General features: G+C 45.2%; 1 protein-coding gene across 2 annotated transcripts; it reads left to right on the forward strand.

The window, feature by feature from the left end:
• Positions 1-6,114: 6,114 nt before the first annotated feature.
• On the forward strand, positions 6,115-94,154 carry BMS1 (BMS1 ribosome biogenesis factor). Of its 2 annotated transcripts, none has more exons than XM_082267577.1 (23): positions 6,115-6,226; positions 20,748-20,943; positions 24,039-24,229; positions 24,817-24,896; positions 28,519-28,707; positions 36,824-36,966; positions 40,584-40,705; positions 40,976-41,172; positions 43,466-43,605; positions 45,392-46,089; positions 57,474-57,575; positions 62,845-62,996; positions 63,661-63,742; positions 64,641-64,717; positions 67,454-67,645; positions 69,742-69,930; positions 70,421-70,601; positions 79,763-79,821; positions 85,933-86,055; positions 90,033-90,180; positions 91,700-91,875; positions 91,963-92,124; positions 93,631-94,154. In XM_082267577.1, the coding sequence occupies exons 2-23, from the start codon at positions 20,768-20,770 to the stop codon at positions 93,856-93,858; spliced, it is 3,807 nt and encodes a 1,268-aa protein (XP_082123703.1). In that variant the 5' UTR covers positions 6,115-6,226; positions 20,748-20,767; the 3' UTR covers positions 93,859-94,154. The 2 variants fall into 2 exon arrangements, with proteins under 2 accessions (XP_082123703.1, XP_082123704.1); XM_082267578.1 differs by having other exon boundaries at positions 6,169-6,226; positions 20,742-20,943.
• Positions 94,155-144,179: the final 50,025 nt, after the last annotated feature.

The raw sequence follows: 144,179 nt of genomic DNA on the forward strand, positions 1-144,179 counted from the left end.
TGTGTTCATTCCATTAAGGCCCCTTTCACACACTCCATCCGTCGGACGAGTCCGTTGTTCTCAGCGGGGGATTGATCCCCCGATCCCCCGCTGAGCAGGAGGATGACAGCTGTGTCTCCGCGCTGTGTGCGGAGACACAGTTGTCAGTTCCCCCATGCATCTCTATGGGGGAAATTGGATGGGAACGGACCGTCGGTCCATTCTCATCCAATCCGATCCGCTGGACGGATGGAAAATAGGGTTTCCATCCGTCCAGATTTGACGGATCGGATGTCAGCGGTCATGTCTCCGCTGACATCCGATGCCCCATAGGGATGCATGGGGGGAACCGTTCAGATCCGCCAAAAAAACGGACAGGTGGATCTGAACGGTCTGCCTGTGTGAAAGAGCCCTAAAGGTCTCTGTAAATGTGACCAACTTCAACCTGGAGTACAGGAGCACCTGCACTTATAACTCTATGCTTGTTTTCTATGGACCAAGAACCACCTCCCCATTGATGGGAAGATTTTGTGGGAAAAGCACCATACCTACCTTAACTTCCACAGGAAATACGCTTGTTTTTCAGTTCCACAGCAATGAGTCAATTCAGCTCAAAGGGTTCTTCTCCAAATATGCCTTTGGTAAGTATAGTATATCGGAAAGGTTTTATGAGATGGGGGACACATCTTACAGTGCATTGCAAAAGTGTTCGGCCCCTTTGAACTTTTCGACCTTTTGCCATATTTTAGGCTTCAAACATAAAGATATAAAACTGTAATTTTTTGTGAAGAATCAACAACAAGTGGGACACAATCATGAAGTGGAACGAAATTTATTGGATATTTCAAACTTTTTTAACAAATAAAAAACTGAAAAATTGGGCGTGCAAAATTATTCAGCCCCCTTAAGTTAATACTTTGTAGCGCCACCTTTTGCTGCGATTACAGCTGTTAGTTGCTTGGGGTATGTCTCTATCAGTTTTGCACATCGAGAGCAGTGGCGGCTGGTGAAGTTTTAAGATGGGGGGGGCGCAAGACCCCGCCCTTCTATTTTGACCCCTCCCATTTCTCAGAAGCCCCACCCCTTATAGACTCCACCCATTTTGTCCCCTGTATTTTGCTTGCGTGAACAAATTCTCCCAATATATCACATATTAAGGGGTCCATCAGTACTAGTATATCCCATAATAGGGAACAGGGGCCCTATTATGGGATATACTGTGAGAGACACCCTATTATGGGATACACTGACTGAGAGTGGCACAAACCCCACAGTACAGACCCCCTAGCACAAACCCCACAGTACAGACCCCCTAGCCCAAACCCCACAGTACAGGCCCCCTAGCACAAACCCCACAGTACAGGCCCCCTAGCACAAACCCCACAGTACAGACCCCCCAGCACAAACCCCACAGTACAGACCCCCTAGCACAAACCCCACAGTACAGACCCCCTATCACTAATCCCACAGTACAGACCCCCTAGCACAAACCCCACGGTACAGGCCCCCTAGCACAAACCCCACAGTACAGACCCCCTAGCACTAATACCACAGTACAGGCCCCCTTTCAATACAGTGACCAGCGTACATGCCCCCTTTCAATGCAGTGACAAGCATACATGCCCCTTTCAATGTAGTGACCAGCATACATGCCCCCTTTCAATGTAGTGACCAGCGTACATGCCCCTTTCAATGTAGTGACCAGTTTACAGGCCCCCTTTTAATGCAGTGACAAGCGTACAGGCCCCCTTTCAATGCAGTGACAAGCGTACAGGCCCCTTTCAATGTAGTGACCAGCGTACATGCCCTTTCATGGGGTATGTCTCTATCAGTTTTGCACATCGAGAGCAGTGGCGGCTGGTGAAGTTTTAAGATGGGGGGGGGCGCAAGACCCCGCCCTTCTATTTTGACCCCTCCCATTTCTCAGAAGCCCCACCCCTTATAGACTCCACCCATTTTGTCCCCTGTATTTTGCTTGCGTGAACAAATTCTCCCAATATATCACATATTAAGGGGTCCATCAGTACTAGTATATCCCATAATAGGGAACAGGGGCCCTATTATGGGATATACTGTGAGAGACACCCTATTATGGGATACACTGACTGAGAGTGGCACAAACCCCACAGTACAGACCCCCTAGCACAAACCCCACAGTACAGACCCCCTAGCCCAAACCCCACAGTACAGGCCCCCTAGCACAAACCCCACAGTACAGGCCCCCTAGCACAAACCCCACAGTACAGACCCCCCAGCACAAACCCCACAGTACAGACCCCCTAGCACAAACCCCACAGTACAGACCCCCTATCACTAATCCCACAGTACAGACCCCCTAGCACAAACCCCACGGTACAGGCCCCCTAGCACAAACCCCACAGTACAGACCCCCTAGCACTAATACCACAGTACAGGCCCCCTTTCAATACAGTGACCAGCGTACATGCCCCCTTTCAATGCAGTGACAAGCATACATGCCCCTTTCAATGTAGTGACCAGCATACATGCCCCCTTTCAATGTAGTGACCAGCGTACATGCCCCTTTCAATGTAGTGACCAGTTTACAGGCCCCCTTTTAATGCAGTGACAAGCGTACAGGCCCCCTTTCAATGCAGTGACAAGCGTACAGGCCCCTTTCAATGTAGTGACCAGCGTACATGCCCTTTCAATGTAGTGACCAGTATACAGGACCCCTTTCAAGGCAGTGACAAGCGTACGTGACGTCACCGGCCACTTCTAAAGTATCTCCTAAATGCTGTATGTTTTGGCAATATTTACTGTACCTTTATGTAAGCCTTATTATAGGCTTACCTATAGGAATGAATCAACAAAGGGAGTTTACTCCCACTTTAAATGTGGTGGCTGCATTCATTTTCTTTTTAGGCTTTTTTCCTTTATTTTCACCTGGTAATCGGGCCAATAACTAAGGTGCTGTCTTAGGGTGTCTCCACTCTGGATAGAGAGGCAAGGGAGACACCTTTGGGCATGATCGTGGTCAGTGTAGGGATCACCCAGCGACCAGTGTTCATATTACTGCATGGGGAGTTGTCACTGTACTCATAACTCTGAGCAAGCCACGTGAGCAGTGGCGTAGCGTGGGTTGTCGGCGGCCAGGGCATGTTAAATGATATGCGCCCCCTAACCCGTGGACCTTTAGCTGTGGTCACGTGATCCCCTGTGTCAGTTAGTGGTGACTGCAGGGGAGAGGAGAGAGCACTTGACAAAGGCCAGTAAAGTCTGGAGCGGGGACATCATTCATAGGTTCCCATTTCCCATCTGTTGTTGGCGGTTGTATGGTCACATAGCTCAGAACCCCTAAACCTTGGGTGTTCCAATATGCAAATCTTGACCAGCAACTGTTGTAGAATGCCCGCCCTCTCCACCCTTTATGTAAGGGAAGTCATCCATTAAAGTTATGAACCAATAACTACCATTGGAGCCTGACCACTTCCTCTGGCTGGTCTAGATTGGTATATGATAGAGCTCTTGGGGGAATTTTTCACCAGGTACGTAACTAGAATGCAGCACCTACAGAGCCTCTTTTTATGCCCTGAGATAGTTTGGAAGGCTTAAAAAGTTCACCGTTTTTTCACTTTATGCTATACATGACAATGGAACAGAAAGGAGGGGGGGGGGCAGAGGAAGGGGAGTCGAGAGGATGGGGGAAGGGGAAAGAGGGAGGAGAGAACAGGGTGGGAGGAGGACAGAGAGAGGGAGAGTGAGTGAGAGGACAGGGGGGAGAGGACAGAGGGGGGGGGGGTGGGAGAGAGGACAGAGGGGTGAGAGAGGAGACGGGGGGGGGGGTGAGAGAGGAGATAAAGGGGGGTGAGAGAGGAGGGGGGGGTGAGATAGGAGACAGACTAGGGGGGGTGAGAGAGGAGGCAGGGGGGTGAGAGAGAGAGGACAGAGGGAAGGAGGGGGGAGAGAGAGGACAGAGGGGAGGGAGGGAGAGAGAGGAAGGAGGGAGGGAGAGAGAGGAAGGAGGGAGGGAGAGAGAGGAAGGATGGAGGGAGAGAGAGGGAGGACGGAGGGAGAGAGAGAGAGAGGAAGGAGGGAGGGAGAGAGAGGAAGGAGTGAGGGAGAGAGAGGGAGGACGGAGGGAGAGAGAGAGAGAGGACGGAGGGAGAGAGAGAGAGAGAGGAAGGAGAGAGGGAGAGAGAGGAAGGAAGGAGGGAGAGAGAGGGAGGACGGAGGGAGAGAGAGAGAGAGGAAGGAGGGAGGGAGGGAGAGAGAGGAAGGAAGGAGGGAGAGAGGACGAAGGAAGGAGGGAGAGAGGACGAAGGGAGGGAGAGAGAGAGAGAGAGGAAGGACGGAGGGAGAGAGAGGAAGGACGGAGGGAGAGAGAGGGAGGACGGAGGGAGAGAGAGGGAGGACGGAGGGAGAGAGAGGGAGGACAGAGGGAGAGAGAGAGGACGGAGGGAGAGAGAGAGGACGGAGGGAGAGAGAGAGAGAGAGGAAGGAGGGAGGGAGAGAGAGGAAGGAGGGAGGGAGAGAGAGGAAGGAAGGAGGGAGAGAGGACGAAGGGAGGGAGAGAGAGAGAGAGGAAGGAGGGAGGGAGAGAGAGGAAGGAAGGAGGGAGAGAGAGGAAGGAAGGAGGGAGAGAGGACGAAGGGAGGGCGAGAGAGAGAGAGGAAGGAGGGAGGGAGAGAGAGAGGAAGGAGGGAGGGAGGACGAAGGGAGGGAGAGAGAGAGAGAGGACGAAGGGAGGGAGAGAGAGAGAGAGAGAGGACGAAGGGAGGGAGGGAGAGAGAGAGGACAGAGGGAGGGAGAGAGGAGACAGAGGGAGGGAGAGAGAGAGAGAGAGAGAGAGGGGGGGACAGAGAGAGGGAGAGAGAGAGAGAGACAGAGGGGGGCAGAGGGAGGGGGACAGAGGGAGGGAGAGAGAGGACAGAGTGAGGGAGAGAGATGACCGAGGGAGGGGGGGAGAGAGAGAGAGAGATGACAGAGGGAGGGCGAGAGAGATAGAACAGAGGGAGGGAGGGAGAGAGAGAGAGAGAGGAGGGAGAGAGAGAGAGGAACGGGGAGAGAGAGAATGGGAGGGAGAGAGACAGAGGGCGAGAGGGAGAGAGAGAGGACGGGAGATAGAGAGAGAGTGCGAGGATGGGAGCGAGAGAGAGGACGGGAGATAGAGAGAGAGTGCGAGGATGGGAGCGAGAGAGAGGACGGGAGATAGAGAGAGAGTGCGAGGATGGGAGCGAGAGAGAGGATAGATGGTGGTCACATCCCATGTAGCTGCTCTGCATGCAGGTGATAAAAAATTTTTCCAACAACAATATCACAAGCTGCTCTATGGAATGGTGAGGAGGAAAACCACCATCGGCATAACCAGGAGGATCTTAAAGGGGACCTGCCAATAAGCGTGATTGGTCTAAATATTGTAAGGTATATGATGAGACACACTACATTTGGAGTCACCCATTTTATAAATTTGCTTCATGGGAAGAAGGCATTCAGCACTTGCACTTTACCAGTCACCATTGGATTGTCATTACAGAGCACTCGCACAGTTCCTGGAATAAGGAACAATCACGGAATATTGGATTTTGTTATAATATATATTTTTAAATACAAGATGAACTTTCAGTAATTATTTATTTATGATTTTGTATTTATACGGAATATTCATTTGATTGGCACTATATTTTGCACATTTGCACTTATATTGCAATTTTGCATATTTTATGTTTATATACATTTGCTCACTTTTATGTTTATATATATATTACATTTCAAGCAAGCGCTGTAGATAGCCCCTATCAGGACTATTTTTTCTTTCACATATAATTTCACACTACTACTGCTGCTACATTTCACGGTTTGTCACTAACTTAAACATCATTTTTATTATTTTTAAAACACTAACTCCTAGGCGCAGGGAGTACGCTTTTTTAAGTGTTACTTTTCTACAAATGCCATAGTGACCATAATACTGAGGTTATCTGCGGACACACAACACCGGTGTCCCCTACCCCCCTCCTCACTTTCCTGACACCTGAACACTTCCTTCCCCACTGACATCCCATTATATCCCGCCAGCTCTTCTCTTCACACATCCCACCGAACATCTGGAGATTCCATGCTGACACATCACATGACTTCTACACCTAAAGGAAGTAAACATTTCTCCGTCACTTGGTTCCTACCCACAGTTGTTGTCCCACGGAACACATAAGCGGCGGACACTTCCGGCGGATGTGGCGCCCATGTGGTTGCTGTAATCTGGTGTACAGTATAGCGGCTGGGTCTGGTGAGTCGGGGATATTCCTTATGTATGGTATTGTTATCAGAAGATAAGTGGGGGGAGGTGTACTGGGTGCATGTGTCTATCATCTCCCTGACATATAAGGTGTACTGGGTGCACATCCCTATCATCTCCCTGACATATAAGGTGTACTGGGTGCACATCCCTATCATCTCCCTGACATATAAGGTGTACTGGGTGCACGTGTCTATCATCTCCCTGACATATAAGGTGTGATAAGTGGGGGGAGGTGTACTGGGTGCACGTGTCTATCATCTCCCTGACATATGAAGTGTACTGGGTGCACGTGTCTATCATCTCCCTGACATATGAAGTGTACTGGGTGCACGTGTCTATCATCTCCCTGACATATGAAGTGTACTGGGTGCACGTGTCTATCATCTCCCTGACATATGAAGTGTACTGGGTGCACATCTCTATCATCTCCCTGACATATGAAGTGTACTGGGTGCACATCTCTATCATCTCCCTGACATATGAGGTGTACTGGGTGCACATCTCTATCATCTCCCTGACATATGAGGTGTACTGGGTGCACATCTCTTATCATCTCCCTGACATATGAGGTGTACTGGGTGCACATCTCTATCATCTCCCTGACATATGAGGTGTACTGGGTGCACATCTCTATCATCTCCCTGACATATGAGGTGTACTGGGTGCACATCTCTATATAATCTCCCTGACATATGAGGTGTACTGGGTGCACATCGCTATCATCTCCCTGACATATGAGGTGTACTGGGTGCACATCGCTATCATCTCCCTGACATATGAGGTGTACTGGGTGCACATCGCTATCATCTCCCTGACATATGAGGTGTACTGGGTGCACATCGCTATCATCTCCCTGACATATGAGGTGTACTGGGTGCACATCTCTATCATCTCCCTGACATACGAGGTGTACTGGGTGCACATTTCTATCATCTCCCTGACATATGAGGTGTACTGGGTGTACATTGCTATCATCTCCCTGACATATGAGGTGTACTGGGTGCACATCGCTATCATCTCCCTGACATATGAGGTGTACTGGGTGCACATCTCTATCATCTCCCTGACATATGAGGTGTACTGGGTGCACATCTCTATCATCTCCCTGACATATGAGGTGTACTGGGTGCACATCTCTATCATCTCCCTGACATATGAGGTGTACTGGGTGCACATCTCTATATAATCTCCCTGACATATGAGGTGTACTGGGTGCACATCGCTATCATCTCCCTGACATATGAGGTGTACTGGGTGCACATCGCTATCATCTCCCTGACATATGAGGTGTACTGGGTGCACATCGCTATCATCTCCCTGACATATGAGGTGTACTGGGTGCACATCGCTATCATCTCCCTGACATATGAGGTGTACTGGGTGCACATCTCTATCATCTCCCTGACATACGAGGTGTACTGGGTGCACATTTCTATCATCTCCCTGACATATGAGGTGTACTGGGTGTACATTGCTATCATCTCCCTGACATATGAGGTGTACTGGGTGCACATCGCTATCATCTCCCTGACATATGAGGTGTACTGGGTGCACATCTCTATCATCTCCCTGACATATGAGGTGTACTGGGTGCACATCTCTATCATCTCCCTGACATATGAGGTGTACTGGGTGCACATCTCTATCATCTCCCTGACATATGAGGTGTACTGGGTGCACATCTCTATCATCTCCCTGACATATGAGGTGTACTGGGTGCACATCCCTATCATCTCCCTGACATATGAGGTGTACTGGGTGCACATCTCTATCATCTCCCTGACATATGAGGTGTACTGGGTGCACATCTCTATCATCTCCCTGACATATGAGGTGTACTGGGTGCACATCGCTATCATCTCCCTGACATATGAGGTGTACTGGGTGCACATCTCTATCATCTCCCTGACATATGAGGTGTACTGGGTGCACATCTCTATCATCTCCCTGACATATGAGGTGTACTGGGTGCACATCGCTATCATCTCCCTGACATATGAGGTGTACTGGGTGCACATCGCTATCCTCTCCCTGACATATGAGGTGTACCGGGTGCACATCTCTATCATCTCCCTGACATATGAGGTGTACTGGGTGCACATCGCTATCATCTCCCTGACATATGAGGTGTACTGGGTGCACATCTCTATCATCTCCCTGACATACGAGGTGTACTGGGTGCACATTTCTATCATCTCCCTGACATATGAGGTGTACTGGGTGTACATTGCTATCATCTCCCTGACATATGAGGTGTACTGGGTGCACATCTCTATCATCTCCCTGACATACGAGGTGTACTGGGTGCACATCTCTATCATCTCCCTGACATATGAAGTGTACTGGGTGCACATCGCTATCATCTCCCTGACCTATGAGGTGTACTGGGTGCACATCTCTATCATCTCCCTGACATACAAGGTGTACTGGGTGCACATCCCTATCATCTCCCTGACATATAAGGTGTACTGGGTGCACGTGTCTATCATCTCCCTGACATATGAAGTGTACTGGGTGCACATCTCTATCATCTCCCTGACATATGAGGTGTACTGGGTGCACATCTCTATCATCTCCCTGACATATGAGGTGTACTGGGTGCACATCCCTATCATCTCCCTGACATATGAGGTGTACTGGGTGCACATCTCTATCATCTCCCTGACATATGAGGTGTACTGGGTGCACATCTCTATCATCTCCCTGACATATGAGGTGTACTGGGTGCACATCGCTATCATCTCCCTGACATATGAGGTGTACTGGGTGCACATCGCTATCATCTCCCTGACATATGAGGTGTACTGGGTGCACATCTCTATCATCTCCCTGACATATAAGGTGTGATAAGTGGGGGGAGGTGTACTGGGTGCACGTGTCTATCATCTCCCTGACATATGAAGTGTACTGGGTGCACATCGCTATCATCTCCCTGACATATGAGGTGTACTGGGTGCACATCTCTATCATCTCCCTGACATATGAGGTGTACTGGGTGCACATCTCTATCATCTCCCTGACATACGAGGTGTACTGGGTGCACATTTCTATCATCTCCCTGACATATGAGGTGTACTGGGTGTACATTGCTATCATCTCCCTGACATATGAAGTGTACTGGGTGCACATCGCTATCATCTCCCTGACATATGAGGTGTACTGGGTGCACATCTCTATCATCTCCCTGACATACAAGGTGTATTGGGTGCACATCTCTATATAATCTCCCTGACATATGAGGTGTACTGGGTGCACATCTCTATCATCTCCCTGACATATGAGGTGTACCGGGTGCACATCTCTATCATCTCCCTGACATATGAGGTGTACTGGGTGCACATCTCTTATCATCTCCCTGACATATGAGGTGTACTGGGTGCACATCTCTATCATCTCCCTGACATATGAGGTGTACTGGGTGCACATCTCTATCATCTCCCTGACATACGAGGTGTACTGGGTGCACATTTCTATCATCTCCCTGACATATGAGGTGTACTGGGTGTACATTGCTATCATCTCCCTGACATATGAAGTGTACTGGGTGCACATCGCTATCATCTCCCTGACATATGAGGTGTACTGGGTGCACATCTCTATCATCTCCCTGACATATGAGGTGTACCGGGTGCACATCTCTATCATCTCCCTGACATATGAGGTGTACTGGGTGCACATCTCTTATCATCTCCCTGACATATGAGGTGTACTGGGTGCACATCGCTATCATCTCCCTGACATATGAGGTGTACTGGGTGCACATCTCTATCATCTCCCTGACATAGGAGGTGTACTGGGTGCACATCGCTATCATCTCCCTCACATATGAAGTGTACTGGGTGCACATCTCTATCATCTCCCTGACATATGAGGTGTACTGGATGCATATCGCTATCCTCTCCCTGACATAGGAGGTGTACTGGGTGCACATCTCTATCATCTCCCTGACATATGAGGTGTACTGGATGCATATCGCTATCCTCTCCCTGACATAGGAGGTGTACTGGGTGCACATCTCTATCATCTCCCTGACATATGAGGTGTACTGGGTGCACATCTCTATCATCTCCCTGACATATGAGGTGTACTGGGTGCACATCGCTATCATCTCCCTCACATATGAAGTGTACTGGGTGCACATCGCTATCATCTCCCTGACATATGAGGTGTACTGGGTGCACATCTCTATCATCTCCCTGACATACAAGGTGTATTGGGTGCACATCTCTATATAATCTCCCTGACATATGAGGTGTACTGGGTGCACATCTCTATCATCTCCCTGACATATGAGGTGTACCGGGTGCACATCTCTATCATCTCCCTGACATATGAGGTGTACTGGGTGCACATCTCTATCATCTCCCTGACATATGAGGTGTACTGGGTGCACATCTCTATCATCTCCCTGACATACGAGGTGTACTGGGTGCACATTTCTATCATCTCCCTGACATATGAGGTGTACTGGGTGTACATTGCTATCATCTCCCTGACATATGAAGTGTACTGGGTGCACATCGCTATCATCTCCCTGACATATGAGGTGTACTGGGTGCACATCTCTATCATCTCCCTGACATATGAGGTGTACCGGGTGCACATCTCTATCATCTCCCTGACATATGAGGTGTACTGGGTGCACATCTCTTATCATCTCCCTGACATATGAGGTGTACTGGGTGCACATCGCTATCATCTCCCTGACATATGAGGTGTACTGGGTGCACATCCCTATCATCTCCCTGACATAGGAGGTGTACTGGGTGCACATCGCTATCATCTCCCTCACATATGAAGTGTACTGGGTGCACATCTCTATCATCTCCCTGACATATGAGGTGTACTGGATGCATATCGCTATCCTCTCCCTGACATAGGAGGTGTACTGGGTGCACATCTCTATCATCTCCCTGACATATGAGGTGTACTGGATGCATATCGCTATCCTCTCCCTGACATAGGAGGTGTACTGGGTGCACATCTCTATCATCTCCCTGACATATGAGGTGTACTGGGTGCACATCTCTATCATCTCCCTGACATATGAGGTGTACTGGGTGCACATCGCTATCATCTCCCTCACATATGAAGTGTACTGGGTGCACATCTCTATCATCTCCCCGACATATGAAGTGTACTGGGTGCATATCGCTATCCTCTCCCTGACATAGGAGGTGTACTGGGTGCACATCTCTATCATCTCCCTGACATATGAGGTGTACTGGGTGCACATCGCTATCATCTCCCTGACATAGGAGGTGTACTGGGTGCACATCTCTATCATCTCTCTGACATACGAGGTGTACTGGGTGCACATCTCTATCATCTCCCTGACATATGAGGTGTACTGGGTGCACATCTCTATCATCTCCCTGACATATGAGGTGTACTGGGTGCACATCTCTCATCTCCCTGACATATGAGGTGTACTGGGTGCACATCGCTATCATCTCCCTGACATATGAGGTGTACTGGGTGCACATCGCTATCATCTCCCTCACATATGAAGTGTACTGGGTGCACATCTCTATCATCTCCCTGACATATGAGGTGTACTGGATGCATATCGCTATCCTCTCCCTGACATAGGGGGTGTACTGGGTGCACATCTCTATCATCTCCCTGACATATGAGGTGTACTGGGTGCACATCGCTATCATCTCCCTGACATAGGAGGTGTACTGGGTGCACATCTCTATCATCTCTCTGACATACGAGGTGTACTGGGTGCACATCTCTATCATCTCCCTGACATATGAGGTGTACTGGGTGCACATCTCTATCATCTCCCTGACATAGGAGGTGTACTGGGTGCACATCGCTATCATCTCCCTGACATATGAGGTGTACTGGGTGCACATCGCTATCATCTCCCTGACGTGGGGGGAGGTGTATTGGGTGCACATCTCTATCATTTCCCTGACGTATAAGGTGGGGGAAGTTGTACTGGGTGCTCATCTCTATCATCTCCCTCCCTGACATATGAGGTGTGATGAGTGGGGGGAGATGCACATCCCTATCACCTCCCTGACATATGAGGTGGGAGAAGTTGTACTGGGTGCACATCCCTATCATCTCCCTGACATATGAGGTGGGGGAAGTTGGACTGGGTGCACATCCCTATCATCTCAGTGACATATGAGGTGGGGGAAGTTGGACTGGGTGCACATCCCTATCATCTCCGTGACATATGAGGTGGGGGAAGTTGGACTGGGTGCACATCCCTATCATCTCCCTGACATATGAGGTGTACTGGGTGCACATCTCTATCATCTCCCTGACATATGAGGTGTACTGGGTGCACGTGTCTATCATCTCCCTGACATACGAGGTGTACTGGGTGCACATCTCTATCATCTCCCTTACATATAAGGTGTACTGGGGGCGCATCTCTATCATCTCCCTGACATATGAGGTGTACTGGGTGCACATCGCTATCATCTCCCTGACATATGAGGTGTACTGGGTGCACATCTCTATCATCTCCCTGACATACGAGGTGTACTGGGTGCACATCTCTATCATCTCCCTGACATATGAGGTGTACTGGGTGCACATCGCTATCATCTCCCTGACATATGAGGTGTACTGGGTGCACATCTCTATCATCTCCCTGACATACAAGGTGTATTGGGTGCACATCTCTATATAATCTCCCTGACATATGAGGTGTACTGGGTGCACATCTCTATCATCTCCCTGACATATGAGGTGTACCGGGTGCACATCTCTATCATCTCCCTGACATATGAGGTGTACTGGGTGCACTTCGCTATCATCTCCCTGACATATGAGGTGTACTGGGTGCACGTGTCTATCATCTCCCTGACATATGAGGTGTACTGGGTGCACATCGCTATCATCTCCCTGACATATGAGGTGTACTGGGTGCACATCGCTATCATCTCCCTGACATATGAGGTGTACTGGGTGCACATCTCTATCATCTCCCTGACATATAAGGTGTGATAAGTGGGGGGAGGTGTACTGGGTGCACGTGTCTATCATCTCCCTGACATATGAAGTGTACTGGGTGCACATCTCTATCATCTCCCTGACATATGAGGTGTACTGGGTGCACGTGTCTATCATCTCCCTGACATACGAGGTGTACTGGGTGCACATCTCTATCATCTCCCTGACATATAAGGTGTACTGGGGGCGCATCTCTATCATCTCCCTGACATATGAGGTGTACTGGGTGCACATCGCTATCATCTCCCTGACATATGAGGTGTACTGGGTGAACATCTCTATCATCTCCCTGACATATGAGGTGTACTGGGTGCACATCTCTATCAACTCCCTGACATATGAGGTGTACTGGGTGCACATCGCTATCTCCCTGACGTGGGGGGAGGTGTATTGGGTGCACATCTCTATCATTTCCCTGACGTATAAGGTGGGGGAAGTTGTACTGGGTGCTCATCTCTATCATCTCCCTCCCTGACATATGAGGTGTGATGAGTGGGGGGAGATGCACATCCCTATCACCTCCCTGACATATGAGGTGGGAGAAGTTGTACTGGGTGCACATCCCTATCATCTCCCTGACATATGAGGTGTACTGGGTGCACATCGCTATCATCTCCCTGACATATGAGGTGTACTGGGTGCACATCTCTATCATCTCCCTGACATACAAGGTGTATTGGGTGCACATCTCTATATAATCTCCCTGACATATGAGGTGTACTGGGTGCACATCTCTATCATCTCCCTGACATATGAGGTGTACCGGGTGCACATCTCTATCATCTCCCTGACATATGAGGTGTACTGGGTGCACATCTCTTATCATCTCCCTGACATATGAGGTGTACTGGATGCATATCGCTATCCTCTCCCTGACATATGAGGTGTACTGGGTGCACATCGCTATCATCTCCCTGACATATGAGGTGTACTGGGTGCACATCGCTATCATCTCCCTGACATATGAGGTGTACTGGGTGCACATCGCTATCATCTCCCTGACATATGAGGTGTACTGGGTGCACATCTCTATCATCTCCCTGACATATGAGGTGTACTGGGTGCACATCGCTATCATCTCCCTGACATATGAGGTGTACTGGGTGCACATCTCTATCATCTCCCTGACATACGAGGTGTACTGGGTGCACATCTCTATCATCTCCCTGACATATGAGGTGTACTGGGTGCACATCGCTATCATCTTCCTGACATATGAGGTGTACTGGGTGCACATCTCTATCATCTCCCTGACATACAAGGTGTATTGGGTGCACATCTCTATATAATCTCCCTGACATATGAGGTGTACTGGGTGCACATCTCTATCATCTCCCTGACATATGAGGTGTACCGGGTGCACATCTCTATCATCTCCCTGACATATGAGGTGTACTGGGTGCACTTCGCTATCATCTCCCTGACATATGAGGTGTACTGGGTGCACGTGTCTATCATCTCCCTGACATATGAGGTGTACTGGGTGCACATCGCTATCATCTCCCTGACATATGAGGTGTACTGGGTGCACATCGCTATCATCTCCCTGACATATGAGGTGTACTGGGTGCACATCTCTATCATCTCCCTGACATATAAGGTGTGATAAGTGGGGGGAGGTGTACTGGGTGCACGTGTCTATCATCTCCCTGACATATGAAGTGTACTGGGTGCACATCTCTATCATCTCCCTGACATATGAGGTGTACTGGGTGCACGTGTCTATCATCTCCCTGACATACGAGGTGTACTGGGTGCACATCTCTATCATCTCCCTGACATATAAGGTGTACTGGGGGCGCATCTCTATCATCTCCCTGACATATGAGGTGTACTGGGTGCACATCGCTATCATCTCCCTGACATATGAGGTGTACTGGGTGAACATCTCTATCATCTCCCTGACATATGAGGTGTACTGGGTGCACATCTCTATCAACTCCCTGACATATGAGGTGTACTGGGTGCACATCGCTATCTCCCTGACGTGGGGGGAGGTGTATTGGGTGCACATCTCTATCATTTCCCTGACGTATAAGGTGGGGGAAGTTGTACTGGGTGCTCATCTCTATCATCTCCCTCCCTGACATATGAGGTGTGATGAGTGGGGGGAGATGCACATCCCTATCACCTCCCTGACATATGAGGTGGGAGAAGTTGTACTGGGTGCACATCCCTATCATCTCCCTGACATATGAGGTGTACTGGGTGCACATCGCTATCATCTCCCTGACATATGAGGTGTACTGGGTGCACATCTCTATCATCTCCCTGACATACAAGGTGTATTGGGTGCACATCTCTATATAATCTCCCTGACATATGAGGTGTACTGGGTGCACATCTCTATCATCTCCCTGACATATGAGGTGTACCGGGTGCACATCTCTATCATCTCCCTGACATATGAGGTGTACTGGGTGCACATCTCTTATCATCTCCCTGACATATGAGGTGTACTGGATGCATATCGCTATCCTCTCCCTGACATATGAGGTGTACTGGGTGCACATCGCTATCATCTCCCTGACATATGAGGTGTACTGGGTGCACATCGCTATCATCTCCCTGACATATGAGGTGTACTGGGTGCACATCGCTATCATCTCCCTGACATATGAGGTGTACTGGGTGCACATCTCTATCATCTCCCTGACATATGAGGTGTACTGGGTGCACATCGCTATCATCTCCCTGACATATGAGGTGTACTGGATGCATATCGCTATCCTCTCCCTGACATATGAGGTGTACTGGATGCACATCGCTATCCTCTCCCTGACATAGGAGGTGTACTGGGTGCACATCGCTATCATCTCCCTGACATATGAGGTGTACTGGGTGCACATCGCTATCATCTCCCTGACATATGAGGTGTACTGGGTGCACATCGCTATCATCTCCCTGACATAGGAGGTGTACTGGGTGCACATCGCTATCATCTCCCTGACATATGAGGTGTACTGGGTGCACATCGCTATCCTCTCCCTGACATATGAGGTGTACTGGGTGCACATCTCTATCATCTCCCTGACATATGAGGTGTACTGGGTGCACATCTCTATCATCTCCCTGACATATGAGGTGTACTGGGTGCACATCGCTATCATCTCCCTGACATATGAGGTGTACTGGGTGCACATCGCTATCATCTCCCTCACATATGAAGTGTACTGGGTGCACATCTCTATCATCTCCCTGACATATGAGGTGTACTGGATGCATATCGCTATCCTCTCCCTGACATAGGAGGTGTACTGGGTGCACATCGCTATCATCTCCCTGACGTGGGGGGAGGTGTATTGGGTGCACATCTCTATCATTTCCCTGACGTATAAGGTGGGGGAAGTTGTACTGGGTGCTCATCTCTATCATCTCCCTCCCTGACATATGAGGTGTGATGAGTGGGGGGAGATGCACATCCCTATCACCTCCCTGACATATGAGGTGGGAGAAGTTGTACTGGGTGCACATCCCTATCATCTCCCTGACATATGAGGTGGGGGAAGTTGGACTGGGTGCACATCCCTATCATCTCAGTGACATATGAGGTGGGGGAAGTTGGACTGGGTGCACATCCCTATCATCTCCGTGACATATGAGGTGGGGGAAGTTGGACTGGGTGCACATCCCTATCATCTCCCTGACATATGAGGTGGGGGAAGTTGGACTGGGTGCACATCCCTATCATCTCCCTCCCTGACATATGAGGTTTGAGGAGTGGGGGGGGGGGGTATTGGGTGCACATCTCTATCATCTCACTGACATATGAGGTGGGGGAAGTTATACTGGGTGTACATCTCTATCATCTCCCTGACATATGAGGTGGGGGAAGTTGTACTGAGTGCACATCACTATCATCTCCCTAACATATGAGGTGGGGGAAGTTGTACTGGGTGCACATCCCTATCATCTCACTGACATATGCGGTGGGGGAAGTTGTACTGGGTGCACATCCCTATCATCTCCCTGACATATGAGGTGGGGGAAGTTGTACTGGGTGCACATCTCTATCATCTCCCTGACATACGAGGTGGGGGAAGTTGTACTTGGTGCACATCCCTATCATCTCCCTAACATATGAGGTGGGGGAAGTTGTTCTGGGTGCATATCTCTATCATCTCCCTAACATATGAGGTGGGGGAAGTTGTTCTGGGTGCACATCCCTATCATCTCCCTTCCTGACATATGAAGTGTGAGAAGTAGGGGGAAGTTGTACTGGGTGCACATCTCTATCATCTCCCTCGCATATGAAGTGTGCTCATGGTCGGGTAAGCTGCCATCATTGTCACAAAGCTGGCTGTTCAGGGATAGGGCTGATCTTTGGAGACTTGTCCCTGGCTGTGCCATAAGATCCCTGCATTGTATAGCATGGTGTGTTTATCTAAAGGGACTGTAAAGCCATTTCTATCCGTTAACCAGCCAAGTTGTCATTGCAGTGTGTGTGTGTTCTCTGGATGGATTCCCCCTTTATAGGGGGGGGGGGGGGTGTAAAACTCCTGCAAAATCATTTTATCACTTAGGGCTTATGCACACAGCGGACAGACAGTTAAGGTCCAGGGGCATACACCCCTCACTGACCACAGGTAATTGCTCCAGGTAATATTACATGCAGACAGTGTCAGCCAATCATTGATTTGTACAGGTTTCGGGTCTTTTCACACGGGCTTTCCGCCCCTGCTTTCAGATCCCCGCTTTCCTCTATGGGAGATTGGATGAAAACGGACTGCCTTTCTGTTTTCATCCAATCCGATCCTCCAGACCAGCCCTCAAAATTTCCACTTGCCTGCTCGCATTTGGCGAGTGGAATTAAAGTGAGGGCGAGTAGAGCAGGCAGAAGCAGCGGCAGCCAGGATCCTGCTGGGGAGAACAGGCACCCGGTCAGGTCCGTCTTTAACACAGAGCTCAAGGCAGATGCCCTTTAAGTCTACGCCAGGGGAGAAACTACTGCCTTCCCTCTGTTGTCTCCCAAGTCTCGCCTGTCAAAACGATTGGCTGCTAAGAGGACCCGACTTTCAGAGGAGGAAGAAGTAAATTCCTCCTTCAAAGCTGCTCCGCCTCCCCCTCAAGAGCTGTTCTTCCCGGCTTCCTGCTGACTACGGAAGAAGCCAGGAGAGAACTTGCTGTCTGGACTGGGACACTGCTGAGCTGACTGGCTGTGAGCATGAGGGGATCTGTGTGCTGTCTGGATCGGGATACTGCTGATGATGTGTGTAAGGGTCAGGGGGGGGGGGGGGGAGTAAACAGAGGAGTCTGGGTCTGGCCATGCCTGCACACAGGAGGGGGAGGGAACAGGGATCACACTGAACAGGTAAATTTCAAGAGGGAGGACATGTTCGCCCAGGTCCTAGAGCTGTGTACACTGATCTGCTACATCTCCCCCTCTACAGAGATGTAAAGGGTGGAGGGGGGGAAGCATCCATTTCCACAGTACCTGCACCATGTCTGGAGTCTCTGCCCATCTCCTGTACTATGTTTGCAGTCAATGACCATCTCCTGCACCATCTCTCCAGTCTCTGACTGTCTCCTGTACCATGTCTGTCGTCTCTCTGACTGTCTCCTGTACCATGTCTGTCGTCTCTCTGACTGTCTCCTGTACCATGTCTGTCGTCTCTCTGACTGTCTCCTGTACCATGTCTGTCGTCTCTCTGACTGTCTCCTGTACCATGTCTGCAGTCTCTCTGACTGTCTCCTGTACCATGTCTGCAGTCTCTCTGACTGTCTCCTGTACCATGTCTGCAGTCTCTCTGACTGTCTCCTGTACCATGTCTGCAGTCTCTCTGACTGTCTCCTCTACCATGTCTGCAGTCTCTCTGACTGTCTCCTCTACCATGTCTGCAGTCTCTCTGACTGTCTCCTCTACCATGTCTGCAGTCTGTCTCCTGTACCGTGTCTGCAGTCTCTCTGACTGACTGTCTCCTGTACCATGTCTGCAGTCTCTCCGTCTCCTGTACCATGTCTGCAGTCTCTCCATCTCCTGTACCATGTCTGCAGTCTCTCCGTCTCCTGTACCATGTCTGCAGTCTCTCCCTCTCCTGTACCATGTCTGCAGTCTCTCCCTCTCCTGTACCATGTCTGCAGTCTCTCTGACTGTCTCCTGTACCATGTCTGCAGTCTCTCTGACTGTCTCCTGTACCATGTCTGCAGTCTCTCTGACTGTCTCCTGTACCATGTCTGCAGTCTCTCTGACTGTCTCCTGTACCATGTCTGCAGTCTCTCTGACTGTCTCCTGTACCATGTCTGCAGTCTCTCTGACTGTCTCCTGTACCATGTCTGCAGTCTGTCTCCTGTACCGTGTCTGCAGTCTCTCTGACTGACTGTCTCCTGTACCATGTCTGCAGTCTCTCCGTCTCCTGTACCATGTCTGCAGTCTCTCCCTCTCCTGTACCATGTCTGCAGTCTCTCCCTCTCCTGTACCATGTCTGCAGTCTCTCTGACTGTCTCCTGTACCATGTCTGCAGTCTCTCTGACTGTCTCCTGTACCATGTCTGCAGTCTCTCTGACTGTCTCCTGTACCATGTCTGCAGTCTCTCTGACTGTCTCCTGTACCATGTCTGCAGTCTCTCTGACTGTCTCCTGTACCATGTCTGCAGTCTCTCTGACTGTCTCCTCTACCATGTCTTCAGTCTCTCTGACTGTCTCCTCTACCATGTCTGCAGTCTCTCTGACTGTCTCCTCTACCATGTCTGCAGTCTCTCTGACTGTCTCCTGTACCATGTCTGCAGTCTCTCTGACTGTCTCCTCTACCATGTCTGCAGTCTCTCTGACTGTCTCCTCTACCATGTCTGCAGTCTGTCTCCTGTACCGTGTCTGCAGTCTCTCTGACTGACTGTCTCCTGTACCATGTCTGCAGTCTCTCCATCTCCTGTACCATGTCTGCAGTCTCTCCCTCTCCTGTACCATGTCTGCAGTCTCTCCCTCTCCTGTACCATGTCTGCAGTCTCTCCCTCTCCTGTACTATGTATGATTTAAATAAAATATGATAATTTAAGAGGGCGTGTTTAGGGGCGGAATTAGGGTCAGGGCAGGGTAGGGGCAACTGGTGGCAAGTAACTCTTAAGGCCTGGCTGGTAGCCCAGGATTTGAAATTTTGAGCCCTGCTCCAGACAGATGGGTTTCCATCCCTCTGGATTTCATGGACAGGATCAGAACTGGTAGCAGCGGGTGTCAGCGGACATGTCACCGCTGACATCCGCTGCTCCATAGAGGTGCATGGAGCATCTGATCAGGTCCGCCTAAAAAACTGACAGGTGGACCTGATTGGAAAGCCCGTGTGAAAGGGGCCTTCCTCTCCATGGCTGATCAGAAACACCTGGCCATAGTGGTCCCAGAAATATGCTTATCTGGACAGCCAATGGCTGTGTGCTTGAGCCCTAAGTGTGGGCCTTTGTTGTAAATGGACAGTTTCATGTAGTATAAAGGGTAATGGAGTTATCAGCTGTGAATTCTACATTCATTTGTCCACCCTGGAATGTTGCCATGTCCATACACAAACGCTGATTATGCATCTTCATTTTATTCTTAGGCATAGACTTCTAAACGCTTCTGAATATGGAGGAAAAAGACCAAAAGAGACACCGCAAAAAAAACAGCGGCCCAAAAGCAACCAAGAAGAAGAATCGTCAGCAGGCAGAAGCAGGAGTCGGTGCAGAAGAAGATGCCAGAAAAAGGAACCCCAAAGCCTTTGCAGTCCAATCTGCTGTGCGCATGGCAAGGAACTTCCACAGGTGAACTAATGTCACACAATATTCGGGGCCTCTAAATATACAATAAAGAGGATCTCCAGTCTCCCCCCAAAAAATTAAGTCAGCAGTTCTAAATACTGTAGCTAATATAAGAACAATTATCTGTCCAGGAATCCAGCGCTGTCCTTGCCTGAGCCAATTCTTCAATTGTCTTTGTTTCCAGATGCCAACATCTTAAATTGGAGCTTTTTCCCAAAGGGGGAAGTTCTGCTTTAAGGCCTCCTCGCCCACTCCTCTTGAAGATATGACCCCTTTTTTGGTGAATTGGGATCGGGTGCTTGGTTTTGACTGGTACCCACTCACACTTCCACCCAGATCGCCTTGGCGATTCAAGCGGAAATCCCCCCCCCCCCCCACCCAACAATCTTCTGGGACATGTCACAGGTCCCGGAAGACTGCAGGACCATTCATAATGCACAGTGCAGCTCACGCATGCGCAGTGGAGACTCCATTGTGAAGCTGCAATCTGTCACAGCCGGGTTGCCCACAGTTAGGATGCCAGAGACCAAAGACGGGTGGAGGAAATTGCTCAGGTGAGCATAGCAATGGATCCTGGGACAGGTGAGTGTCTTGTTTATTAAAAGTCAGCAGCTACAGTTTTTGTAGCTGCTGACTTTAAATTTTTACAAATATCACTGGAGCTTCTCTTTAAGAAGGGAAAGCCAGCAGTGAATATTGCAGCTGGTTTTCCACTGCTCATGCATGGGCCACACTGCCCTTTGTGAATGGTCTCAGTCTTCTGGGACCTGTGGTGTGTCCCAGAAGGCGGTGGGTCGGGGGGGCTAAACTTCCACTCAGGTTGCCAAGGCGATCTGACCAGGAGTTTAAGTGGGTGCCTGTCAAAACGAGGTACCTGCTCTCCCCACTTTCCAAAAAGTGGCAATCATTAACCAGTTAACTACCGCCCACCGCACATATACTGCGTCAGGGCAGCCGCTCAGCACCAGATCATACCTAGAGTACCTAGTCTGTGATCTGACATCTTCGGGTCTGGGGCATGCGCGGTGACCCAGGAGCTGGTACCACAGAGTAGATGTCTGTAGGCACCCACTGATCACACAGGCTAAACGACAATCTGCTTATGTAAACAAGGCAGATTGTCGTTCTGTCAGAAGGGAAGGCATTGATCCTGTGTTTCTGCAAAGCAGGAATATGGATTTTTGCTTTCCCCTAGTTAAAGCACCTCACCCACAGTGAGTCAGCACAACCTAGGTACACAGTTAACCCTTTGATCGCCCCTTCCCGGTCAGTGTCGGTACAGTGACAGTGCAATATTTTTTAGCACTAATTACTGTATTCGTGTCACTGGTCCCCAATGGGTGTCAGTTAGGCGTCCGATTTGTCCGCCGCAATATTGCAGTCCGGCTATAGGCTGATCGCTGCCATAAATAGTAAAAATAAATAAATAAAAATACGCCATAGTTTGTAGATGTTGTAACATTTGCGCAAACCAAGATACTCATTGGGATTTTTTTTTTACCAGAAATATGTAGCAGAATACATATTGGCCTAAATTGATGAAGAAATTTTGATTTTTACTTTTTTTTTTTTGTTATTGGAAATGTTTAATAGCAGAAAGCAAAAAAATATATATATTTTTTTTTTTTTTTCAAAATTGTCGCATTTTTAATCTCCAAAAGCATTTTATTAAAATAAATTTGATAGAAATCCCAAATATCCAATTTAAAAATAATATTAAAAAAAAAAAAAAAAAAAAAAAATCATCGGAAGTTCCACTTGTGCATTCCCCCCCTTGTTTCCTCTTTAACCACTTGATCCCCAATAGCTTTTCCTCCTCTTCATGAACAGGCAAAGCAGCAATATATTATTTTAACTGACAATTGCACAGTCGTGGGACACTGTACCCGAATAACATTTTTATCCTTCCCCCCCCCCCACAAATAGAGCTTTCTTTTGGTGGTATTTGATCACCTCTGCGCTTTTTATGTTTTGCGTTATAAACAAAAAAACCTGACCATGTATATGTAAAGCGCTGCGTAAATTGACAGCGCTATATAGGTACCTGAAATAAAATAATAAAAAAAAAAAAAATATATATATATATATATATATAATATATATATGTATGACACAGCGAGAGGCGGGCCGCGGGAGGATCGGCGATCGCCGCCTTCCCCCCGTAATCGTCGGATAAACTGACAAAAGACCCGCCTGCTTATGTAAACAAAGCAGGTGAGTCTTCTGTCAGACAGGCAGGGAGAGTAGGAGTTTCAGCTAAGCTGAACCCCGATCTCTCTGTGCCTGTCACAGAACCCTTCCCATACACAGTAATGACATTTAGGTACACCGTAACCACTTTGATCACCCCCAGTGTTAACCCCTTAGCTGCCAGTGTCATTTATACATTAACAGTGCATAATATTTAGCACTGATTACTGTATTAATGTCACTGGTCCCCAAAAAGTGTCAAAAATGTCAGGGGCCTGATCTGTCCACCACAATGTTGCAGACCCGCTAAATGCTGATCGCCGCCATTACTAATAAAAACAAATCTATCCTGTAGTCTGTAAACGCTATACCTTTTGCGCAAACCAATTAAAATACGCTTTTTGGGATTTTTTTTTTTTTTTTTACCAAAAATATGTATCAGAATACAAATTGGCCTAAGCTGATAAAAAAAATTAGATTTTTTTATTGAGAATCTTTTATAGCAGAAAGTAAAAAAAAATGGCATTTTTTTTCGAAATTGTCGCGTAAAATCTAAAAACCGCAAAGGTGATCAAATACCACCAAAAGAAAGCTCTATTTGTGGGGAAAAAAAGGACATCAATTGTATTTGGGTACAGTGTCGCACGACCGCACAATTTCTTGTTAAATTAACGCAGTGCCGAATCTTAAAATATGGCCTGGTCATTAAGGGGTTAAAACCTTCCGCAGCTGAAGTGGTTAAAAAGGATAGTAAGATCTCTTTCATAATGACTCCAACAAGTATACAGACCTAGACCGTGAGCACAGAGGTCTCTCCACCAGAGTCCACAAGTAATAAAATAAAAAAAGTAAACCAAGCTGTTGTAAAAAAAAAAAAAAAAAATGTGTCTAATGCCATTCTACTATAGGACACAGGATCTGAAGACCAAGAAGCATCACATCCCAGTTGTGGACCGAACGCCTTTAGAGCCGCCTCCTGTGGTTGTGGTAGTTGTTGGACCCCCAAAAGTTGGAAAGAGCACCTTGATCCGATGTCTTATTAAAAACTTTACCAAGCAGAAGCTGAGTGAAATCCGTGGACCTGTGACCATTGTTTCTGGTACGATTGATAGCTTTGTGGATGAACATTGTAAATCTACTTTATAGATCAGTATGTTTATGTATGTCTGTTCATTATAATACAATCTCAGTTATCCTCAAGAGATTCCCTATTTCATGAAAACTCTGACATGCGATGTCTGTGCGAAGCAAATTTAGCCATATAGATTGTATGGCTGAATTTGCATCGCATTCTGACCAAAGTTGTACAGGACCCTTTTTTTGGTCCGCACCAGAATTGGATCTCATAGGTGTTCATACCTATGCGATCCGATTCCTGTCCGATTTGACAGTTCGCACTGCGATATGCGAACTAATCTGTGGGTGTCCTTAACTTTTTATTGGCACTCCCAGCAATTTGCATATGGCAGTGTGAACCGCCTGCGAGTCGGGTGCAATGTGGGTGGATTCGCAGGGTTCCCGCATCGCATCAGTGTGAACCGGCACTCAAGGAAAGAATGTGAAATGTATTTATATTCGCTTACTTTCTTACTGCTCTTTGCTCACATTGGTGGATTAGGAGTCATGGTGGATGTTCCAGAATTTTTGTTTTACTTGTGGTGACATCATTATTTTATTTTTGTGTAGGGAAAAAGCGTCGCCTTACCATCATAGAATGTGGCTGTGACATAAATACCATGATAGACCTGGCGAAAGTAGCAGATCTGGTAAGAAAAATGTTTATGACTGTATTGTCACTATTTTCTCCTTTCTTGTTCTATGGCAGGTCAATAAAATTACATCCAAACTACTAGCTTTACACATATAAAAATAAGCAGAGTTTTTGTATTACCGCTCAAAGGAAGAATTGATACCAGATTTTACACATATTTTATATATTAACTTTTGATAGCAAAATCATTGGGTAATTTGTTAATAATACATGACTAATTAAAACTGAGCTCACCCCTTTCAGATAGGACAAATGGATCCTTGACCTCCACTGCAGCCGCAGTACAGTTTGGTCAAGAATACACCCACAGCCTACTGTATGATTAGGGAAGGAGTAGCAGCACACTGATAAGGTCATCGCTCAATTTGCTCTCTCCTCTTGTCAGTATGTTTACTTTTAACATGAAGGAGAGCCTGATTGGCTTGTATGCTGCTCATTTCAGTCTGAGTGCTGCTGTCCAAGGGATTACAGGAGGCCTATATGAAGACATACATGAACATATATGCTAGTTGGATTTTAACCACTTGCCTACTGAGCACTTTATTGCATTGTTTGCTTAACAAATGAAAAAAGACTGAAAAATAAAAAAATAAAAATTGTTCTTGGTTTTTGTTATAAAATTTTGTAAATAAGAAGTAATTTTTCTTTCACTGACGTGCGCTAATGAGGTGGCACTGATGTGCGCTGATGAGGCGGCACTGTTGGGGCTGCACCGATAATCAGTGCCCTGATTATCAGTGTAGATGCCCCCTGTGTAGGTTCATTGGTTATCAGCTCTCCTCTCGTCCTGTCAGCGTGAGAAGGACTCCCAATAACAGCGTGAGAAGAGGACTCCCAATAATAGGCAAATCCTGTTTACACTGTAATCAACTGTGCCGGAAGGACACGGCGATCACAGATCCCTGCCAAAGTGGGGCGTGCCAAAAGCGCAATCACAGAAGGACGTCAGTAGATGCCCTCCTGGAAATGTGCGACTGCACTGTAGCCGTTATTTGGCTATAGCACAGTTTTAATGAATAAACAAATGTATTAATTGAGGATTTATATCTGAAATTTAGCTTTAGCATTTCCTCTATCTCATTCACTGTTTTTTTTTTTTTTTTGTTTTTTTTGTACACCTTTTATGATTTATACAGTTATTTAAATACCTCTGTGTATTATGTGTGTATTATAAGATTGAGATGCATTGACTTTTATTCGGGGTTGCACATCTAAGTGCTTACTTTTTTTTTGAGGTGTTATGTGGCATCTTTGTTACATACATAGTTTGTGAGGTTGAAAAAAGACATCAGTCCATCCAGTTCAACCTATGATGTGTGTGTGTGTGTTTAGTACATCATATACCCTCCATGGTCTTTAAGGTGCCCATCTAATAGTTTTTTTGAAACTATCGATGCTCCCTGCTGATACGACTGCTTGCGGAAGCTAATTCCACATCCTTACTGCTCTGACAGTGAAGAACCCCTTACGTATTTTAAGGTTAAACCGTTTTTCCTCTAGTTTTAGTGAGTGGCCACGTGTCTTATTGTATTCCCTTTCTCTAAAAAGTTTGTTCCTTATGCTAGGGTCTTCACCAGTACAGTATTTGTACATTGATATCTTATCCCCCCTCAATCGTCTCTTCTCCAGAGAGAATAAGTTCAGTGCTTGTAGTCTTTCCTCATAGCTGATGTCCTCCATTCCCCTAATTATTTTTGTTGCCCTTCTCTGGACTCTCTCCAGTTCCAGCACATCCTTCCTGAGGACCGGTGCCCAGAACAGGACAGCATACTCCAGATGTGGCCGGACCAGAGTCTTGTAGAGTGGGAGAATAATCTCTTTATTTCTGGAGTGAATCCCCTTTTTATACATGCCAGTATTCTGTTGGCTTTGCTTGCAGCGGCTTGGCATTGCATGCCACTGCCAAGCCTGTTGTCTACTAGTACCCCCAGGTCCTTTTCCGTCTTAGATTCACCCAGAGGTTTCCCCCCTAGTGAGTAGCTTGCTTTTGTGTTTCTTACGCCCAAGTGCATTACTTTACATTTTTTCAACATTAAATCTCATCTGCCATGTAGTTGCCCACCCCATTATTTTGTTCAGTTCCGCTTGTAAGGTTTCCACATCCTGCATAGAAGATATTGGCATGCTTAGTATAGTATGAATCCAAGCTGAAAACAGACCGCTCCAGGTGAGATAGTGTCAGGTGCTGGTCGGATCCATAATCCAAGTGCTATTTGATCAAGAAGAAAGTGACCGCACCTCGAGGTGAAATCAAACAGGAGTATATTTATTCCACATCAAAAAATAGGCATCAAAATTCCAAACTGTGAGACATAGGACAGCAGGTAGACGCGTTTCACGACTAGAAATCTAGTCGTGAAATGCGTCTACCTGCTGTCCTATGTCTCACAGTTTGGAATTTTGATGCCTATTTTTTGATGTGGAATAAATATACTCCTGTTTGATTTCACCTCGGAGTGCGGTCACTTTCTTCTTGATCAAATATGCTTAGTATAGTATCATCCGCAAATACTGAGATTGTACTAGATATCCCCTCCTCTAGATCATTTATGAATAAATTAAACAATATTGGTCCCAGGACAGAACCTTGGGGGACCCCACTTTCCACACCCGCCCCAATCTGAGTACTCCCCATTTATCACCACCCTCTGGACTCTCCCCTGGAGCCAGTTCTCTATCCAGGTACTCACCTTATGGTCCATACCTACCTTCCTTAGTTTGTACAGTAAGCGTTTGTGGGGAACGGTGTCAAAGGCCTTTGCAAAGTCCAGATACACCACATCCACAGGCTTACCTTTATCTAGGTGGCAGCTCACTTCATCATAGAAGGTTAATAGATTGGTTTGGCAAGAACGATTTTTCATGAATCCATGCTGATTACTACTAATAATACCGTTACTTGTATGTGGTCCCTTAACATACCTACCAAAATCTTGCAGACTACTGATGTTAGGCTGACCGGCCTATAGTTACCCGGGATATATCTCTGCCCTTTTTTAAATATTGGTACCATGTTGGCTTTTTTCCAATCAGCTGTCACCATACCCGTCTGTAGACTATCCTTAAAGATCGGGAATAATGGTCTGGCAATCACCTGGCTGAGCTCTTTAACAACCTCGGGTGCAAGCCATCCGGTCCCGGTGATTTATTTATGTTAAGTTTTTCTCTTATTGGACAATAAATGGCTATTTGCCTTAGTGAGCCTTGACTTTAGTGCACATAATTTAAAATTAGCTGCTTGGTTAAGCTAAATCAGAAGATTCATTTTTTATTGCTGATTATGATTGCAGAGCCAAGCCCAATTCCTTAACTCATGGTACAGAAATTGTCTATCGGTGATTGTATACCTAATTTCCCAATAGTGCTTGCTCTTCAGGTTTTTAGAAATTCTATAGTGTCCATAGTCAAGTCATCCTATGCAAACTGTATGTGGTTCCTCTATTCAAAAATACTCCTAAAATATTAGTTGCGCATAAGGTGCGGCCATCATGAGAAATGTCAACTACCCAATGTCTTGGCCTTGCTGTATCACAAGATGTGGATACATGCTGTTTCGAGGAATGGGGTCATTTGAAGCCTGTAGATTAAAATGTATTATTTTTCTCCCTTTTAAATAGGTCTTGATTCTAATAGATGCAAGCTTCGGATTTGAGATGGAGACTTTTGAGTTCCTGAACATCTGCCAGGTCCATGGTTTTCCAAAAATAATGGGGGTTCTAACCCACCTGGACTCTTTTAAGAACAACAAGCAATTGCGCAAGGTCAAGAAAAGACTGAAGCATAGGTTCTGGACTGAAGTTTATCAGGTATGTATAAGATTTCCTGAAAACTAACACTAGAGATAACCGATGCTTTTTAACCTATTGGTTAAAGAAATTGTGCTTAATTATTATCCAAAATAATGGCTGCATATAGTACAGCTACAGTTTAAATTGAGTATGTGGCCCAATACTAAAGGACCACTGTAGAAAAAAGTATTGTATTCCATTAATGTGGTTTATACCTGTAATTATAGTATTCAATATATCATATACTGTATATTCCTTTTTTATTTCCAAGGCTTTTCTTTATATTTTTCCTACATTCAAGCACAGAGCAAACTGTCTAGGAAAAGAGACGGGGTCCTTTAACATGAGCGGTGTGCCCGGTGGACTCTGTTTTGCTCAGCGGGGATCAATCCGCCGATGCCCGCTGAGCAGGCTGATGACCGCTCCGTCTCTGCTTACTTTGCAGAGTCGGAGCTGTACATATCATCTATGGGCGATCGGAAGAAATCAGACCGACTGTCCGTTTTTATCCGATCCTCCAGACGTGATCAAGAAAAAACAGCTCTTGCAGAAATTAATAACTCTCTTGTATAAAACTGTTAAATATGTAATAAACAATCCATAGATAAAGTGCACACGTGATAATAAATTGATATTTAAAAATATATAATATAACATTAAATACATATGTGATAAATAATTAGTCCATGAAAGAAAAAAGTGCACAAGTGCTAATAAATGTGAGATTCAAAAATATATATAGCTGATGCCATGAAAGTCTAATTTAATGCGTGGAAAAAAAAAAACGTCCCATATAGGTGAAAAAAGTGCTGCTGATGCTACAAACAAAAAAGTGCTGAAGTGCTAAGGTGCTCGAAAATCCAGTGCACGGTGTCTCAGAACCCCTCCAAGAACCCCACTCACCAGAAATGGTGGACCCTCCAACTAGGGTCAAAAAGGCTTGATGAAGATGAGAATGATGTAAATACCAAGGGACCACCTCCAGGCTGACTCTGTACTCCTGTAACCCCTTGCTGATGGTTGTTCAGGGCTGCGGAACCCACGATTCCTTCACTGGAAGTCTGATTTCTCCAGGCTAAAACTCTAGTATTGTAGCCCCTTTAAGCAGATTCTGCTGTTAAACTCAAAGGGAAGGAATGGACTGCATAGTGAAGCCAATAGGTTGAGAAGATTTATTAAATAAAGGAACTTACTTACAAAAAGTAAATGATGGTATTGCATATAAAGAAAAACAGCGCTAACGCCGTCTCACAATAGTTACTTCCGGGAACGCTGGCACGTGCGTTCCATGACTACCAGGAAGTGACGACAATGGCTCTGCCGCAGCGGAAAATAGGGTTTCTATCTGTCTAGATTTCATGTACAGGATCAAATCGGATAGCTGCCGGAGTCAGTGGACATGTCACCGCTGACATCCGCTGCTTCATAGGGCTGCATGGAGCATCCGATCAGGTCCGCCTGAAAAACTGGGAGGTCGTACAGATGTTGGGACACACCATATAACGCTGTCTGCTTATAATTGTCAGTGTTTTTATGTTTCAAACTTTGTTCTCAGACGGTAACTGTTCTAAAAAGTGTTAGCTGGATTTGGACCTTAACCCCTTCCGTACCGCGTCATGTAAAATGACGTCGGCACAAATCCTTTCTCGATCCGGGCCGACGTCATATGACGGCGCCCGGATCTCCCCGCTACTGCGCGCCCCCGGGGGCGCGCAGTGCGGCGATCGGGGGTGAGGCTCGTCCCTCGGACTGAGCCCAACCCCGATCAAGGTAAACAGCCAATGAAATTGGCTGTTTACCACGTGATCGGCTGTGTCAATCACAGCCGATCACATGAGCGGCTCCAGCGCGAGCCGCTCGTTCCTTCTTTAATGCGCGCCCCTGGGGGCGCGCAGCGCGGTGATCGGGGACGAGGCTCGTCCCTCGGACAGAGCCCATCCCCGATCTAGGTAAAGAGCCAATGAAATTGGCTCTTTACCACGTGACCGGCTGTGTCCAATCACAGCCGGTCACAAATGTCATCAGAGAACACGGTAACTAGCTGTCACCGTGTTCTCCTCCTCACACACTGATCCTGTGTGAGGAGGAGATTGTGGTAACAGCTAGTTACCAATCATAGTGCACCCCAACCACACTGATTGCCCCCCCCCCCCCAATAAAGAGCACCTGTCACTAGCCCATCAAAGTACCCGAGTATCTGTCACCAGCCCATCAGGTACTCAGATGACAGGTACTCGGGTACTCTGATGGGCTGATGACAGGTACTCTGATGGACTGGTGACAGGTACTCGGGTACTCTGATGATGGGTACTCGGGTACTCTGATGACAGGTACTCGGGTACTCTGATGACAGGTACTCTGATGGGCTGGTGAAAGGGACTCGGGTACTCTGATGACAGGTACTCGGGTACTCTGATGATGGGTACTCGGGTACTCTGATGACAGGTACTCGGGTACTCTGATGACAGGTACTCTGATGGGCTGGTGAAAGGGACTCGGGTACTCTGATGACGGGTACTCGGGTACTCTGATGATGGGTACTCGGGTACTCTGATGACAGGTACTCGGGTACTCTGATGACAGGTACTCGGGTACTCTGATGACAGGTACTCGGGTACTCTGATGACAAGTACTCGGGTACTCTGATGACAGGTACTCGGGTACTCTGATGACAGGTACTCGGGTACTCTGATGACAGGTACTCGGGTACTCTGATGACAGGTACTCTGGTACTTTGAGTACCCGTCACCGGAGCACCCGAGTACCCGTCATCGGAGTACCCGAGTACCTGTCACCTACCCATCAGAGTACCCAAGTACCTGTCACCTACCCAACAGAGTACCCGAGTACCTTCCACCTGCTCATCAGAGTACCTGACACCTGAAGTACCTGAGTACTTGCCACCTGCTCATCATTACCCATCACTACTCATCAGTACTCATCAGTACCCATCAGTACCTATCACCTATTAGTATCAGTACTGATCATCCGTACCCATCAGTACAGTATCAGTATCACCTATCAGTATCAGTACTACTCATCAGTACCTATCACCTGCCTGTCACCTGCCCATAAGAGTACCCGAGTACCTGTCACCTGCCTATCGGAGTACTCGAGTACCTGCCACTTGCTCATCAGTACCAGAGTACCTGTCACCTGCCCAGCAAAGTACCCGAGTACCTGTCACCCTTCATACAGCCACCATGTCTAAGTCCAAAAAGGTTAACATACGTCGTCCGTTTAAACCTAAATACCGGTGTTATGGCAGCAGATAGCTGCCATAACCCTGGTATTTTTTTAAACGGTGGACGGTTGGCTTTCCGATAAGGGTGGTCCCAGCGGCAGATTCGCCGCGGGATCACCCTTCCGGGGTGGCGGAAGAGGTGCCCCCCCCCTCCCGCTGCATTCTGGTCCTTTTCCCCGCTTACCGGACCCGCCGGCAGCGGGGAAAACGATCCGGTCCCAGATCCTCACAGACAGGATGTCGAGTGAGGGCAAGCTTGCCCTCACTCGACTCTATGGTCTTGGAGGACCGGAGCTACGGCAAACGTCGTTGCCTAGCAACCAGTTTAAAGGTCCCTTTTTTTTTTTTTTCCATTTTATTTAATTTTTTTTTAATTTTTTTTTTTTATTTTTTCTATCTTTTAGTGTACTTGTGAGATCTGAGGACTTTTTGACCCCAGATCTCACAAAAAAGAGGTCCTGTCGTGCCTTTTTCTATTACAAGTAATGTTTACATTTCTTGCAATAGAAATAAAAATGATCAATTTTTTTTTTTAAAAAAAAACAGTGTAAAAATAATAATAAATAAAATAAATAGTAAAAAAAAAAAAAAATTAAAGCGCCGTGTCCCCACGAGCTCGCGCGCAGAAGCGAACGCATACGGAAACCCCGCCCACATATGTAAACAGTGTTCAAACTACACATGTGAGGTATCGTCGCGATCGTTAGAGCAAGAGCAATAATTTGAGCCATAGACCTCCTCTGTAACTCTAAGATAGCAACCTGTAGAAATTTTTAAAATGTCGCCTATGGGGATTTTTAAGTACCAAAATTTGTCACCATTCTGTGAGCGTGCGCAATTTTGAAGCATGACATGTTGGGTATCTATTTACTCGGCGTAACATTATCTTTCACATTATGGAAAACAATTGGGCTAACTTTACTGGTTTCTTATTTTTTAATTAAAAAAAGTGATTTTTTTCCCAAAAAATTGCGTTTGGAAGACCGCTGCGCAAATACGGTGTGATAAAAAATATTGCAATAATCTCCATTTTATTCTCTAGGGTCTCTGCTAAAAAAAAATATATAATGTTTTGGGGTTCTAAGTAGTTTTCTAGCAAAAACAACTGATTTTAGCTTGTAAACACCAAATGTCAAAAATAGGTCTAGGCAAGTGGCTAGGATGCATGATGATGCTCCTTGGATGTTTAGGCCCCTCTATATGGCTAGGCTGTGAAAAAGTCTCACACATGTGGTATTGCCATACTCAGGAGGAGTGGCAGAATGTATTTTGGGGTGTCATTTTTGCGATGTACATGCTATGTGTTAGGAATATCCTATAAATTGACAACTTTGTGTAAAAAAAAAAGTTTTTATTTTTTTCCCACATTTTCCAAAAACTTGTGGAAAAAAATGACATGTTCATAGGACCCATAATGCCTCATAGAATATACGTTGGAGTGTTTGCTTTCCAAAATGGGGTAATTTTGTGGACTTTTCCATTGTATTGTTGCTCTAGGGCCTTGAAAAGTGTGATAGGTAGTAAGAAAGTTTTATGTGTATTTATGCTCCTAAAACGCCTTATGGTGCTACTTGGACGTGGAGTGGAGTCTCTTTTTGTGGCCAGGCTGTGTAAAAGTCTCACACATGTGGTATCACCATACTCAGAAGGAGTAGCAGAATGAATTTTGGGGTGTCATTTTTGCTGTGTACATGCTATGTGTTAGAAATAGCTTATAAATTGACAACGTTTTGGGAAAAAAAAATGTTTTCTTCATTTTCCCAAGAATTGTGGGAAAAAATTATAACTTCAAAAAACTCACCATGCCTCTTACTAAATACCTTGGACTGTCTACTTTACAAAAAGGGGTCATTTGGGGGGTATTTGTACTGTCCTGACATTTCAGGGCCTCAAGAAAGGAGATAGGCCATCAGTACATCTGGTGTGATCAATTTTCAGTAATTGGTACCATAGCTTCTAGACTCAATAACTTTCACACAGACTAAATAATATACACCAATTTGGGTTAATTTTACCAGAGATATGTAGCAGTATAAATTTTGGCCCAAATGTATGAAGAAAAATTAATTTTTTGCAAAATTTTATAATAGAAACTAAAAAAAAGTGTTTTTTTTGCAAAATTTTTGCTCTTTTTTTGCTTATATCACGAAAAAAAAAAAACCCCAGTTGTGATCAAATACCACCAAAAGAAAGCTCTATTTGTGTGAAAAAAATGATAAAAATTTTGTTTGGTTACAGTGTAGCATGACTGAGCAATTGTCATTCAAAGTGTGAGAGTGCTGAAAGCTGAAAATTGGTCTGGGCAGGAAGGGGGTCTAACTGCTCTTTATGGAAGCGGTTAAAAGAAAAGCAAGGCTTAAAAAAAACAAAAAAACAAATCATACACTCCTAGATGGCTGCAGCACCGATCCCGAGAACTGAACGATCAAATGCTGCTGGATCGCTCAGCCTGTGGTCTCCAGCCTGTAGAGCTGGTGACTGTAAGCTGGTCCAGGCCTCTGGGCTGCTCCCGACCATATGGCCAGGATCTTTTCAGAGCCTGGACTGGGTCTGTAATGTCAGCCGACAGCAGGCTTTAGCCCGCTGTCGACTGAAAATGGGTCACAGGAGTGCAGAACTAACTGCACCCCTGTGTTCCATATACAGTGGGTACGGAAAGTATTCAGACCCCCTTACATTTTTCACTCTTTGTTATATTGCAGCCATTTGCTAAAATCATTTAAGTTCATTCTTCTTCCTCATGAATGTACACATAGCACCCCATACTGACAGAAAAACACAGAATTGTTGACATTGTTGCAGATTTATAAAAAAAGAAAAACTGAAATATCACATGGTCCTAAGTATTCAGACCCTTTGCTCAGTATTTAGTAGAAGCCCCCTTTTGATCTAATACAGCCAGGAGTCTTTTTGGGAAAGATGCAACAAGTCTTTCACACCTGGATTTGGGGATCCTCTGCCATTCCTCCTTGCAGATCCTCTCCAGTTCTGTCAGGTTGGATGGTAAACGTAGGTGGACAGCCATTTTTAGGTCTCTCCAGAGATGCTCAATTGGGTTTAAGTCAGGGCTCTGGCTGGGCCATTCAAGAACAGTCACGGAGTTGTTGTGAAGCCACTCCTTCGTTATTTTAGCTGTGTGCTTAGGGTCATTGTCTTGTTGGAAGGTAAACCTTCGGCCCAGTCTGAGGTCCAGAGCACTCTGGAGAAGGTTTTTGTCCAGGATATCCCTGTACTTGGCCGCATTCATCTTTCCCTCGATTGCAACCAGTCGTCCTGTCCCTGCAGCTGAAAAACACCCCCACAGCATGATGCTGCCACCACCATGCTTCACTGTTGGGACTGTATTGGACAGGTGATGAGCAGTGCCTGGTTTTCTCCACACATACCGCTTAGAATTAAGGCCAAAAAGTTCTATTTTGGTCTCATCAGACCAGAGAATCTTATTTCTCACCATCTTGGAGTCCTTCAGGTGTTTTTTAGCAAACTCCATGCGGGCTTTCATGTGTCTTACACTGAGGAGAGGCTTCTGTCGGGCCACTCTGCCATAAAGCCCCGACTGGTGGAGGGCTGCAGTGATGGTTGACTTTCTACAACTTTCTCCCATCTCCTGACTGCATCTCTGGAGCTCAGCCACAGTGATCTTTGGGTTCTTCTTTACCTCTCTCACCAAGGCTCTTCTCCCCCAATAGCTCAGTTTGGCCAGATGGCCAGCTCTAGGAAGGGTTCTGGTCGTCCCAAACGTCTTCCATTTGAGGATTATGGAGGCCACTGTGCTCTTAGGAACCTTAAGTGCAGCAGAAATCTTTTTGTAACCTTGGCCAGATCTGTGCCTTGCCACAATTCTGTCTCTGAGCTCTTCAGGCAGTTCCTTTGACCTCATGATTCTCATTTGCTCTGACATGCATTGTGATCTGGAAGGTCTTATATAGACAGGTGTGTGGCTTTCCTAATCAAGTCCAATCAGTATAATCAAACACAGCTGGACTCAAATGAAGGTGTAGAACCATCTCAAGGATGATCAGAAGAAATGGAAAGCACCTGAGTTAAATATATGAGTGTCACAGCAAAGGGTCTGAATACTTAGGACCATGTGATATTTCAGTTTTTCTTTTTTAATAAATCTGCAACAATGTCAACAATTCTGTGTTTTTCTGTCAGTATGGGGTGCTATGTGTACATTCATGAGGAAGAAGAATGAACTTAAATGATTTTAGCAAATGGCTGCAATATAACAAAGAGTAAAAAATTTAAGGGGGTCTGAATACTTTCCGTACCCATTGTAAGTATAGCAAAAAAAGCTTTGGACATACTTCTCCTTATTTAAATATGGCTTTTATTTAAATCCATTGAAAACTTCTTGTTCATCTAAGATTACCCTGTCCACAGTATGACCTTGTTGCTGAGCAAATTCACTGAAGAACGAAATGTCACCCTGTTTAAGGGAATAAAATAGCAGGAGCAAGATCTTTAGGTAATAAGGCTATGGAGCAGGGAAACTCAGAATAACAAAAAACGCTGTGTTAATTGCTACTGACAGACTTTATATTTCAAGATGGCGGAAGGCAAAAGTTACCATTTCCTATAGCCCAAACTTTTTTTTTAAATTTTAGATAGGTGGGGTAAGGTTTTCCTTCACTTTCTGTCATCATGGAAATACGTAGGCTGCCATGTCTTCTGAGGCCCTAGGAAAATTTCTGACTTGCCTAGCAGATGTCCTGCTCTACTAATAAATGTTGGTGCACCAAGGAATGTGCCCAGTGTCACGGTACCACCTAAACACTCATGAGACTTGAACCTTCTATTGATCTATGATAAAACTTTGTCTGTCATTTATTATGTGAGGTAATACTTTATGCTAAGAAATGTAACCTGAGATTGTTTTCTTTATAGGGTGCCAAGCTTTTCTATCTCTCTGGGATGGTTTATTCAGAGTACCAAAAACAAGAAATACGTAATCTGGGACGATTTATCTCTGTCATGAAGTTTCGCCCACTGACTTGGCAGACGTCTCACCCTTATGTTGTAGCAGACAGGTGAGATGTGGTCTTTTTCCCTGAGCCACTGTAAACAAGCCAGGTGGTTATTGTTATTGTGTGTAATATGTGAATGAGTTATAATATAGTGGTAAATCTGTTTTTGGAAAACAATCGAAGGGCTAATCTGGTGAAACAGGGCTCAACAAATCCCAGGTGCCGGGGGCTTTTGTCAGCCCATTCCCAGGTGTGAGCAATTCCTACTTCCATGACACCGGGGACATTCAGCTAGTTGCAGATCGTGCGGTTGGCTAGTTCTTGAAGGGTGACTATCTCCTTTCTCCAGTGCTGCAATGTGCATCGTCATCCAGTCCTAATATGTACTACATTGCAGCTAGGGAAAGGGGACACACACCCAGAGACCTGGGAAGCGTGGCGGGGGTTCACTCCAGGGTTAATCGCTGGATCGCTTTCATTAGAAAGCCGGCAGTCAGCTTGTGAAGTGTACACACACTTCTGACAACAGCTGCCTTGGAGCAGTGGAAGTCAAGGGGGTTACACTTGAAAGTGGAGCTAAGGTCACAGCATACACTTTTATTTTATAACCTCAGCATTGTAAAAACAACATTTTCTTATTGACAATCTAATATAGGGTTTCCTTGAAAAATATTCTTTCATATTGTGAAATGTGCCTGTCTGCTGACCAAAATTTCCTGTATTCCTTGCATGCTGTGCAGCTTCTCCTGTGCTGTTTACATTTGATTTCTAAGGACTACATACCCAATGGTACCTTTCTGCCTGCAAGCTGTGATTCCTGTACTGACTGTGTAGTTTAGAAGGCAGGCTCTGTGATATGTATATCACAGCAGTGCATCCTCACAGGGCTTAGTGAATACTTGTTACAGAATTCAAGGAAGTAAATGTTTGGGGATCTGGTGACTGGGAAGGCCATTGGAGTACAGTGACCTCGTTGTCATGTTCAAGAAAGCAGTGGTGAGATGATTTGAGCTTTGTGACATGGTGCATTATCCTGCTGGAAGGAGCCATCAGAAGATGGGTACACTAGTTATAAAGGGATGGATATGGTCAGCAACAATACTCAGGTAGACCATGGCGTTTAAATTATGCTCAATTGGTACTAAGGGGTCCAGAAGTGTGCCAAAAAAATATTCCCCACACCATTACACCACCAGTCTGAACCATTGATACAAGGCAGGATGAATCCATGCTTTCATGTTGCATACGCCAAATTCTGACCCTACCATCTAAATGTCACAGCTGAAATAGAGACTTACTAGACCAATTTTGGTGAGCCTGTACAGATTGTAGTCTCAGTTTCCTGTTCTTAGCTGACAGGAGTGGCACCTGGTGTGGTCTTCTGCTGCTCTAGTCCATCTGCTTCAAGGTTTGATATGTTGTGCATTCAGAGATAGTATTCTGCATACCTTGGTTGTAACGAGTGGTTATTGGAGTTACTGTTTCCTTTCTACTATCTCAATCCAGTCTGTCCATTCTCCTCTGACATTAACAAGGTATTTTCATCCTCACAACTGCCGTTCACTGGATATTTTCTCTGTAAACCCTAAAGATGGTTGTGTGTGAAAATCCCAGCAAGAGATGGTCATGTGTGTGAAAATCCCAGTAAGAGATGGTTGTGTGTGAAAATCCCAGTAAGAGATGGTTGTGTGTGAAAATCCCAGTAGATCAGCAGTTTTTGAAATACTTAGACCAGCCCGTCTGGCATCAACAACCATTCAACGTTCAAAGTCACTTAAATCCCTTTTCGTCCCCATTCTGATGCTTGGTTCAAACTTTAGCAAGCCGCCTTCACCATGTCTAGATGCCTAAATGCACTGAGTTTCTGCCATGTGATTGGTTGATTAGCAATTTTGTGTTACCAAGCAATTTAACAGGTGTACCTAATAAAGTGGCCAGGGAGTGTAAATTTCTTGAAGTAGATTTGTCCCAAACAACACTTAACCAGGAGACATGTCCATCATTTGTAACTGTGCGTACCTCTCTTGCTCAATGCCAGCAGAGGTTTATTTATTACCCCTTTGTTTATTAACTGCTTAAGGACCACCCCACGTTCATATACTGCGGCAGGGCGGCCCTTAAGCGCAAAATCATGTACCTGTACGTAATTTATCTGATCGACTCTGGGGGGCGCTCGCCTCCAGAGCCCTGCTCCCGCTGTGATCGGACATAGCCGGAGCCAATCAGCGGGTCCGCGATGGTACACAGGAGAGGCATAATGACGGTCTGCCTATGTAAACAAGGCAGACTACTGTTCTGTGAGGGAGAAAAATGGAGAAACATGGATCTGTTTTCCTCCAGTCACAGCATTCCCCCTACTGTTAGAAAGCACATCCTAGGGGCACACAACCCTTTGATCGCCCCTGATGTTAACTCTTTCTCTGCTAGTGTCATTTATACAGTTTTTTTTTTTTTCTTGCACTGATCACTGTATTAGTGTCACTGGTCCTCAAAAAGTGTCAGTGTCAGATTTGTCTGCTGCAATGTCGCAGTCCCACTAAAATTCACTGATCGCCGCTATTACTAGTAAAAACAATAAAATAAAAAGCCTATAAATCTATTCCATCGTTTGTAGAAGCTGTAACTTTTGTGCAAACCAGAAGCAGAATACATATTGGTCTAAATTGATGAAGAAATTAGATTTTTTTTTTTACATTGGATGTGTTTTATAGCAGAAAGTAAAAAGAATATATATATATATATATATATATATATATATATATATATATAAATAATATATATAAAATTGTCTTTTTTTTTTTTTTTTTTTTTTGTTTATAGTGCAAAAAATAACCACATAGGTGATGAAATACCACAAAAAGAAAGCCTTATTTTTAGGAAAAAAATACATAAGTTTTTTATTTAGGTACAGCATTGCACGACCGCGCAATTGTCAGTTAAAGCAATGCAGTGCCGTTTCGCAAAAATGGCCTGGTCAGAAAGGGGGTAGCTGTGTCGGCTTTTCAAAAACATGAACCTTGTCACAGCTAAACTGCTTACACCAGTGTTTCTCAACTCCGGTCCTCAGGACCCACTAACAGGCCAGGTTTGCAAGAAAACTGAAATACATGACAGGAGATAACATTTGCTGCTCAGTGATTGCAGTACTCTAGCCTGCATCCCCCCAAGGTAATACTTAAAATCTGGCCTGTTGGTGTGCCCTGAGGACCGAAATTGAGAAACACTGGCTTGCACATAAGAATGTCAGGCCTCTCAAATTTCGTCAGGTAGTAAAACAAAGGTAGGATGGGATCCTGTGGGGTTGATTTACTAAAAAAGTGAAGACTAAGCAATGGACTTCATTTGTACAAAGCTAACTGTCACTGATCTTGGCAAATAACTTTCATTACCCAATCATATGCAGGGGAAATTATATATATATACACACATATAATATGGGTGTATATGTGTGTATGTATATATATATATATATATATATATATATATATATAATCTATATCAATTTAGGCTTTGTGCTTTTGATGAAATGAAAACTGGACATTCATGTCAGTGTTTTTATGTTCAAGAAATTCGTTTCCCTCTTTATCTTCTTAGCACTGCCATTTCCTTTGCTTTTCTTTTAAGTAGACCTTATCCCTTAATTTGCCATATAAAAGTTATCTTTCCTTTTTACTCCTCAGGATGGAAGATTTAACTAATCCAGAAGAGTTCAGAGTTAATCCAAAGTGTGACCGCAAAGTTTCTCTGTATGGATACCTGCGTGGGGCATATTTAAAGAATAAGAGCCAAGTTCACTTACCAGGTTATATATTCAAATGCTTACACATTCTTGTTTTTTTTTTTTTAAGACTTCAGAACAGTTATGGTTCTCAATGTATTGTGGCTTTATCCCTTGCACTGCCCCAGGAGAGATCTCAGGGCCGCTGGTCTGTTGTAATCTGTATTTTTTAGCATGTTTATATGCATAGACTCATGTAGAAATGTGAAATGCCAGTGCTGTTTAGGTAACGAAATCTCTTTCCATTTATGTTGCGCTGTTCCCGTTCTTATACCTTTTTTATGTCTGTTTTAGGTGTTGGGGATTTCGCTCTGTCAGATGTGAGCTTTTTGCCTGATCCATGTCCACTCCCAGACAAACTAAAGAAGCGTTCACTAAATGAAAAGGAGAAAACAATCTATGCTCCTCTCTCAGGCGTCGGTGGTGTGGTCTATGATAAAGATGCTGTTTACATAGACCTAGGACCACATCATATTCAACAGGAGCAGCAGGTAGAAGAAGTGTTCCCACTCTTAGAGCTAACACTGTTACACACGTCTTTTTATACATTTTTTTTTTTTTTTATAATCAACTACCTTCACCTTTTTAGATGCAGTTCAAAAATCAATGCTAAATAAAGCTGAATGTCTCAGAAAGTGTTAAATACAAGATTATGTTTTTGTCAACTGTCCTACCTGAGAAGGTTTGTAATACTGTTCATCCAGTCTTGTGATCCAGGCACTCTGTCAAGGTATCAGAGCTAACGTGGTGATATTACTTTGCTCATGTGCAGTTGAAGGGATTGTAAAGGCAGAAGTTTTTTTTTTTTTTTTATCTTTATGCATTAAGATAAAATAACCTTCTGTGTGCAGCCCCCCCCCCCCCCACCAATACCTGAGCCCATCTTTATGCAGCAATGTTGCAGGAGTGTTTTAGCTGCCCGGGAGTCCCCTCCTTATTTACGAAGACTGCTGTCAATCAGGAGAGAAAGGGGGCAGGGCTGGGTCACGGCTCTGTGTCTGAATAGACACAGGCAGCTGTGACTCGGCTCAGGTACCCACATAGCAAGCTGCTTGTTGTGGGGGAACTCAACAAGAGGGAGGAGCCAGGAGTATTGAAGAGGGACCAGAGAAGAGAAGGTTCCAGGCTGCTCTGTGTAAAACCACTGCACAGAGCACGTAAGTATATGTATGTTATTTAAAAAAAAAGGCTTTACAATCACTTTAAGCTTAGTTACCATCACATTCTCAGCTTGCTTACTGGGTAATGAGCAATTATGGATGAGTCCTTGCTTTGTTCACTTTGCTCTCTCCTTAGATCTCATGGACACTAGTTTATTCTGAACGCTGTTTCTTCTTACAGGAGAAAATCAGCGTTAAAAACTCACCAAAGTTGCATTTTTTCAAACCAGTTTAGCAGCATTTGGTGTTTGGGAGTTTATTTCATTGACCAGAATTTACGTTTATTCTGGCCATGGAATTGATAAACTCTGAAGTGATAAACTCTCCCAACGCTTAGTTGCATTTGGGCACATTTGCCTCTTTTATGCCCGAAAGCTCCTCCTGAACACAATTCCTTTGCAGTGAGGAAAAGGAGCTTTGACTGCTTCTAAACTGTGTGGTTCCTAAACTCCTCTAAAAGCCTATGTGTGCGTGGACACACAGGCTTTAATTGAGGTGCGTTCAGGGGCCTAGGCATGAAATGACAAAAAAAACAAATTGTCAGTTTAGAAGCAGCAGTGTGCTTGTGGCCTATATTGACAGCCCCCATACAGTACAGCAAAGACTGACTGGCTCACAGTGATGTTCTTTTCCTGTTATATTCTGCAGAGCATTATAGAAAATCAATGTACTTACACAAGCTATATTCAGAAGTACACATAATAGAAAAATAATTTTCTCATACAGTTGAGCTGGGAAGAATTATTTTTATTCAACCAGTTCCCTACCGGCATATAGGGAAATTAACACTTCCTCCCTCCCTCCAGGCGGGCGTCATATGACGTCTGCCAGTTCCCGCTGCTCTACCACGCGGTGATGCACAGCCCTTTCCTGATTGGTGTAAAGATCCATTAAATAAATGGCTCTTTACCATGTGACCGGCTGTGTCCAATCACAGCTGGCCAAATGCACTGTTCTCGTGCACGCCTATCGGGGATGGAGTGTGTCACTCTGACACGACAGTCCATCCCCGATCAGGGTAAAGAGCCAATGAAATTTTTGTAACTGCCCTGTATGGAAGTGGTTAAAGAATATTTAGCTAGGCCAATTGGCAATCTTGTTATTTTTCTATTTCAATTATTTTTATTGAAGGATTTTTATAATAAAGTACATAACTCACAACAATATGGCATGAATATACAGAGCAATCCAATGGTATGACAACGGTATAGTCAGCATATAGTAAAGGACAATAACCAGAGTAACATGTAATAATCTAGAACCATACTTGAAATAAAACATCATGAGGTACGGTCAAATAGTACTTGCATAGAGGGAAAGAAGGCAAAGACTGGGAGAGCGGTTAAGAGGAAAGGAAGACCGCACCTACGGGGATTGCTTGGTAGTAGCATATTGATGAGTACTAGACCATCCGGGGAGTCCATGCAATCTTGTTATTTTTAAATGTAAGAGAAAAATTTGAAAATAAAATATTCTAAATTCCTACCCTTTTATCTTGTCAGAGAGGACTAGTTTATCACTAACTGCGTTTTGTTTGAAGGCAATTTATTTACTGTATTATGCAAAGCAAAAAAAAAATGTTCTTGAAAAGAAAGGAACCATTTTTTGTGATATTTAATTTCAGCGAGCTGCAAAGCCCTCACATGAACTGGTTCAGAGCCTGATTTCTACCAATGTCACGATCGACTCCAAGATGTCCACCAGCAAAGTGTCCTTATTCACAGACTCCAAACCACTGGGCATGGAGGATGTTGAAAAAAAGGAGTAAGTTCTTTCACATCATTTTCTGATCATGTAAAAAAAATATAATTTTATACACTTTAGGCTTAAAAAAAGTATAACTAAAGGCAAAACTTTTTTTTTTTAGTTTTGGATAGAGTGGAGAGGAATTGGAATACCTGTTAGTTTGTATTGCTCTGTGCCCCCATTAAGAAGATTCACCATCTCTTTGTCTTGTTTACCGTTATCATTGAAAGTAAAAGAAAATCCTAAGTTTTTGGTTGTCCCTAGAAAAGTAATAAAGGGGAAATCTTCCAATGGGGACACTAGTTATGGTGACCTGGGGGTCCCCAAGAATTTCTCTTAAATTGCTGGGATTTCCTCTTACTTCCTGTTTGGCTATGGTACAGGAAGTGAAGGGAAATCTCCGTGATGGGACACAGATAGGGGGGGGGGGGGGGGAATCTGACGGGTTATAACCCTCCCTTACTCTAGCCAAAATGGAAACAAAAAGTTTTTTGCCCATAGTTCTACTTTAAATTACGAAGATTTATCACAAGCATGATATCTCTATTTTAGTCATGTAACTGCATTTTTAAAAGCTATTGTACTTTAAGCCCCGGTTCACATTTGTGCGATGCGGGAACGCTGCGAATATGCAGCGTGATCCCGCATCGCATCCGCACCCCTGGCAGTTCACACTGCCATATGCGATATGCAGGGGGTGTCAATTCAAAGTTAACGATACCCCCAGTTGAGATTGCATATCGCAGTGCGATCTGCAAGTTCGCACAGAATCGGATCGCACTAGTGTGAACCACCATGCGATCCGATTCTGCTGCAGATAAAAAAAAAAGGGTCATGTGCGTGTTTAGTGCGGATGCGGTGCGAATTCAGCCATACAAACTGTATGGCTGAAATTTGCACCGCACAGATATTACATGTAATTCAGGAGCAGTGCGCTCCGAATTACATGCGATCTCTGTGATCGCACTAATGTAAACTGGGGCTTATAAAATAATTGTCTTTTTTTTTTTTTAAAATGAGTATCCTTGTCTTGTTGTGTAAGCTATGTGAACTGAGTTTATGGATGTTATCTGTAGTTAAAGTGGATGTACACCCTCACATATACCCAGTAAAGTGAACAGCCTTAGATGATACACAGAGATTAAACAAATCTCCCTGCATAAGTTTTATTTGTATATGTGCTGTCTTCAGCTTTCTACACTGTTTGGAAAGTGAACATCGTGTTAGATTTCTTTCTTCCTGTTCCAGCACTGGGAGTGGAGTCCTGGCATACACCGTGTGACAGCTGATTGGAGGAAAGACACCCCCCCCCCCCCCTCCATATAGGCAAAGGAAGGAAGACACGTGCAGAGCTGTGCTGTGAATAGACAAGCTTTCTGCTTATCCATCTCTATGCCCCCTCCCTGACACAAATTTTCAGTTGCTTTTATCTCCTGTGTCTGAGAACTTGTCAGTTATCATGCTGATAACAGAGGAACGGAGTAGCAGAGAGACACAGGACTTAGAGCTTTGGAGAGAGTCAAATTTCATAATTGGGGTTTACATCCACTTTAAAAAACTATTAACTTAAATATATTTTTTACTGAAATAAATAAAATAATGCATTCAAAGAGACTGCATACTTAAAATACAGTCTTGCTCATCTGATAAAGCATTGTAGCAATGCATATAAAGCGATTAGTTGTAACTGTTTTCTTCCCTTCGCCAGTTTTCATATAATGTAAAGGGCTGTGGGTGTCTCGTTCTTTCACTCTGTTTAATCTCATTTGATTCTAATCTCTATTAAATTACTGCTGTCCTTCAGCTTTGTGATGCCCACTGAGGAGCAAGTGGTGGATGCTAAAACAGGGCGTATTCGTCGCAAAGCAGTATTTCAGGGTGACCAGAATGGGGAAGCTGGAGATGAGGACGAAGCTGATGAAGATCATGTTGGGGAGGAGGAAGATGAGGATGATAACGATGATGGTGAAGAGGATGATGAAACATCAGAAGAGGAGGAGGATGAAGAAGATGATGATGAGGAGGAGGATGAGGAGAATGATGATGATGATGAGAAACTTGACAGGCAGAAGCTTGCTCCAAGGGCTGTCAAACGCATGAAACTGAATGATAAAAAGGAATCTTCCTCCGTTGAAATGCCTGCCTTTGCTGACAGTGATGATGACCTAGAGCACAGCGATGATGAAAAGAGTGACATAGTAGAAGATGAAGAAGAGGAGGATGATGAAGAATCAGATAGTGATGAGGAAGTACATGTGAAGAAAAAGACCAGTTTAAAAAAACAAACACAACCAGTAAACAGTAAAAAGAAAACAGCTGTATTGGACAGTGGGAACTGCACTGGGGAGGATGGTATGTCATCTGATACACCAGAAGACATGGAGTCTGAGGGTGAAGAGTTACAGAGGACTTCTGATGAAGAGGAGGAGGATGAAGAAGAGGACCTATTAAAAGATGAGGATGCCTTTACTGAAGAACACGGTGCTTCTGAAGACACAGTTGGTGAGTTACTTTAGTCGGTATATAATATCCAGTTTTTATTTCTCTTTCATCTAGAACTGATAATTCTTATGCATAGAACTTGGGAGATAATTTACCCCCCCTGGCTTTTTAGGCTTCTGCAGTAGAGATGTCAAATTTACAGAAATTTTGAAGTCATAGGAAAAAAATGTTTCCCTGTTTAGTTTTCAGAAAAATAGAAATAAAAAAAAAAATAATAATTGTAGAGTAGTTCCGAATTGAAAGTTCTGCCCAAATAGAAGCTCATGTACTTTTTTGGGCGTTTTGCTTACAGTGTCAAAACGCTCAGATGTGAACAGGGGCCATTGAAATAAATAGGATTTGTCTTGTTGGGCGTTTTGAGAGCTGATCCTAGAGCAGAAAAACTCCCCAAAAACGCCCCAAAACGCCTACATGTGAACGGAGCCTGAAGGAAAAGTAAAGCTTCTTTATTTAGCCCCCGTTCACACTGGGGTGACCTGTGAGGCGACCTGGTCGCCTCACAGGTCGCCGCAGGTCGCCTCCCATAGGGAAGCTGCGGACCCGTTCTGATAGGAGCGACACAAGTCGCTCCGACTCAGAAAAAGGGTCCGGAGCTTCTTTGGGGCGACCAGGAGGCGACCGCCATAGACTTCAATGTTATGAAGTCCGTGGCGGCCGCTCCGAGGTCGCGGCGCGCTGCTCGCACCGCGACCTCGGAGGTCGCGGTGCGAAGTAGCGTCGCCCCAGTGTGAATGGGGGCTCAATAAACTAAACTTGCTTTTTAAAATTGTATTTTTTATTATAAATTAAATAACGAGGACTGCACTGAGGAAATGTTTCTAAACTCTAGATGTCTCACCATTTTTTTGAGAGGAGGAAAAGAAAATCAATTTACTGACCAAAATATAAGTGAACATTATGCAGTGATAGTGGAGAACATTAAGACCCGGTTCACAGTAGCGCGACTTGTCAGTCGCAACTTAGAAAAAGGGTCCTGTACTACTTTGGGGCGACCTGGAGGCGACCTGCATAGACTTCAATGATATGAAGTCTGTGCATGTCGTGCCGAGGTTGCGGTGCACGCTGTGCACTGTGACTTCACAGGTCGTCCCAGCAAGTAGCGTCACCTGTATGTGAACGGGGTCTTATATGAATATTTTTAAGGTTAAAAAAGAAACTCATTTGTCAGACATATTTTCTGTCACTTAGGCCCTGAAACTATAATCTACTGTATCCCAGCAATCATCCAACCTGTAGGAGGTACACGATGAAGCCTTTCCCCTGCAGTGCCCCCTAGTGGCAGAAATGCATATGTCTCTTGTTGAGAACTGCGTTGAGAAGTACATTGTTACTTGAACTGTACCTAATTGATGGAGAGCGTAATGAGGAGGAAGCATTATGGGTGAAACTGCACTCAGTGTTAATGAGGAGGTGCAAACTTAGCTCTTTGCACAGATAGAAGGGACAGAGATAATAATTGGGGATTTTAACTACACGGAGATTGGAGAAATGGCACTGCTGGAACAGTAAAGGGCAAAAATGTATAAACCTATTACAAGACAATTTTTTTGGTACAGTTTATTGAGGCCCCAACTAGGAATGATGGTCTGCTGGACCTGGTAATCTCAGACCATGCAGAGCTTATTACTAATGTTCATATAAAACAATATCTGGGTAACAGTGACCATAACATGATTTCATTTAATGTTAGCTGTAAGCAAGAAGCACATACTGGATAAATAGAAACACTGGACTTTTGAAGAGCAAATTTTCCAAGGATGAGGGCTGCTCTCCAAAACTTAGATAGTGAGGGAATATTGACATAGATGAACACGGAACAGAAACCGGAATTCTTCAAAACAACTGTATGTGAACTCACTGCAAAGTATACTCTCATGGACAATACGTTTAAAAGATAGGATAATGACTATATATATATAATATAAAACAATCCACATTAGGTTGTAAAAAACTTCTATGTGTTAAGGAGCTAGCTATAAATTATACCAATTCATGCAAATTATAATTTAAGAATAGCGGAACTAAACAAAAAAATGCGTATAACCTTCAAAAGTGTGAAGAAATATTAGCTACCATGGTTTGCACACCATCAGACTTCTGTTTTGAAATTGTTTCTGCTGAGCTGGATTACCATTGGATTTGCTGCATTGTCAGATCCTGATAATCATTTTAATAAAGAGGTTTCATATGGACTTCATGGTGGGTTACATATTTCACTGTACGCTAAACGGCAACCATCTCCCTCCTAGTGGATGCTGTACCTGTGAGATATACTTAATGCACTTTTGGCCATTATAATTTTTGGCACAACGGTTCTGGTAAGAGGCTTATAGTTTCTACTACTACTCGGTGGGGGGCATCTGTCATTTCTGCAAAGGCGATTTTTTTTTCTTTTTTTTTTGAAATCCTGGAACACATTACACTGTGGATACTTTATGATGGGACATTTTATTTATGAACTATATCCATAATATCTGATAATTTGCATAATATATATAATTATGTATTTCTTTTTTTCTGCCCTCTTGCTTTTTGTAGTTGGGTTCCTATTGTTTATGCTTTTTTCTTTTTTTTTTTTTGCAATAATAGAAATTAATGAATGCACTTTTTCACTTTATGATTATCATTGATGAATTTGGCTTTATATATATATATATATATATATATATATATATATATATATATATATATATATATATATAATATAATATTGTTTGCAACACTAATATGTTTGCACACTTCAAGATTATATGCATTGTTTTGTTTAGTGCTGCTATTCCTAATTTATAAAAGCCTAAAAATAAAACCTATGGGGCTCAAGGAAACAGTAAAAAAAAAAATTATAAATGATCAGAAAAGATCTTTTAAAAGTATAAAAACTAAGCAACACTGTGATTTAAATGTTACAAAGAATATAACAGAAAATGTAAAAAGAAAATTAACCACTTAAGCCCCGGAAGATTTTACCCCCTTCCTGACCAGGGGGTTTTTTGCGATTTTTTTTTTTTTACTGCGTGACTTTGACGGACAATTGCGCGGTCATGCGACGCTGTACCTAAACGAATTTCACGTCCTTTTTTTCCCACAAACAGAGCTTTCTTTTGGTGGTATTTGATCACCTGTGCGATTTTTTTTTTTTTTTTTTTTTTTTTTTGATCATGCGCTATAAACAAAAAAAGAGCGTAATTTTTGCAAAAATAACAATATTTTTTACTTTCTTTTATATGAAATTCCCCCCAAAAAAAATGTAAAAATCAAAATTTTTTAACATTTTCGGCCAAATTGTTTTACGCTGCTACATATGTTTGGTAAAAAAAATGGCAAAAAGCGTATTTTGATTGGTTTGCGCAAAAGTTATTGCGTTTACTAACAAAGGGAAAGATTTTTGTCATTTTTGGTGTTTTTTTTTTTTTTTAACGAGTAATGGCGGCGATCTGCGATTTTTTTTTTTTTTTTTTTTTTTTTTTTTTTTTGCGGTACTGCAACATTGCGGCGGACAGATCGGACCCTTGACTGACATTTTTGACACTTTTGGGGGTACCAGTGACATTACTGCAGTAATCAGTGCTATATATATATATATATATATATATATATATATATATATATATATATATATATATATATATATATATATATATGCACTGTTACTGCAAAAATGACACTGGCAGGGAAGGGGTTAACTGTATTGGACAGGGAGGGGTTAAGTGTGTCCTAGGGGCGTGTTTCTAACTGTAGGGGGACAGGTCTCCTAGTGTAAAAAAAAAGATCAACGGTTCTACATAGTAGAACCGTCTGATCTTCATTTTTACACAGGGGAGAATGACAGGCGGCTTGTTTACATAAGCCGCTCTGTCTTTCTCCCGCTGTACCGGCGATCGTAGTGTGACCGGCGGACATCGGGTCCGCCGGTCACACGCCCGCACTCCTCTGTGAACGAGCCGAGGCGGGCGCTTGCCCGCTATTGGCTCTAAAAGGAGTGACAGGCGAGCGACGTAGACCTACGTCACTCTGCCTGGTCGGGGCTGACTGCCGCAGTAAATATACTGTGAGCAGTCGGCAACCGGTTAAGGCCCCAAAAATTCAAAACAAACAACAGATTGAAAAATAGAGTAAGACAAACCCAAAGAAATTCTTCATATGTAATAATAGTAAAAAGGTTAGGTCTGAGCATGTAGGCCCTTTGCAAAGAGAAGCACATTTATTAAATACTTCAGCTCTGTGTATAGGAGCATGGGGGAGCTCATGTCCATAATGGGGATGGTATTGATACAGCCCCAAATGATCTACAATGGCTCAAAACTTTTTCATTTTTTTTTTTCCTCTAGGCCTTCCCATCTCTATATTTCAGTTAAGATCTCTTTTTGCTTTTGGAGTGCTCGGTGTCCCATGTCTCTTGTTTATTATATAAAACATTAAAAAAAAACTATAAGGAGAGTTGGACCACTGGTAATGGCCAAAGTAGATGTGGGAGCCAATGTGCAATGGAGTCCCCAGAGAAGGAAATCCATCTAGTTGTAGGATTTGCACTGCATGTCTGGCAGGGCAGAAAACCCATTTTTTTTTTTTTTTTTTTTTTAACCGATTTTACAGGTAATTTCCTTCCCCCAGTCTTGGAAAGGAGAAGCTTAAAGTGACTGTAAAGTCTCTTTCTCTTACGTCCTCCGACAGTCGCCGCCTCTTCATATTCGTCACATATGGGGTATTAGACTTTGCTCCGAAGGAGTAGCTAGGCAACAGAATATGTTAACAACAAAGCTTTTAACATATCCCACCCTCAAGGGGTGGTCCCCTCAGTCAATACCCTCCTACTTCCTGCAACCATATCTCAGTTTTAATGTCTAGCTTGTCAGGAGTGGCTGGCTCTCTCTGTGCTGGGACTTTCTGTCCCAGACTCTTTCTTCTTTTTAAAATTTTGTTTGAGTTTTCTCTCTACCTTTACTTAGCTGTTATTTTGTCAGCGTTAGTTAGTTCTTCTGATGAAGAGGATCATGCGGACTGGGTCTCGGGCTGATCCCCCTGGTCGCAGGTCGTGGGTCAGTGGCTTCCCAGTCTGCCATCGAGCGTTCAGCCAGGTAACGCTCCTGGCACAGTGAACGACCCATCCCTGTTCGGTGCAGGGATGATTGGTGAGGTGGCTACCTCACTGGACGCTGTGCGGTTTCTTAACCCCCATTGTGTGCGTCTTGAATGCGACTCTCCCTGCCTCATGTGCAGCGGCTTGTTCGCCTGTGCGGGTCCCCCACGCCATGTGAGGTAAGTGTATTTATGTGGGGACCTGTCTGTCGGGGGGGTGTCAGTCTGGGACTGTGTAACCTGCCTCTATTCACACTGCTTGTCTCCCTATCTCTCGGCTGCATGCTGTGGGCTGCAAGGGGGGGGGGGGGGGAGCTGTATGACACTGTGTGTGTCAGACTGGTCAGTGTGAGAAGCTGTGTGCTGTGGGGCATGTTTTTTTGGCATGTTTGGGCATATACAGCGATCGCTGCGGCGATCTGACATGTATTCTGATTTTGGAATGTAATGTGTGTTTTAATGCACTGTGGAGCGGCGGTTTCGGCGCCAAACGACGCCATTTTGCCTACACTCGCTCCGGCCGCATGTTTTACATGCATGGCGGCCATTTTCTTGTAGCCTCCATAGGCTTACATAGAGCGCCCTGGCAGCATCACTTCCTCTTCTCCCAGGAACACCGATCGAGGCAGCAGCAGCGGCGAGGGTCTCCTCAGGTTTTATCCTTCTGTTCTTGCTATCCATTGCCTGTGTTCAGTTTGCATATTCCCTGTGGGGGTCTTATTGTGCTTGAGTGTGGTGCGGTGGGCTGCGCTTGCCACGCTTGCTTAAAAGGGGCAGTTAACCCTTTGTTGTCTGGCATTACAGGGGCAATGGATTCTCAGGAGGGCAAATTTCCTACAGCATTGGTGGAAAGCCAGGGGACCGCTGTTTCCCCCCCAGGGGGGGATTTAGCCACTATTGTGGCTGGCCTTGCTGCTCAGGTGCAGATGCTGGTGGCTGCTCAATCTACTAAAAGGCCCAGAGTTGCTCTTTCCTCTGATTCTGAGGGTGAAGGTGATGGGGCTGTTATGGCGGGGGCCTCCTTATCGGGGTCCCGCTCCTCTCTTGATCTAGTGGGGTCTGAGGTGGAGGCTGAAGTTGAGGGGGTTGATAACTCTCCCCCTGGCTCGCCTGAAGAGCTTGCAATCATGGATGAGTTGATTGCTTCCATAAAGCAAACGCTGCGTTTGCAGGACGAAGTGTGTCCCCCCGCTGCCTTGGCGGCTTATGGGACGCAGAGAAAACGCAGGACGCCGCAGGTTTTTCCCTGCAATGATGATTTTCAGCGCGCTGTTAAGGATCAATGGCGCAATCTGCGCAAACCTTTTGCGGTACCAAGTAGATTCAAGCTGCGTTATCCTTTTTCGCCTTCCACTGATGAAAGGTGGTGTGTGCCTCCCCCAGTGGATCACGCAATTGCGGTTTTGAACAAAGCCACTGCGATTCCTGCAGAGGATTCCCCTGTGTTCCGTGATGCCACGGATAGGAGACTGGAGTCTCTTGCCCGTCATACTTATTCTGTTACGGGTTCTATGCTTAAGGCTCTGTTTGCTTCCCTCATGGCGGCCCAGGCGATCGCAAGTTGGACGCAGATGCTTAGGCGCGTCCTAGTGGCCGACTCGGCCTCGCCGGCGACCCTGGATATGGTGGATCAAATCCACCAGGGTGTCATGTATCTGTGTGATGCGGACCTGGACCTGGTTCCGTTGGCTGCACGTGTGCACAGCGTGGCGGTGTTGTCTCGCCGCCTGGTTTGGTTAAAATGTTGGTCGGTGGACCAATCTTCGCGTAAGACCTTAGCCAATCTACCTTATGATGGGTCTCGCCTTTTTGGGGAGTCCCTGGATGTGTTGATTAAGGGGATCACCGGGGGTAAGAGCACTCTCTTGCCCCATTTCCCCAAGGCTAAGGGGGCTTCTGGGAAGAAGCATGCTAATTTTCGGCCCCCTCAGGGGTCCTTTCGTGCCTTTCGGCCGCACTACAAGGGCAAGCCGTTCAAAGGTCAAGGCTCTCAGAAAAAGCCCTGGTCTGGTAAACAGAAGTCCGGCCAATCCGGATCTGCAGCCCATAACAGTTCGGCCTGAAGGGGCGCCCTCACCCAGTTTTGGGGTGGGGGGACGCTTGCTCGGTTTTCTTCAGCCCTGGTTGGCCCGTGTGCGGGACAGATGGGTTCAGGAAATCGTTCGATCTGGTTACAAGATCGAGTTTCTCTCTCGGCCGGAGAGCAGATTTTTTCCCTCAAATCTTCAACTGTCTCCAGAACGCTTGCGGGACCTGCACCTGGCGGTGCGGGACCTGAGGGCTCAGGGAGTGGTGGTTCCGGTGCCTCATCGGGACAGGTTTCGGGGGTTTTATTCCAATCTGTTCACCGTACCCAGAAAGGAGGGCAAGGTTCGTCCAATTCTGGACTTGAAGGCTCTGGAACCGCTCTGTGCGGGTTCGCAAGTTCCGCATGGAATCCCTGTGGTCGGTGGTGGCTGCCCTGGTTCCGGGGGAATTCATGGCCTCCATCGATTTGAAGGATGCGTATCTTCACATCCCCATTTTCGAGGGTCACCAGAGGTTCCTTCGATTTGCCATTGCGTGGCGTTGCCTTTTGGTCTCGCCTCGGCTCCGCGGGTCTTCACCAAGGTGCTTGCACCGGTTCTGGCATTATTGAGGGCCCAGGGCATTTCTGTCCTGGGGTATCTGGACGACATTCTGGTTCGGTCTGCGACCAGCCAGGGTCTGGAAAAGGACCTGTCTGTCACGATGCAAACTCTGCAGGAGTTTGGTTGGACGATAAATTTTCCAAAGTCGTCACTGAGTCCGTCGGTTCGTCTTCCCTATCTGGGAATGATTCTGGACTCGGTGCAGGCGAAGGTCTTCCTGCCGGAAGACAAACTCAGGACTCTCCAGGAGGAAGTCAGGTCCCTCAGGGACGTTCCGCACTCGTCTCTGCGGACGTGTATGAGATGTCTGGGATTGATGGTCTCGGCCTTCGAGGCGATTCCATTCGCCCAGTTTCACACGCGGGGTCTCCAAGCGGAGATCCTGTCCAGGTGGGACGGGCGACCTCAATCTCTGGATCTTCAAATCTCGTTGAGTCATCGCACCAGAGGAAACCTTCTGTGGTGGCTCCGGTCCCCGTTGGTGTCCGGGGGCAAGTCGCTTCGTCCGATCTCGTGGACGGTAATCACCACGGATGCCAGCCTGTCGGGCTGGGGTGGAGTTCTGGGCGTTCTGTCCGCCCAGGGGACTTGGTCGGAGGGGGAGTCTTCCCTTCCGATCAACATTCTGGAATTGCGTGCGATAAGTCTCTGTCTTCATCGCTGGACGGACCGGCTGCAGGGCTGCCCGGTTCGGGTGCAGACGGACAATGCCACGGCGGTGGCCTACATCAACCACCAAGGGGGCACCAGGAGTGCCCGAGCGGCTCGAGAAGTGGCCGACATTCTGTCTTGGGCCGAGACTCATGTCCCGGCGATAACGGCGGTTCACATTCCGGGGGTGGAGAACTGGCAGGCGGACTATCTGAGTCGCCAGACCCTGGATCAGGGGGAATGGTCTCTCCACCCGGCTGTCTTCCAGATGTTGTGCGCGAAGTGGGGTCTTCCAGATGTGGACCTGTTCGCGTCTCGTCTCAACAACAAGGTGAAGAGGTTCGTGGCAAGGACGCGCGACCCTCGGGCAGACGCGTCGGACGCGTTAGTGGCCCCGTGGCATCAGTACAGGCTGATGTACGCGTTTCCACCGATTCAGTTGCTGTCCAGGTTCCTTCGCAGGTTACACTCGGAACGCAGCACGGTGATTCTTGTGGCACCGGACTGGCCTCGCCGGTCCTGGTACGCAGACCTCGTGAATCTGGCGGTCGACGCCCCGTGGCGTCTGCCTCTTCGAGACGATCTACTGTCTCAAGGACCGATTTACCATCCTGCTTTACAGTCTCTGGCTTTGACGGCCTGGCTGTTGAGACCGAGGTCCTGAAGGAGAGGGGTCTCTCTCCAGAGGTCGTTCATACTTTAATCAACGCGAGGAAGTCTTCCTCAGGGAAGGTTTATTACCGTACTTGGAAGGCCTATTTTGCCTGGTGTGAGTCCAGGGGGTTTTCACCCCGCACGTACTCGGTTTCCCGTGTGCTGTCTTTCCTTCAAACGGGTGTTGATCAGCGTTTGGCGCTGGCTACGATAAAGGGTCAAGTGTCTGCACTGGCCGTTCTGTTTCAACGTCCCGTGGCTTCCAACTCCTTGGTTGGCACCTTTGTTCAGGGTGTGCGCCATCTGGTCCCCCCTAGGCGGGATCCTCTGCCCCCTTGGGACTTGAATCTCGTTCTATCTGTGTTACAACGTGCTCCTTTTGAACAGATCAGGGGGATCTCGTTGTCTATGTTGTCCAAAAAGGTCGCTTTTTTGGTGGCGATCACTTCGGCTCGCAGAGTGTCGGAGCTGGCGGCTTTGTCCTGCAAGTCTCCGTACCTGGTTATTCATTTGGATAAGGTGATCTTGCGACCTAATCCTTCGTTTCTTCCGAAACGAGTTTCGGAATTCCATCTTAATGAGGATATTGTCTTGCCTTCGTTGTGCGCGAAGCCTAAACATCCAAAGGAGGTGAGATTGCATTCTCTGGATGTTGTTCGGGCGATAAGGGTTTACCTTAAATCGACTGAGTCTTTTCGAAAGACGGACTCCTTGTTTGTTCTTCCAGAGGGTCCTCGGAAGGGCATGGCAGCTTCGGCCTCTACCATCGCCAAATGGATCAGGCAGACCATTGAACAGGCCTATGCTTTGCAGGGGAAGGTTCCCCCTGTGCCTGTGAAGGCGCACTCTACTAGATCTCTGAGTACGTCTTGGGCCTGTCGTCATGGGGCTTCTGTAGCCCAGGTGTGTAAGGCGGCGACTTGGTCGACCGTGCACACTTTCACAAAATTCTACAAAGTAGATGTTCAGGCATCGGCGGATGCTTCCTTTGGCCGCAAGGTTCTTAGTGCGGCTGTTCCCTAGGGTCCCTTGTTGGGGACTCCTGGCTGTTGGGATAAGTTTTGTATCCCCTGGTTTTTTGTCTTTTCCTGGGTTGTTGCTCCTGTTGAGCACTTGTTTTTTGCTGTTGCCCAGCTGGTTTCCTTCCTTTGGTAAGGTTCCTTTCTTTGATGCGGAGACTGCGTTGCCTTTCGGCGCGGATGCGTTTCCCACCCCTCATGTTTGCACTGCTTTGGGACGTCCCCATATGTGACGAATATGAAGAGGTGGCGACTGTCGGAGGACGTAAGAGAAAACTGAATTTTTGTAAAATCTTACCTGTAAAATTCCTTTCTCTGAGTCCTCCGACAGTCGCCGCCCCCGCCCCTCTTTTGGGGTTTGGTTGTATACTCTACTGCTATTCCACTAAAACTGAGATATGGTTGCAGGAAGTAGGAGGGTATTGACTGAGGGGACCACCCCTTGAGGGTGGGATATGTTAAAAGCTTTGTTGTTAACATATTCTGTTGCCTAGCTACTCCTTCGGAGCAAAGTCTAATACCCCATATGTGACGAATATGAAGAGGCGGCGACTGTCGGAGGACTCAGAGAAAGGAATTTTACAGGTAAGATTTTACAAAAATTCCGTTTCTTATTTTTTAATTTAAAAAAAAAAAAAAAAAAAAAAAAAACATGTTATACTTACCTGCTCTGTGCAGTGGTTTTGCACAGAGCAGCCCAGATCCTACTCTTCGTGGGTCCCTCTTCGGCACCCCTGGCGCCTCCCTCCTGTTGAGTGCCCCCACAGCAAGTAGCTTGCTATTGGGGCAGCTGAGCTGCAGCTCCCTGTGTCCATTCAGACACGGAGCCCCGTCCCCCCCTTGCCCCCTTTCTGAGGGGAGTCCTGGGTAGATGAGACACTCCTGCAGCATCGCTGGATCGAGATGGACCTCGAGTAAGTATTAAAGAGGCTGAGGGGGGCTGCTGCACACAGAAGGCTTTTATTCTTCTGCCTTTAGAACCAATTTAATATTGATGAGTTCATCTCTCTCTCTCTCTCTCTCTCTCTCTCTCTCTCTCTGTTCTCCTTATATCAGCATATCCCTTGTTAGTACATGAGTACTGCAGCACAACTGACTAGCTCCTTTGCTGCTTCCTCCTCTTCCAGTCCGAGCTTTGCTGTGCAGGCACTTCCACTACTTTTTTAAAAAAGATACATGCAATGATTTGCTAATGCATACAGAGCTCCATTTATTTGTGTCACTTGTATATATGCCTGGAGTTAAACTTTTAAGTGTTTTTTTTTTTTTTTCAACTTTGTGTTTTATCTTCCTAGCTGAGGCCGAAACGCATTGACCATTATTTTTTAGTTGAATAATTCAGAACTGTTTGCAGGTGCTTTAAAGTGGAAAGAAGACCTGAAGAAAAAGGCTGCTGAAGTTTTCCTTCGCCATCAACAGTCTGTTCCTAATCTCCGAAAACTTGTTTATGGAACAGGTACGTTACTTTGCAGGCAAATGCTGTTGTGAAATCAAACCCTCCTACATTAAGAGTATGCAAGCTAGACTGGGCTTCATCTTTAAAAATCAAAACAGGTCTGTGCTTTCCTATCTATATTTGTTTTTAGATCCAAGGCCCCATTCACACCTGCATGTTCTTGAAAATGTTCCACTTTGGCATGCTTTTCGCACATAGGGCAACCCATTAGTGACAAACACGCAAAAAAACAAAAAAACATGTAGAAGTACATTACACAAGTTTGAGTGGGCCTTGGGGCTGGTATTTTGAATAAACCAATAAGTAACATCATAAAAACTATATTTCTCTGTCGTTCACTGACGCACACAGCTCTTCAGGATTCTTGAGACACCAGGCAGAAAAAATAACTTGACTACGGCTATGGGCAGCCCCTGGAGGTATACTAGCCCGCAAGTTAAATGTTTTGCAAGGTCGCATATGAACAGGTCTCGGCCTGCGTCACAGCGTTCCTTCTGGCTGATCGCTCCCCCGCTTTGATGACAAGGAGGTTCCTGTCTTGGAAGTGTTATCTGAAAGCTTTGCTGGATCGGGAAGGAAGGGCCCCCTCCTCTTCTTTCCTGTATGCAGTGTGGGGGCGAGGGTACTCCCGTGGGTGGTCGGTCCCTCCGGGGTTCTCTTCCCCCCCCCCCCCCTCCCCGGTTGGCATTGAGCTGGCTTGTCTGCCCGTGCTCATCGGGGGAGGTTGGCTGGTGCCCAGGCTGTGGGTACCCTTGGCGCCTGCGGGCATGCTTTCACTCTCGGTGGGCCTTCTATGGGGTGGGTGGCTTTTATGGGTCCCCTTGTGACAGCTGTTTGGCGGGCTGTCAGGTAACTGCGGGTCCGAGATCCACACGGTCGGGCAGGCCGAAAATTTAGGCCGTGACTTTGTGGCCTAATAGCTGGACCTTGTATAGGGCCCCATTTGTGGAATCTAAAGCTGCCATTTTTCACGCAGCCAGTCGGCCGAAACTACTAGGCCGCCCCCTTCTGGTAGGGTGGCTCTGAGGAGGGAGAACAAGGTCCCAGGCAGGTTTAGCTACCATGGTAATGTGGGGTATCCACCTTTCCTAGTGGCACTATTGGGGTAGCCTGTCTGTGGGTCCCCTCGCATCAGCAGCGGCGTCTCCTCTTAGGGGAGTCCATTTGCGGCCTCCTCCTGCGGGCCTCTTGGAAGGGTGCCCGCGGGGTACCCCTTTTGCGGGGTCCTGTCGGTGCCCCCCCCCTTTGCGGGCCTCAATCGGTGCCCCCTGAGGGGGGGCTTAACTCGCCGACCCCATGTGAGGGAGAAGGATGGCGTTGGCTTAGCGAATGCGCCCCCTGCCCTCTCATGCCACATGAGATCTCGCATCTGATCCGCTCGCTGCAGATGGGACCGCCCTGTGGGGCCTTTTGAGTTTACATTTTTCTGACGCATCAGACAGTGCGGCTGATTCCTCTATGGCTGCTGCGTCGCGCAAAAATACGCTAGTAGATTAGATGCACTTAATGCATCAGTGCAGGATCCATTTATGTTGGTCTGCGGATCAAACCTCCAGGAAGGCCCTGACTGAATTGCCTTTTCAGGGTGTGCGCCTGTTCGGGGCTATCCTGGATGACATTATTAGGAGTCTGACGGGGGGGTAAAAGTACCTTCCTTCCACAGTCTGGGAATGGGAAGGTGCCTCGCTGGTGGCGTGGGACTTCCTTTTCAGCCCACAAGAAGTTTTTGTGTCCCTCAGGGAATTCAGAAAAAGATTCCAAGCCCTAAAACCTTGTTGGGAGTTTTCTAGCGGCATTGGTCTGGCAATCAGAGTGCATGCTTTTCCAGACCTGGTCACAGGCCCCTTCGGCGTGCAGGTTTGCCCCCATCAATGTCTGGGATGAGGGAACGTCTTCGCTGGTTCCTTGGGCCGTGGACCTCCCGAGTCAGCGTTTATTCTTACCCTTTCATGGTCCCCAGGAAGGAGGGCAAATTCGTCCGATTCTGGACCTCAAGGCCCTGAACCATTTTGTGAGTGCAATAATTCAGGGTGGAGTCCTTTTCATGTGGTAATGGCATCCCTGCATCAGGGGGGTTCTCTGGCTTCTTTAGACGTCAAGATGCCTACCTGCCCTTTCCAATTTGCACTTTCCAATGAACACTATCAGTTTGTGGCATTACCCTTTGGCCTCGTCTCGGCTCCTCGCTTCTTCACGCAAGTGTTGGCCCCGATCTTTAGCGTTGCTGTGTCAGTAGTGTATTGCTGTGCTGGGGTATCTGGACGACCTCCTCATGCGAGCGGAGTCTCCATCGGCTCTGACGGCCGATGTGGAAATTACTCTCCAGACCTTGAAGGAGATTGAGTTTTCAGAAGTCTGCACTGTTTCTGACCATTGGATTATCTGCAGTTAACTGAATTCAGCTCTAGCTGGAGTGTTCCTTCCTCTGGAAATTTGCAGAAGTTGCGTTCTGTGTTTCAACTGTTGCTAGCCCACAAGTGGTTGTCCCTTCGGGCATGCGTGCGAGTGTTACGCTTGATGGTGTCCACCTTTTGAGGCGGTTCCGTTTGCGCAGTTCAACGTGAGACCCCTTCACAAGGGAGTTCTGGTTAAATGGGACAAGTGTCTCATGTGATATTTTTCTAAATCGGACGACCGAGTTCTCTGGTCTGGTGGCTACGCTCCCTGACCTTGCTACAGGGCAAGTCTTTTCTCCCCTTGTACTGGACAGTGGCAATCACAGATGCCAGCCTGTCTGGGTGGGGAGGGGTCCTGGGGCCGGAATTGGCCCAGGGCTGTTGGATGTTGGAACGTTCAGGCTTTGCCTGGATCATTGGACAGAGCGGCTCCAGGGGCACCCGGTGCGGATTCAGTCGGTCAACGCAACAGCTGTGGCTTATGTGACTCACTGGGGCAGCACAAAGAGTGTGTTAGCGGCCCTGGGTGTCATGCTTTCTCCAGTGGCCAGAACTGTACCTTCCGGCCCTCTCCGCTGTGCACATTTCCATTCATCCAGACTTGTTTCATTAGATTTGTCTGCGATGGGGCACCCCCGAGGTAGATCTGTTAGCATCTCGGCTCCATAGAAAGGTGCTGAGGTTCATGGTCAGGTCGGGGGATCTCTGGCAGACGCCACGGATGCTCTGGTGGCTCCATGGATCCGGTACCATCTGATTTATGCCTTTCCTCTGCTCCAGCTTCTTCCATGCCTTCTACACAAAATCGAGGCCAAAGAGAATTCCGGTCATTATGGTGGCTCCGGACTGGCCTCACTGGTCTTGGTACGCCGACCTGGTGCGACTGGATGCCGACGTCCCCTGGAGGCTTCCTCTCTGAGACGATCGGTTGTCTCAAGGACTGATCTTCCATCCTGTTTTATGGCCGCTGGCTTTAATGACCTGGCTGTTGAGAGCTGAGTGCTGAAGGACAGGGGCTTGTCTGGCTCTGTGATTTTGACCATGTTGAAGGCGAGGAAATTGCATCTCGGAAGTGTTATCATTGGACGTGGAAGGCGTACATTTCCTGGTGTGAGGATCGAGGAGTCCATCCTCGTTTCTTTTCGGTGGCTCAGATTGTGGCCTTTCTTCAATGGGGTGTTGATCAGAAGCTGGCTTCGAGCACAGTAAAAAGGTCAAGTATCTGCCTTGGCAGTCTTTTTTTTTTTTTTTCAAAGACCCTTGGCTTCCCATTCATTGGTGCGTACATGCCTTCAAGGGCTTCGTCCTTTTACTCTGCCTGTACTTGCTCCTCTGCTACCATTTGGTTTTGAACCTGGTTCTGTCGGTTCTTCAAAAACCTCCCTTTGAAAACATACGTGAGATCCCTTTACTTAACGCTTTCACAAAAGGAGGCTTTTTTAGTGGCTTTCATCTCTGCTCGTAGGGTGTTGGAGTTGGCAGCTTTGTCTTGTTGTTCTCCCTATCAGGTGGTTCACCAGATCAGGTGGTGCTGTAACCGCGGCCAACGTTCCTTCCTAAAAGTAGTCTCTTATTTTCCATTTGCAGGAAGATATTATGTTGCCTACCTGTGTCCCCAGGCCCAAACATCCTAAGGTGGTGCATGTCCTGGATGTGGTTTGGGTGATTCGGATGTATCTGGCAGCTATGGAGTCTTTTCGGAGGTCAGACTGTTTGTGCTCACGGATGGGCCTCTTCTTCTGCGACTATTTTAAGGTGGATCTGACAGACGGTGACTAGGGCTTATTCAATCAAGGGTCAGGTTCCTCCTTTCCTTGTATCGGTGCACACAACGTGGGCGCTTAGTACTTCTTCTCAACCATCAGTGGCGCAAGTTTTGCAGGCAGCCTTTAGACCACTCATCAGTGCACACTTTCACTAAATTCTATGAAGTGGATGTGTTGGCATTTGCGGATGCTTCCTTTGCCCACAAGGTTTTGCAGGCCGCTGTTTAGAGGGCCTGTTCCCTCTTTGGGGGTGTATTGTTCAGGTGGGCTCCAGTTTTTTTTTTTGTTTCACTCCGGTTAGGTGGTTGGATATTGTTTAGCCTTTGGGATTTTTTTTTGTCCCACCCATCATGTTTGGCACTGCTTTGGGAAGTCCCAATGGTTCAAGAGTCCTGAAGAGCTGTATCCCTCAATGAACAGAGAAAATTGGATTTTTTTACTTACCGTAAAATCCATTTCTCTGCGTTCATTGACAGACACAGCACCCACCCCTCTATGAAGTTGTAATATTTCTGATACTGCTTATAAAAAATACTGAGGACCTATAGCAGAGAGAGGGAGTATTTCTCCAGGGACTGCCCATAGTCAAGTTCTTTTTTCTGCCTAGTGTCCTCCTGTAGGAGGCAGTATAACCCAATGGTTCAAGAATCCTGAAGAGCTGTGTCCGTCAATGAACGCAGAGAAATGGATTTTACGGTAAGTCAACCCAATTTTTCAATGGAATTCTAGCCAAAATATTTATTGCTGTCTGTGTTCCTGTTTGGGAGAATCTCCTCACTTTCTTTCCTGCAGAAATTAAGGAAAATCCCCCACTGGGCACATGACAGCAATTGAAAACCTGACTGAGCTTATGTCTTCTCTACTTGATCCATATGTGGCTGTTGTAATGTTTAAACTCTACATGCCAGCCAAACACATATATGCGGCCTCCTGGTGTGTGGACCTTTACGCCAAGTGGCCGTCTATATGTGGCCCTGTGTAAACCACTTACCATGCTGAGAGCGTGCTCCCAGCATGGTAGCCGGCGGTTACCGTGCAGCTGCTGAGGCATATACATTTTTTAATATGTGGGTGTACAGTGTTTCATTTGATTTCTGTTACATTTAGTGGCTGATGAGGAAGATGAGGTTGATAAGGCAGAAGAACTAGGTGGCCTGTTCCACGTCAGTCGTCCAGAGAAGGAATCTAAAAGAGCAGCTAATGCACTGGACTGCTCCAAATTTGTGGTGGAGAGCCCTCAGGACTGGGATGTTGAAGAGGTATGCTCTTTTTTGCTTTTTTTTCCTCCACATTACTGTTTTTAATACTGTGATATAGCCCACTCTCCCTGTCCTCTTCCCTAATATGTTTGTATATTGGCCCTTTGTATCTTCTGGCATCAAGGAGATAGCAGGAAACATGGGGTCGTAATCTTGAAACACCAACCTGGTGCAAATAGGCTATAGACCGCAAAGGAATCTTTATCTAATGTGGATAGCCCCCACAGCCCAACACCTCCTTTTTTGGGAAACTAGATGCATAGGAGCTTGGTGCTTATCATGACCCGGCTTGCGTAATGAGAGGGGGCCACATTATATTTTTTGTGACCCTTATAAACAAATTGCCCTGAGGATAAAGGGGAGATGGAGTTACCAGCCCTTTTTCTTTCCCCTGAAATGCAGATCTAATTTCAATAAGAAATGGGGCCATGTGGGGGCAGCATAGAAGCTAGGGTAAGAGGTAATACCCTGTCTACTATTGGTCCCCAGGATTCAGGGACCTTCTAAATGAAAAAAAAAATGTATTTGAATGTTACAGTGGTATGATTGTGCTATAAAAGCAATGGTATTAGTTTAGGCATATTTTCGATGTGACCGGTTTACTTAAAGCACAGTAGAGATTGAGGGTTGTTGTTGGGCATTTATTTTCCTGTGTGTCTTTTAGGTCATGGATTGCATCCGGGACTGTTTTGTAACTGGCAAATGGGAGGCGGATAAAGATGCAGAAAAATTGCTGGAGGAAGATGGTAAGTGCTGCCCACATTTGCTATACATTATTCCATAAAGTGGAAGCAAGGATGATTCATTTTAGGACTCCTAGTTTTTCTGATCAGTGCTGCTCTTACTGCAAGAGATCTTCTCCCAAAGATTTTGAACATGTTTGCTATATTGTACTAAATGCTTCATATTGGTTTGCTACTGATATAAATTTGTTTACTGTTGGAAATCATTAATATAGTTTAATATCCTCCATCTCCAGAACTCTTGAGCAATAACTCTTACTTCCTATAAACCATAATTGTTTTTGGAGCCCTTCCAATTCCTCTTGGTCCTCTGAGATAATAGCATTTGGGGTGGGATGGGGTTAGGGCTTATTTTTAGACATGTGATTTTTGTCCGATCCATCCAATAAAATCAATAGTTGTCATTTATTTATTTATTATTAGTGCCCTCCGCTAAATCATTCGCTTTTTATGTTCCTGTTCAGGAATTTGAAAAAGAAAAATTCCCTCATCAATACATTTTGCCAGTGTCTGGAATATATGCATTAAGATGAAGTAGTATGCTGATCCCCCAATACTTTCCCGGAATAGGACAACATCATAGCCATGGTTACTGCTGAAAGATCAGGATGATGTTTCTAAGCCTTGGCAAGGCTGTACTACATGTCCTCCTAGATAGATATCAGATGCTCAGCCAGACAATAATTTTGGCTGGCTACTGTGTCTCCTTTGCCAAAGTGTTTCCCTCATCCATGGTGTGTGTGTGTGGCAGACCGTACCAAATGGACTCCAGTATAATCTGTCCTCTGAAAAGGCAACGCAATTTGCCTTTTATTTGCTAAGTAAGTCAGTAGTGGCAATGTCTTCAAAGAAGAATAGAGGATTTTTGGTGTAATGTTATATATGTGTTTTCTGTTCACAGAAGAACTGTATGGGGATTTTGAAGATTTGGAGACAGGGGCGGTACACAAGGGCAAACCAGAGTCTCAGGATGAAGATGTAAGAAATTGAATGGAAGACCGTAACTTTTATACCGCATATCCAATTTTTAATACTCATAAGTTCAAAACACATAATACCAAGCAAAATGCCTAAAAGAGAGTGTACAGTGTTTATGTATGTGTATATACATGTACTCTAAGGGAGAAGAAGTCACGTAGATCCCTAAGTATTTGAATTTATCTGTGATAGGTATGGGACAAGTGTGAACGGTTGGTTGTGTGGAATCGCTGTCCAGTAGGAGCAGTGTTGATATGGTCCAGTTAATGATCAGTCCGGAGTAAGAGCCAAATTCAAGGACCGATGACATGACCGCTTGCAGTAAAGGGTCGTATCTCCTAGCATTAGTAACAGGTCATCTGCATACAGCATGATTTTTTTCGTGTATTTCACCGTAGCAAAACCCAGTGATTAGGGGTTGGCTCGTATAAGGGCAGCTAACAGATTAATGGCAAGGGCAAAGAGCAGTGGAGATAGGGGGCAGCCCTGCCTAGTGCCTCTGCCCAAAGCAAATGATGGGGAGACCCTATCTAATACTCTTATAGATGCCATTGGTGCACTGTAAAGGAGGTGTACCAAGGTTATGAATCCTGTACCGAAGCCAAATTTGGTCAGAACCAGCCAGAGAGAGTCCCATTCAACACTATTGAAAGCTTTGTGAGCATCTAGGGATAGTCGGGCTCTTCTTCCCATATTATCTGTGGTAGAAAGGAAAGCCAAGTGCTCTGGGATAGCTCTGCAGGGGGGTCTGATATGATCAATATATGATCAGACAATAGGAAAATGGAATAAATACTGAATACAAAATACAAAGGTGGAGTATAAATAACATTCATGTACATGAGAAACTGTAAGAGGTAGTCAAGTCCATAGTAATAAATATAAGTCCCAAAAAGGAGACAGTGTGCTAGTAGGGCTGATGTCTAGGACTGCAGTAAGGGCTAGCTCCACAACACAGGGAAGTCAGTTCTGTGGGAGAGAGGAGATAAAAGGACACACGGAGCGCCTCTAAGTGCAGTATTAGTTTATTGAAGAGAAGCACACAATATTAGCAACCCACCTAGAGTAGAAAATCACAGGCTTAGGATCACTCCGGTGGTCCGCGGGACTAGGCTGTAGGGTCCAGTGTCCAGAGAAGAAGGGATGGTAGTGGCTGAAGAGATGGAGACGGGAAGGCCTGCTGGGCGTTTTCCGGGTTTGGCTAATGTCTGGGAACCAAGCTGGAATGCAACGTACACCGCGTGACGTCACCGGAGCTGGGAGGATGACAAAAGAAAAGAGCTGTCCGCCCTCTGTAGCTCCGCCAGAGTATGAGGAGCATCTAATTGTTCCCTTTGGCCTGCCGTTAGGGAAGGGAGGGAAATCTCCTGAAGATAATGAGAAAGGTCCTCTAAGGCAGTGGTCCTCAACCCTGGCCTACAGGGCCCACTAACAGGCCACATTTGCAAGATAACTGAAATACATCCCAGGTGATATCATTTGCTGCTCAGTGATTGCAGTACTCTAGTCTGCATCTCCCCAAGGTAATACTTAAAATCTGGCCTGTTAGTGGGCCCTGAGGACCGGGGTTGAGGACCACTGCTCTAAGGACTTCGACCCCGTGATTGATAAAGAGATGCATAGAAGTCTGTTGGCTCTTGTATAATTAAATCTGGGGAACTAATAATTCTGCCGGACGTACTCCGGATCGCTCCTATGGCTGGAGAGGCCTGTTTCGATTGGACAATTTTTGCCAGAAGGCGGCCAGTCTTCTCCCCCCTCCTCAAAAAATGCTACTTTATTAAAAAACTGCCTGCGTTCCACAGCAGAGTCCCGCAGTCAATCCAGAGAATCTAGAGCAGACATCCAGGCTTCCCGAGCGGAATTGGAAGGCTGCAACACATAGGTTAATTCAGATTGCTTAACCTGCTCCTTCATGAGAGAAAGGCGTGCAGATCTCTTTTGAACTGCCTGAATTTGAGAAGTTCCATCCTAAAACAGTGCACGTATCTTTATACTGCCCCTCCTGAAAAGCATATACTGTACATACTTTTAGTTTGCTTCCCTGCTGTTCTGTTCAGAAAAGACAGCCCGGTGTAATCTCAGTCACTCTATTAGAAAATTACGCATGCCCTCATGTGACATTGCTGGGACAGTCACCAAGCCTTAGTCCTTTCCAGGATATTAAGGATTTGACGACACCTATGGACAACATTTTTGTTAGTGTATTAAATGGCACAGGTAATGGATTTAACACATTTTAGATATGCTTAAGAAAGCACCTGTAGATCTGTATTCTGTGACATTTAAAAAGCTAAGAAAAAAGTTTTCCATGGTCCAAGCCTACAGAGAATCCTTCATATTCCTGGTATTAATCTGCCAGCAAGATGAACTGTACCCGCACCCAGCCATAGTGGATGAGCATGTTAGCTGAGATCCACCTGAAGCAGGTTAATTATTATTCACCAGAGCTGCCACTTGAGGAAAGGGAAATGAGTGATATCTTTATAACCAAAAGTACCAGGTATTTTCTGCTGAAGGCGGCAACAAGAGAACATAAAAAGGAATACATGCTGCTGGGAAGTGAATTTAAAGCAAACCTTTTGTCTTGCCTTGCATGGACAAGGCACACAATTGTTTTAAAATGGTCAAAGGAAAGGAGAGAATGAGAGCTTTATTCAGTGCAGAGGCACTCCAATTGATCTCCCTGCTTTAGTGCTGTCTATACATTTGTTGTATTATTTGTGTATTACGCAGAGTGAAGGTGAGGATGAAGAAGGTGATGAGAAAGCAGAGGACAAGGCTGCTCCTGCAGAGGAGGAAGAGCAGAATCGGCGTCTGGCAAAGAAACGGAAGCTAAAGGAGCGGTTTGATTTGGAGTACGATGATGGGGATGCTGAAGCTACATACTTTGATGACCTGAAGGGCGAGATGCAGAAGCAGGCAGAGGTCAGCCAACTTATATACTATTCCATTTAAACTTTTCATTTTATTTTTTTTAATATTTATGTTTTAAAATCTTCATTATGTGTCATTTCTAACAATCGTTTGCATATATTTGGCCTCAGTAAAGTGGGTCTTTATCTGTGGAGCTGCATTTGTGTATGTGCTAAAGCAGGGGTCTCCAAACTTTTCAAACAAAGGGCCAGTTTACTGTCCTTCAGACTTTTGGGGGGCCGCATTATGGCCAGTGGGGGTAGAAAATATCCAGCATCAGTGAGAATAAACATGGTCGCAGGGTTGGTGGTCAGCAAGAGGAGGAGTAGCACCACATCATTGGTTTTATTAGGAGGAATAGTACACCATCATTGGTATCAGTGGAAGAAATAATGCCCCACAGTAGATGTCAGTGGGAGGAATAATGCCCCAAGGGCCAGAAAAAGGCAAGCAAAGGGCTGCATCTGGCTCTCGGGCCACAGTTTGGAGACCCCTGTGCTAAAGTGTTGCACAGTGAGCAACCAGTACAGAGACCAAGCTCTTATTGAGAGCTCAGGGTTTCTTACTAGTGATCAGAAACCGGGAGGCCCAGTTCCTGATCACCTGATTGCTGTGATAGCCTCCTATCACAGTGGTCAGTCGCTGTACAGGCCACTCCTGTGTGGTTCTACTCCTGAATGGGTTTGATATAGGTCAGGGTCAATGTATTTTTTGGTAGGAGAAAAAAAAATAAAGCATTTTTAATATGCTATCAGTGTCTGTGCTTTACGTAGGAGAACCCCCCCCAAAAATGCGCTCTATTGTTTCTAGGCCCTACTACTGGTACAGACGTCAAATAACATAAATGTATGTAGTATCGCTGCGATCGCCAGGAGAAGGAAAATTTATTTTGATTTGTTCTTTAGTGTTAGGTGATGGTAATTGCAAGAACTATACAGCTATATTTTAAATAATAATTTTTTCTCAGTTTTCTTTTGATAATTTAAAAAAAATTGAGCTATCCATTACGATTTACCACTCTGGGTGGATTTGATTTTAAATCAGGTTGATTTTAAATCACTAGTAAAAAGTCTTTATTTAAATAAACTCGATTTAAATCATCATTTTTAAAGAGCAAATGCAATCTCTGTCCTGCAGCAGCTCCTCCTCTGACCCGCTGTTGGCTCACCGACCGTCCCATTCACTTTAATGGGACGGCTGGTGATGCGGCAGGGATTCAACAAGGTTAGTGGATGCCCGCTAACAGGAGTTGCCATGTCGGATCTGAAATGACAGGTGCTCTTTAAAGGTAAGAATTCATTCTTGCTGCTAGTTAGAATTTTTAATACTTGAAAACAAAATGAAGGTTTCCTATTTTTAGAATAATAGGCTGTCAGGTTAGTAAAACAGCAATATCAGAACCTATTTTAGGTTAATAGGTTATTCACACATAGTTGGAGAAAGATCACAAGGTTTATAAGCTGCTTAGAAGGTTTCACTTTCATTCTTATTGCTTGCCCTTCCTCCTCAGACTTAGAGCCTAGTAAAGATGCATTTATTTTCAATCATACAGTTTGTAGAGTACATAGATTTACAAAACCATGGGATAAAGGAATATTGTTTTATCTCATGGTTACTGTGAAATTGTGTAAATGCAGTGCATAGTATCTCAGCTTGCAGAGCTTGGATTCATTAAATTAGTTTACCAAAAATGTAAATATTACAGCCTCATGCTACATAACTAAGCTCCATTTCATGCTGAATAAACAAAAGTATTAATGTATCTTAAATAAACTCTGGATAGATTTTTACTCCAAAAGCATTTTAATAAAATTAAATTTGATAAAAATTAAAAACCTTCTTTTTTTTTTTTTTTTTTTTTTTTATATATATATATATAATCATTGCTTTTTATCCACCCTGTTGCCACCAAATAAAAACACAATTTGTCCTGAAAATAATACCAGATATAAATTAACAGGGTAGTTGCGATGATATGTGCAGCTTTACTAACACTTGTCAAAGTTGCAAAACTGTGTTCATTTTCTCTTCCTAAATTTTAGTTTAGTTAGTCATCTACAATATGCCTTCTGTGTCTGGCCTCTCATGCTTCTGTTTGCACCCCCCAGCTTAACCGTGCAGAGTTTGAAGACCAGGAAGATGAAATCCGTGTGCAGTATGAAGGCTTTCGGCCTGGCATGTACCTTCGAATAGAAATTGAAAATATGCCCTGTGAATTTGTGGTGAACTTTGATCCTCATTATCCAATGATTTTAGGGGGACTGGGAAACAGTGAAGGGAATGTTGGCTATATCCAGGTAAAATTATTTCGGTTCACTGTTACGCTATGTGTATTTTTGTGTCTATATGTATATCTATTGAACCGTATGTGTATATAGAATTACATATATAAATATAATTTTTGCACAAAATTTCACAATTACAGAGTTAAGTTGAAAAAAAGATACCTCCTCTGGAAAAATAAACTTGAATCCTCCAAACCATAAACCTTTTCTGGAGGCACTCCAGCATACATATTTTCTGTTATTTTATTCCTATTTTATTACAGATATTTTGAAAGTGCAAACATTTGTACACAGAACATTACATATTGTATATTCACATTAGGCCCTGCACTCAAGGAGCTTACAATCAAATGCATATTAACACATACTAGTTTAAATTTAGACAGGAGTCCATTCTCCTACCACCATGTCTTTGCATAGTGATAGGAAACCAAAGTTATAGTGAATGTAACGCTTGTCTGTGTAATGGATTATTTACAGTGCTGCTATTCATTTTCTGTAGATGAGGCTCAAGAAGCACCGATGGCACAAAAGAATTCTAAAGACCAAAGATCCCCTCATCTTTTCCCTGGGCTGGAGGCGTTTTCAAACTGTCCCCCTTTATTACATTGAAGATCACAATGGACGCCACCGGCTTCTCAAGTACACGCCAGAACACATGCACTGTGGAGCCACTATATGGGGTGAGTACTGGATCCAGTCATGTCAGGTAAAAAGTGAAGCCTTAAAGATATGATTCCTTTTATTCTTTTTATTTTTATTTTTTTCAATCAAGTTATATTGCATATTCTTACCAGCCAGCAGGTGGGATTAGTATGCACTCTATGAATGTTCTTTGTGCCCCTGTTGTGCTAAAAGTGGCCCCCAATAGCAGACACACACACCCTTTCTTCAGCTGGGTGAGTAGAGAGACACAAAGGGATGTGAGATTTGTGTGTATTCGTAATCTGCTTTCACATTGCGGTAAAAGGAGGTAAAAGGTTCCCGTTTTGGGGCGTGGCCTGGCGCAGCATGTGAGAGGACGTGTGTGAGAGGAGCTCCGCCGGACCGATATCCTTCACCGCTAATCCTGCGGCCCTTCGGGCACGATAATCCTTCCTTCACCTCCCGCACACCCGCGGCACCGACCTCCGCATGTCTCCGCCGAAGAAAGGCTCTGAAGCTGCGGCAAAACTGGCTGCATTCCGGAGGCTGGAGAAGGAGGCCCCGATCCAAGATGGCGCCGGCCCGTCGCTCGTGGTGGAGGAGCCTGAGAGCCCTGCTACATCCAAGGTTTTGGAGGCGATTGCTACTTGCCAGACCATGCTGACTACTAAAATCGAGGAGGTGAAGGTAGATATATCTTTGATGCGTCAGGATATGCAGAAGCTGAGGGACAGAGTTGGTGAGGCTGAACACAGAATTAGTGAGGTGGAGGACTCCCTCCCCCCATTGCAAAACTCCTCAGACAGGCTGCAGCAACAAGTACACCTTATCCTCCAAAAACAAGATGACATGGAGAATAGGCTGCGCCGCTGTAACCTGCGGTTCATCGGCCTCCCGGAGGGCTCTGAAGGTGCTGACCCCTCATCATATTTGGAACAATTGCTCACTCAGACTTATGGCAGAGAATCCTTTTCACCCACTTTTGTTGTGGAACGTGCACATCGCCTCTCAGGGCGCCCCCCCCCTCAGGGTGCACCCCCCCGCACGTTCATCGCTAAATTCCTGAACTACCGAGACCGTGATGCCATATTGCGCCTGGCCAGGGTTAAGGGGAACATTCCATTTGGAAACCACAGAATAGCGATTTTCCCCGACTTCTCTGCTGAGGTCCAGAGGCGCCGCAAGAGCTTTTTGGAGGTCAAGCGCAGACTGCGTATCAAGAATATCAAGTACTCCATGTTGTATCCGGCCCGTCTTAGAGTGGAGGGCGAGGACCGTGCCCACTTCTTTGAGGATCCGGAGGCCGCCATCTCCTGGCTAGAAGGCCTGGAAGCTAGAGCCTGACCACCTTGCCCTGGCGACTTCATGATACTTTCTCCCTGATGGCCTGTCCCTTACGCTGCTGCAAGAGCGGAGGAGGGGGTTTTGTAGATCCTGCGGAACTCAAGACTTTGCATCCCCCTTCCCCCCCCCCTCCCCCCTCATTTTCCTGCACTATTGCTCCTGTGTTTGACCGGCGGAGCGCCCTAGCTCCACAGATGGAACTGATTTCTCTGTTCTCTTCCTATGGACTTCCACCTGCCCATAGGCTTTGCTACCCAGCGATACACCTGTTGGTTTTCGCCCCCTACACCCGCTAAGGCGTGTGTTTGTGCCCAACTCCCCTGTTGCCCCCTGCGACTTCTGCTGGACCTGGGCCCCCGGGCCCCCTTGTTTATTCTATTTGTATTTTGCTGTATTTTTGCTGCATACCTTGGGGGTCCCGGGCCTCCTGATCTTGCTCTTTTCCAGTCGCATGTGGGCCTGTTCTGGTTGAGGCACTTGTTTGGGAACATGCCCGCACAAGTTGGGGTTGGTGCAGGGCAGGGAGGGGGGATTGGGGTGTTACCATTGTTTATGATTTATATTTGGTACAATCTCTATACTGTTTCTGTTTTATGCACATTGACCTCAAGTAATAATTATTTGCTCTTTTGCTGCTGTATATCGCCGCTGGTGTGTGACCGTGGACTTGTTGGTTCCGCGGCCTTACTGCCTGAGATCCTGGGAGCCTCCGCTCCGCGCACTGTACTACCCCTGCCATGGCCGCATTGAAATTGTTGACGTGGAATGTCAGGGGTATGCGTGATAAGATTAAACGAACGGCTGTCTTTAATGTCCTACGCCGTGTACGGGCTGATATTATAGTTCTGGTGGAGACACATTTGGAGGGCCGTGTACAACAGTCCCTCAAACGTCCCTGGGTTGGTTGGGTGCAACACTCTGCTTATAGCTCACACTCCAGGGGTGTGGCGCTACTGGTGGCCAAATCGGTACAATTCCAGCTCCTAGGATCTCAGGTCGACCCAATGGGTAGATATGTTTTTCTCAAAACGTCAGTCTATGGGGAATTGATGTTACTGATGGCTTTCTATGTGCCCCCCCCTTACTCTGCTGTGATTATTATGGAGGGACTGGCGTTTATGGCACAGAGCCCAGGGGCCCCGGTGATCTGGCTGGGTGACTTTAACAATGTGATGGACTCGGGTCTGGATAGGTCCGGTGGCGCCTCCCAGGTGCCGCCGGGGTCGTCCCCGACCAGGTTCTCCCGATTGTTGGAGAGCTTTGGTCTGGCCGACTCTTGGCGCAGCAAATACCCCGCGCAGCGCGCGTACTCCTGTTTTTCGGCTGCACATCACTCTATGTCACGCATTGATCTGATATTACTGTCTCGAACCCTGCTCCCCAGGTTGCTGACGGCAGGCTTCGCCCCACGGACTCTGTCTGATCACTGCCCTTATTGGATACTGTTGTCCTTGCCCTGCAATAGACCTCCCCCGGCCTGGCGACTGAATCCTGCCTGGCTCCCCTTGGTGTCGGATGGGAACGACATTGAGGGGACCTGGACACAATTCTTCTCTGACAATGAGGGCACTGCCTCCCCGGCTGCGGTGTGGGAGGCGTTTAAACTGTTCGCCAGATCCACTATGATTTCCAAAATCAAGGCTGTTAGAGTGCGGGCTGCTGAGGAGATCTCCAGGGCAACGACAAATCTAATTGCAGCTGAACAGGCCTTTCTGGGGGACCCGACTCCGGCACATGAATCTCAGTATAAATTGACCTCTAAAGTCCTTTCCCAACTTGACTACGAGAGGGCGAAATCTAAGATGTTTTTTCAGAAGCAGAATCTGTTTGCACATGGTGAGCGGGCGGGGAAACTTCTCGCATATTTAGTCCATTGTGAGGATAGGCCCCCGGTAGTTATTACTTTGAAGGATGACCTGGGTAATGAGATCGCTGATCCTGCTGCGGTGACACAGTGTTTCCGCTCATTTTTTAGTACTCTTTACACCTCTAGGGCTCCCGCTGACTGCACTGACATGCATGACTTTTTGGACTCTATTGACTTTCCCACTTTGACACCCGACCAGTTGGCGGCCCTCGAGGCACCCATCTCTGTGGAAGAGATTGCAGCAGCCGTGTCCAAGTTCCCTAGGTCTAAGGCCCCCGGCCTGGACGGCCTCCCGATTGAATTTTTCTCCCAATATTCGGAACTCCTCTCTCCTAAATTATTGGCTTTGTTTCAATCTCTATTCAAAGATGCAGCCCTACCCCCTTCTATGCGGGAGGCGCTAATTGTGCTCATTCCCAAGCCGGGCAAGGATGTACACGCCCCAGAGTCTTACCGTCCCATCTCTTTGCTCCCAGTAGACACTAAAATCCTTGCGAAAATTTTATCCCTTCGCCTTAACAAGGTGATCCTTTCACTCATACACTCGGACCAGGCCGGGTTCATGCCTGGGAGGAACACCTCATTTAATCTTCGCCGGTTGTTTATGAATCTCCAGGCACGGCACGATGGAATGGGTGGCAGGGTGGTGGTCTCATTGGACACGGCTAAAGCATTTGACTCGGTAGAGTGGCCGTTTCTGTGGACCTGTCTGGACCGGTACGGCTTTGGACCTAATTTTATTAAGTGGGTCAAACTCTTATATAGCGCCCCGGTAGCTAGGGTCCTGGCAAATGGCTGGCAGTCGACCGCCTTCCCTTTATCCCGTGGCACTCGACAGGGGTGCCCCCTCTCCCCCCTGCTGTATGCCCTGGCCGCGGAACCTCTGGCGATGGCCATTAGAGCACATCCCGGGATTCGAGGCCTCCGTAGGGGACCGTTGGAGGAGAAGATCAGCATGTATGCAGATGACACTTTGTTATATTTGGAGGACTCTCGGGAATCCCTACTCACGGCCCTTTCTTTAATTGAACGGTATGGACGATTCTCCGGTTTTCAGATAAACTGGGATAAGTCACAAATTCTCCCGCTTGACGAGAGCCCACAGGCAATCACCCCCGCAAGCCCAGCCCTACAATGTGTATCCCGCATTAAATACTTAGGGATTCAAGTGACAGCTAACTCAGCAGATTATGTCCCGGATAACGTTCAACCCCTGTTCCCTCTGCTTAAGGCTAAAATTCAAGTATGGTCCAAATTACCTCTGGGAGTGATGGGTAGAGTCAATTTAATTAAAATGATTCTCCTTCCCAAAATACTTTATGTTGTATGGCACTCTCCTATTTACCTGCCACTCAAGCTGTTTAAGCAGATGGAATCACTCCTCAAGACCTTTGTTTGGGGTGCTGACCGGCACAAGATCTCCTGGCGCAAACTCAAGAATCCTACAAACCTAGGGGGATTGGCCCTGCCGGATTTTAATCTGTACTATCTGGCAGCTCAGTTGTCCCAGTTCTTTCATATAGATAAAACGGATAGAGAACGTTTTTTGACCCTGCTCTGCCCTGGGTGGGCTCATCCCCTCGGGGACCCCCTCCTAGTTATCCTTAGGGGTGTCAGGGGCTCACCGGAGCCCTTGTGCCCCAGATCTCTTCTATACCACTATTGTCGGATCTGGGAGGTGGTAGCGTCCAGGCTTCGGTGCCCTCCATTTCACACATTCACCCCTCTGTGGCATAACAGCGCACTACACGAGTTCCTTTCCATCCCTGACCTGTCGATATGGAGCGGGAGGGGCATCCTTCTCCTTAGCCATATCTCCACGACCACTGGTCTGCGGTCTTACGAGGCCTTGCAGGATCAGTTTGCGATCCAGGGCCCCATGCACTACAGATACTTACAGCTCTCCCATGCCTATAGATCTCAATTCCCTGATGGCCCTCCTGAGCTAGAATCGGTTACCACCCTTGAGATTGTTAAAAGTACAGCACCCAGTCACCTTATTTCCATGTTCTACTCTGAACTTCACACACCTTCCTCGACCACCTTGGCTTTTGCACTTAAGACCCGCTGGGAGCGCAGTGTGGGGGCCATGGAGGATGAGGAATGGGAGGATGCCCTGGAGACGTGCCGCAGAGTGTCGCCAAAACTGTCGGATCGCCTAACTCAGACCTTTATAATACACCAGGCTTATCTCACCCCACTTAGACTGTCCAAATATCACCCTGACTTGGTCCCTTCTTGTCCTATGTGTGGAGACCCTGACGCCTCCTTCTTTCATCTCTTGTGGAGCTGTCCCCAATTACAGACTCTATGGCAACAAGTAGTCACATTCCTCCATGACAAGATGGGGTCTCCTCTGCAACTCTCCCCTAAGGAGTGTCTCCTGGGGGTTTACCCAGATGGAGAGATGCCCAAATCCACTGTCATATTTCTTCAGGAAACTTTGTTTATAGTACGTAAACTGATAGCCAGGAGGTGGATGAGACCTACTCCTCCTACTCTAGGTTTGTGGATTAAGGAGGTTAATGGTGTCATCCCATTTCATAAACTTTTGTATAAACATAGGGGGTGCCCTCAGAAGTTCAACAAGATTTGGGACAAATGGGTGCAGTGCCCTGATACGGCTCGGTAATGCAGTGGGTAACTATTCTATGTTGGCCGCCCCTGGTAATTCAATATTTTCTGTTCAAGGGTTGGATCGACGGAGAGCCACTGACTACTGTTTTGTTTGTTTTTTTTACTATGCCTGTTCTATCTCTCGGTGCTGATTATTTTGTATATTTGTATTTTTTGTACCCCAATGTGTTATGAACCTGATTGCAGTTTCAATGCACGGTTTATTTTTGTATTGTACCAAACATTTCAATAAACCTCACTGTTTTGAAAAAAAAAAAAAGGTTCCCGTTTTAAAGCTTAGTGTTACTAAACCCAGGACCCTACATTCACTATATCTGGTCTCCCACAGTACACAGAACATGGAAATGCAATTATTGTAGTATATATAAACTGCTAAATCAGGGCTTGACAAATTTGCCTGAAATCTAGGAGCCAGCTAAAAAAGTTAGGAGCCATTTTTTTTTGTTTTTTTTTTTAAACAACCAAGCTTTATTTCCAAAAAAATAACATACTAAATTTACACATAAAGACGACTAGAACCCCACTCTTCTCTATAGCGCAAACGGATGGAAACAAACTGTCTGTCTGTCTCTTTCCATCTGATGCCATCTGATTCGATCCACGGGATGGATAGAAAATAGAACCACCATCCGTCTGTTTTTGGCGGACAGGATCAGATGGTGGCAGATTACTGCTCCATAGAGGAGACTGAAGGGTCCCATCAGGTCTGCCTGAAAAACTGACAGGCGGACCTGACCAGACCTGACCAGACAGCCCGTGTGAAAGGGGGCCTTCAGTTGTGTGGCTGTGGCATGGCGATGAGCGGGGAAAAAAAAATATATATATATATATATATATATATGTGTGTGTGTGTGTGTATATATGTGTGTATATATATATATATATATATATATATATATATATATATATATATATATATATATATATATTATATAATTGAAAAAAAAGAACAATAAATTATTATTATTTTTTTTATATAATAATTTAAAAAATAAATAAATAACCACACTCCCTGTCCACTTACCTTTAACTACCTCAATACTGGGCACTTAAACCCCCTTCCTTCCCAGACCAATTTTCAGCTTTTAGCGCTGTTGCAATTTGAATGACAATTGCGCGGTCATGCAACGCTGTACCTAAACCAAATTTGTGTCATTTTTTTCCCCACAAATAGAGCTTTCTTTTGGTGGTATTTGATCACCGTCAGGTTTTTTTTTTTTTTGGTGCACAAATAAAAAAAGACTGAAAAGTTTGAAAAAAAAAAAAAGTTTTTTTGTTTAGGTTATAAAATTTTGTAAATAGATATGTTTTTTCCTGCACTGATGAGCACTGATGATGCCGCACTGACAGGCACTGATGAGGAGACACTGATGGGGTGGCACTGATGGGGTGGCACTGATATGCAGCACTGATGGGCAGCACTGATATGCAGCACTGATGGGCACTGATATGTGGCACTGATAGCACTGATATGCAGCATTGGTGGACACTGATAGGCAGCGCTGATGGGCACTGATAGGCAGAGCTGATGGGCACTGATAGGCAGCACTGATGGGCACTGATAGGCAGCACTGATGGGCACTGATAGGTGGCACTGTTGGGCGGCACTGATCGGCACTGATGGGGGGCACTGATCGGCACTGATGGGGGGCACTGATCGGCACTGATGGGGGGCACTGATCGGCACTGATGGGGGGCACTGATGGGGGGCACTGATCGGCACTGATGGGGGGCACTGATCGGCACTGATGGGGGGCACTGATCGGCACTGATGGGGGGCACTGATCGGCACTGATGGGGGGCACTGATCGGCACTGATGGGCACTGATAGGCGGCACTGGTGGGCAGTAATGGGCACTGGTGGGCGGCACTGATAGATGGCAATAACGGCACTGGTGGGCAGCACTGATAGATGGCATTGGTGGGCAACACTGATAGGGAGGGCACTGGGGGGGCTCTCTGAGCCCTGCTTGCCATCCCTGGTGGCCATGGTGGGCATCCTCGGTGGTCATGGGTGGGCATCCCTGGTGGCTTAGTGGCACCCCTCCCCCCCCCCCAAGGCTGCACTGGTAATCAATCATCTGATTACCAGCACAGACCCCCCCTGTGATCAGTGAGTAATTAGAAATACTCACTGATCACCCCAGCAGCAGCACCGATCCTCTTCTCTTCTCACTGACAGGATCTGTCAGGAGGAGAAGAGATCGAAGCCGTTACAACGGCTCTATTTACATTACATGACGGCTGTGATTAGACACAGCCGTCATGTGATCAGGAGGGCCAATCACAGGGCCCTCCTGCCGATTGATGTTGCTCTGTATCCGAGGGACACATGCACATCGAGATCGCGCCGCTGCGCGTGCCCGCGGCGGCGCGATCTCTCTCCTTCTGAAGGATGTTCCGGAACGTCCATTTAGAAGGACGAGACTCCCGCCCGGCCGTATATCTACAATGGCCCGGGTGGGAGGTAGTTAAACAAGTAAACAATGAGTTTTCATTTTTGTCTGTTTGTCCCATGAGGCTGCATGACCCCTGACTTTCTGTCTGGACAGTGCTGATTGGTCCTAGGGCTGATCGCATGCACCCCCCAAAAAAAAACTCTCAAGCAATACACACCAAACTGAGCTTGTGCAGAGTGACTCAAAAGGCTCTGTCTTATCAGGAGATGGATTGGGGACAGTAAAAGAAGGGGAGGATCAGAGAAGACAGGATTAAACTGCTTTTTTACACATTGTGTCGGATTAACCCCTTAGGTTCCACAGTGAGTATAACAAGCATGCTTTACTGCATATACAGACTGATTTTACTGTTGTGGGTTTAGTAACACTTTAATTTAAGACAAATGGCTAAATACGGTGTTGAATTACACATATGAGACCAGTGTTCCTCTTTTTTTTAATTCTGTTTAGCCACTTTCATGATGGCTGGGTCAGTAACTCTGGGTCAAAATACCCTAACCTAACGATTGAACCGTAAATTTGCAGCCCTCATGATTGGGTCATCCCTGTGCTCCGTTTTCATGTCTGTATTCTCTGTCAGCACATGTGCATGCAGCAGAGCCTGACTGGCTTCTACTACTGTCCCACCCAGCCTGAGTGCTGATGTACAGGAGATGACTGGCGGCTGCTATTGATAAATGTATGTTCTTACAAAAGCTGCATTTAAAAATATATATATTTTTTTTTAAATAAATGCACAACTGCTTTACTTGATGGGTTTTAAATTTGCTTGGACTTCAAATCAAATGTTGAATTTGCAATTTCCCTTATGTGTTTTAATGCTTTTTTTTTTTTTTTTTTTTTATCCGTAAAATGATTCACACAACTAATTTGTATTACTGTTTGTGTTTAGGGCCCATCACACCCCAGGGAACTGGCTTTTTGGCTGTTCAGTCTGTTAGTACCACAACAGTAAGTATATACCCTACACACATACGTTTAGTGGTTTTTGTGATTTTTATTTCGGCGTATCTAAAAAAATATATAGTATCGCAGCCTACTGGTGACTGTGTTAATTTCCATTTTTCTGCTTTATTTTAAAGTGGCTTTAAATCCTTAAGGTTATTTTTTGTACCTTACTGAATGTTATGTATTAAGGTTAAAAAAACCTTCTGTGCTGCAGCCCCCCCCCCCCCCCCCCCAGCCCCTCTTATACTTACCTGAGCCCAATTTGGATAGAGCTTTGTGCCTGAGAGCAGCAGCTCTCTCCTCTGTCTCAGTCCTCACTGGGTAGTGGCTCCCGCTGCTGCCAATCAAATGCTGTAATGAGGGAGCAGGGGGTCAGGCCGAGTCATACAGTACTAATAGGTGGCTCGGGAGTGAGCCTGCACAAGTGCCACCATAAGAAGCTTTCTATAAGGGCACTTGCAGAAGAGGAGGAGCCAGGAGAGTCTGGGGGGGGGGGACGAATAGAATCAGGACATTGCACAGAACAGGTAAGTATAACAATATATTTATTATTTTATTAAAGAAAAACCTGAAGCTTTAATGCCACTTTAACCTGGTAATCCTGCCATTAACACGCTTCCTGTCGTGGGGCAACTGTATTGAACAGCTTTGTCAACCTAGGAAAGGGAGCGTGGTAAGACTACATAAAATCTTCTCTATAACAGGGGTAGGTGGTTTGTAGTCCTGAATTAACAGGGGAAAAATGCTACCGATAAATTTCTGAGCTCTCTACCTATGGACTGCTATCAGCTCCCCGAACGAACACCTTTTTTCTCTATCGCTCATTGACAGACGTAGTCCTCTGTGATGCAGCACCTTCGGGTTATGTTGCCTCCACAGGAGTAGGACTAGACAGGAAATGAAAAATGCTCTGGCCACACCCTAGGGGCAGTCCCAGAGGGTATATCCTCTCTCTCTCTGCCTCAGCAAATCAGTTTTTTTCTGTCTAGTCAGGAGTAAGGACCTAGATACCTTGCTGGGATCTTTGGTCCTGGCAGGATTTTTTTCTTAGAAAATAATTTTTTAAGACAGCTTTTTTTCTCCAGTGTTCCTGTGAGATCTTCAAGCAAGAAAGCTGAACTGGGCGACGGGCGGGATGTTGAGATCCAGTGGTCACCCCAGTTCAGCCTACGAGCGCGTGCAGGCCATAGCTCCGCGCTGGGTCGGCCGCGACATAGTCCCACTGGACGGGGACTGACCCTGCGAGTTAAACGTCTCGCTGAAACGCCAAAGACCATGAGTCACGGCGCCCGTATTGGTCGACAGCCCTCCTACCTCGGTGGAGAGGGGTACTGTCAGGAGTTGGCGCCCGCCTGGTTCCGGTATGGTGAGTAGTATGTTCCCCCTTTCCCCCTGACGGGTCTTGTGGTGAACGCGGGCCCCTCTCTGTAATGGTAAGGATGGGTTCCCCTCTATCCTACAACATGTCACAGATCCCCCTAATTGAGTGTGATTTTTGTGTATAAGAAGCCAGGAGGCTTGGTTTGGGAGCTGACAATCTAATTGTAAAAATGTGAAAATGATTGTAGTCAGTGGCTGTACTAGAACTTTACTGTGATAGTATAAGGTATCCTACCTGTCAGTAGCCACAGGGCGATGTCTATACATGTATACTGCATTCCAGATCATTCCTCCAGCTAAGCAGATGCCTCCCGACGGCCACGGACCGCATACGGCCCGCTAGGGTCCGGTACCTCCGACCACGCTGACCACCATGAGGGTGAAGGGTTGTGAGGCCGAGATCCTTCTGCAGACATGCCGCTATTCTGTGCAGGCCGCCGCCATTGTTTGGTAGATCGCACGAGGCCGCCATTTTGGTGTAGCCTCGTGTCTCCAGCATGGGGGCGGCCATGTTTGAGGTGACTCAAACACCTCATGGAGCCAGGGGGAGGAGCCGGCAGGCGTGTTAAGGGGCGGAGCCGCCTCTTTTACCCAGGAAATAGGGCCAAAGACTTCCTGTCTGTAACAAGACAAGCACTGAGCAAGCTGATGAAAACTTCTGTGCATCAGGGATGAGCCTTGGGGTCTGTCTCTCTCTCTGTGGGGTCCAAAAAGGCAGGTAACACTGAGGGGCGCTGTTGCGACTGGGGGACACAAAAGAAAAAAAAAAAAAAAAAAAGTTTTTTTTTTTTTTACTTTGTCATTTTTTTGTCGCTGGCAAGTGTCTTGTATAATCATTGACCCTGCCGCATAGGTATCCCCACCTGATCCCCTCAAGGTGGCCGCAGGACCCTCCAGTACCCCACTTGTTTTTAATGCATTATCGGCAGTTTTGGAGTCTTTGGTATCCCGGGTGGAGGTGGCCTGTCAGGGACGGTGGTCAAGTAGCGACCCCCGCCTACCCCTATTGTTTATCAGATACTTCAGATACGGATTCGGAGCTGGTCAATGCAGTTGCAGGTCCCTCTTAGGGGGCTGTTGTCTCAGGTAATATCTCCTCAGCAGTGAGGAGCACGTTTCTGCCTCCGCCATAGCACAAGAGTGGTGGATGCACTAGTTGTGTCCGTCCGGGAAACCTTTAGTCTTGAGGTTACACCGGCAGAGGTAGCTGAGACTGAGATTCCTTTTTGGTACTTGTTAGCCTACCAAAAGGGCGAAGGATTTTCCTTTACCCAAATGGGGTCATTTTGAAACGAACCCCTGTTATTTCCAAACGCATGGCTAGGTGCTATCCGTTTGAGGAATTTCTCTTTATAGGATAGACGGTACCACCTGCTGTCTTGCCACAGACTGTTAGGATAAAAAGACCTCGTAACTAACGAGGACCTTCCTTTTCTGCTCATATAGAGTTGTTCGTTCCGCGAGGGCGGGCGATAAGGCGATACCCTCCAAAGCCCCTTTAGAGGGGTTTCAAAGGGCGCTGGTCGGGTAAACAAAGAGTCCGGCTCAGCCAAGCCTGAAGAATATAGCCTGATGAACCCCTACCCATCTCTGGGGTGGGGTGGGGGGGTGTCTTCACCGGTTTCTGGAGGACACAGGATCGAGTTTCGATCACTTCCACCGGTGCGATTCTTCCCTTCTAACATTGAACGGTTTCAGGGGTTCTATTCGAACCTATTCACAATGCCCAGGAAAGAGGGCAAGGTGCGTCCAAATCTGGACTTGGGAAGAAATAGAGTCCATCCGTACAGTGGTGGCCTCCCTGCATCAAAGAGATTTCCTGGCGTCCATAGACATATAGGATGCCTATCTTTATATCCCCATCATCGCAGGACATCAGCGTTTTTTCGCTTTCCCAAAGATCATCCCTGGTTCCCACCAGGAGACTGAACTATCTGGGCCTAAGGTTGGATACATCCTGGGCAAGAGAGTTTCTCCTTGCTGGGAAACTCCAGAAGGTTCAGTCAACGATTCGGAAGTTGCTGTCCGTCAATTGGCTGGGACTGATGGTGGCCTTCTTAGAGGCAGTACCGTATACCCAGTCTCATACCCGAAATGAAGGAGATTCTTTTTTAATGGAATCAGAATTCCGATTCCCTGGACAATCGGATCCGGTTGAGCGAGCGGACCAGGAAGTCTCCGATGCTCAACCAGGGGAAGTCATTTCTTCCGATAGTATCCAGATTACCAATAAGGGTATCGGAACTGAGAGCGATCAGATTTTGTCTGATTTACTGGATCGAGCAGCTCTAGAGCAGCCCGATTCGGATCCAATCGCATATGGCCTCTTCATCCAGAGGTTTTTCCCTAGCTGTCCCTTCATTGGGACATCCCGGATGTGGATCTGTTGGCACCTCGGCCTAACAGGAAGGTGCGGAGGTTTGTAGCTCGCGCCATGATCCTCTAGCGGACGCAGCAGAAACGCTGATCGCCCCGTGGGGGCAGTATCAGCTACGGCATGCCTTCCATCCTCTCAAGTTGCTGCGGGAACTTCTTCGCAGGATAGAGGTGGAGGGAATTCCAGTTATTCTGGAAATTCCGGATTGACCTCGTCGAGCCTGGTACGCCGACTTGGCGAGGCTAGTCGCGGACGCTCCTTGGAGACTTCCTCTCAGGGAGGATTTGCGGTCTCAGGGACCGATCTTCCATCTTGCTTTACAGTCGCTGGCTTAATGGCCTGGCCATTGAGACCCAGGTACTGAAGGACAAGGGAGTGTCAGCTTCAGTTATTCCTACCTCCAGTTAAAGCAAGGAAAGCGACTTCCAGCATGGAAGTCTTATATTGCATGGTGTGAATCTATCGGATTTCCCCCACATACCTATTCGGTGACCCGAATTTTGGTCTGTCTGCAACAAGGGGTTGAGCAGAAACTATCCTTGAGCACGATCAAGGGTCAGGTTTTCGGCGTTGGCAATCTTCTTTCAAGAAACCTTTGGCTAATCATTCCTTGGTGCGGAATTTCATCCAGGGGGTGCGACATCTGGCTCCGCCAGTGCGCGCACCCTTACCGCATGGTATCTTAATTTAGTGTGGTCGGTTCTTCAGAAACTTCTCTTTGAAGATATTAGGGAGATTCCCTTGCTTACATTCCCAGAAGCTGGCCTTCTTGGTGGCCATTACTTCTGTACGCAGGGTGTCAGAACTGGCCGCATTATCCTGTCGTTCCCCAGATCTGGTGGTTCTTCTTCCGAATCCATCCATCCTTCCTTCCTAAAGTGGATTTTGTAAGACGGACTCACTTTTTGTGATCACGGATAGCCCTTGAAGGGGGTTGCCTGTGTCTGCCGCGACCATATCTACATGGATCAGTCAGATGGTGGTACAGGCTGATTCTATTAAGGGTCGGAATCCTCCGTTCCCTGTTAGGGCGCACTTCACTCGAGCGCTCAGTACTTCCTGGGCCTTTCGCCATCAGGCGTCAGTGGTCCAGGTATGTAAAGTGGCCACCTGGTCGTCGGTACATACCTTTACAAAATTTTATAAAATTGATGTGATGGCATCGGCGGATGCCTCATTTGGCCGCAAGGTTTTGCAGGCCGCAATTTGAGGAGACCGGTGGTCTACCTCGAGGGTTTTTTTCTGTTTGAAAATGTTTTTTTTTGTTGAGTCTCATCATTAAGGATGAGCATTGTAAACTTCTAGTTGGCACCGGTTGGGCCTTCTAGATTTGGATTTGATTTCCATTTTCCCACCCCTCATTTGTGATACTGCTCTGGGACTTCCCGAAGGTGCTGTATCACAGAGGACTACGTCTGTCAATGAGCGATAGAGAAAAATGGATTTTTGTAAAATCTTACCGTAAAATCCTTTTCTCTTAGCTCATTGACAGACGTAGTACCCGCCCCTCTGTTTTTTTGAGTTGGGTTGGGTTAAATTCTCTAAAGACTGCTTTTATGACATAACTGATTTGCTGAGGCAGAGAGAGAGAGGATATACCCTCTGGGACTGCCCCTAGGGTGTGGCCAGAGCATTTTTCATTTCCTGTCTAGTCCTACTCCTGTGGAGGCAACATAACCCGAAGGTGCTGTATCACAGAGGACTACATCTGTCAATGAGCTAAGAGAAAAGGATTTTACGGTAAGATTTTACAAAAATCCATTTTTGGTAGCAAGGTTTAGAGAGCACTGGCTTATTCCACTTGAATGAATGCATGTGAGGAAAGTTTGGACTATCTGTCCTGGTAATGGACAAGTAATAATGCTGTCTGTCATTTACCACTCACATTTTAAGCGTTGTGTTAAAATCTCCAACTAGCCTTTTTTCCATTCTAAGCTGACCACATTACAATCCCTCCTATGTAAATAAAGAAGATCAATCCCCCTCAGAAGTTCTTCTTCTTGTGTCCAATGCCTCTTAACAGTTGTACTCATGGAGGTGTTTAAAAATGTAGTAGTTGTTTGTAGCAGCTACAGCGTTAATAGATTAGTTGTTGACACCTCAATCTTCTTGCTGACTTCCTATGCTCTTACAGCAGTGTGGCACCAGAAACAAATTACTCAGGGTGTCTGATTGTGACAGTCAGTTGCATATTGGCATGCTGCAGTCTTGACCTTCCCCAGCTACTTCTCATAAATGATAGAGCGGACCTCACCAGTTAAAATGTCAGAAAGGGACATTAAGTAATAATCTGTGTTAGCCATGGCAGCTGGTCAGTGATGTACATTTCTAAAATGATTTTGTTTCTTTTCTTATAGGCAGAATTCCGTATAGCTGCTACAGGTGTTGTCCTAGATCTGGATAAATCTATCACGGTGGTGAAGAAACTCAAATTGATAGGATATCCCTGCAAGATATATAAAAATACTGCTTTTATTAAGGTACCATCTCACTCTAATTCTTTCTTGCGTAGGGATTTTTAAGCGTTGTTGTTTTCCTTTTTTATATATGTTATGTAAGATATTTTAACCACCTCCTACTCAGCCTTTGGTAATCGTATGGCCAGATGGGATCACTGCTATCCGGAGTGGACGTCATATGATGTACTCCCACTCCGAGCAGCGGCAAAATCTGTTACCTGCTGTATTTACTGGACACAGCAGAACACAAATTGTTGTACCAGGCTGCTGTTTGCGACCCTGATACCATGTGATTGCTAAGACCAATCACAGTGACCAGATGTTAGTTGTACACAATGGCTTTCATTTATAGCCATTGTGTACTATTGTGGTGATCTCTGTGATTGGTCACAGTGATCGCATGATACAGGTCCAACGCAGCAGATCATCACTGTAATAAGCAATCGTGGTAAAAACAAAAACAAACGTGCAATACAGTGTCAATATTGTGACATTATACTGCTCTGGTAATATGTAAAAATGAAGAATAAAAAAAAAAAGTGTAATAAACATTTTTCAAAAAATAACTACAAGAAACTTACCATGCCTCTTACTAAACACCATGGGGTGTTCTCTTTTAAAAAAAAAAAAAAAAGGCATTACTGTTGTATTATTTGTATGTCCTGGCATTTTAGGGCCTCAAGAAATGAGATTGGCAGATTGATCCATTTTGAAATCTACTGTGTATACCATCGTTTTTAGGTTCTTTTACACTAACTTTGACACAGACTAATTAATAAACACTAATGTGGCTTATTTTTACCAAAGCAATGTAGCAGATAATATTTGGCCTAAATTTATGGGCGATATTATTTATTTTTAAAATTTTTAAACAAACTAAGAAAAACATGATTTATTTTTTAAAATTGTAGGGTTTTTTAAAAAAAAAAAAAAAAAAAAAACAGGGATTATTAGATGCCACCAAAAGAAAGCTATATCTGTGTAAAAATGTTATTTGTGTACAGTGTTGCATAACTGAGTGGCATTCAAAATGTGACTGGGCAGAAAGGGGGTGAAAGTGTTCAGTATTGAAATGGTTAAACATGACAGACGCGTGCAGAGGCAATGACCTAGACCTAAATCAGATGTGTGCAATCAGCACCACTTATAAATATGTACTTTTCTATTTTTATTGTAGCCCCTACACTAAGTGATCGAACAAAATAACTATATGTCAGACTCTGTGTTCAGTAGCTGCTGAACACCGATTAGTGATTTCACCACACTAAAGAATAATCAATATATAAAGATATGGTGCAGCGCTGCTGAATATTCAATACTGTGAAGTCCTTTATAAATATATATATTCCACCGCCGTGCTCAAATCTTCTTAAACAAATGAATTTGTGCCACCACCACCAGGTGAATTGAACGCTCACCTCACTCCTGTTAATAACCGACTTATTCTACAAATCCTGCCAGTCACTCTGAAGTGGATGTAAAACTTCCTTCCTTCCTAACACAAAGGCAACTCTATAGCGCTCTCCATTTAAATAATTTATTAAGATGCCCCAATTAAAATACACTTACAAGAAATCAGATTAAAAAAAGCATATATAAATCACCAAACGATCGTCAGACTGCATACCACACCATTCGATTTTTGGCAGCTGTGCGACGTCCTGAACTGAACTCCTCCCTCCTATACGCGTATCGCCATTGGATTGGCTTCTTCAATAAGAAGTAGTTCAGATCCTACTGAAGAAGCCAATCAAATGGCAATACTCGTATAGGAGGGAGGAGTTCAGTTCAGGACGTCGCACAGCTGCCAAAAATCGAATGGTGTGGTATGCAGTCTGAGGATCGTTTGGTGATTTATAAATGCTTTTTTTTATCTGATTTCTTGTAATTGTATTTTAATTATCTTTTATTGTCTTTTGTGATTTAAAAGGCGTTGTTCACAGTTTCGAATATTTAGCAGCACTGCACAATATGTTTATATAATGATATAGACCTGTTCTGCTACTTCTGGACGGGTGACTTCTGGGGCTGATATGTTTCCACTTGGGTGTTGAGCAGTTGTAGTCTTATGGCAAGATAATAATAACATTTTTGTAACACTTCTCTCTTGGAACTCCACGCACTTATCAAATTGGTATGGGTACTGCGTTGATAGAATGCCCAAGCTCCACCAGGTTTTAAAGGATAAGCTCACCTTTTGAAAAAAATAAAATAAATGCACCATTTTTTGCAGGTAAAAAAATGTGCATTTATTATTGTTTTTTAAGGAGCCTGCAGAGCATTGCATCCACGATCAGCAGATCATTATTGCAAACTCAGACTACTGCAGCCTCTCAGAATAGCTATTTGCCCGTACATTAATGTACTACAAGGATGCTCACTAGCATGCCCTCCCAGTCCATTGAGAACTACAATGATCACATGATACAGGTATCATACACAATGGCTGGCGATACTTGTAGGCATTTATTCACAGGACACAATTTGTATTCAAATTCTGACAATGGGTGCAGGGAGAAGGTCCCCACCCACTGTCACAGGGAGGAATGGTGGGGGTAAGAGGCTGCAGATGCTGAAACATGTTACGTGTTCCACTTTAAAAACTGGAATATGTAACCTGTTCCAATGGTGAGCTTATCCTTTTAAGACTACTCTGGGCACTTTTAAATATAATTTTTCTGAGGAATGGGGGGAGCATGTCTTGAGTATGGGAAACCAAAAGGCAGGACCCATGTTATTTAGGGTTTTATAAGCAAGTAGGCACATTTTTAAGGATGTCCTCCGTTTCATTGAAAGCCAGTGTAGGGTGTGAAGAATTGGGGTGAGGTGGCAGTGACCGTTTGTAGGTGAGTAGTCTGAGAGTGATGAGTAAATTGGGTGGATTCCGTGTTTTGTACCAACTTCAAACAACATATTCTTCCTCGGGGAGTATAGTAGAGGGAGTTGCAGTAACCCAATAGTGTGCAATATCTGGTGACATAGTGCAACTGTTTCTTGTTCCTAGTTTCTTTGTATTCCAGCCTTTTAACCCCTGAATTAGACATATCTGACCGTACTTGTGAGAAACTAAAGATGTTTGAGATCATACTGTTATGTCTTAAAATCAACTTTAACCATTTGAGCTCCGGAAGGTTTTTACCACCTTCATGACCAGGGCATTTTTTGCTATTGCAGTGCGCTATTTAACAGACAATTGAAAATTAAAGGCCAATAAAATCGTATGATTATTTTTTTTTTTTCACACAAATAGAGCTTTCTTTTGGTGATCTTTGATCACCACTGGGTCTTTTCTCCCCTCGCCTTTCAGGACAGCACCTTGGGGAGAGAACGCAGCTTTACCCACTCAGAGGAAACACTGCCTTGACAACACCCCTTTAAATGCAGCTTCTTCCACCATGCTGTCAGTCTTAGTGTTTCCTCCACCATGGTGGAAGTGCTGCAGGGTGGCTGTGCCCTTTTGAGGGAGAGAGGTTGGTAGTACCTCAGTATGTGTTCCATGGACCAGCCCAGCATCCCCCCCCCCCCCCCTGCACAGAAGGGGGGTGTTTTGGTGTCTCCTACCTCCTGTGGCTCAAGGGAGTAATAGCCAGCTGGGGAGACCTGCCTGGTGTGCCCGGATCCCGGCGTTGTGCTGACGTGTCGGCTTCGAGTCCCGGACGCGGGCGAGCAGCAAGTGGTTCTGGACTCGGGGAAGGGGCAGGACTCCTGGCAGGTATTTCCTTCCTGCCCTCAAAGTAGGGATGCCTGGAGGTTTGTTTAAAGATGATTTTTATGTCTGCAGCAGCTTCTGCCCACTCAGAGGAACACTGCAATAGAGGAGGCAGAGCTGACAGCAGGAGTGGTGGAAGCAGGTGCCCAATGCACCAGCCAGACCTTTTGTTTGTATTTGACTGATGTGTCTTAATGCTTCATTTTATAGAAAAACACATTTGCATGTTCTTTTTGGTCTGCTGTAATTTTTCCCAATATTGTACTTTTTTTTTTTTTTCTTTTCTTAGGGAATGTTCACTTCTATTCTTGAAGTGGCTAAATTTGAAGGTGCGTCAGTCCGCACAGTGAGTGGTATTCGAGGGCAGATCAAAAAAGCCTTGCGGACACCTGAGGGGGCTTTTAGGGCAACGTTTGAGGACAAGCTGCTAATGAGTGGTGAGTAATTGGTGCTTCTGAGAAGTGCTTCCAGGCAGAATTAGAACTATGCTGGCTGAGGGGAGTCTGATGTTTCTCATCTTTGTATTAATGGTGCATCTTTGATTTACTGATAGGTTTTCTTTAGAGTGTTTTATTTCTCTGAAGAAAAGTTCTTTGATAAGTGAGGCGACATCCAGATGCAATATGCTTCTGTAAAGGTCCTAATAAATGAAAGAAGACTCTGCAGAGTGATGGATGCATTCAGGCATTAGTTGACATATTTGATATTGTTTGTAGTGCTTCTTTAGGTTTCTCTGTTGCATATTTTGTGTTCCTTGGTGATTTTGTATGCTGCTCAGTGATACTATGTGGTCCCTGGTGAAGCTTCAGCCCATGAGTAAAAAGGTTTTAAAGCTGGTCTATAGCAAACCTTTAAAAGTATGTATATAATGTTTGGCACCCAGTTATAAAGTGAAATGTATTTATTACCTGTGAGTCTCAAAAGTTTGTATCTAAAGCAGAGTTCCACCCAAAAGTGGAAGCTCTGCTTATCTGCCCCCCCCCCCCCCGAAAGGTGCCACGTTTGGGGGAGTGGGGAAGCAAATACCTGTTAAAAACAGGTACCTCCTCCCACTTCCTTGTAAGGGCACCACGGCGAACTATGTCATTTGTGGCCCCTCCTCTTTGCCGTCCACTGCCTTCTGGGAGACACAGGTCCCAGAAGACAGCGAGATCATTCAGAAAGTGCAGCGTGATTTGCACGAAACAGGCTGTGAAGCCGCAGGGCTTCACTTCCTTTTTCTCTTAGTAAGGATGTTGGCGCCTGCACCCAGTGCTGATGGATGGGTCGGCTTCAGGTGCTGACATCGCGGGCTCCCTGGAGCGGTAAGGGTCCTTTATATTAAAAGTCAGCAGCTAGAATATTTGTAGCTGCTGACATTAATGTGTTTTTTTTTTATTTTATTTTTTTTAATACATGCTGCGCTTTAGAATACATTGAATTTTCCCCTAATGATTGCCCATACAGGGCAGTTAAAAAATGTCAGACCACTGTGTGCAATTATGTGACAACTGGTACATTTTTCACAGCATTAATGTAATAAAAGACATAGGGAGAACTATTTCTGGCAGAGAAATGAGGTCACGGTGGGGAAGAGCCTAACTGAAGGCAGGTGGACTTAGCACTCAAAAGGAAGAGCCTGTTATCAAGTGTATTCTGTGGAAGCCATTGATACTGAGGTAGCATGTGTGATCTGACACTGGGAGTCCAGGTCCAGGCCTGCCTGGTCACACAAACGGGCAAAGTGACGGTGAATGTCTAAGCCACTGTATTTGCATAACAGGCAGTTGGCATTTTCAAAATTAGAGTATTACAGTGGTAGCTTCCATGTCTCTTTAGGAATCATTGAGAAACCCAGAGAGGCATTATAAATTACACATTGGTTGTCATTGGATGTGTAAAGTACCTACTAGTATATAGTTTATGAATTCCTTTTCACCCATTTTTTTCCTTTTCTTGCTCTCCCTCTCCTGTTAGATATTGTATTTCTCCGCACCTGGTACCCAGTCACTGTGCCCACCTTTTATAATCCAGTCACCTCGTTGCTGAAGCCTGTAGGGCAGAAAGAGACCTGGACAGGGATGAAAACCGTTGGACAGCTGAGGTATGAGCTTGGCATCACACAGAAGAAACGGAAAGATTCTCTGTACAAGGTACGTACAAGTTTAATTCTAACGAAAGCTGATATAACACCATCAAACAATGGTATATGAAAACGCATGTTCCTTCTTCTTTTTCAGCCTGTAGTGAGACAAGAAAGACACTTTAATCCACTCCACATTCCTAAAGCTCTGCAGAAAGCTCTGCCATTTAAAAGTAAGCCCAAAATGAGGGAGAAGATGGGCAAGATTACGAGAGACAAACTGCGGCCAGCTGTAATTAGAGAACCTCATGAACGCAAGGTAGGAGCACCATAACTTTTCATAATAATTTCTGATATGTGTAGTACTGCGAGATGTCCTCTCTGCTTTTGCTAGAGTCTCCTCCTGTTGTTTTGCTTGGTGGTCTATTTCTGAATAATCATGGTGCATTATCAGATTTCACCAGTAGGTGACACTGTAGATCATATCAACCAATGTACCCTTTAAAAAAAATCAGTAATCCAGAAAAGAGCTGTTGCTTCCATGTTATAGTACAAGTACTTGGGATTGTACATGTTATAGTACAAGTCCTTTAACCCGTTCATGACCAGAGGGTCATAGTGCATTGATGCCCACATCAAATTGAGTCAGTAAGCTTGACAAACAACTCTTATTTAGCTACCTAAATCATTTTAACCACTTGCTACCCGCCCGCCGTCAAATGAAGGCGGAGCGGTGCAGCTATTGTTCTGGGGCGCCGTCACATGACAGCGCACCAGAACAGCCTCTCTCGCGCTCCCAGGGGGGGGGGGGGGGGGCGCGCAGAGCGGCGATCGTGTTGCTAGAACATGGCGCGACTCCGATCTCAGTAAAGAGTCAATGACATAACTCTTTACCCATGTGATCGGCTGTGTCTAATCACAGCCGGTCACATGTAAATGAGGAAGTGCTGTTATTCGGCACTCCTTGCCTCACACTGTCAGAGTGTGAGGCGAGGAGAGCCGATCAGTGGCTCCTCCTCATAGGGGAGACAAGTACAAATAATCAGAACACTGATCATCAGTGCCCTGATTACACAAAATGTAAATAAAGTGCCAATCACTGCCCATAGTGCTGCCAGTCAGTGCCTGCTCATTTAGGCACCGACTGGCAGCACTATGGGCACTGATTGTGGGCACTGATGGTGTTGCCCATCAGTGCCACCCATCAGTGCGACATATTAGTACCTCTTCATAAGTGCCACCTCATCAGTACCCATAAGTGCCACCTCATCAGTGCCGCCTCATCAGCGCACATAAGTGAAGGAGAATTATTTTCAAAATTTACTCACAGAAAATAAGAACTTTTTTTTTTTTTCTCAAACTTTTCTGTCTTTTTTTCTTTTTTTTTTGTAAGAAATAAAAAAACCCGGAGGTGATTAAATACCACCAAAAGAAAGCTCTATTTGTGTGAAAAAAATGATAAAAATTTCATATGGGTACAGTGTAGCATGACCACGCAATTGTCATTCAAAATGTGAGAGCGCTGAAAGCTGAAAATTGGCCTGGGCAGGAAGGGGGTGAAAGTGCACTGTAGGCAAGTGGTTAAGGACGTAAGGCTTTCATCTGCTCTGGTTTTTTAGGCTGCATGTGATCAACGTGATTGGCTTGCAATGCAGATTGGTTCTAGATTGTTAGCTTAGACAGGATCTGCCCGAGACAGTGTGGTCTGATAGACTTGTGTGTGCGCCTTAGTACGTTAAGCTTTAGATTGTGGACACCTAGCAGTTCCACTGTAAATTTCTTGAACAGCAAAAGAATTAACATGCTTCAATTTTGTCCTTTATAGATAAGCGCTCTCCTTACTGCTTTGGGCACTGTAAATAACTACAAGAAACAGAAGGCCAAGACAAAACACAAAGTACAGAGGAAGGAGTTTATGCGCAGCAAGCAAAAGGAGGAGGAAGACAAACTGAAGAGGCAGAAGGAAGCCCGCAAAAAGCTTTTCCGTACAATCGGACAGCGAGAGAAGAAAAAACAGAAGTCAAGTCTCAAAGGCAGTCAAGATATCAGCTGACAATCCTGATCGTTACAGATGTACAGATTCCTTTAAATATGTCTGCCCACTCCTGGGGTTTTTTTTTTGTTTTTTTTTTTACTGATAAGAAGTCTAATGGGTTTATTCAGTAGAGCAATGCTGAAGTGCAACATGAGAGTAACCAGTAACAGCCAATCAGATTTCAATTTACTCTAGCCCCATGGGGTTCTTTAGTACTGCTCTTAGACGATTTTCTTGCACTTTTACTAAGCCTGTTCATATATGAACTTTTTAGTGCAGATATTTTAAACTCCCTGATGAGCGTAAAAGCATGTATATAACAATGTTAAAGAATATCTAAACTCAAAAATAAAAATGTATTATGTTGCAGCTTACCAGTCCATTGATGTGGTGGATTTTTTATTTTAAGACGGAGTATTTTTAGCAAGTACAGAAAATACCTGTTGATCTTGTCAGAAATTCAATGACTGGATGACAATGATGACACCACATCCAGTAATCTGTAATATAATCCATTTTTGTCTTTGGGTTTGGATATGCATTAAGGTTTTCTTACCCCAGGCTTTCATATAGAAGGAAGGCGAACTCTTACAGTTCAGACGCTGTACAGATAGTAGTTTTGTGGGTGAAAGTTGCAGCTTTTTAGAGCTGATTTTTCCTGTGAGCCTCTTTTGAAGGCGATTTTAAAGACTTGTGAATAACTAACTTTATTTTGAATTACTGAATTGCATGTACACACTAGTATATATGGTCTGTAGAATTTGCTGCCTGTGCCTTGGTAAATCAATATAAAATACAATACCCCAAAACAGATTTACTTGTGAATTGCCACTCTTTCAGGGAAAATTGACTTTTTTGGCAGTGTGTTTTTCTAACATTTTAAATATTTTATTGCATTGCATATCCTAATTAAAAAGAACATCTAAAACAATCCATCACTGGAAATGCAATACTCGGGCCCATTCACGAGCATTAGCATTCAGTACGGTGTCTGTAATGGTTTTACAATTGGCTCTACATGTATAGCTTGTTTTCTCTGGCCTTCTGTAAAAAAAATTTTTTCCCAAATAAAGGTAAAAAAAAGTGCTTTTGTTAAAAAAAAAAGAATCCATAAACAGCTCTCTAATGTGCTGACATTTATTCCTATGGCTTCCTCGTAACTTGTACTGTTCCTGCAAAACAGGAAAACCCAGCTCAATGCAGCGCAAGTGTCTGAACAACCTCCATAGACATAAGTGTATGTAAAACCCTAGCAATGAACTTCTTGTATTTGCTCCCTTTTGGTTTGCTAAATGTACAGTTGAAAGCACTGTGTTTATATATGTTAAAAAAAAAAAAAAAAACCCTGTCTGCCAGAAATCCAGTGATGTTCTGTGTCCTGCACACACTGATGACTTATCGGCTGTGTTTAAGCTTGCAGAGGCTACCACTGGGAACTACAGAACCTTCCCTGTGTAATGGAGAGGAGGATGTGTTCTGTAGTCCTGTCCTAAGTCAACAATGTAGTTTCCCTTAAAAGCACAGTATAGTGAGAGCATGTGGGATTGGAACTATTGCCACTAGCAGGATCACTAGCTTAAAATGAAGGAAGAAGCCTGAAATAAAGAAAATGAATGCAGCGACCACCTCTAAGGACTGGTAAGCTGTGGAATGTTACATGTTCTTGGGTTCAGATTGATTTTAATTTCATTAGGCTGCTCAGGCATTTACTTGTGAGTATATTGTACATAAATGCCTTCTACAGAGTGTTGTCTCAGTTTCAGTGAGATTGATTGGCAGGCAGTCGAAGCAGCTGAAATGTGCTGGGAGTTTTGCATGTACAGGTGCATCTCATAAAATTAATTTTGTTCATTTATTTCAGTAATTCAATTAAAAAGTGAATCTCATTAATTTATATAGATGCTTTACACAGTGATATATTTCAAGAATTTCTTTTATTTTAATTTTGATGATTAAGGGCCCTTTCACACGGGCGCTCCGTATGTCCGCAAATCAATTTTTTGCGGATGATTTACGGACATAATGTAAGTCAATGGCATTGCGGATGTCAGCGGAATACCATCCACTGACATCCGATTTTCTTCCTTTCAGTTCTGTTCCATTTTTTGGAACGGAACAGAACCCTATTTTTTCCTCCGTTAAAAAAACAGAAAGGAAGCAAAATCGGATGTCAGCGGTGTCATCCGCTGACATCCGCAATGCCCATAGACTTACATTATGTCCGTATATCATCCGCAAACGGATGGGATGATATGCGGACATACATAGTGGATGACACAAGTGTCATCCGCTCCGTGAAAAAAAAAAGTGCCGGAGCGGATCGCAATGCGGTCCGCTCCATGTGAAAGGAGCCTATGGCTTACAGCTAGTGAAAACCCAAAACTCTGTATACTAGAATATTACATAAGACACAAAAAAAAAAAAAATAAATACATTTTTACTACAGAAATGTTGGCTTACTGAAAGGTATGTACATGTACAGTATAGCATGCACTCAATACTTGTTCGGGGCTCTTTTTGCATGAATTACTGCATCAGTGCGGCATGGAATGGACATCTTCATCCTGTGGCACTGCTGAGGGGTTATGGAAGCCCAGGTTGCTTTGATAGCGGCCTTTTGCATTGTTGGATCTGTTATCTTTTATTTTCCTCTTGACAATACCCTACAGATTCTCTATGGGGTTTAAGTCAGGCGAGTTTGCTGGCCAATCAAGCACAGTGATACCATGATCATTAAACCAGATATTGGTACTTTTGGCAGTGTTGGCAGGTGCCAAGTCCTGCTGGAAAATAAAAGCTGGTCAGCAGAGGAAAGCATGAAGTGCTCTAGAATTTCCTGCTAGAGGGATGCGCTGACTTTAGACTTGATAAAACACCTGACCAACACCAGCAGGTGACATGGCTCCCCAAATCATCACTGACTGTGGAAACGTCACACTGGACCTCATGCAGCTTGGATTCTGGGCCTCTCCACTCTTTCCTCAGACTCTTGAGACCTTGATTTCCAAATGAAATGCAACATTTTCCACAGTCTGTGATTATTTGGGGAGCCATGTCATCTGCTAGGGTTGGTCCACTGTTTTTTATAAAATTCAAAGTCAGCGCAGCCTTCTACCAGGAAATTCTAGGGCACTTCATGCTTCCCTCTGCTAACCAGCTTTATGGAGATGCTAATTTCATTTCTATTTAGAAATCAAGGTCCCAGAGTCTGGAGGAAGAATGGAGATGCACGGAATCCAGAATAGAGATGCTGATTTTATTTTCCAGCAGGACTTGGCAACTGCCAAAAGGACAAATACCTGGTTTATTAATCATGGTATCACTGTGCTTGATTGACCAGCAAACTCGCCTGACTTAAACCCCATAGAGAATCTGTGGGGTATTGTCAAGAGGAAGATGAGAGACTCCAGACCAAATAAGGCAGATGAGCTGAAGGCCGCTATCAAAGCAACCAGGGCTTCTATAACACCTCGTAATGCCACTGGCTGATCGCCTCCATGCCACACCGCATTGATGAAGTGATTAATGCAAAGGAGCCCGACCAAGTATTAAGTGAATGCTATAGTGTACATGGGCATACCTTTCAGTAAGCCAACATTTCTGTATTAAAAATGATTTTTTCTTTGGTTTGATGGACACAGCGCTTCATAATTCATAACTAGTGGGTTATATTGCCTCTTCCAGGAGTAGGACTAAGCAGAAAAAAATAAACCTGGCTACGCCCTGGCCTGTCCCCAGCTGGTATATAACCCCTCCTCTGCTCTTAGGTAATTTAGCTATAAACGTCCGCTGAGGGCTTCCTCTCAGAGTAGACCAGTTGTCCCAAGGGCTGATCTACCATCCTGCTTTACAGTCGCTGGTTTTAATGGCTTAGCTATTGAAAGTCCGGTATTGAGGGATTAGGGGTCTGTCTGGATCAGTGATCCTTACTATTGTGAAGACAAAGTCATCTTCCAGCAAGATGTACCATCGTACGCGGAAAGCGTATATTTCTTGGTGTGAGTCAATTGGCGATCATCCTCGATCCTTTTCTGTGGCTTGGATCTTAACCTTTCTTCAACGGGGGAATTGATCAGAAGTTGGCCTTGGGTACCATCAAGGGCCAGGTGTCTACCTTGGCAATCTTCTTTCAGCGACCCCTAGCCACGCACTCTTTAGTTCGTACCTTTTAATAAGGGGGGTTTGACAAGTGGCTCCACCTGTATGGTCTCTTTTGCCACCATGGGATTTAAATTTTGTGTTTTCGGTTCTCCAGAAACCTCCATTTGAGAATATTCGGGAGACTCCCTTGCCTACGTTCTCCCAGAAGGTGACATTCTTGGTGACTAATACTTCGGTCCACAGGGTATCAAAATTGGTGGCATTATCCTGTTGCCGTTCCTTTTTGGTGGTCCATAGGGATAAAGTGGTTCTTTGTCCCTGTCCATCATTCCTGCCCAAAGTTGTCTCTAACTTCCATTTGAATGAGGACTTTGTGTTGCCTTCCTTGTGTCCCAAGACGGCTCATCCCACGGAATTTGCTTTGCATACCTAGGATGTGGTTTGTGCAATTCAGATGTATCTGGCAGCTAATAAGCCTTTTCGGAGGTCAGACTCGCTTTTTATGGTTATGGATGGACCAAGAAAAGGGCTGGCCGCTTCTTTGACTACCATCTCCAGATGGATCAGACAGACGATGACTCGGCCCATTCCATTAATGGTCAGGTTACACCTTTTCCTGTCATGGCGCATTCTACTCAGGCGTTGATTGCTTCTTGGGCCTTCCGTCATCCGGCTTCAATATCGCAAGTTTGCATGGCGGCCACTTGGTCGTCCGTGCATACCTTTACAAAATTCTATAAGGTAGATACTTTGGCATCTGCGGATGCTTCTTTTGGCCGCAAAGTTATGCATGCTGCTGTTCAACCGCTTGCCGACCCCCCGCAGCAATTTTCTTTGCGGGAGCTGTCCTGGGAGCGAACGTTTGCCCACCCCCACTAAGATGCGGGGATGCCGAAGCACGGGACTGGCGGCACTGATTGCCACTGAGCAACCGCAATCGCTCCCCGCTGAGAGGACGGTCAGCTGTTGTAAACACAGATGATCGTTCTCTCTGAAATAATCACAGAGCGCCTGTGATCCTTCTATATAGGATCACAGGTCTCTCAGGTCATTTCACAAGCCCCCGCCACAGTTAGTAAACACTCCCCTAGGTAGGTTCACATTTAACCCTTTGATCACCCACTAGGTTAACCCCTTCCCTGCCAATGTCATTATTACAGTAACAGTGCAAATGTTTAGCACTGATTACTGTAGTAATGTCACTAGTACCCCCAAAAGTGTCAAAAATGTCAGGGATCCGATCTGTCCACCGCAATGTCGCAGTCCCGCTAAATTAACAGATCGCCGCCATTACTAGTAAAAAAAATAAGTGACAAATCTTTTCCCTAGTTTGTAGACGCAATAACTTATGCGCAAACCAATCAAAATACGCTTGTTGCAATATTTTTTTTTTCACAAATAATATGTAGCAGAATACAAATTTGCCTGAAAGGATGAAAAATTTAGATTTTTTAATTTTTTTTCTTTTTTTGGTAATGTTATATAGCATATTTTATTGGTCTTATGTATGCTAGTTTTGTGAGATACTGAATTTTGGGTTTTCACTAGCTGTAAGCCATAATCTTTAAAATTAAAAGAAAGAAATGCTTGCAATCTATCACTCTGTGCGTATCACATCTAGATCAAATATGAGTTTCACTTTTCAAATTGAATTACTGAAATAAATTAATTTTATTCAATGCACATGTATAGCCGCACTATGTTTGTGTCGTTGGTTTTCGAGGAAAAGGGACCTCTCTTTAGTTCAATCTTATTTTATTGAAAGAGAAGGGTTTTACAGAGTAAGGGGAGAAGCATGGGGGTATGAAACATACAGAAAAAATAATGTGTTCAGGAATGACATATAGTAAACTGTGAGTAAGTGCATACAACAATCAATATCAATAAGTGCAAATAAGGAACATAAACTGCCAGGTCCGTTAGATCCCGGCAGCAGCACAATGACAAGAAAACAGCAACTTGGGGTAGCAGGTGTTAACATAAACAAGAGAAAAGACAAGGAAAGGCCAACCCAGGTAGAAACACTATCATAGCTGGCGTCATTTGGGAAGATTGTGGGAAGTGTGGAAGGCATTGATAAATATCCCGGCTTCCCATTGAGAAGCGCCTAAAAACAACAAATAAGCAAAAAAGGATTGCCTTATGGTGTCAATGGTATAGCCAGAGATGGGAATAAAGGGAAGAGGGTGGGAAAAAGCAGGAGAATGTAAAGAGGTATGCCCAGGGGGCAAAGAAGGTGGAGGAAATCAGGAGGGGCCGCCCACGTCCCACTACTGCCCCCCAGCCCCAGGTAGCACAGATGTCTCGAGCCAGGACTGAAAGGCATCCGAACACCGAAACATGTCTCAGGACCTCCAAGCAGCAGAGAAGCGGTCCTCCCTGCCAACAGGTTTTTCATGTCCCTAAGCCGATCTAGTTCCAGAGCCCACTCAAGTTTAGAGGGTACGTGCTTGGTCCTCCAGTGTCTGGGTATCACCGTCCGAACAGCCGCCAAGAGAAACCTCAGAACGTCTCTCTTGATCGACCGGAAGGAGCCGGGTAACAAAGACAACAGGGCCAGTTCCGGTGTCGCAGGAACATTGGTTGCCTGGAGCCTGCAATACAGAGCTATAATTCCAGTCCACAATTCATGGATCTGGGGACATTCCCACCATATATGAAGAAGTGTTCCCCTAGAGGACGTGCATCGCCAACATTGGTCCGACTGGAGTGGGTCAATGTAGGCAATCGAGGAAGGGCACCTGTACCATCTGCTCAAGAGTTTGAACCCCTTCTCTTGAACTTGTGTAGCAGGAGACAGCGAGTGGGTCAGCGCAAAACATTTGTGCCAGTCGGCAGATGAGAGGGCTCGCCCCAGGTCCCTGTCCCAGACAGCAGTATATGTCGGCAGGTCAGGGCGGAGGGTACGTAATAGCAAGGAATATAAGAGAGACACCGTGTGCGTGGGGGGAACATCCTGGAGCAGGATAGAATCCAACTCCGAAGGGTCTCCCCTAACATCAGCCAACGAGGGCAGGGTGTGTATATAGGAGAGGGCCTGGCGGAGCTGCAGCCAGTTCACAAGATCACCACTTGGATTGGCGGATGCAGGAGACATCAACAGGGACGGGTCAGCTAGGAGAATTTGGGATACCCGTCGATGGTCCGTCACGTTCCAGGAGCCAAATCTGGAACAGGAGGCCGCCGGAGGGAACGCTGGGGATCCAAAGAAGGGCGTCATGTGGCCCTGAGGACTTGACAGACGTCCCGATTTATTCAGGCAATCCCAGACCAGCAAGAAGCGCCGAAAGAAGAAGTGTAGCCACGAAGATGTACCGGGGTCCAGGGGAGTGCCCTGAGATTGAAGGGGGTAAGAAGATGTTCAAGTTGCACCCACAGTTTAGTGGGGGCATTGTGAAACCAATCCACTAAGCGCGTCAAGGTCGCCGCTCGTGGTAGAGAGCGAAATCTGGGATACCAGTGCCCCCTCTAGACTTTGGAAGGGTGAGAGTCGCATATTTTAAGCGGGGTCGGCTATGAAGCCATACAAATCTCGAGAGTGCTTTGCGTAGTTTGTCAAAGAAGGAGGCAGGTATGTGGATAGGAAGCGCTTGAAAGAGGTATAAAAAATGAGGTAGAACGTCCATCTTCAGAACATTGATCCTCCCAAACCAGGACAAGCGTTACGTGGAGTAGGTAGACAGGTGAGATAGGGTTTTAGTGAAGAGAGGGGTAAAATTGTCAGTGAAGAGTCGTGTCAGGTCAGAAGGCAGCTGGACGCCCAAGTAGCGAACGGAGGAGGATCCCGTCTTAAAGGGATAAGCATCCGAGATACGCTGAAGAGTTGATTTAGGCAGGGAGATATTTAGTATCTCCGATTTAGAGTGATTAACTTTAAAGTTGCTGAGAAGGCCAAATTTGCGGAACTCGGTCAGGATCGCAGGGAGGGACTTTTGAGGAGAAGTGATGTAGAGCAGTAGGTCATCGGAAAACAGTGCCAGCTTAGAATGTATGGGGCCAATGGTCAGTCCGCAAACATTGGGGTTGTTGCGAAGTGCAACGGCCAAATGTTCCATAACCAGGACATAGAGGAGCGAAGACAGGGGGCAACCCTGGCGCGTGCCGTTGTGTATGCTGAAAGCAGGGGACAGGGAACCGTTAATTCGGAGCCTAGTGGTAGGCGACTTATATAGGACCATAATTCTAGCTAGCATCGACGGGCCTATACCGATTTTCTCCAGGGTAAGACGTAAAAAATGCCAGTCCACGCGGGGACCTCTCTTTAAATGGGTAAGTTGTGACATGGATTCCCTATATAGGGCGTGTGACCTGATAATTTCTGTGATTGAGTGGGGCAAGCTAGCAAGTAGCATGCTTACTTGGTCATTCATATCTGCTGTGGATACATCAGCTACAGCCAAAAAAAAATCTACGTGCAAGTTACCTGTACACTTGAGAGTTTGTAATCTTCTATACGGTTCAACTGTTTTTTTTTTTTTATTACGCTATTCCAGTCAACTTTAAATGTCCTGGTTTTATGTATACGCAGCAAAGTAATATATATATATATATATATATATATATATATACATATATATATATATATATATATATATATAATATTTTTTTTTTTTAAGGATCCATGCACACATTTAGACAGGCATTTTAGATGTCTGGTATAATATCCCTGTGTCTTCCAATGCCTAGGGAGCCATACAATTGGAAGTCTGTGCGCAACCATGCTGTTGTAAACACTGATTCTTCTTTGCATCAGTGCAAAGCCACAGATGTGCTTCCAATGTTTTTTTTTTTTTGCTACATATACAATTTTTGCTTTACAATATAACGTAGTCCAAGACAAAGGATTCCCAAAGCACTGGTGATTAGGTATAAAGATGACACAGCAGACAACGTTTGCTTTGAGGCTACGTTTGTCTGATTGAACCTCAGATGATAAGAGATGGGTAACATTGCTCTGATGACCCATTTAGGTATGTGAACAATGGGCTTCAATCACCACAGTGATACCGCTTCAAGAAAAGGTGTTTTGCACCTGCTAAATTGATAAAACGACATAATATGAGCATGTCATCCTATGTCTGGGTACACCAGAGCAAACAGTCTGTACTTTATCTCTTTAGTCTGTTAAAATATTGATATGTTTTTAGGTAGCTGTAGTGTATTTGTTTTATTCTTTTCAGTGCTGATTGCAGTTATTTGTAGTCTTTTGCTGCATGTATTGCCATGAGTGGTCTTATTTTTTTCCAAACCAGATTGCAAGTAATGAAAAGACAGACTTGTACAATGAAGTTTGTATTGCTTGTTTTGCATTTTCCAGCGCATAGTTATTAAGCACAACAGAGTAAAATGTTTAATTACTGGACTTCAACCATATAATATCTTTTGGCTTCCTGCCCCTTTTTATCCCAGGTAATGCAATATCTAATTATGTAGAGGGACTTCATCCCCGGAAAGTGCAAAGCTCAGTAGGAGTTCTCACCATGACAGATAGACGCTGTGCAGCCCTGCTGCTTCTTCTAGGGCTTTCTTTGGTGTGCATTACTGAAGGTAAGGCTGATAATATTAAGGAAGTTTTTGTTCTTTGACTTGGTGCATTTGGACCAAAATACTGAAAATCACCCCTTTCTGATAAAAAATATGGTCTGTCATTACTCACCTGAAAACGTTAATTACTTGCCCCTGGCTTTAGTACTTTGAGGCATTTATCTGAAAGTGCAGCAGGTGGGGTTACAGGGAAAACCCATTTGCACACTTGTTTCAGAGAAGTAACTCAAAGAATTAAAAATGAATTAGCATGACAGACAATTAGCATTTCCAAAAAAAAAAAAAAAAGCCAGCAGTGATAGACTGCATTTTTTTATTCACAGTACAGGTTCTTCTATAACAAAAACTCAGATTTCATGCATCGTTTCACATGTTTTTAGGTAGTTATTAAGAATTGTTTTTTTATTTCCAACCTGCAGCTAGTCATGAGTTTTTAAACGTTTTATTGAAAGAAAAGAAACATTTTTAAGCAATCAGATCAAAACAATACATTAGGCATAAGGCATTATGTAACAAACAGAAGTAAACATATCTGTTACAAACTCGTACCCAAACAACATAAAAGACAGAACTGGGCAAGTAAACAAAGCAAAATATCAACCTTATATAAGCGAAATCTTCATGTAAGACAAGTGAAATAGTTATGCCCATAAGGGGATATGGGTACACCCACCCCTGCCCATAACAGTCCCATAGATGATCGGGGGAAGTGAGGCCAAAGCTGCGATCTGAGGTACACCTCGGGGACCAGACACCCCTGTGGGGATCAAACTGTGTCTGAGTCCGCGGAGTGACCATCAAAAGGCCTCGGTAGGTATCCCCATTGACAATGACGGGGCAGGGGTAGGTAAGAAAGAAAGTGCAATCCAATCCTTAGTGTGGCAGTGGTTGTACTCGTCTACAATTCTAGACAGGTGGCAGGACCAGTAGTGTTTCTGCAGGTGAGGGAGGCCCAGACCCCCCAACATTTTTGGAGCAGTCAAAACGTCCCACTGCTATCGGGGATGCTTCAACGCCAAACGAAGGTCGAAAACGTGCCTGTAAGAGTGAAAAAGTAAGGGAGGTATTTTAATTGGGATAGTTTGTAAAATATAAAGGAGTCTAGGTAGAATATTCATCTTAATGATAGCCAGTCTACCAAACCAGGAAAAGGGACACTGTTCCCATTTAGGTCTGATTTAATGGTCTGTAATATTGGGATAAAGTTCTTGGCATACAAGTCGGTTAATTTGGATGGGAGCTGTATCCCAAGTACGTAATAGAATAAGGGCTCCCATCTGAAGGGGAAGTTCTGTTGTCAAAAAGTCCTACTGTGCGGTGGTAAGGAAACATTAAGAGCCTCAGACTTCGAGTAATTTATTTTTAGGTTGGAGAAAGCACGGAATTCATCAAGGTCCTGTTGAAGATTGGGTAGTGTAGTAGTGGGCTTTGTGAGAAATAGTAAGATATCATCGGGTTTGTATGATTTGTCAGCAATAGTCACTCCACTGATGACCGGGTTTGAATTGATTTTGCAAAGTAAGGGTTCTAGGGTGATGATAAAAATAAGTAGGGAAAACGGGCACCCCTGTCGTGTACTATTCAACATGGAGAAGGCATCAGACAGGTGGTCATTGACCTGCACCCTTGGTGTGGGGGTGGAATAGAGGGCCATAATGAATTTCAGCATCTGTCCAAATATGCCCAAAGTCTCTAGTGCTGCGACCATATAGTCCCAGGCAACCCTGTCGAATGCCTTCTCCGCGTCGAGCGACAGGAGGAATCCAGGGGTGTGTGAGGATGTAAGCCAGTGGTGGATGTTGAGAGCCTTGAGGATGTTGTCCTCAAAGCCCACCTGGTCGAGTGAGATGATGTCGGAGATATGGGGAAGGAGTCGGTTTGCGAGGATTTTGGCATAAAGCTTAATGCCAACATCGAGAAGGGAAAAAGGTCTGTAATTGGAAACCAAAGTCAGGTCCTTTCCGTGTTTGGGAATGACTGTAATGTGGGCCTCAAGGAAGTCGGGGCAAAGTGAAAGGGAGGTGGGAAAAGCATTGAAGGCTTGTTGCAAGGGTGACAATAGGGTGTCCGTAAATGATTTATAATAGCCTAACGTAAGGCCATCGGGGCCAGGACACTTACCCATTTTAAGTTGTGTGAGGGTCGTCTGTAATTCTACTGCGGAAATAGGAGCGTCAACAGCATCTAGGGACGCAGAGGAGAGGGGTACAGGGGAGTATTGTTGTAGGAAAGATCTAATCCGTTCACCCCTATCCACTGTAGGTGATTGAGCGTGGTCATTGGCTAGATTGTAAAGGGAATGATAACACTTGAGGAACTGATCGGCAATGTCAGCAGTAGAGGTAACCTTCCTTCCCTGTGGGTTTGTGAGGGAGTGTATCGTCCTGGCCGCTCTTCTAGCTTAGAGGGCCTTCGCCAAAAGCCTGCCCGATTTATTGCCATAATCATAGAAAAGGCGTTGTTGAAGAGCGAATTTACGTTTGGTGGACAATCCCAGTCATGAGTTTTTAAAACCACCACAATTCAGGTTTTTTTTTTTTACAGCACCAGTGCAAAGGATTTCTAGAATTATCATTGCACTGCTTCTGTAATTCTCACTGCTATTCCCAGAAGTTTGCAGAGAGCTTGAGTTGAAATGACAGGCAATACCAGTCAGCGGTGTACCTAGCGTGTTTGATACCTAAAACAGATTTTTTTTTTTCTTTAAAACCTTCCCTATGCCCTTTTATATGTCTACATTTTTATTATTATTTTCAGTAATCGTGAAATCAAACAAATATTCATGAAAATTGTGTTATACTAAAATATATGTATTTATACACTGTTTAAAAAAATGAAAGGAACAGTTTGAAAACACATCAGATCTGGATATCTATACTGTTATGGACTGGGTAATGTGTTAGGAAGGAAAGGATGCCACATATTTTGATGGAAATGAAAATGTTCAACCTTCAGAGGGCTGAATTCAAAGTCACCCTGAAACTCAAAGTGAAAAAATTATGCAACAGGCTAGTCCATTTAACTGAAATTTCATTGCAGCAACGCAAAATGGTACTCCGTAGTTTGTATGGCCCTCGCGTGCTTGTATACATGCCTGACGTCAGGGGCATACTCCTAATGAGATAATAGATGGTGTCCTGGGATATTTCCTCCCAGATCTGGCCCGGGGCATCACTGAGCTCCTGAACAGACTGAGGAACAGACTGAGGTGCAGCCTGGCAGCGTTGGATTGACAGAAACATAATGTCTCAGAGGGGTTCTATTGGATTTAGGTCAGAGGAGCGTGGGGGCCATTCAATGGTATCAATTTCTTCATTCTCCAGGAACTGGCTGCATACTCTCACCACATGAGGCCGGGCATTGTCGTGTACCAGGAGAAACCCAGTACCCACTGCACCAGTGTAGGGTCTGACAATGGGTTGAAGGATTTTATCCTGATCCCTTATAGCCGTCAGGGTGCCATTGTCTAGCCTGTAGAGGTCTGTGCGTCCCTCCATAGATATGCCTCCCCAGCCCATCACTGACCCACCACCAAACCGGTAATGCTGAACGATGTTACAGGCAGCATAATGTTCTCCATGGCTTCTCCAGACCCTTTCACATCTGTCACATGTGCTCAGGGTGAACCTGCTCTTATCTGTGAAAAGCACAGGGTGCCATTGGCGGACCTTCCAATTCTGGTGTTCAATGGCAAATTCCAATTGAGCTCCACGGTGCCAGGCAGTGAGCACAGGGCCCACTAGAGGACGTTGGGCCCTCAGGACACCCTCATGAAGTCCATTTCTGATTGTTTGGTCAGAGACAATCGCACCAGTGGCCTGCTGAAGGTCATTTTGTAGGGCTCTGGCAGTGCTTATCCTGTTCCTACTTGCACAGAGGGGCAGTTACCGGTCCTGCTAATGGGTTAAGGACCTTCTACTGCCCTGTCCAGCTCTCCAAGAGTAGCTGCAAGTCTCCTGGAATCTCCTCCATGCTCTGTGCTGGGAAACACAGCAAACCTTTTGGCAATGGCACGTATTGATGTGCCATCCTGGAGGAGTTGGACTGCCTGTAAGGTCCAGGTATCATGCTTCCAGTAATGACACTGACCCTATAAAAACCAGTGAAAAACAGTCAGAAAAGATGAGTAGGGGAAAAAATGTCAGAGACCTTCACATGTAAAACCACTCCTGTTTTGGAATAAAACCAAAGCCACTGAAACTGATTAACAACCACCTCTGTTACTTAACTGACTAGATCAATATCCCTGGAGTTTAACTCACTTCATGCTATACATGCTACTCTGATTAAAAAGTGTTCCTTTAATTGTTTTGAGCAGTGTGTGTATATATATATATATATATATATATATATATATATAATATGTTGGTATAAAATAAATGAATAAAATTGAGGGGTTTTATAGCGATGCCCCCACTGCATCAAGGCAAAGCATTCATATAGTAGCAGCATGGTAAATGTATTAAAACACAGGAGTTTTTATAGCAGAGCACAATGGAATAATAAGGGGTGATTTGATAGTAACAGGACTTTAGGGAACTTAATTATAGAAAGTGCAGGATAAGAGTTGGCGCATCACACATACCTATATAGCATCAAGGGGTATGCAGTTCATGTAAAGTCATTAGTCTGGTGTAGTTGATGGCTGAAATAGATGACACTCAGGGCCAGCTCAGCTGCAGAGAGAAGTCAGCTCTGAAAGTGGAAATAAAAACAAAAAGCAGAGCGCCTCTAAGTGTTATCAGTTTAATTAAAAGGGAAGGCAGGTACAGGAAAACTGCTCACATTGAAAATAGTATAAAATAGCTCATCTGTTAGGTGGTCTGCAGGAACACAGGGGTCCATGGCTGGATGTTTGTGGCTCCAAGAGGTGGTGCAGAGGATGGTGAAGGAGGGAGATGTCTGGATGGCCAAGAGACCAGATAGTAGGATGGCCAGCGGCTTCAGGAAGGTGTTCTGTTCCTCAGGGAGACACCTGGTGAGCCGAGAGACCGTAAGGTAGGATGGTTGGCGGCTTCAGGAGGGCGCCCTGCTCCTCAGTACATCTGGCGCCGACAGATTGGGGAGCCCAGCGTGACAGATCCAGCAGCCAATCGCACAACGCATTTCCGAGTATGCGCGCTCCTTTCTCAAGTGCAGGCTCCCCTATCTGTCGGTGCTGGATGTACTGATGTGGGCTGATGAGGCGTTACAGATAGGCTGCACTGATGAGAAGACACTAATATAAGGCACTGATAAGCAGGCACTGAAAGGCAGCACTGATTGGTGTAACTGATGGGCACAGATTGGCATTGCTTTCTGGGCACTGTTGGGGCTGCTCTGTAATCAGCCAGGCACTGATGATCAGTGCCCTGATTACCTGTACATAGCCACCTGTACCTGTACATGTCTCCCCTGCAAGGAGCTGCTACTAAATTTGGCTCTTCTCTCAGTGTAGGCGAGGAGAGATGATAAACGGTACTTCCGTGTTAACATGTGATCAGCTGTGATTGGACACAGCCGATCATATGTGTGAAGAGCCGCATCGTCTCCCCTTTCTCAGGAATCGGCCAGATATGGAATATGTATGCTTACTTTGATCCAACCTGGATTAATGTAACTATGTAAAAAAAAAACTATACCTGGAATTCAACTTGTTCAAATTTTGCTTCATATTTTGTGGCTGATCCTTCGCCCACTACAAAAGTATTTGCTCTTTAGACTATATCCAGCTATTCTGATGGACTCCACTCAGGAGAACAAGGTAGCTTTGTTAACCGAAGCTCTCTACAGGGGGAATGTCAGACTGTTGGACAAAGACCACAGAGGTTTAGATCTCCAGCCTGCTGCTGGCCCAGTGCAGCTTGATATAGTTATAAAGCACTTTTAACATATTTATATATTTATATTCTTGAAGTGATTGTAAAGTCTCTTTTTTTTTTTTAAATACCAAGCATGTTATACTTACTTACCCTAATGCATAGAAGGGTCCATAAAAACATGGATTATGGAGTTTGGGGTGGAGAAACTTGACTGCCTGCACCTCAACCTGATAGAACACCTTTGGGATGAATTTGAGCAGAGACTGCTAGCCAGGCCTTTTTATCCACATCAGTGCCTGACCTCACAAATACGCTTCTGGAAGAATGGTCAAACATTCCCATAGACACACCTTATTGTGGACAGCCTTCCCAGAAGAAGGTTCATGTGTGTGTAAAGGCAGGTGTCCTAATACTTTTGGTAATATACAGTAGTGGAGATCCATTCCTTAAAGTAGTTTTAAAGCTAAAACCCATGTCAGTTTTCTACCATCTGTGTCCCACTGTCCCATTGGGGAGATTTCCCTTCACTTCCTGTCCCATAGACAAAACCTGAAGTCGGAGGAAATTCCTTCAAAGTTAGGGAATCCCTAGACAGCAATAAAAACCTGACAGGTGTTTTAATCCCTCTCTACTGTATCCAAACCTAAAAAAAAAAAAAAAAAGTTTTCCTGTTAGTTATACTTTAAGTTTTTATTAAGTCAGGACTTCACTTCTTTCTTTCTGTTGTAGCTAAAGAACTGAAATTGGATGAAGCTTTGTTAACCGTGAGAAATCATCTTCCTGATGCTTTAACTCTGCTTTATGTCTCTGATTACTGCTATCAGGTAAGAATATGCAATATATACGGATTGTAAGATGTCAGCATTACTAGATACCATATTCTTGGGGGAAAAACATCCTGTGTGTTATTAGAAACTAAAAAATGCTGGGCGGTGTCATTTCCCTTATGGTCTATGTCAGTGGTCCTCAACCCTGGTCCTCAGGGCCCACTAACAGGCCAGGTTTGCAAGATAACTGAAATACATCACAGGTAATATTGTAATTTGCTGCTTAGTGATTGCAGTACTCTAGTCTGCATCTACCCAAAGTAATACTTAAAATGTGGCCTGTTAGTGGGCCCTGAGGACCGGAGTTGAGGACCACTGGTCTATGTAATGATGACATGCCCTCTGGCTGCCACATGCATTGTGGATGTCTAATATATTTAGAGACTGCAGAATAGAGCTATGCATTAGCAATATATGGATCCTTGAGTTTCCTATTCAAGAGTCCATTCACACTTGTGCGTCTGATCATCTATAGGTTCCACATTTAATTTACATTAGACTGCTGATGTTATTATAGGGAGCTTTGTTCCTGATGTAGTAGCAGTTTACAGTGTTAAAGAGAATGTATACAGTTCTGTATATATATTGTATTATTTATAATGTTTAGGACTAAAAAGCTAAATATTTTTTTATTTATATTAGGTACGTAGAGAATACTGCCTATAAATATAACCTAAATTGTCAAAAGTATTGGGACCCCTGCCTTTACATGCACTTGAACATTTTTTTTTTAAAATCTTTTTATTGATTTTAATGTCACACTCATAGAACAAGTATACACATAAAACATTAGTGTTAGAGTGACCCTCGCAGGAGATACACTGCACAGTATACATCAGAACCATATTCAGCAAAACAGTGGGAGATTCACATTAATTAAAGAGAAGGCCTGGCTCCCTGAGCAACAACATACATATCAAAAACGGTGAACGTCTGAGTGGAATGATGTTAAGGCAACAGTTACCTAAACAATGGCATTATAGGGAGACACATTAAACAGAGGTGCCGTCCATGGCCGTGGAAGGCTCGGCTAGCCACTTGGACCATAACTTGTCATATTTTTTTGGACAGCCCCTATTAGCATATGTACCCTTATAAAGAGGCAGACTGTTGTTGACCAGCTGTTTCCAAAATGTTAGGGCTGGAGGGGAGGGCTTCTTTCAGTAAAGCACAATGGTTTTCCTGGCGTGAAACAGGAGCAAACCAACCAGGGTGCACTCTGCCGCGGTGGGGATTAAATGTGCAATAAGACCTAATATGCAAATAGACATGGATGGTTGTAGAGATATGGTTCTAACATAGGTGTGCGCACAGGGTGTGCCGCATGTGCCTGTGCACACCCTAATCCCCCCCATGTGCATTAGCATTATCCAGGGGTGGCACCAGGTGGGTGGTTGGGGGTGCCACTGGCCAGTGAAAATGCCCCCATTATATTAAAGGCTAGGTTCAACTGTAGGAACACGTTTTACCCGTATTTAGGGTGTAACGTAATATGCTCTCAATAAACTGTCTCCCACCAACAGAGCCTCCTCCCTGTGACAGCACGTGGCGTTCCTGTGTGTTTGAGCTTTGGGGTGCACACCCTAATGCAATAAGCTGCGCACACCTATAGGTTCTAACCAAATAGATAAGAGCTAATACTTCCTCCCAGAACCCGACGATGGCCAAACAGGTCCAGAAAACATGGGCAAAATCCCCCCGGGGCTCCTCCACAATGCCAGCACTCAGGGTGGAATTAATTCTGTGCAGCCAATAAGGGGTAAAAATTTGCCAGATGAACAAATTTAAATTGAATTAAATGATCTCATAGAGAAACCAGGGATCAAAAGGGAAAGTCCAATTTGTCATCCCAGTCGTCGTCATCAAGATCTGGGATATTGCGTTGCCATCAGCCCCTAAGATCTTCTAGGATGGGCAAGGACACCATCACAAGATGAGAATATAACCAGGTGGTAGGTTTTGTCTCACAGTCAGACCTCAATACATCCTCTAGAGTTGATTGTACAACTTGAGGGTGGAGTGGAAAAAATTGGCTACTGAAGTCATGGGAGAGTTGGAAATAACAAAATAGATAGGACTCTGGAATATTACATTTGGAGGATAATAAGGATGGGGGTGCCAGGGATTGATTGACAACTATCTGGGAAACTGTCTTGATAGTAAATTTGGTCCAAGCATCATCAGTTGGGGTTACTCCCCAGAGGGGCATAAAGAGAAACTGCTTGTTGTGGGTAGCGCTCACATTTGAGACCGACCCCCCCCCCCCCAAGCTCAGATAGTGTTAAGCATTAAGGGTGTTAATGAGTAGGGGGCGTGGGGACCACAAAATAGAAGGAATTTCAACGCCTCCTGGGATTCCACCACAGCCACCTCAATCATTACAGAGGGATTGGTAATATCAGGATTCAGCCACCAGGCAGCCGTGACAAGCTGGGTGGCCAAAAATATTTTGGAAATCAGGCCAGGGCACCTTGGGAGGCAAGGTGCATGAGCACAGACCACGTATATCTAGGGGTTTGGGGACCCCAAAGGAAAGAGGAGAAAAATTGATATACAGTATTTCACAAAAGTAAGTACACCCCTCATATTTTTGTAAATATTTTATTATATCTTATAACATTGAAGAAATTACACTTTGCTACAATGAAAAGTAGTGAGTGTACAGCTTGTATAACAGTGTAAATTTGCTGTCCCCTCAAAATAACTCAACACAGCCATTAATGTCTAAACCGCTGGCAACAAAAGTTCACCCCTAAGTGAAAATGTCCACATTGTGCCCAATTAGCCATTTTCCCTCCCCGGTGTCATGTGACTTGTTAGTGTTACAAGGTCTCGGGTTTGAATGGGGAGCAGGTGTGTTAAATTTGGTTTTATCGCTCGCACTCTCTCATACTGGTCACTGGAAGTTCAACATGGCACCTCATGGCAAAAAACTCTCTGAGGATCTGAAAAAAAGAATTGTTGCTCTACATAAAGATGGCCTAGGCTTTAAGAAGATTGCGAAGACCCTGAAACTGAGCTGCAGCACGAAGACCATACAGTGGTTTAACAGGACAGGTTCCACTCAGAACAGGCCTCGCCATGGTCGACCAATGAGTTGAGTGCACATGCTCAGTGTCATATCCAGAGGTTGTCTTTTGAGAAATAGACATATGAATGCTGCCAGCATTGCTGCAGAGGTTGTAGGGGTGAGGGGTCAGCCTGTCAGTGCTCAGACCATACACCGCACACTGCATCAAATTGGTCTGCATGGCTGTCTTCCCAGAAGGAAGCCACTTCTAAAGATGATGCACAAGAAAGCCCGCAAAGAGTTTATTGAAGACAAGCAGACTAAGGAGATGAATTACTGGAACCGTGTCCTGTGGTCTGATGAGACCAAGATAAACTTATTTGGTTCAGTTGGTGTCAAGCGTGTGTGGTGGCAAACAGGTGAGGAGTACAAAGACAATTGTCTTGCCTACAGTCAAGCATGGTCGTGGGAGTGTCATGTTCTGGGGCTGCATGGGTGCTGCCGGCACTGGGGAGCTACAGTTCATTGAGGGAACCATGAATGCTAACATGTACTGTGACATACTGAAGCAGAGCATGATCCCCTCCCTTCGGAGACTGGGCCACAGGGCAGTATTCCAACAAGGTAAGGACCCCAAACACACCTCCAAGATGACCACTGCCTTGCTAAAGAAGCTGAGGGTAAAGGTGATGGACTGGCCAAGCATGTCTCCAGACCTAAACCCTATTGAGCATCTGTGGGGCATCCTCAAATGGAAGGTAGAGGAGCTCAAGGTCTCTAACATCCACCAGCTCCGTGATGTTGTCATGGAGAAGTGGAAGAGGACTCCAGTGGCAACCTGTGAAGCTCTGGTGAACTCCATGCCCAAGAGGGTAAACACAGTGCTGGAAAATAATGGTGGACACATAAAATATTGACACTATGGGCCCAATTTGGACATTTGCACTTAGGGGGTGTACTCACTTTTGTTGCTAGCTGTTTAGACATTTATGGCTGTGTGTTGAGGTATTTTGAGGGGACAGCAAATTTGCACTGTTATACAAGCTGTACACTCACTACTTTACATTATAGCAAAGTGTCATTTCTTCAGTGTTGTCAGATGAAAAGATATAATAAAGTATTTACAAAAATGTGAGGGGTGTACTCACTTTTGTGAGATACTGTAATTATGTAAAAAAGGACTTAGGGATCCATTGTGGAGAGTGTCGAAAGAGGTAAGTGAATTTTGGTAAAACTTTAATTTTTATTAGGTTAATGCGCTCTAATAGGGATAAGGGTAAGGACTCCCATGCCTTTAGTTTTAGCTGGACCGCCTATATTACTGGGGTTACATTTAAGGACAGGAAATCTGAGATTCGTCTAGATATTTCAGCCCCCAGGTATTGAAAGCTTTTCACCCACTGTAAGGGAAAGTCAGGAGGGGCCGTTGAGCGAGCTGTGGGGTCTATAGGAAATAGTAAGACTTGGCCCAGTTTACTCTGAGGCCCCTGACTGAGAAGGAATTCAGGACCTGTAAGGCCCCCTGCAGGGATAGGCCAGCATCATTCAGGAATAGTAGCAGGTCATCCACATTCAGTGCCACCCTCTTCTCCAGCCAACTGACCTGTAGTCCTTTGATGTGCAGGGAAGTTCGAAGGTCCTCCACCAGCGGCTCAATGGCAATGGCAAATAAGGCTCGAGAGAGAGGGCAGCGCTGCCGAGTGCCTCTGGATAAGGGGAAGGGTTGGGACAGACCCCCCCAAGCTTGATATCAGACGTAGGGTGTTTGGGGTGGAAGAACTTGACTGGCCTGCACAGAGTCCTGACCTCAACCTGATAGAACACCTTTGGGATGTATTGGAGCGGAGAATGCGATCCAGGTTTCTTGTTCGACATCAGTGCCTGACCTCACAAATGTGTTTCTGGAAGAATGGTCAAACATTCCCATAGACACACTCCTAAACCTTGCGGACAGCATTCCCAGAAGAGATGAAGCTGTTATAGCTGCAAAGGATGCAACTTATTATTGAACCCTACAGACTAAGACTGGGATGCCACTAAAGTTTATGTGCCTGTAAAGGCAGGCGTCCCAATACTTTTGACAATATAGTACATCAGTCTAGGGTATACCTTATGTTGATGTCATTAATTCATACATATATTCCCATATAGGCAAATTACGAAAAAGGAGTGCATTCTAAAATTCAACGTGTTTCGTAAATATATCTTCCCTTCTTCAGGAGTGGAAGCCACCAAAAAAAATCTGTAAGCTAGAAAACAAGGTTTCAGAATATATTTGAGCACTCCCTAATAAGGGGAAAGATTTATAATGTCGCTCAACTGCTGTCATTGATTAATGAAAAAGAGTATTTGCAAACCACCTTGAAAACATAATCATTGCTGTGGCTCCTCCAGATGGTTATAGCTGCAAGGGGGGGCCAACTTAATATTGAACCCTACGGACTTAGACTGGGATGCCATTGAAGTTCATATGCGTGTAAAGGTCCCAATACTTTTGACAATATGGTGTATATAAGAGTTCTACATTTTTTAATTCGTTTTTTTTATAAAGTTTACCTCTGTCGTTTATTGGCTTAGCTAAAGAAAACCTCCTAGTTATAGACCTCAGTAGCTGAAGTTTACAAACAGCTAAATGAATAATAGCAGTGACTCCTCACTCTTTCTGCCTGATATATTTCTGTCGAGGCAATTCTATTACAGAGGAAATTTGATGGCAAACAACCTGTCTCTGTAAGAAAACAATGAGTCTCTACAATTCCAGTGTCATGGGTGTATCCACTATTACATGCTAATTTGTAAAATAACAATTTTATATAATTTGTAAAAAAATATACATTACGAAAACTAATAAAATTGACCCAGTACCATTATTGCATATCTTTAAATATAATTGTTCATCCTTTGTTTTGGTGCAGTGCCTTTTCCAGCCGTTGCTGACAGTGCCCAGTGCCACCAGTTTACAGCCAGCCAACAACACCATCATTATCAGCACACGTTTTACCCTCACCATTCAGGTAATGAGGGAAGGTGGAAGTAAAGACCCATTGTGCAGGTAAATCACAAAGGGGACCTATTATTTATGAGCTCATTTCTCTGTCACTCTGTTCTCCCCACCTATCAGCTTATCGCTTGTTAGCACATGAACACTGCAGCACAACTGACTGGATCCTTGTGCTGCTTCTCCCTTTCCAGCCTGAGCTCTGCTGTACAGGGATTGCATGAGGCTGATCAAAAGTCAAATTAAAAGAGAAGTATGGGTTTCTGTTTTTTTGTTGATTTACACTTACCTAGGTGGATGCAGCATCGGTGCAATGCTACACCTGTCTCCCGTCGCCTCGACACACTACATCGAACACCGTTGATCGCTCAGTTTTCACAGCTCCGCGAGCAGAAAGCTGCTCTCTGCTTTGCCCTCTCTTCGATCACCGGAGCGCTCGGCTGTGGAGGGGGCGAGCCTTTGAGAGGTTGAGCCGGGTGTCTGTTCAGGGATCTGGCGGATCTCTACTCTGTGGTGATGATGACATGGAGCCTGGACTGACTTCTTTGACGTCAGCAGAGAGCGGACTTCAGCCCTCTCGCTGCTGAAAACGGGTCACAGGAGTGCAAAAGGAACTGCACTCCTGTGATCCATAGGAGAAGTACAGCCAAATGAGCTTTGGCTGTACATCTCCTTTAAGGTGCTTGCACTGCTTGCATTTAAAGTGGAATTTTACTCTCTCAGTCAACAATAACTATTTTTAATCTTTATGCTGCTAAGAGGTCTTTATGGGCGGTTCATCTGGAGGAGGGGAGGAAGGACTTTCTCAGCTAAGCATGCCAGCAGCCTACAGTATGTATATTATCCTGCACATGCAAGGTTTTCCTTTGTGGTATCACAGTGAGAGCAGATGGATTCCCAGAAGTAAATGATACATGAATCATCTGCCCTTACTCAAGATGGCCACGGCTACACATACTGGGGGGGTTTTCAAAGTGATTGAACAAAAATCACCAAAAAAAACATGGAGACATGGATGGATAGATGAGTTGGCTTTAAATAATAAAAATGAGATACAATACCATTATGATCCTTTAAGTGCCAGCTCATACATATGCGTTGTCAGACATTGCATGTGATTCGCAGAGCACTGCTCTGCGAATCACATGCGATGTCCGTGCGTTGCAGATTCAGCCATACAAATTGTATGGCTGAATTCGCATCGCATTCGGGTAAAAGTCACACAGGGCCCTTTTTTTGGTCCGCAACAGAATCAGATCGCATGGGTGTTCCAATTCATGTCCGAAATGACAGTTCACACTTCGATATGTGAACTGATCTGGGGGTGTCGTTAACTTTGTATTGACACCCCACATCGATTCGCATATGGCAGTGTGAACTGCCTGCGAGTTGGGTGCGATGCGGGAACCCGCAGTGGATTTGCATGGTTCCCGCATTGCATATGTGTGAACCGGCAGGGGCAGACTGGCAACTTTCGGCCCGGGGGGCAAGTACAAACCAGAGGCCCATGGTGCAGCGACTTGGCCCCCCTCCCACCCTCCCTCCTTACCCCCATTCCAGGCCCAAATCCTGCTCCAGGTACTCTCTACTCATCAGCTGAATCCAGGTTCCCAACCTGGCCAGCAGGGGGCAGTTGAGGGGAGCTGGGACAGCTCAGATGGGGCTGGTCAGGGGAGGAGAGTCTCCAGTGGGGCATGGAACCGGCCTCTGCTCAGACACAGTTTACACCATCCATGCTGGGGGGGAGGCCTGCACTCTGTCCTTGTCTTCATCCCACGCTTAGTAGGTCAGTGGCGGGGACTTTTTACTTCTGTTCACCGGTATTCCTTTAGGCATGTCTGTGGCAGAAGCGTTGCAGCCTTTTTACAGGATATCAGAGCGGCCCAGGGGGCAATTGCCCCCCTGCCCCCTGGCCCAGTCCTCCCCTGTGAACCGGCAATAAAGAAGTTCACCTTTAAAAAAGATCTATCATATTTTGTTTACTGTTCTGTCTGCTGCAGGACAGATTACACGTACTACCTGTCACATGTTGCTAGGTGCTTCTTAAAGCGGAGTTCCGGCCACAAAATCGTTACTTTACAGTAGATTTTGTGGCATCCGCTTCCTTATTGTCACCGGTAAAAGAATTGGATATTCCTGTTTTTTTTTTTTTTTTTTACTTACCTTGTTATAGAAGAAAATATACTCACCTTTCCTTCAACTTCCTCCCTCCTCGGCCGCGACCCGCGCCGTCACTTCCTGTCCGGCAATGCGTCCTGGGAGCTAGTAGTCATCACTCCCAGGATGCAATGGGCAGTGACGAAGGCTGCCGGCCGCTCCTCTCATCGCGTTATTTGCAAACAGGAAATAACGCGATGATAGGCGTCCCTATACTTTGCCGATCGCATTGTACTGGGCATGCGCGAGATTTCGCACTGCATTCATCGGCCCCCTCCATCTAGAAAGAGGAAGCAGGGCATATATTTGCACACAGCGGCTTCGGGTGACCAGCAAAAAAAAGGCGGTGCTCTGCAAACATTTTATAAAGTAAGATTTAATGATTGTCAATCTATTATTTAAATCAGGGGTGGGGAACCTATGGTTCGGGGGCCGTATGCGGCCCCCGAAGTCATCTGGTCCGGCCCCCCATGCAGCTGAGTCTGTGTCTCTCAGCTGATCTGTCAGAATGGAGCCGATGCTTCCTGTATAGTTCCTGTATGAGTGAGTCACAGGCGGAGTGATATCAAATGCACTCCGCCTGTGATCAATACAGAAAACATCACCTCTTCCTCCAGCATGGCTCTGCTACACTTCTCCTAGCCAGCATTTCCCGCCAGCAGCACACACAGCAGTACCAGCCAGAGCCAGCAGTACCAGCAGTACACACAGCAGTACCAGCCAGAACCAGCAGTACCCACAGCAGAACCAGCAGTACTAGCCAGAGCCAGCAGTACCAGCCAGAGTCAGCAGTACCAGCCAGAGTCAGCAGTACCAGCCAGAGTCAGCAGTACATACAACAGTACCAGCCAGCAGTACCTACAGCACAGTTCCAGCCAGCAGTACCCACAGCAATACCAGCCAGCAGTACATGCCAGCAGTACCAGCCTGAGCCAGAAGTACCAGCCAGCAGTACCCACAGCCCAGTACCAGCCTGAGCCAGCAGTACCCACAGCAGTACCAGCCAGCAGTACCTACAGCACAGTACCAGCCTGAGTCAGCAGTACCCACAGCAGTATCAGCATGAGCCAGCAGTACCATCCAGCAGTACTCACAGCACAGTACAAGCCAGCAGTACCAGCCTGAGCCAGCAGTACCAGCCAGCTGTACCCACCAGCAGTACCAGCCAGCTGTACCCACCAGCAGTACCAGCCAGCTATACCCACCAGCAGTTCTTTTCAAAACTTACCACCACAAAAAAGTCGTATGTGCTCCAGACTGACCGATGCGAACCTGGAAAACCTGTTGCGAGTAGCAACATCATCAATACCAGCTAACATCACAAACTTCACCAAAGAGAAGCAGTTGCAGCCATCACATTAGGGGTGAGATAATTAAATGTTTGACCAAATATAACAGGCTAATTTTTATGGTGATCATTTTGTACAGCCCCCGCATGGTTTTATAAATACCCAAATGGCCCTTGGCAGAAAAAAGGTTCCCCACCCCTGATTTAAATGTATAAAACAGGATTAGGGGATGTATGAAGGGCGGTGGAAGTAATCTAATTCTGAGGTCCGACCTGTTCCCCTCCTGCTGCAGTTTATCCAACAACGGCTACAAAGAAGATGGAAGCTGCATAGCAGTAGCTTGCTTAGGTTCTGAACACTATAACCATAGTTACAGCAACATAGTTACATAGTTAGGTTGAAAAAAGACACAAGTCCATCTGGCTCAACCAATAAAAAACAAAAAAAAAAAACAGTAAAGAAAACCCAACCATACAATCCCATATACACAATCCTGTACCCGCAGTTGATCCAGAGGAAGGCGAAAAAACCCCAGCAAAGCATGATCCATTTTGCTACAGCAGGCGAAAAAAATTCCATCCTGATCCCCCGAGAGGCAATCGGATATTCCCTGGATCAACTTTACCTATAAATATTAGTACCCATTTTTATTATGTACACCTAGGAAAGAATCCAGGCCTTTTTTAAAGCAATCTACTGAGCTGGCCAGAACCACCTCTGGAGGGAGTCTATTCCACATTTTCACAGCTCTTAAAGTGAAGAAACCTTTCCATATTTGGAGACGAAGTCTGTTTTCCTCTAGATGTAAAAAGTGCCCCCTTGTCCTCTGTGTTGACCTTAAAGTGAACAACTCAACACCAAGTTCACTATATGGAGCCCTTATGTATTTATACATGTTGATCATATTCCCCCTTAATCTCCTCTTCTCAAGAGAGAATAAATTTAGTTCCTGTAATCTTTTCTCATAGCTGAGCTCCTCCATGCCTCTTATCAGTTTGGTTGCCCTTCTCTGCACTTTCTCCTGTTCCCCAATATCCTTTTTTAAAACTGGTTCCCAAAACTGAACTGCATATTCCAGATGAGGTCTTACTAATGATTTGTACAGGGACAAAATTATATCTCTCTCTCTGGAGTCCATACCTCTCCTAATACAAGAAAGGCTTGCTTTAGAAACCGCAGTTTGGCATTGCATGCTATTATTAAGCTTAGGATCTACCAGAACACCCCGATCCTTCTCCGCTATGGATTCACCCAGTTCTACACCACCTAGTATGTATGATGCACGTATATTCTTAGCCCCCTCCCCCCCAAGTGCATAACTTTACATTTATCAACATTAAACCTCATTTGCCACATAATTGCCCAATGAAACAGTGAATGAGGTCAGCTTGTAAGTTGAAGACATCCTGCAAGGAAGTTATTCCACTGCAAAGCTTGGTGTCATCTGCAGAGACTGAAATGGTATTTTTAATCCCAGACCCTATATTATTTATAAATGTAGCACCCTCCTAGTCAGGTGCTAGGTAGAGAGTATAGTTTTGGCTCTGTCTGCCTATCAGATGAGCAGCAGGCAAAATCTATATTGTTCTCTGCTTAATAGAGAGCAGGATCTGTGAGTCAGGACTGCTCACTGTGCCCAGTGTGTGATTCATCTGGTCTCAGGGAGTGTCCCCAGCTGATCCAATGGAGAGGCACATAGGATGCTGGAGGAAACCTAACCAATGACACACAGGCTTTTGGTACTGCCCCGGTGATTGGCACAGACAGTTGGTCTCGGTGCATTATGGGGCAGGGTATAAAAAGCCACGGGCACATGAGGTAGAGGTCTTTGGCGGGAAGCAGAGTCCCAGAAGGAGGGTGGTGGCTGCCTCCTCTTTTGCAGCAGTTGGTGATGGTCACAGGCAGTGGGATTGGTGAGCCTACAGTGTGGAGCTGAACCCAGAGGTCCAGGAGAACTGACTGAGGAGTTGGGGCACTGCGATACTCTGGAAAAACAGTATTGTGAGTACCAGTGCTGGCCCAAGACATTGTGCTGCCTGGGTCCAAGAATGAAATGCTGCCCCCCAAAAAAAAAAAAAATTCACGGTCATCAAAATACCCCCACATCCATTCTTTTATATCATAATTAACCACTTAAGCCCCGGAGGATTTGGCTGCTAAACGACCAGGGGGTATTTTGCGATTCGGCACTGCGTGACTTTAACGGACAATTGCGCGGTCGTGCGACGCTGTACCTAAACGAATTTGGCGTCCTTTTTTTCCCACAAACAGAGCTTTCTTTTGGCGGTATTTGATCACCTGTGCGATTTTTTGATCACGCGCTATTAACAAAAAAAGAGCGTCAATTTTGCAAAAATAGCAATATTTTTCCCTTTTTTTTATATGAAATTCCCCCCAAAAAAATGTAAAAATCAAAATTTTTTAACATTTTCGGCCAATTTGTTTTATGCTACCTATGTTTGGTAAAAAAAATCGCAAAAAGCGTATTTTGATTGGTTTGCGCAAAAGTTATTGCGTTTACTAACTAAGGGAAAGATTTTTGTCATTTTTGTTGTTTTTTTTTTAACGCGTAATGGCGGCGATCTGCGATTTTTTTTGCGGTACTGCGACATTGCGGCGGACAGATCGGACCCTTGACTGACATTTTTGACACTTTTGGAGTTACCAGTGACATTTCTACAGTAATCAGTGCTATATATATGCACTGTTACTGTAAAAATACACTGGTAGTGAAGGGGTTAACTTTATTTGAGAGGGGCTGTGTGTGTCCCTAGGGGCGAGATTCTAACTGTGATTGGCTGTGGCTTCAGCTGTATGCAGAGTGATCAACGGATCTACATAGTAGATCCATATGATCAGCTCTCATACAGAGGGGAGAATGACAGGCAGCTTGTTTACACAAGCTGCCTGATTTTCTCCCTCTCCCCCGCCGATCGCAGAGTGGCCGGCGGACATCGGGTCCGCCGGTCACACACGCGGGGGGGTCCGTGACCACGCAGGAGCGGGAGCGCGCCTCCGGCGGCGCGCGCTCGCTCCCTAGACCCTCACAAGCTAGTGACGTAGCCCTACGTCACTTTGCCTGTGAGGGGCTGACCGCCGACGTAGATAGTCGTGCGGCGGTCGGCAAGTGGTTAAAACAAAAATTTAATTTGAAACTTTCAGAATGAAGAGTTCAGGTGTGCATTGCACTCAGAATGCCGGGTTCAGGTGTGCATTGCACTCGGAATGCCGGGTTCAGGTGTGCATTGCACTCAGAATGCAGGGTTCAGGTGTGCATTGCACTCAGAATGCAGGGTTTAGGTGTGCATTGCATTCAGAATGCAGAGATCAGGAGTGCGTTGCGCTCAAAATGTAGAGATCAGGAGTGCGTTTGCGCTCAAAATGTAGAGATCAGGAGTGCGTTGCGCTCAGAATGTAGAGATCAGAAGTGTGTTGAGCTCAGAATGTAGAGATCAGGAGTGCGTTGCGCTCAGAATGTAGAGATCAGGAGTGCGCTGCGCTCAAAATGTAGAGATCAGGAGTGCGCTGCGCTCAGAATGTAGAGATCAGGAGTGCGTTGCGCTCAGAATGTAGAGATCAGGAGTGCGTTGCGCTCAGAATGTAGAGATCAGGAGTGCGTTGCGCTCAGAATGTAGAGATCAGGAGTGCGTTGTGCTCAGAATGTAGAGATCAGGAGTAGAGATGTATAGAACTGTTCGCCGGCGAACAGTTCCCGGCGAACTTAGCATGTTCGCGTTCGCCGCTGCCGGCGAACATATGCGATGTTCGGTCCGCCCCCCATAAGACATCATTGAGGCAAACTTTGACCCTGAACTTTACAGTCAGCAGACACATTTCCAGCCAATCAGCATACCTCCCTCCCACACCCTCCCACCTCCTATAAATAAGCAAGGGCAGCATCCATCTTAGATCATTCTGAAGCAGTGTGTGTAGTGAGAGTAGGGAGAGAGCTGCTGCTGCTGCTGCTGTTAAGCTAGGGACAGTTAGTCAGTGTTCCTGGTCTTGCAGTGTTCTTGGTCCACCACTGCTGTAATATCAGCACCCCAAAAAGCCCTTCTAAGGGCTGGTATTTGTGTTTTTTTATATATATATTGTAAGGGATTAGCTCGGTGGTAGGCGTGGATGACCCCTTTGGGGGTGCGTTTTCACAGAGAGATAGCCGAGCAGAGGTTGAAAACAAGACTGATTTATTCATGCAATTTACTTCATACAATTGCAAGCGTCAAAACAGCCAAAATAAAATAAAAGACAAAATAAATCCTTGCCTCTGTGGGCGGCTACCTTCTCACGCTGGAACCTACCTAAGAAGTCTTTCCAACCTACTGTTGGGCCGACACTGCTGATCCTACAGCAGACACTCAAATGTCCATTTGTTTGCTTTTCACACAGCACAAACATTGTCCATTGAACATGTCCCTTTGTTTTCTTTCACACAGCACATGTTCATTTATAACAGGATCCTTTACTCTTCAGATTCTTCATATTGAACACAGTTCATTTAACAGGTCCCTTTACTCTTCACACTCTTCACATGGAACACTTTGTCTTCTCACCTTTGAGACGTCTTCACTCGTGGTTACCCTCCTTAGCTTCACATCGCTTTAGGGGGTCTTCTCCCATGCTCACCAGCTTGTCGGGAGGTACACATCCGACTGTCCCCCTCTCCCAGCCCACACGGCGACAGGCGGCAGCAGTCCTTCTCCCATGCCCACACGGCGTCGGGAGGTACACGTATGTCTGTCCTCCTCTCCCAGCCTACACGGCGACAGGAGGCAGCACTCAATAGATTTTCTCTGGACAAATTATAGAGGCCTTGATCTCCTCATTCTGAACAGCTGAATGGTTTTCAACTTCCTGCTGGCTCTTTTTGCAGCCAACACCCTATAGTATCAGTGAATTTTTCAAAGCAGGTGGGAATGTATCTCCTTCCTGTGACTACATTCCCAGATTTACCTGACTTCCTGTCACATACCCCCCCCTCTTGTTTCAACCCTAGGGTTGGGACACATATTTCCAGGCACGCATGTGTCAGGCACTGCTGACTCACTGATAAGCCTCCTATTATCCTCAAGCTTCCGGATGAAACTGTTTCTGTCATCTTCACTGACAGATTTCTCATAAATGCCACACAGTTTGTCTCTCATCTCATATACACATTCTTCAACTGCATTTTTGGCATAATTTTGCTCCTTCTCGTTTCTGTCATCTTCATTGACAGCTTTCTCATAAATGTCAGACAGCTTGTCCCTCATAACCGTCTGTCCAATCCACCATGGAGGACCGTGATCCATAGGCAACTCAATTGGGCTAGTCTTAATGTCTTCAACATTCTTAAGACGCCTCTCTCTGCAATCCATAAATGTTTTCCACAAAACTTTGAGAACCTTTGCTTCACTAAGGCTTGTTCCAAGTAGGGACTCTTGACATCCCTCTGTGACTTGAGTTGCCTCTCCATACAGCTGTACACAATCATTGACTTTTTGTTGTAAAAGGGAATGATCTTCCTTCTTGAGCTTTGCTTGCTCTAAGATGCTGTGCAGAGGATTTTCCAATTGAGACAACAGGCTGTCACACATTTCTTCAAAGTGACCCCTGTTCCTTTTCCCAGAGATATCAATATCATTCAAACATTTCATATTCATAGGCAGATCTGAAGCATTTGCACTCATCAACTTCTTAAACTTTTCGCCCTCCTGAGCGAGTCGCAGTAAAGGCCTACTATTTGATTTGATATTCAGTTTATATTTCTTGCCAAACTCTTCACAGAAGTAGCCAACCAGAACATCATCAACTTTCCTTCCACCAACATAGGGGTTAAAGGCAACAACACAGTTGAACCCAGCGATCTGGGTGGTATCCATTATAGACCTCCTCTCTGCATCAGTGAAGAAGCATGGAACTGCAACACATTCTTTTACAGGTTTCTTCAATGCACTTTCTGCTGAACTATTTGACCGCTCAAAGTCACCTAGTTCCTTTTCTCTATCTGAATTCCACATGGAATGCATCTCAAGATCACGATCAAACTTCTGCCACCCGTCTTTCACCAGTTCCATTTTGGAAACACTCCCTGAAAGGCACTTGAAATTCATTTGCTTCACGTTTTCACCAACAGCCTTAGTTTTCTCCACTAGGTTTTCAGCCTGAACTGAGAAATCATCACATTTCTTACACAACTCTTTTGTTTGCTGAAGCTCTAATGATACATTTTCCAATGCTTGAAGTTTTTGAAGGAACGGTTTATTCCAAAGGGGTGATTCAAGCCACGTGTCATCACATTTCTGAGGCTCACTCAGGACAGACCCCAAAACACTGATCCTTTTAAAAACTGCATCAGGCACACTATCCCCTCTTTGGGACAGATCCTCTGTTGCCTGGAATTCCTCTTCCAGTTCCTGCAACGGAATCTTCATCTCTTCTACTTGCTGTTCTAAGGCTCGCTTAGACTTTTCTAGCTCCTGAACGCTTTTCACAACATCATCCTTGGAGCTGATCAAACCTTCCATTTCTGTACGCAGCTGTTGGTTAACTCTTTCTAGTTCAACCTTACACTCTAGAGCTTCCTCCAAAGAGCGAGCCAAGAACAGGGCTTTGCTCTCGTTATCACGCACCTCCGTTTCTGCACGGCGCGTTCTTCTGCATATTTTGCAGACACAGTCTTCTCTTCACCAAGCATCTGATCAAACTTCTTTTTCACATCTTCAACACACTGTAATGAACCAACGCTTTCTTCCATGCGTTTTTTCATATCCGCTATCTGAGCTTGCAATGTTGCGACTTGCTCTGATAGGTTTTTCTTTGCTTCCGCCTCCTCTTTTAATTGTTCCAGGAAGCCATTTTTCTCATCTTCCATTTGTTTGAGCTTTGTGCTAAAACTCAGCCTTTGACACCTCTCTTCCTGTAAGAGTTCCTGCGTGTCTTGCAGCTGCGATTCCAAGATAGAAAAATCTTCCGCAATTTCTCTAGATTTGCTGTCTGCTTGAGAAAGCTGATTTGTAACATTGTCCAACTCAACCTGCAGTCGGTTTGCCTTCTCTGACAGCTTAGCACACAATCGGTCACCTTCTGACACCTTGACTTGCGATTCCAGAAGCTGTGCCTCTACTTTTTCCCTCTTATGTTCACAATCTCCTTTTCCCTGCATAAGAGCCTTCACCTCATTGGCTAGCATCTGGGAATAAGAATGTAATTCTGCCACACAGGCTTCTTTCTCCTTTAACTGCTGCTGGACACGTTGGGCTTCCCCTTTCCAACTTTCACAGTCCGCACGCCATTCATTTACCACATTGCTCAAAGTAGTGAGCTCATACACAGTACTAAGTAATTTAGCCTCTCTTTCACTTTTCTCGTTGTCGCTGAGAGACAATGTCGTTTTCAGAGCGACATTCTGTTCCTGCGACTCCTGCAGGTCTATTTTTGTAGCTCCCAAAGACTGAAGACTTTTTTCCAGCTGATTACGCAACTCCAACATATCAGCCATACTTTGCTTCTGCAAAGTCTGAATTTCACTTTCCTTTTCCATGAGGATGGTATCTTTCTCCTTTATAGTGTCTTGACGTTTTTGCAACTCGACCAAAAGAAGAGCAGTGGATTCTTCCCACTGTAACACATGAGACTTGAGTAGTTCATTCATTTCCTGCAAGTTTCTATGCTCCATTTTAAGCAATTCCAAGGCTTGTTCCTTTTCTTCCATTTTCCGTTGCAAGGCATCCAACTCAGCCCTGCACACATACTCGGTTTCCTCCAAACCGATGGCCTCCATTGGCTGCTGGCGTCTCTGTTTCCAGCCTGCCATGCTCTCTTGATGAGCCTTTTGTTGAGCTGCAAAGCTCCGTTGTTTCAGCATCTCCCCCATTTTGGGTTTACTTTTCATCTGAGCACACTGCGTCTCCATAGCAGTTTCATCAGTGTTGCTAGGGACAACACCCTTCCTCTTTAGTAGACTCTCTTTAGGCATGGATGGGGCTGGTTCAGACGGTAGCATCCCCTCCATCCATAGAATCCGGTCTCTCATTTCATCTATCTTTGCATTTTTCAGGCGTTTGGATCGCCCCATCTTCAATAACTCCACAAATTTTTCACAGTCCAGCAAAAAATTTTCAGACCACTGTCTCTTTAACACATGTAGTTTTTCTCTCTCTTGCAAGATCTCTTTTCCTGCACACACAGTTTGTGCAGTCACTTGCACCAGACACAACAAAGTTCATCAAATAATTTTGAGACCGCTGTCTCTTTAAAACACTTTTTTTTTTTTTTTTTCTGTCAGGATCTTCTCTCCTGCACACATAGATTGTGCAATCTCATGCACCAGATAAAGTTCATCAAACATTTGCACTTCCTTGCAGGGATCTCTGCTTATGCCCACTGCATACCTCCACCATATGTAAGGGATTAGCTCGGTGGTAGGCGTGGATGACCCCTTTGGGGGTGCGTTTTCACAGAGAGATAGCCGAGCAGAGGTTGAAAACAAGACTGATTTATTCATGCAATTTACTTCATACAATTGCAAGCGTCAAAACAGCCAAAATAAAATAAAAGACAAAATAAATCCTTGCCTCTGTGGGCGGCTACCTTCTCACGCTGGAACCTACCTAAGAAGTCTTTCCAACCTACTGTTGGGCCGACACTGCTGATCCTACAGCAGACACTCAAATGTCCATTTGTTTGCTTTTCACACAGCACAAACATTGTCCATTGAACATGTCCCTTTGTTTTCTTTCACACAGCACATGTTCATTTATAACAGGATCCTTTACTCTTCAGATTCTTCATATTGAACACAGTTCATTTAACAGGTCCCTTTACTCTTCACACTCTTCACATGGAACACTTTGTCTTCTCACCTTTGAGACGTCTTCACTCGTGGTTACCCTCCTTAGCTTCACATCGCTTTAGGGGGTCTTCTCCCATGCTCACCAGCTTGTCGGGAGGTACACATCCGACTGTCCCCCTCTCCCAGCCCACACGGCGACAGGCGGCAGCAGTCCTTCTCCCATGCCCACACGGCGTCGGGAGGTACACGTATGTCTGTCCTCCTCTCCCAGCCTACACGGCGACAGGAGGCAGCACTCAATAGATTTTCTCTGGACAAATTATAGAGGCCTTGATCTCCTCATTCTGAACAGCTGAATGGTTTTCAACTTCCTGCTGGCTCTTTTTGCAGCCAACACCCTATAGTATCAGTGAATTTTTCAAAGCAGGTGGGAATGTATCTCCTTCCTGTGACTACATTCCCAGATTTACCTGACTTCCTGTCACAATATATATATATATATATATATATATATATATATATATATATACCTAGCGTCCCCAAAAGCCCTTTTAAGGGCTGGTAATTGAGTTGTTTCTTCTTATATATATATATATATATATATATATATATATATATCTATATCTATCTAGTGTCCCCAAAAGCCCTTTTAAGGGCTGGTAATTGAGGATTTTTTTTATTTATATATATACATATATATATATATATATAGTGTCCCCAAAAGCCCTTTTAAGGGCTGGTAAGGTAATAGAGTTTTTTCTTTATATATATATCTATATATATCTATTGTACACTGCAGTTGCCTGCCCGCTGTGTGTGAGAGGCCACAGACCTACCACAGACTGTACTGTGTGCACACCACACTCATTTCGGGTGGCACAGGCACAGTACCTTGCATTTTAAAAAATATTTTTTTTTTCCTCTGTCATAATTGCAGTGAGTGCTGTGTCAGGTCCACAGAGTGCACTGTACCCACTGCAGTGCACTGCCCACCACTGATATATATACGGTGGCACAGCATCTTGTTGCAATAAATTGAAAAAAAAAAATATTTTTTATTATTGCAGTTGCCTGGGCTGCCAGTTACTGTCAGGTCCACAGAGTGTACTGCGCCCACTGCAGTGCCACTGTGTGCCCACCCACCACTGATATATAAGGTGGCACAGCAGCTTGCAAAGTAAAAAAATATATATATATATTTTAATTGCAGTTGCCTGGGTGCCAGTGACTGCTGTCAGGTCCACAGAGAGTGTACTGTGCCACTGCCCACCCACCACTGATATATAAGGTGGCACAGCAGCTTGCAAAGTAAAATAAAATATATTTTTTTAAAATTGCTGTTGCCTGGGTGCCAGTGACTGCTGTCAGGTCCACAGAGAGTGTACTGTGCCACTGCCCACCCACCACTGATATATAAGGTGGCACAGCAGCTTGCAAAGTAAAATAAAATATATATTTTTTAAAATTGCAGTTGCCTGGGTGCCAGTGACTGCTGTCAGGTCCACAGAGAGTGTACTGTGCCACTGCCCACCCACCACTGATATATAAGGTGGCACAGCAGCTTGCAAAGTAAAATAAAATATATATTTTTTAAATTGCAGTTGCCTGGGTGCCAGTGACTGCTGTCAGGTCCACAGAGAGTGTACTGTGCCACTGCCCACCCACCACTGATATATAAAGTGGCACAGCAGCTTGCAAAGTAAAAAAAATATATATATATTTTTTAAATTGCAGTTGCCTGGGTGCCAGTGACTGCTGTCAGGTCCACAGAGAGTGTACTGTGCCACTGCCCACCCACCACTGATATATATGCCTGCAAGAGAAAAAGCCAGCCGCAGAGAAGCCGTATTCCTGAAAATATAAGAAAAATGCTGTTTTTTAGGGGTTCTGGACATGCTACAGAGCTGAAACTTGACAGGTACACTTTTTAGACCCCCCAGACACTAAATACAAAAAATGACATGCCTGCCTAAAAAAATGCCCGCTAAATGCCTGCAAGAAAAAAAGCCAGCCGCAGAGAAGCCGTATTCCTGAAAATATAAGAAAAATGCTGTTTTTTAGGGGTTCTGGACATGCTACAGAGCTGAAACTTGACAGGTACACTTTTTAGACCCCCCAGACACTAAATACAAAAAATGACATGCCTGCCTAAAAAAATGCCCGCTAAATGCCTGCAAGAAAAAAAGCCAGCCGCAGAGAAGCCGTATTCCTGAAAATATAAGAAAAATGCTGTTTTTTAGGGGTTCTGGACATGCTACAGAGCTGAAACTTGACAGGTACACTTTTTAGACCCCCCAGACACTAAATACAAAAAATGACATGCCTGCCTAAAAAAATGCCCGCTAAATGCCTGCAAGAAAAAAAGCCAGCCGCAGAGAAGCCGTATTCCTGAAAATATAAGAAAAATGCTTTTTTTTAGGGGTTCTGGACATGCTACAGAGCTGAAACTTGACAGGTACACTTTTTAGACCCCCCAGACACTAAATACAAAAAATGACATGCCTGCCTAAAAAAATGCCCGCTAAATGCCTGCAAGAGAAAAAGCCAGCCGCAGAGAAGCCGTATTCCTGAAAATATAAGAAAAATGCTGTTTTTTAGGGGTTCTGGACATGCTACAGAGCTGAAACTTGACAGGTACACTTTTTAGACCCCCCAGACACTAAATACAAAAAATGACATGCCTGCCTAAAAAAATGCCCGATAAATGCCTGCAAGAGAAAAAGCCAGCCGCAGAGAAGCCGTATTACTGAAAATATAATAAAAATGCTGTTTTTTAGGGGTTCTGGACATGCTACAGAGCTGAAACTTGACAGGTACACTTTTTAGACCCCCCAGACACTAAATACAAAAAATGACATGCCTGCCTAAAAAAATGCCCGCTAAATGCCTGCAAGAGAAAAAGCCAGCCGCAGAGAAGCCATATTCCTGAAAATATAAGAAAAATGCTGTTTTTTAGGGGTTCTGGACATGCTACAGAGCTGAAACTTGACAGGTACACTTTTTAGACCCCCCAGACACTAAATACAAAAAATGACATGCCTGCCTAAAAAAATGCCCGATAAATGCCTGCAAGAGAAAAAGCCAGCCGCAGAGAAGCCATATTCCTGAAAATATAAGACAAATGCTGTTTTTTAGGGGCTCTGGACATGCTACAGAGCTGAAACTTCACAGGTACACTTTTTAGACCCCCCAGATGCTAAATCCAAAGAAATTTTTTATTTTTATTTTTTTTTAATTTTTCCAATAATTGGCTCTCTATCAAAAAATTATAATTTTTAAGAACTTTTTTTTTGCGTGATCCCTCTCCGGCATGCCACAGTCCAGGTGTTAGTCCCCTTGAAACAACTTTTCCATCACTATTGTGGCCAGAAAGAGTCCCTGTGTGTTTTAAAATTCGCCTGCCTATTGAAGTCTATGGCGGTTCGCCCGGTTCGCCGGTTCGCGAACATTTGCCGATGTTCGCGTTCGCCGTTCGCGAACGGCGAATTTTAGGTTCGCAACATCACTAATCAGGAGTGCGTTGCAATCAGAAGGTAGAGATCAGGAGTGCGTTGCGCTCAGAATGTAGAGATCAGGAGTGCGTTGCAATCAGAATGTAGAGATCAGGAGTGCGTTGCAATCAGAAGGTAGAGATCAGGAGTGCATTGCGCTCAGAATGTAGAGATCAGAAGTGCGTTGCGCTCAGAATGTAGAGATCAGGAGTGCGTTGCGCTCAGAATGTAGAGATCAGGAGTGCGCTGCGCTCAAAATGTAGAGATCAGGAGTGCGCTGCGCTCAAAATGTAGAGATCAGGAGTGCGCTGCGCTCAGAATGTAGAGATCAGGAGTGCGTTGCGCTCAGAATGTAGAGCTCAGGAGTGCGTTGCGCTCAGAATGTAGAGATCAGGAGCGCGTTGTGCTCAGAATGTAGAGATCAGGAGTGCGTTGCTCTCAGAATGTAGAGATCAGGAGTGCGTTGCTCTCAGAATGTAGAGATCAGGAGTGCGTTGCTCTCAGAATGTAGAGATCAGGAGTGCGTTGCTCTCAGAATGTAGAGATCAGGAGTGCGTTGCTCTCAGAATGTAGAGATCAGGAGTGCGTTGCGCTCAGAAGTTAGAGATCAGGAGTGCGTTGCGCTCAGAAGGTAGAGATCAGGAGTTCGTTGCGCTCAGAAGGTAGAGATCAGGAGTACTTTGAGCTCAGAATGCAGGTTCTCCTGTGATTTGCTGAGCAGATCAGCAGGTCTCTGCCTTTTGTTCATTGGCCCGGGACCTGTTGATTGGCTCATGCTGTAGCAAATCATAGCGCATCCGGGGTGGTGGGCGCACACACATGCTCCCTACCTAAAAGGTCACATATACATTTCATGTTCTGGTCATTTCTTAATGATCATCTATGCTTTAATCATGTGTCCAGAACAATGACTTTTGGAGCTACAAGTCCTGTGACAATGATCCGATCGTGTCGGTCGATGTATGGCAGGCGGTGCCTCCTGATAGTCGGATCTGAAGTCTGAGGAATAAGAAATGAGAAGAGATGTGTGCCCTTCCCCAGAATACAAATCATTCTTCCGGGTGGATCTCCCCCCTCCCCATCTACATAAAGGTGACTGGGGTGTCTGACCTCTTCGTTGGGGGTGACTGGACACTTTTTCAGGCGGCCCCAGTTCATCACGTTCCCGGTGTGAGGGATCAGAGTGTGGGCTGTACTGAGCAGGCTCGGGGCAGTGTCAGTGCCCATGTCTCCGCCCCCTCCTTCCACTGCTTTACACGATCTGCTCACCCGCACTCCACCACCGCCACAACACAGTTACTCAGCAGCAGCAGCACCGTGATATACACTTAGTACGCTCCCTTCGTTTCCCCCCACAGCGCTGTACACATAACTTGTATTAATACTGGGAGCGCCCCCTGGTGTCCAGAATGTTATCTATATCATCTAGTGCTTGTCTGCAGCAGGGATAAATGAAGAAAAAAAAAACACCTGCCCGGCGCCCGAAACTGCATGTCCTGGGCGTCGGGCAATATGATTTGCCGCCCCCCTTAAAGTGCCACCCGGGTCCAATGGACCCAGCGGGACCCATGGTAGGGCCGGCCCTGGTGAGTACAGAGGATCTTTTGCCCAGGGGTCTACCCAGGAAGGGGACCACTCCGGGTAGTGAAGCCATTGGATGGGTGTTGGCTAGTACAGAGAAAGGGGGTACTGGGGGAGTACCCTGAAGAGAAACACAAATAGGAACATTTACCTCAGCTTCATTCAAGTGGCAGGATGAAGTAGCGGCCTTGCCACATTCTCAAGCTAAAAGTCCTCTGAATTGTGAATAGTTCAACAGTTGGAGTATCCCACTCATCCCTTCTTCCATTCAAATACAACAACAAAAACAACAACCCCTAGACTGATCATTGACTGAGCCAAGAACTTAAAGTATTGAGATTTCTGCAAGCAGTGTCACAATCTGGATGGAGGCCGAAGTGCAGAGAGGGCTTCCCTTGCAGCTCAGTGCGAGTCACCCCTGGAAGTGGTACAGGAGGTGAAGCATCCCAAGTAGCACAGGTCGCCTGTGGTGAGCTCCAGATGATTTCAGGAACTCTGGGTAAGGCAGGCAACTAGAGGAGTAGTAAAAGCCAGGCCCAGGGTCAAACACCGGTGATCAGTCCAAGAGCAATGTAAGTAGCAGAACAGTGACGAGCCGGGGTCATACACAGGTGAGCAGGCAGAAACAGAGTCCTTAGCCAAGCCGGGTTCATACACTGGGAAAACAGGGAGGTAGTAGCAAGAGCAAAGTCCGAGAGGCAAGCCGAGGGTCAAACACCAGGAGGAGATCAGATGGTTCAGAAACAAGCCGGTTCACAACAGGAAGTCCAAACAGGAAACAGGAAGCACAGGAACACAGGAAGCTGAGAGATAATCCAGCAATGAGTCTGCTCCTATAGCCACCTTTTATAGGCCAGCAGAGGGCAGTGTCAATTGAGGCAGGAGCGACCATTGCTATAACTGGCAATGTTGTCAGTTCTCCTACCGCCATTTCCCTGACAGGCCAGCAGAGGACTGTGTTGATTAAGCCAGGAGCGTCCATGACTAGTACTGGCAGAAATGCCAGTACGGCTGTGTCCCTGACAAGCAGTTGCTACGGGTAACCCAGGGGAATCCAAAAGTGTCATTATTCAGCAGTCCTCTAGGGGGCAGTGCTACATAAAGATATTAAAAAGACAAGCAATGGCAAGAGGAATGCAGAGGCTGACACCCCTGCCCCTTCATTTTCATTCCTTTTGCTGCTACTTGTTTGGGGAAAGTGCTCAGAATTGTGATAAGCTACCATCTTTCTGCATCCAACTCTTTCCTAGCTGTTTTCAGATTGACTGTTGCAGGAAGGGGTGCAGGTTGAACCTCATAGTTAGGGTTAGGAAGCACCTACCCCTGTTTGCTACCCTTCCCCCCAACTGTGCTGCCCCCTCCCCCACTGTGCTCCCTCCCCTCTCCTGCCGGCTGCTGCAGTGGATGTGTCACAATAGAGAACCAGGAAGGGGGTCGGTATATATGTCATTTACCAGCTCCTTCCTTTTCTGAATGGACAGAGTCATAGTCAGTGACATTGTAAACAAGTAAAATAAAATGATAAAAAAATAATACAAATAAAATACCAACAAAAAATAAATACTGACACCAGTGGGTGAACTTCCAGGATCGCAAAGGTCACACTTGCAGCCGGGCCCTGGCATTCCACCACCGTGGGGAGGCCCCAAGATGGCAGGAAGGGGGCCCACTGCAGAACTTGTGAAAGGGTCCTGCTGCTGGACCGTAATAAAGGGTCCCAAAACAAGAGTAAAGGGCCCCAGAATCAGTGGGAAGAGCCCAAGGCTTTAAGGGAAGGGCCCTGGCCAGGGGTCCAGGGATCCCTTAATGGTTTCTTGCACCGGGGCCCTGAAGGTTCTAGTTCCGCCTCTGGTACTGGGGAACATTATTGTGAAACTAAAAATTTAAATACAAAGCAGCTGTCTTTGGTATCTAAAAATTTTAGGGAGATTCTTGGGGGAAGTATGACAGGTTTTCAATTTCATGGAATGGAGAGAATTATGAAGCCCATTAGAGGAGGACGCTCCAGCATACAGCTTCTAGAATGAGAAGCATGGTGGATTGACAAATTAGACACAAGGATGCCAAATTTGATGAAAGGTGGGACATTAGTCTATTTTTAAAACAGCATAATAATTTTCTCTGACTCGGTCATTTATTGATTCATCCTATCATTATACCCTTGTGTTAATTTTCTTTGTATTCTTCTTTGTTTTTAAGCGGTATATCACTGTTTTCTTATTGTGTTTTTAACTCTTACCCGTGATTGATTCTGCTCATTGTGGGCAGAGGTTTTATATAGAGGCATCAGTTTGATGTGTAGTTTGCTACTTTTTTTTTGGACTGAATTGCATTAGCAGTGCTGTGTTTTATAGATTTTATGCCCTGTTCTCAATAAAGAATATTGTACAGCCCTGTGATTGATCAACGGCTTTCATCATATTGTTCACGTCATGCATACAAGAGCTTTAGCCGCAGCACTGATCTCCACTCACAGCTGGGGGCACCATGATCTAGTAGCATGGTGAGTTTTGTGATTTCAAAGTACTACATGTCCCATAGGAGATAGAACAGTTAAAAAAAAAAAAAAAAAAAGATAGATATAGAAGATATAGGAAATATAAAGGGCTTAAAATGTTATTAATCCCACAACAGTAAAATCAATCTGTATATGCAGTAAAGCATGCTTGTTATACTCACTGTGGAAGGGTTAATCCTCTGCGTTGTGTAAAAAGGCTGCTAAATCCTGTATGAACAGATCCTCCTCTTCTTTCACTGTCCCCATACCATGTCCGGATAAGATAGAGCAGGGATCCTCAAAATACGGCCCTCCAGCTGTTGCAGAACTACATACCCCATGAGTCGTTGCAAAACTCTTGACATTTGCAGACATGACTAGGCTTGATAGCAATTGTAGTTCCTGAACAACTGGAGGTCCTTAGTTGGCCATGAAGACGACCATGAAGGCCATGAAGACCACTGAGATAGAGTCTTTGTAGTCAGGCTGCACATGCTCAGTTTAGTGTGTATTGCTAGAGAGTTTTTTTTCTTTTCTTGGGAAAGTGCATGTGATCAGCACAGGGCCAATCAGCACTGTCCAGACATGGCCAAACAGAGGGTCAGGGGTCCTGCAGCCTCATAGGACAGCTCAGTGCAGTATGAAAACTCCTCCTACAAGCTTCACCAGAAACTGATATAAATCACAAGACTGCTATATACTGCTGATAGGAAAATGTATTTAGCAGTTTATATTTACTAAGATAATTGCATTTCCGTGTTCTGTGTACGGTGGGAGACCAGTTATAGTGAATGCAGGCTCCTGGGTTTAGTAACAATTTTATTTTCTGATTAGTGCTGTTCTTACTGCAAAAAGCCCTTCTTCAAAACATTTTGACCATGTTTGCTGTATTGGAATTAATACTGCACATTGGTTTGCAGCTGATAAAGATGTTTAGTGTTGGAAATTACAAGTATGACAGTATGATTAACAACTTCCCTTTCCAACCCCAGCAGCCCCATTTTCTTTTCCAAAAACACTTAACTACCCATAGACCTATTAGCGCAATTAAACCACCTTGAGGTAGTAAGTTCAACAAATGTAAGTGATGATTCTTAAAATAAAGCACACATACACTAAATAGTTAAGTGCAGCTTAAACAATACTTGTACGGAAGAAAAAAGCATCCTCTGGTTAATGTAGCTAAAACTATTAGCAAATTATAGCTATGAATGATAATTGCATTTACAGGGAACTGCATTTACAGGGAATTGCGATAATTACAGGGAACCTATAATGTATGGTATACAGGACATAAGCCTACACATAACCATTGCAACATACACTGCACATGACCCACTGCCCTGTACATTTTTTTGGTTTATTCTTCATCCAATTCTCAATGTACATGGGTATTCAGAAAAGGCATTGCTTTTTGCTAATATGAATGTAAGTTGTAGTCTACCACCCAGGAAAGGATTTGCTACCTAGGAAGGATGTGAGATTAATTTTTTATTCTTTTATAAATGTGATGCCCCTTGCTGAAATATTTACCTTCGATCTTAAGATTTTTCTAATAAAAGTTGTCCTCTAGTTTTCTGGGTTGACAGAAGGCTAGCATCAATTACTCACTTTCTGTGAGCCCGGGCTTTCATTCTTCCAGGACACCACTCAGTCCAGGAGGAAGGATCACCCACCACCGCTACTGAGGAACAAGAAGAAGGACCTGTGACAATAATGGACCACCTTAAAGATGCCGGTAGGAAAAAAGGTAAGTATACTGGGACCTTTAATAGTAGGTGTCAGGGGAAATATCATTGGGGGGGGGGGGGGGGGGGGGGGTTTCAGGGGCAGACTCTACAACTTAACCACTTGCCGACCAGTCACGTTGACTGTTCAGTCACAGCGGGAGTCGGGCCAGGGGAGGAGTAGCGGCGATCGCCGCCGCTCTTCCCCGATCGTCGAGGAATCAAGTCTGGAGATCCGCCCGCTTGTGTAAACAAAGTGGGCGGATCTCCTAAGTGACAAACAGAGACAGATTGCAGGGTTCAGCATAGCTGAGCCTGCGATCTGTCCCTGTGTCACTCAGTCACCTCCCCCCACACACGTTAGTAAGCACCAGGCATACATTAACCCCTCCCTCTCCAATAAAGTTAACCCCTTCCCTGCCAGTGTCATTTTTACAGTAACAGTGCATATATATAGCACTGATTACTGCAGTAATGTCACTGGTACCCCCAAAAGTGTCAAAAATGTCAGTCAAGGGTCCGATCTGTCCGCCGCAATGTCGCAGTCCCGCAAAAAAAATCGCAGATCGCCGACATTACTCGTTAAAAAAAAAAACACCAAAAATGACAGAAATCTTACCCTTAGTTAGTAAACGCAATAACTTTTGCGCAAACCAATCAAAATACGCTTATTGTGATTTTTTTTTTACCAAACATAGGTAGCAAAAAACAAATTGGCCAAAAATTTAAAAAAATTTTGATTTTTACATTTTTTTTTAGGGGGAATTTCATATAAAAAAATGTGAAAAATATTGTTATTTTTTCAAAATTTACCCTCTTTTTTTGTTTATAGCGCAAAAAGTAAAAATCGCACAGGTGATCAAATACCACCAAAAGAAAGCTCTGTTCGTGGGAAAAAAAGGACATAAATTTCGTTTGGGTACAGCATCGCACGGCCGCGCAATTGTCAGTTAAAGTCGCACAGTGCCGAATCGCAAAAATGGCCTGGACGTAAGACAGCAAAATCCTCCGGTGGTAAAGTGGTTAAACTAGAGAGTATATTTTATTATACTGTTGAAATACAACTAAATAGGTCTCCTAACTGTTTAGCCAGTATTGTGATCCAGACACCTTTGCTAGCCAGCAAAGCCTGATCCCTGACCTCATCTGAAGTAAAGTAGTACTGCCTAATTAAAGGTTAAGTCCATCCTAACTCTAAAATCCCTGCATCTATAAATCTCCACAATCTAACACCAACTTATCTAGCCCTGTAAAGAAGATATCAGTATTCTTACCTTTTTTGAAACTATCCGATGCTCAGCCGTGGCATTGCTGTGTAGACGTGTGCAGAAGACACAACCGACAACGGAAGCCCCATAGTAACTCTATGGGTGATGTCACATCCCATTCATTTCACAGCTGTTGTCAGCCATGTCCTCTGCAAAGCTTCCGCCGCTGGAGATCGGCTTCAAAAAAGGTATGTACACTTATTTCTTCTTTACAGGGCTAGATTGGCTAATGTTAGATCGTGGATATAGATGCAGGGATTTTAGTTTTAGGGTGGACTTATCCTTTAAAGATCCTTCTCTAGCCTGCTGCTTGGACAATACAAGAACAGAACACTGATCAGATTGTCTCTGTGCTCTCCACCTATGTAAGCATTTAGACTGACAGCAATGTGACTACCAATGGATGTGACAGGTTTGCATTAAAGGGCAACCTCACCTGTTTTGTGCCTGTTCTGCCTGGTGTAATCACCAGGACCTAGCTGCCAATATGACAGACAAGCTCTGCTCTGTCTCAGGACTCAGGAGCATTGGCATCATCCTTTATGAGCAATGCCTGCAAACAGAATGGAACCTCTGTCAGGTTTTTATTGCTGTCTGTGTCTACTGGAGACAGGAAATGAGGGAAAATCTCTCCAGTGAGTCATCGTGGAAACAAACCCTTCCCCACACTATCCAAATACAAAAATATTTGAATACGTTTTAATTTTAATTATGAGACCATACTATTTTATGTATGGTTCCTGTGAGCTTTCATGTCCCTCTGGGTCTACAACAGCTTACAGTATGTTACTCTTTTTATCCTGACACTTCATGAATCAACTACTAGTTACATAGTTTCATAGTTAGTGAGGTTGAAAAAAGACACTAGTCCATCCAGTTCAACCTATGAGGGGTGTCTATGTGTTTTCTGTCAATAGTACACTGTATGTTGTGGTCGTTAAGGTGCCCATCTAATAGTTTTTTTAAACTATCGATGCTCCCTGCTGATATCACTGCTTGTGGAAGAGAATTCCACATCCTTACCGCTCTAATGGTAAAGAACCCTTTTACGCAGTTTGAGGTTAAACAGCTTCTCTTCTAATTTTAGTTAAAGGCTGCATGTCTTTTTATATTCCCTTTCACTGAAAAGTTTATTTCCTATGCTAGGGTCACCACCAGTATGGAATTTGTACATTGATATCAAATCCCCTCTCAAGCATCTCTTCTCCAGAGAGAATAAGTTCAATGCTTGTAGTCTTTCCTCATAGCTGAAGTCCTCCATTCCCTGTATTAGTTTTGTTGCCCTTTTCTGGACTTTCTCCAATTCCAGCACATCCTTTCCGAGGACCGGTGCCCAGAACTGGACGGCATGCGGCCGGACCAGAGTCTTGTAGAGTGGGAGAATCTCCACTCAGTAGTCATGTAGAGATGTGTTGGAATACCAGATCCAACTCTCCAGACTCATCACTGTGGGCCTGTCTGCTTCAGCATACAGATATACACACACTCAATAAGATGTTCCTGGAGTGATAGAATGTATATGATAGTATGGTAGTGATGTGCTGAAGGGACAGGTGTGAGCAGTGACAGTAATGGTAAGCACTTGATAGTAATGTTCAGGAGAGTAGTAGATGGTAATAGGTAGAATTCAGATAGGTTAGTAATCATGTATGGTAACAGGTGGTAAGGACAGCAGATGACATAGACAGGATAGACTAACCCAGTGCAAGGATAGATGGTAGTAGACTCAAGAGCTAGCAATCTATGTAACAGTGCAGATGGTAGAATTAGTATGCATAGATAGTAACAGTCCTTAATGTGCAGAAGATGATAGTGTAAGTTAGTTATGGAGGATTCCCCTGTGGGGTACTTATCACTAGTAAGGTTTAGTAAGTAGAGGGGTCCAGTAGTGAGGGAGTTATCCGGTAGCGAGATACGGGATCAGTTGCGAGGTTCCGGTCTGTTCCAGGTAAAGGCAAATAGCTGGAGGTTCCGACAGCAAGACAAGGCTTGTGAGCATGTAGACACACATTGAACGAACAACGTGAGAGAGAATGCTGGCGATTGAAATAGCCGCTCAGCGGCGCTCAGCGATGATGTCATCCGTCTTAAAGGTGTATGCGTTCCACCTAACTAAAAAGGTGGGATGCAATGTTTGAAAAGGAAAATGGTAAATAAGGGTACCAAAGGTACCAGAATCTTACAGTACCCCCCCTTTAAGGCCGGCTCCGGAAGGCCTATAGCACTGGTTTCTCCGGGTATTTCGAGTGAAACCTTCGTATAAGCCTAGGTGCGTGAATATCAGAGGTATCCAACCAGGTGTCGTCTTGGGGTCCATAGTTCTTCCATCTTATGAGATATTGGAGTCTTCCTCTGTGGATACGAGAATCCAAAATCTCCTTAATCTCATATTCTTCTCCGCCTTCAACTTGTACTGGAGGTGGAGGCAAGATGGTAGGCCTTATTCCTTGGTTAGGAACATGTGGCTTCAGTAGCGACACATGAAAGATGGGATGTATTTTGAGATCTGCCGGTAAGGTGAGTTGCACTGCAGCTTTTCCAATGAGTTTCTTAATTGGGAAGGGTCCTAGAAATAAAGGTCCAGGCTTTTTGCTAGGAATTTTTAATCTTAAATTTTTTGTCGATAGCCAAACGAGGTCCCCAATAGCATATTGCGGAGAAGGTCTTCTACAAAGGTCGTAGTACCTTTTTTGTTGACTATGAGCGTGTGTGATGGTGGTATTAAGTAAACCCAGAGAGTCTTTTATTTGGGTAAGATAATCCGAGGCTACTGGGTTACTTGATGGTAAGATGCGTGGTGGAAGAAGTGTGGGATGAAACCCATAGTTCAAGTAGAACGGACTTTGCTTAGTAGTACTGTGGGTTGCGTTGTTATAAGCAAATTCCGCCAGAGGGAGGAGGTCCACCCAATCATCCTGTAGGTATGATGTGTAGCAACGCAGATATTGTTCTATACACTGGTTGACTCTTTCAGTCTGTCCGTTGGTTTGAGGGTGGTAGGGAGAAGTGAGCTTTCGCTCAATCCGTAGTATTTGACGTAGAGCTTGCCAAAATTTGGAGATGAACTGTGAACCACGGTCAGATAAAAGAGTCTTTGGAATTCCATGTAACTTGAATACATGTTTCATTAGTAGTTCCGCTGTTTGTTTAGATGAAGGTAGTCTGCGAATAGCAATGAAATGTGCCATCTTTGTCAGATGGTCCACTGACACTAGAATGGTATTAAATCCTTTGGAAGGTGGTAGTTCTACTATAAAGTCTAAGGACACAACTTCCCATGGGACCTGGGGTATTGGTAGACTGCAGAGTAGACCAGATGGTTTTGTAGTGTCAATTTTGGACCTTGCACAGATGTCACATGAAGAAACAAATTTTTGTACAGACGTCTTCATATCAGGCCACCAAAACTGCCTGGTAAGCAAATTAAGGGTTTTCGTCATACCCATATGTCCTGCCATGGGCACATCATGTGATAATTCCAAGATCTTGGTGTGCATAGTAGGGGGTATGTAGAGTTTGTCGTGGTAATAGAGGAAGCCTTCTGCATCAGTACTTAGTTGTGGTGGAGGTGAATCCAATCTTATACTGTGCAAAATCTCTTCCTTCAGGGAACGAACAACACCAATAATACGTTCATAGGGTATTATAGGAATAGAAGGGATTTCGGCGCAGTTATCTTCGGTTAATCGTGATAGCACATCCACTTTTTTATTTTTGTCTGCAGGCGTGTAGGTCACTAGGAAGTTAAATCTTAGGAAGAATAATGACCATCGTACCTGCCGGTGGGAAAGAGTTTTGTTAGTCTGGAGGTATTGAAGGTTTTTATGATCTGTATATATGAGTATTGGTAATTGGGTACCTTCAAGTAGATGTCGCCAATTCTCCAGTGCCAGTTTTATGGCAAGCAACTCCTTTTCACCCACTGGGTAATTCACCTCTGGGCTGCTTAGTGATTTTGAGAAGAAAGCAACTGGGTGGAGTGGTGAAGTATTTGTTGGTCGTTGGGAGAGAACTGCTCCTACTGCCATATTTGACGCATCTACCTCCAGAATATATTGGAGGGATGGGTCTGGATGGCGTAGTATTGGAGCAGAGGTAAAGCTTGATTTTAACAAGCAGAAAGCTCCATTTGCTTCTTCTGACCATTTGAATGGTTTCTTTATACTTGTAAGTTGTGTGAGAGGTCTCACAATAGCAGAGAAGTTCTTGATGAACTTCCTATAGAAGTTTGAAAATCCAAGGAATCGCTGTAATGCCTTACGAGTTGTTGGTATAGGCCAATCCAGAATACAGGATATCTTGCTCATATCCATCTTGATCCCGGTTTTGGATATGATGTATCCTAAGAATAATATTTCTTCCTTATGGAATAGGCATTTTTTTAACCACTCTACTACCGCTCACGGTAATACTACTGCGGCAGAGTGGCTCGTTCCCGTCCAGTCACGTAGTATTAACGTGACTGGACTCCTCCCCTTCTGGGCGGGGCTTGCGCGCCGCCGGAGGCTCGCTCCCGCTGTTTTCATTCACAGCGGGAGTCGGGCCAGGGGAGGAGCAGCGGAGATCCCCGCTGCTCTTACCCGATCGTCGGGGATCGAGTCTGGAGATCCGCCCGCTGTGTGTAAACACAGCGGGCGGATCTCCATAGTGACAGGGAGTGACAGATCGGACTGTTCAGCATAGCTGGACATCCGATCTGTCCATGAATCACATAGTCACCTCCCCCCCTACACGTCAGTAAGCACCAGGCATACATTAACCCCTCCCTCTCCAATAAAATTAACCCCTTCCCTGCCAGTGTCATTTTTACAGTAACAGTGCATATATATAGCACTGATTACTGCAGTAATGTCACTGGTACCCCCAAAAGTGTCAAAAATGTCAGTCAGGGGTCCGGTCTGTCCGCCGCAATGTCGCAGTCCCGCAAAAAAAATCGCAGATCGCCGCCATTACGCGTTAAAAAAAAAACACCAAAAATGACAGAAATCTTTCCCTTTGTTAGTAAACGCAATAACTTTTGCGCAAACCAATCAAAATACGCTTATTGCGATTTTTTTTACCAAACATATGTAGCATAAAACAAATTGGCCAAAAACTTTTAAAAAAATTGGTTTTTACATCTTTTTTGGGGGGAATTTCATATAAAAAAATGTGAAAAATATTGTTATTTTTTCAAAATAAACGCTCTTTTTTTGTTTATAGCGCAAAAAGTAAAAATCGCACAGGTGATCAAATACCACCAAAAGAAAGCTCTGTTTGTGGGAGAAAAAGGACG

This window comes from Pelophylax lessonae, assembly GCF_965119305.1.
Source record: "Pelophylax lessonae genome assembly, chromosome: 9".
NCBI classification, from domain to species: domain Eukaryota; kingdom Metazoa; phylum Chordata; class Amphibia; order Anura; family Ranidae; genus Pelophylax; species Pelophylax lessonae.

Bases quoted from the DNA above. Each gene is read 5' to 3' on its own strand.
- BMS1 (XM_082267577.1), top strand. From the start codon at position 20,768: ATGGAGGAAAAAGACCAAAAGAGACACCGCAAAAAAAACAGCGGCCCA. The intron at 24,897-28,518 runs GTAAGAAAAATG...CCTTTTAAATAG, and splicing joins TGGCGAAAGTAGCAGATCTG to GTCTTGATTCTAATAGATGC. The intron at 69,931-70,420 runs GTAAAATTATTT...CATTTTCTGTAG, and splicing joins GGAATGTTGGCTATATCCAG to ATGAGGCTCAAGAAGCACCG.